This window comes from Lonchura striata, chromosome 6 (genome assembly GCF_046129695.1).
Source record: "Lonchura striata isolate bLonStr1 chromosome 6, bLonStr1.mat, whole genome shotgun sequence".
NCBI lineage: Eukaryota > Metazoa > Chordata > Aves > Passeriformes > Estrildidae > Lonchura > Lonchura striata.
The window spans coordinates 61715705-61859883 of NC_134608.1; the positions used below are offsets into that span (position 1 = coordinate 61715705).

General features: G+C 38.6%; 1 protein-coding gene across 2 annotated transcripts; it reads left to right on the forward strand.

Moving 5' to 3' along the window:
- The first annotated feature begins 21212 nt into the window (after window positions 1–21212).
- On the forward strand, window positions 21213–98280 carry METTL15 (methyltransferase 15, mitochondrial 12S rRNA N4-cytidine). Of its 2 annotated transcripts, none has more exons than XM_031505084.2 (6): window positions 21213–21309; window positions 22676–22946; window positions 53877–54013; window positions 88556–88747; window positions 91003–91181; window positions 97728–98280. In XM_031505084.2, exons 2-6 carry the CDS (start codon window positions 22692–22694, stop codon window positions 98171–98173), a joined length of 1209 nt encoding a protein of 402 aa, XP_031360944.2. In that variant the 5' UTR covers window positions 21213–21309; window positions 22676–22691; the 3' UTR covers window positions 98174–98280. The 2 variants fall into 2 exon arrangements, with proteins under 2 accessions (XP_031360944.2, XP_077640522.1); XM_077784396.1 differs by lacking the exon at window positions 21213–21309 and adding an exon at window positions 21585–22575.
- Window positions 98281–144179: the final 45899 nt, after the last annotated feature.

Genomic DNA, 144179 nt, shown 5'->3' on the forward strand with positions numbered 1-144179 from the left:
AGTGGGAAGAAGTTCTAGTTGAAATGTTTTTCAACATGAATTGAGACCTCATGAAATATTAGAAGTAGGGAAATGAAGGAATCTGCAGTTCTGAGAATATTATCAGGGAAAAAAAAAAGATTCTGTGCAAGAGCCATCTCCCGCTGAATAGGTACAAGAAATGTGTTGTGCTCTCTAGCACATTGAAAATCTGCCCCAAGTGACAGAGGGGAGTTGTCTTCTATCTTCCTTGTGCTGAACCTTCTGCTCGCTGTAGGTTTTCAGAATTGCTAACCTAATAGAAGTGTATCTCTGGATTTCTGCATAGCCCTGACAACCAAAAAAAGGTGCACATCTAGGAGAGAAGCATGGGAAAAACTGTTTAAGCAACGAGGATCCTGGTGGATCTGGAGTAAGAAAACAAGCATGATGGAAAGAGATTGTGCCAAGGGTGGGGAATGCTTTCAGAAGCATTCTGAAAGTACAGTTGTAGGGCTGCAGCAGTGTTAGGGACTATTTCCCCACACAGGAAAGAGGAAGATAATCACAGTGCAGCCTCAGCAAGCTGAACCCTGGCATGAGTCAGTAACTGCTTTCAGCTACTGAAACAAACCAACCCAGAAATGGGGAACAAGCTGAGAATTAAGAGTGAATGCTTTATAATGATCATAATCTTAAAATAAGGTTCTGGGAAAAAAAATACCCAAAAAAACCCACAAAAAAACCAAAACCAAAAACAAAGCAAAACAAAAAAAAAGAAACCAAAACAAAACAAAAAAACGAGTTTTGAACTTATAATATTCCAGACTGGGTTTAAAATGGTAGCTGGGAGCAGTATCTGTGATAGTGAGTTAAGCTTCCCTTAGCATGATGTATTGCACATTTCTGTCAGCATCACTATGGAAATATGACTTTCAGAAGCAACCAAAAATACTTGCTCTTTTAGTGAGTAACAGTTTAAAGCATAACTCTATATGGGACAAAAGGCTCCTCAGAAAAAGTACAACTCATCCTACCTGTCCTTGGGAGCTAGTACATGCCAGAAAGGAGATCAGGGATAGCTTTCAATTCAATTAAATTCAATTAAAGCCATGTGTTTGGCAGCTACCAGAATGTTTTGTTTCCAAAGGTGGAGGTCGCTAGTGTCAGGTACAATAGTGTGCATAAAGGATGGATGCTGAAGCAGAATGGAGATCAGTGACTTGAGGAGCCAGTGGAACAGATGAATGTTATTGTGGGTTTTGTGTAGGTCTCAGGGTCCAGCTTTTTAGCACCAGTTGGCTGAGTCCTTCAGGTTTCTATAGAAACCTTTTGTATGAGACTTTAAATAGAGGCTCTGCATGCACCAAAAAAGTAAGAATTCAAGAATTCTCTGGTGTCTTTGGTTACAGGCTCCTTCTTTCACCCAAAAGTCAAGTCTTACAACATTGACATGATCAGAGATACTCTGCAAGGAACAGTGCTGCAGTGATAACAAATGTATGTATGATTTCCATAATTTTGTGATCTTTCTTTGTTTTATGTACATAAACTATCTAAAACATACACTATTCCCAAAAGTTAGTATGCCTCATTTAATACCAAGTGAATATTAATTAATTTATAATTTCTTTAGGAAAGATAGCTATTTCTCCACAATTCTGAATGTTCATTAATTAATGTCTTCTATTAAAGTTCAACATTATTGGTAGAATAATGCTTAAAGACCATGAGACAAATTCTGTGCCTGTGGGCATTGTCCAAACACTTCTTGAACTCAGGCAGTCCAAGTCATCTGTGTCTTTAAAAAATAATTATCTCTGTATTCCAAGATGTATTTTGTACAGCAATTTGCCTAGAAGGATGTAACTGTGCTAAACGCAACCTTGCCAAAGCTCATTCTGATAAAATATAAGTAAATAAAAATACTGAGCCATGGTTCTCTGATGCCAGGCAGTTTTCCTTTTGTAAGTCTTTCTATCCAGGACCAGTCACCTCCAGCTTAACAAAATATTTTCTCTCAAAAATGGATAAATGTAGTATTCAGTATTCTCTACAATATTCTTCATTAGTGAGACTTTTACCTTGGGATCTTTTTTGCTTGGATGCTCCAGGTTTCATGCCAAATGAGCTGAGGACACTTTTTTCCCTTGGCATGCTAATTTTGCTAAAAAGTAAGTTCAATTAACCTTTTTCTTTCCCCAAACAGGTACTTCGATTAACTTAAAAAAAAAAAAAAAAAAACAAAAGCAAAAAAACCCTAGAAATTGAGACTTCTATTTTCTGATTTATACTTCACATTTCCACTGCTTTCCAGGAAAAAGAAGTCATCCAGGCTTCTTTTGAGAAACAGAGTAGCCAGAGCCAGTGAAAAGTGATTCTCTTTGGTTCATTAACTCACTACTCCAGCTTTTGATGACAGAATTGCTGCCTTGTAGAAATTGGTTTTGAAAGGACTAGTTCTTTACCAAGCAACAAACCCTTCCTCTTCCTGCTATTTCCTGTGCAATATTGGGAATTTATTGCTAAATTATTAATTTTGGGGTTTGTTTATTAGTTTTTCTGGGGTGAATTGTTTGTCAATTTGAGTGACGGGTAAAATGCACAATGACAGGACTTGGATTTCATAGGGATGTTATGCTGTTAGATGTCCTGTGAACTCAACAGGCTCTTCATTCACTTTGCTATTGTTCTTCCAGAAAATCCAAAGGCGGTTTATGTGTTGCTGCACAGGAAACCCTCAGTGGTGCAAAGGAATACAGAGATGCTGTTCTTGGAGCTGGTAAATTGATGTCCTGCTGGTAGGCAAGACCCCACATATGGAAAACTTTTTAATACCTACTCTCAATGAAACCAGCCAAGACAGCTTTCAGATATTTTTTTAGACAGTTTTTAGATATACTTTACAAGTCAACTTTTAGATATGGTGTTGCTACTGGACACGAAATGAGTACACAGAAACTTGGTAAGTTCAAAATAGAAAAAGAGACAGTTTTATTTAAACACCTGGTATTTATAGAATTCCAAAGGTGACCATGGATTTGGAGGATGGAATTACCACCTCTCCAACCATACTGGTCCAAAGCTCAATCAATCATTTCTCTCCACCCACAGAGAAATATGTAAACTATTCTATTTGTACCTGAAATTGTGTGGGAACTCTGATTCTCAATATGTAAACATTATCAGAAGGCTGAAGAAGTTTTATGAGAACTTTAAAACTTTCAAAAGAACTATAAAAGAAAACTTAACACATTTAAAAATCAGGGCAATAATATGGGCCTGTCAGTTGTTTCCTACAACTCCATAAGTTTTTTCAAGAACAGTATGGGAGAGAATAGAATTCAGTAGTTCCAGTCAGAAGGGACCATCAGCAATCCAATTGTAGTCCAACTGCAAGTAATGGTAAGTGAATTTCTAGGGGATTTTTGGATGAAAAAGTCAACTCTATGCTTCCCTAAGAGTTATAGCAGCAATAGGGGGAAAAAAAGAATCATTAAAGTCTGCCTAGTGGAATCAAAAGGAAACCAGCTGCTGTCAGACAGCTTGGTAGCTATCTCAGCTGAGCTCTCTGGAGCAAACTTAGAACTCCTTGTAAATTAGAACTACTTGTAAACTCTGAGCAGTACAAAATAAGCATGTTACATAACTCATGATGATTTACAGGTGCAAAATCACAATGACTGTACAGGTGAGGGACCTCCTGCTGGATTTATCGTTCATGATTCCATGGAGAAAGTCTGTTTAAAATCAAAACAATACATAATGTTAAGACTGTCTATTTAATAACCATGTGTGGCCTCCTTTGGATGTTCTCTAATAACCTCATGCCTTTTTTATATTGTGCCACCCTAAACTGCCTAGGACTTGAGGTGAGGCCACCCCAGCTCAGGGCAGAGCAGGACAATCCCTCCCTTGCCCGGCTGGAGATTAATGAACTGGTGGTTTGGTTTTTTTTTAATCCTGTGAATTACAATATTTTGTAGTTGTATATTGAAACAGTTGATAAAATACTTCTAAACCACTAAATTTTCAAATACTAATTACTTGGTCAGCACTGTGCATGACTTTGCATGCTACTCAGTTAAGGATCCATGAGGATGAATCTCTCAAACCTTGTCTGCTCAGCTCACCCTCATTTAAAGACAAGATTATGTCTTGTTGAAATGCAGAGGAACTGCAGATGAAAGGTCCATCACAATGTCAAAGAATGGAGCAAGTTAATTTGGATGAATATACAACAACCTGTTCTGAGCCAGGACAGAGAAGTAATATCACTCTGTTGAATTGCACTTGTTAATTTGTGTCATCTTTTGTTCAAAATTATTTTCAGCTCTATGATTTAGATATTTCTGTTGCTGTATGACTGTGCTTCTTTTTTCAGATGCATCTCAGTAAGATATTTGCCTTAATGTGGCATTAGCTAAATTTCTTGTGCACCATTTGATAGATGTTTGTTTGTTCTTTGTGCAAGTTAAGCAGTGCTCAGGTAGAAGAATGTGTGTGTTTACTAGAAAATGTAAAATGCCTCAGCTCCAGAAAGAGGCATTCACTGGCTCCTCCATGTGGTGTTCTTTCTTGGCAGCTGAGTACCTAGATTGGGGATGGATGGCCCACGTTTTAAAACTGGACTTCATCACATTTCACAACAAAATCCCAGGTAAACCATTCTGCTCACAGCTCTGATGACTTCTTAGCTAGTGTAATAGTCACTTCTCATAAAAGTGATTTCCCTTTGGTTAAGTCCCATGTGGCATATTTCACAGGAATCCACTGAGCTAAGCTCAATGTTCAGAATAAAACCTTACCAGCAATAGTTATTTTCTATTATAGCTCCTTTGGTCTTGGTTAATATGGGATTTTTTAACTTTATGTTTTCCTTTTCAACACTAGTGGAACGTTTGTGTCTCTAAATTTTCCAAATTTGTCTAAAAGATACCTACAGTGAGTGAAAAATTATTTTCCTATTTTACCTTCAGGATACAACTTTGCAGTGACTGGGAAGAATGTCAAGCTTTGAAAGAGCGTTTGCTGTGTCTAAAGCAGGTGCTCTTGTCTATGAGAGAGAATTACATGCAATTGAGATAAAAAAGGGTCTGGAGCCCACCCTGGTGCTGAGAATTTGTCTGTCATTCACATGTCCTAATTAGTAAGCACTATATTCCCAATGAAGTGTGAGTTAGGAAGCATTTCCTGCAGAACTGGAGCACAATATGAGAGAGCCAGGTAATTAATTACTGGCTTCCCAGACATGTCAGACACAGGCCTGTCAGCAAGGCCTCCACAAATAACTAATCTCAGCTGTTTTCTGCATCTTTTATGACACACATGAACTTTCTGCAGTCACCAGAGAGAGCAGATCGGCTATGACCCAAATCATTACATATTCCTTCTAAAAATGGTGGTAAAGGTTGATAGAAGAATAATACAAGCTGAAACTTTTAACTGAGTTGGCTTTGCAGGGCTAATGGTTTTTGGGTTTTTTCAGCTGTAACGGCTTATTTGCTACCTACTGACGTGGCATCTATTGAGATGATTCAGAATAATATTTTATTTATTGCTGATTGCCTTGTGGTTTGTAATACTGAGTAATTCATAGAAAGAATGATCTTAGCACTGTGACCTTAATAACTTTGTCCACCAGGGAAAGAAGTGCATTCAGGAAAGCAGTTATGGAACTAATAGTTCAGATTAGTTTTTTACCTGCATCCTATTTGAATTTACTTTTTGAAAAAGAGAAATGAAGTTTGTTTCAAATTATTGTTTCAATTCTCTTACAAGCTTCTTTATTAGCAGTATTTTTGGGTTAGGTAACTACTTTTTAACTGGATGCAGAGATGGGCTGTAGTGGTTTTTGTTTGTTAATTTGAGATTTTATTAATTTTGAGATGTTTTGGTTAATGTATTAATGAGTATGGTGGGTTTGGTGTTGGTTAATTACCAGTGTATTTATTTTTTGTTGTGAGGTAGAATTAGGAGAAAGGTAAAGTAGGTTTAAAATTTTAAAAGGGTATAAGGAAAATTTTACTAATAGTAACTAAAAGAAAGAAAAAGTAGTAAGAATTAAAGTAATTTTTTTAGAATTTTTTACCATTTGTATTGATAATGTAAAGAAATAAAATGTAGAAATTTTAGTTAGGTTTATTATTTTTTAATTATTTTTTTAGTTTATTTAGGGAGAGAAGATTTTTCTTTAATGTTATGAAAAACTCTCTATGCTGAGTTTTTCAAAGTAGAATAGAGTTTTTTAAAACTGTAACATGGACCCAGCGCCAAAGCTATGTAATATATGCATGTATTGAATGATCCATAATTCCAAACCCTGCCAAAGAGCTGAAAAATGAATTCAATTCCTTGTAGGCACTAGAAGGATTATTTTGCAAAGGTGCAGGTGTAACATGCATGACCAGTGGCACATGCGACGATGCAAACTATATAATAATGTAACAGTTTAAATCGAAAAATAATGAAAATAGTAAAAGTTCAGTTAATGAGATCTCAGACTATGTGATACTTTAAAATTGCATAACCAGGCAGCCTGTAACAAGCCATGCTTTTAATCAAATTAACGAGTCTACAGTTGAGCACTGCTGGTGACTCAGAAGAGTTTTTCCCTACAGCACAACCTCCAAACAACCCTTCGTGTATCATTCATTAAAGTCTCTGTAACACTACGGAAAGCACAGGGAGATACAGGACTAGAGATTTTGAAAATGGAACCATACATGATTTTGGAAAAAAACCAGCTTTATATCAAATCCTACAAGAACAGTTACTTAGAATGCTTGTTACCAAAAAGTCAATTCTGTACCTTCTCCCCTTCTGTGAGCATTGCATGTATCCTCAAGTTTCTTTCTATGAAATACTCATATTCTTAATATTCTTAATACTTGTTTCAAACATGCGAATTTTGAAAATATTATTTTATTTTTATTTTTCTTTGTTTAGCTAAATTCAATCTTGATACAAATTAGCAAATCCATCAGAAATCTGAGATAGCATCTACCCCTATAATGAGGCCTGAACTGAAAGAAGCAACAATGGCAGCACCATCAATATGAAGAAAGATTCCGTGAAGGATGATATTTGAAGAAAGAAATAAATTATTTATGTTGAATTGAGATTTATTTAATTTTTTTTTATTGCTACTCTTGTGCTTCTGATAAGCGTTTAATGACTGAAGTTACCACAAGCCCTACCACATGGTTAGATTTCCAAGCACAGGGTAAAATTACAATAGTGCAGGCTCCTCAAAGGTGGAAGAGCTGAGTACATGTCTTTAAACTTAAAGAGGTTGCAGAATTATCATCCAAGTGCTGAAATAAAGCTGTGTCTTGCTGGTGCTTCTCCAGTAAACAGGTCAGTGTTTGATTTTGAACTACCAATATTTAATACAAAATTATCTTGGATGGAAAAGAGCAAATAAGCCTTGGATCCAGATCCATTTTTAAATCATTGAGTGGGGCACTATCAGTTTCACCCACGTGGTTTTTGCAGCCCTTGCTTTATTTGCCAATCTAAAGAGCTGTTTCTCTTCAAAGCTGGCAAGACAACAAGAGCAATGTCTTTGAAAACATCACCATTCCACAGATGTCTCAGCAAGGTGACAACATCACTGTTCCACTGATGCCCCAGGTTTTAGCTTTTACATTGCTCACACTCTGTGCTGCTTTAGTGTGCACTTCTGAGCTTCCCATGAGGGGATGCTGAGCTCTCTGCACAGAGCAGGGACACAAAACAATTCCTTCTCCAGCTGGGCACCAAGGACAAATGATCCAAATCTCAGCCCAGGAGCACAAACACCATGGGCTGGAGAGAGAAAAACAAGCAGGATGGGGCTGCCTGGGCTGGAGCTGGAATGGGACAATGAACTCCAAGGTGCCAATGGAGCAGAACTGATCCCAGGGAGAGCCCCCGGGAGCGCTCGTGCATTTTGGGACCATTTTGGGTCATTTGGGTGCAGCCCTGGCTGGGCTCTGGTGCTGCCCAAGGTGGATCCATGGAGGAGATCCTTTTACTCAATCCCTGCTTTATTCTTTAGCTCTGTCCAGCCTCTGTTCCAGGCCAAGGCATCCCCCAGGTGCCTCAGCCAGGTGAGGGTGCACCTGACACTTGCTGTGCTCCATGGGAATGTACCCAACACTGACACCCCCACAACATCCTTCCCCAAAGTGCTGCCTGACTCCTGAGCATTTAATGGAATTTGCAGCTCTGGGGAAAAATACAGAATGGAGACAATTGTTGTGAAGGACTTTGTTAATAGTACCAGTGTACAGCCAAAGACAATTCTCTTTCTATAGGATATTACAGAAATATACCATTTTCTAAATAGGATGACTGAAAATTGTGTATGTTTCATTTACATGCCATGGTTGCCAGAAATAGGCAGGTATGAAAAAAAAAAAAAATTATATTATGTAGTTCCCATGGCACAATTTATAAGTAGATTTTTAAGGTGGTGTAAATTATGTGTTCCCCTTCATCATCCCCTGCAAGCATGAAATGTGCTCTGATTTTTAATAACATTGCAATGGTGCTAAAATTATACTTTTAATGTTTTGTTGTGTTTGGGTTCTTTTAAACTAGTGAAAATTTATGGTATTTTAATTTGAATTTAACACTAGTTTAATTTTGAAGAAAACAAGTATTTCTTAAATGTTAATGGAATGATCTTCCCATGGACAAAACTGCAGTTGGTATTTCTTAGTGATTTTGTGTTGCTTAACTAGTCATCTTTTTGCTCTGACAAAATACTCTTACTTTATATGTGTTCTAAGCTTCAGATTAGAAGTATAGGAGTCTAGTTCCTGAATTTCATTTCCAGCATTTATACCACATAAAGGAAGTTTTATATATTCATTTTTTTTAATTAAACCAAAAATAAGTATTTTCTCTATTTCTGCAGTACTCATCTGTTCAGGTTCTTATTTTCAGCCCAAGTCGACAGAATTCATTAACTATACAACATTAGACTCTGAATTCTGAATTAAGTAACTTTTATTTTGTAGTTAAGCAATTCTTATTTTCCTAGCAAGTTAAGAGATACCTTCCTCAATATGGGAATGCTGTTGAGCATTTGTGTCATTCTCACATAAGCAAATATAATCAGGACAGCTCGTCTTATGTTTGATAGGCTGGGAGAGGTAAACATGCCAGGCTGCAATGAATATGAATATAAATGAATATAAATAAATTACAGCTTTTCAGCTCCTCATTCAGTGCATTCCTTTTGTTATCAATGTGCTGAAACTTGTGGCTAAAATGGTAGAAAAAGGAATGTATTATACTTTCACAAGTCATGTTTCTATACTTAAACAGTGCTACTTTCTTCATGGAAAAAGTACAGGACGTTCCCTTTCTTACAGGTAGATATATTCTTCTTTATTTTAGTTCTGCATCTCTTCATTCTTGGCTGGAAACATTTTCTGTGTGCTAGAAGCAGTGTTGGAGAGAACCCCTCTCTTTTATCCCAGACACATTTTTTTTGTGTCTCTGTTGATGTCACTTTCAGGAAGTAACAAGAACAATTACTTTCTTATCCCAAATTCTAATTGCAAAATGCAATAAATGTAGGTGGAATAATGATAGCTGAACAGGGAATAGCATACAGACACACAACATTTTAAAATGCTGCAATGAAATAAGTCAGTCATTCTGTATTTAGTGAAGAAATTTCTAAGAATTACATCTCCCCTTTTCTATGGCAAGGAAGGAAAATACTTTGAAATCTTCAATATATTTTTTTTTCTGTTTTTGAATGAAGAAGTGTTTGTGGTTGTAAGCTTCTGTGTCTCACACCATTGTGTTGTGGTGTTGTGGGTTCATTTCTTTCCTTTTAAAATTTTTTAAATAATATAACATACATTATGTTCTTCTAGTTCTTATTACGAATAATCTTTTCTGAATGGAGCTTTGTCATAATTCAAGTGCCACTAAAATAAAGGTTAGATTCTCTGTATATAACTTTGGTGGAAACGCTTTTATAAATTACTTTATTGTTTCACAGGCCTTGGAGAGTGCTGTTGTGGATGGCAATGAGTGTGACTCATCTGGCTATAGAGCTGGAAGTGTAATATTAAAGAAAATAAATAACAAGACTGAAAAGAGCATTAAATGAGGAAATGAGGCACGGATGCGTGAGACAGAGGGTAGTCTACTGCATGTAAGTAGATACCACCTAATTACTTGGGAAAAAGAACTTAGAGAGGAAAGAGCAACACCATGAATGATCTGGAAGCCCTGTAGGATATGCTTGGCTTCTCAAAACAGTATATATGGAGGAATAGTTTGGAAATTCCAGTCCTGAAAGGGAATGCATTAGAATTGTTGAAAAAGAGATTTATATTATCTTTTTTTGTTGTTGTTGATTTTACTGCTTTTTAATTTATGTGCTATTATAAGAAGGGTTTTGCATTGTGCAGAAACATCTCAGCATATTCAGTGTCAAAAAACCATGGGATTTATAGTTCTAAAATAAAAAAAAGAAAAAATGCTCAAAATGTTCTCTCAGTTTAAGATGTTACTCTGGGAACCTTTAACAAACTACAGCTGGGAGCTGTAATATAAGTTTTGTTGCATGAAAATCTGATCTGAGAGCCACCAATGCAAAGAGGGTAGTGCCCACTGTCACTCACCTCAGCAGGAAAGGCATCACCATTCTCATTTTTACCCCAGAACTGTGCAAGACTTTTGGGGGGATCCTTGCTCTTACCATGCTCTTTTTTTTTTTTCTTTTTTCCCCCTGGAACTTTTATTCTTTTATAGAAGAGAAAAATAACTCTTCCTGCTCTACAAAGGAACATTCCATGCACAAACTTGCCTTTTTTGTTTTTATCTTGCTTGTTTTTTTTGGTTTTAGTTGACCATTGACTGTGGACAAAAATACTTTTCCTATATCACTCAAATGTGTTTATGTTATTAAAGACCACCAACACCACCACCCAATTTAATGCAGAAATTGCTTGGAAAGTCTGAGTGTGTTAAATTCTACCTCCAATAAGTTTATTTTGGTTAAAAAAAACCCAGGGCATTCTGTTGGTGTGGAGTTGTACCAATACTGATGAAAGCACTGATGTGGCCAAACCCGTAAGAGGTGTTATTTAAAGAAAATGTAAATTAAAGTGGCATTCAGGTCTTTCCAAATTCAGTGCTCATATACCCTAGGAACTAAGGACACAGAATGAAGCTGCTGAATAATTTTCATGTTGTGAAAGTTTGTGAGCAAGTTGTGTCCACAAGAGACACAGAGATTGATAGGGGTGTGCCCATCAACATTTTGCTGTTGAAGTTTTTACTCCAACAACCAAATGAAATCTTTTGCAGCTCATTCCTTGAGATTTTGAAACACCCATCAGCTAAGCCTGCTGGGAAAACCAAGAATATAATATATGTGATAATTTCACTGATTGAACATATTAATGATTAATTATTTATTAATACAGTGGATCAAGTTATTTCTTATCAAAATAAATTATAGGGAGAGCTTTTTATTCCACAAATTGCATTGTGGATTTTGAAATAAGCAAGAATAATATGTCTAGGTCTTATGAGAATCTTTGTTATCTAATAAATATATTTATTAGATATATTATATTTATCAGCACTATAATAATATTATATCTCTGATATATATATTTTTTTTTTACAAGATTTATTTATTTTACAAGATGAGCTGTTTGGCAAATAATGCATTTTCCAAATATCTTTCATACAAGCTACTGGAATATAACTAAATCTGGGGCCTTGACAGATAAAAAGATAAGTGTCTTATAGTGTTAGTTATTAGTCTTATAAATGATGAATAACTTTCCTTATAATGATAGATAATTGCAATCATATAATACATACATATGTATACATACATATATATTAAATATTATATTTGTGCATATCATATGTATATAGATACATACATACGTGTATATATGCACATATATTTATATGTGCAAATATAAATAAAAATAATGGTTTGATTCTATAATTTGTAAAGGAAATATACAATTTCTAAAGAACTAAATAAAAGTTTCAACAATGTGTGTCAAGAACTGTAAGTTAGAAAGTAAATTTAGAGTCACCAAGAGAAAATACATTTTATATTAAAGTATTGATAGTGGTTTGTGAAAAAATTTTGTTGGTAAATAAGTGACATAAATAAGTAAATTAAATAAGTAAATAAGTGTTTCTAGTAAAGATTTGGATATTCCCTTGAAAAAAAAAAAAAAATCAAAAAAAATGAGATCATCTGGGGCTTGGGCAGAGCAAGAGTGTTGTGGCTGTCATTTCAGATACGTGCAGTGGTCAGGCTCAGGTAGCATGTGTATGGACAATGTACAGGAGTTTTTACAGCTCCAGATGCTGAGGATGATCCCAAGTTTTGGGCTTCCTACTGCAGTTGTGATATGGCTGGTGGTAGTTCTACCAGTTCAGGAAAAATCACTGTATCTGCTGGAGTCATTTGCTATATTGGAATATGGGATGATCATGTGAAAGGATGGTTTAAGCCTAGGAGGAGGGTTCTCCCCTATTCTGGCATATTCACTTCTTTCCCTCTCCCACAAGCATTTTCCATTATCTTGCACTTCCATGTGGGAATTTCCTTTATGGTGGGAAGGAAGGAACTTCCTGTAGTGCAGGATATGTGCTATGAATCATTTCATAGATCATGTAAATGTGTACATTTTTTCTATTCTCCTTTTTGAAGAATATTCTTCTTCTATTCTTCTCCTGCTGAGGTACTGACATCAAGCTTCAGAGGCCTGTAGATAATCTACTGTTCACCTCCAGCAAAAGACTGACATCCTAAATCCAGATTTAGGAGTCCTGGTTTGACCAGCTACAAAAGTTACAGAAAGAACTCCCAGGAGTATTATAAAAAGTAAAAATTCCAAAAAATAGATAAAAAATAATAGGTATGGATGTGACATGTCTTTACACTTAAGGAAATGAAGAATTGATAGAATTGATAAAAAACCAGAACTCCCAGTTTTGAAAGGCATTATGAAATTTCACAGAGCTACTCGTTAAAAACTGCTTTGCTCATAAAGCAGCAGTCCTTGCTAAGTCACCATCACACACAATGGGTAAAACCAGAGGTGAGAAATTTTCTGTGTTTTTATGTTCTTCACCTGCTATTTTTCTCTTTGCTATTTTACTCTTTCCCCCCTGAGCTACCCAACAGAAATCCAAGACCTTCTGACCAGCCTTGACTTGATTTCTTCTCTCAGAAAAGTGTGATTCAGCAGCAGTAAATGTTACAGGTAGATACTTTTATTTCCCTTTCTTAAAAACATCAGCTGCAGCAAACTTGAATGTGTTGTCTTTATTGTAAAAAACACATAAACTATTCTTATGGATTTGACCTGAATGTTTTCATTTACAGGAGGATATCTGCCTGGTATAATGGTAGGTCTTGAGTTTTGTTTGTGATGGTGTTTGTTCTTGAATTCTTCTCAGCAAAAATTCACCAAATGCAGTAAATTCTCTTTCTTGTGTTTAGCAATAGAAAAGGTCAGTCCTATTAGTGATAAACAGAACTGACTGAAATTTGTGTGCACATCAAAACTGATCCAAATATTCTCACATGAGTATTGCAGTTAGTCTCTTCTAACAAAAGATGGCACTGCTCAATTTTCTTCAAAACTAATCACCATTCATTGAAACGGAATGCTCCTTAAAAAGTTCCCTTGTCTTTGTCTAGGATCTGCACACTTAGATCAGTATTTGTTATTGCCAATGTAGTAATAAATTGGCCTCAGATATTTCTAAAAATATCTGTTTCCACAAGAAGTCCCACATAGAATAAAACTAAGTGCCAATAATTCACAGATTACTCTTCCAACTCGTTGAAATTCAATTTGGAGTCAATAATTATTTTATGGATGCAGTTTTTCTACAATTAGGAAATGAAAGGAAAATAGCTTCCAAGGTTGTCCCAGATGTATTTTTTTTTTGTATGCAACATACATTAACCATTTAGATATTAATTTAACTGCCTATTGGTAAAAGTATATCTTTTCCTCAAAACTTTCTGCTTATGTTATGGCCAAAAGCAGAGATTTTACATAAATTCGAACTTCCCCAATGCCTTTATAAAATTAGACAGTTCTGTACTTCAGAACTTCAAATTTGCTAAATTTAGATACAAATCCAATGATGATCATAAATTAAAAATTAGGAAGGCAATAAGAAACACATGGAATTTATTTAGTGTAAATGACTATAGTCCCCACAGACAAATTTAAAACAAACCTGCAACAGGTCTGTCATACCTGTTAGCATGACTAAAATGCAAAAAGCAAAGAAAAGCCAAAACCAAAATGTTAAGGATCATTGTAATAATAATATACAAATGTCAGAGAGTAATTTAATTAATTCAGGGAATAAAACTTGAAACACCTCAGCATAATGTGAAAATACACAAAATCGTGAATATTTTTGTCATTGTCTTATTTTAATACAATCTGAAGTGTCAAATATACAAAGACACCAGAAATTTCCCAAGGTACCCAGTGCTCTGTGTTAAGTGGCACCAAAGAGGTTCTGAATGGTTTGGATAAAGAGTAAAATTTACTTCCTGTTTTTTTGTTAGTTTGTTTGTTTTGTTTTTAATCAGTTGTGGTGAAATGTCTATATTTAAGAAATTACATTTCACATATTTTTTTCAGTTTTCTGGGTTTATTTTCTAAAAATTCTGAGACGCTGTGCTTTGAGAAACACTCTTCATGCTCTTTTTCACTCCTTTCCATGCTTCCCCCAAGGTGGGACAAAAATACAAGGATTCCCTCAAAACCAGGAAATTTTAAAAATTATTTTATTATTACCTTTTAGAAATAAAATTGCTAAGTGAGAGATTCTGTATTTCCTAAGAAGTTTCTTCAGAATGACAAAATGTTTTTTTTTTTAAAGAAAGAGTCAGATCAACCACAAGAAATTATTGAGAGAACAGTAAACCCTACTAAAAATAAATGCCTCCCAGTTCTGGTGGGAATCCCTTTGAAAGGGACCAGCAACAATAGCTGGGAAACCTGAATAAAAAAAAAAAAAAAAAAAAAAAAAAAAAAAAAAGAGAGAATGTAATCTGTAATTCAAACAAGCTTGTGGAAATTTATGATAATGGCTTTACAGCAATTCAAACAATGAAACAATTCAATTTCAGAAGGGCAATAATGAATTTTTTATTGGCAGAGGAGTCCCTAGTTCTTATATGTAGCTCACTAGGTCAGTCTTTGCAGCAAATAGGACAATGATGCATTGCTAAAAACTCATCATTATCCTCATTGGGTAGAAAGAAAATGGTGTTTTTACAGGTCTAGGCCCATTTTCACAGCAAGAAATCACCGTACCTCATTAAAAATACATTAGCACTTTGTTTATCTGCTCAGGAAGAAGGGCTTTAATGAGATTCATGTTAAATTACTGTTTTGAGAGAAACAGCATATTAGATAGTACACACATATTTCAGTACATATGCAGTAAAAAAAAAAAAAGCTTCAACCAAAGGAAAAAAAACCCACGTAATACACTAAAAATTAAGATGCAGAAATCACTACTTTGTGGCTTTTATTCCCCATTGTGCCTGTAGAACTTCTTCTAATATGGCACTCTTGGAGATGGAATTACTCCATGTGTATGGACTTAAATTTGCCTTTCTTTGGCCCGTATCTTCTGGCTGCACAGCGGATGACACAATAACTTTCTGCCAGCCCTGTCTCCAAGCCCTTTGCCCTTCCTGTGCTCTGCCTGCATCACTGCAGGGCTTCTCTCTTCAAGCACTCACGTCATGGCTGCGTTTACCAGAGCTGGAAATGAAAAGTTTAACTTCTCCCAAGGGATGCTGCAGGAAAAAGTCTTCCCAAGGAATTGGACTTTTTGCTCCCTCCTCGCTCGTGGAGAACTCTGCTGACTCCTGTCACAACCCCAGCTGCCAAGAAGTGACCAAACAGGGGCTCAACTCAGGAAATTCCTACAACTTTATCATATCTAAGGTACTGAAAACATTCAACCTACTGCTAGAGGTCTTTTAGAAGACAAACCAAAGCAATATAGAATAACAAAAGAGAGCATGAGGAAGAGCTTGAATGTGATGATCAAAATTAATGCAAAACTTTAACAGGTCAATCCTGTGTTGAGTGTGAATAGTGGTAAACTGAATTGCAAACTTTCTCACAATTACTTAAACATGCATGTGGTTCTTTCTAGAAGGGATGTGACTTCCCTGGCATGCTGCTCCTCCATGGTTCTGCATCAGCAAGTGAAATGAACAGTACAGCGATTTTATGATGTGTGTGGTTGGCAGATGTTTTCTCAGGACTTACATTCCTTCCCAAGGGGCATCACAGCAATATGCAGTTAAAGAAGTCAACATTTCATGTAAATAATCTTTTTTTTTTTAATATGCTAATTTATATATACTGAAAATGAAAAGCAACTGTTAGATTTTTTTTCAGAAAGTGAACATTTTCAACACAACACGGAGATCGTGAAAGTATTTCAGGTAAAGGCTGTTTTCATTTTCTGCATTCCAGAAAAATAACATGCATTAAATTTTGTGAAAATCTTTGAGACCACCTTAATTTCAAAATATCCAATCATCAATGAAGCTACCTCACCATACACCTCAAATCAGAATTCTGTGTTCCTTAGGATGTCAGCAAAATCCATATGGTGAAAGGTGAAGCACAATAAAATGTAACAGAAAGCAGATTGGAGAGGATAGTGTGGCTGTTTGCAGCCAAACTCCTGCAATAAACCTATGCTCTCTTACCTTCAGGTTCAGTCATGTGCTGTGGTGCTGGTTGCAGACACTAATGCAGCTAATTAAGGATGTTGAATAAGTGATAGAAACTCTCGTTTGGGCAGTTCCAAGACTGCTGCTGTCACGAGATAGACAACTCTGTTCACCAAAAATTAGATTTTGAACACAAGCTATACCTTCCTTTATGCCAAAATAGCATCAAGAACGTGGTCAGAATAGGAAAAAGATGATTATTACAAAACACTAAGCACTGTGTTCTTCCAATAAACCCTTCTGCTCTAAGAAAGATTATAGTAAGTTTTGTTAAATTATCAGAGGAAAAGTCAGTTCTTATCCCATCCACTGCTGCTCCTTAAATTCAGCAGTGCCTCTTTACACTTGGCTTGCAAAAAGCACATCCTCTTCCTTGCTCCATATGTTTTGGCTTGAATACAGTAGTTTTTTGTTTTATCAGGAAAGCCCTTGGCACAGTCTACCCTGCCCCTGATGATTCCTGACCCTGCCACTGGAATCAATTTCTGTTTGTTTTCCTGTGCCCTGTCTCCCAGCCCCAGGGAACTCAAACTTTACACATATCATCCAGGTATTTAAGGCAAATTTGGTGAAGGGCCTAGCTGTCTAGGATATAGATGAGAATTTAGATGCCCATGTCTAAACTCATTGCTTGTGCTTTTTTCAGTTTTCTTTCTGGGTTTATTTTCTAAAACTGCTGTGATGCTGTTCTTTGGGAAACACTCTTCATCCTCTTTTTCAATCCTTTCCATGCTTACCTCAAAAACAAGGATTCTATTTTTAATATTATTATTACTTTTTAGAAATAAAATTGCTAAGAGATTCTATATTTCCGAAGAAGGTTCTTCAACATTACAAAATGATTTTATTTTTAGAAAGAGTCATAAAGATCCTCATAAGGATCAAAGATGACAAGATGCCTGTTGCATCCCAGCAAATCTGGAAGGAAATAAATGTGGGCTGTACTGTGCATTGCTGTTTGTGCATGCATTTTGCATACGTGTAGAGTCCTTGCAGAAAATATGAAAGCAAGGATAAAAAAATCCAAGACTCCCACTGTCAGGAGCATGTCCCAACTGCTGCATTGCAGTATTCTTGAGTAAAATCCACTCCCACTCTCTGACACGTGCAAACTGCAGGCGCTTGACAGCACCTGAATCTATAGGGTTTGGATCATGTCTGTGAAAAAGTCAATAATAATAATAATGAGAGACCATAAGTAGAGAGGTTTTCCAACTTCAATAGAAAAAAAGTAATTTGATTTGCCCAATAGGAGATGTACTGTGTTCTACAAGAATATTTGACTTGTGGAATAGGAAGGATGTAGTAAGAATTCTCTATTTCTACCAGAAACAGTATAAAGAAATATTAGAAAACTTCATTTCCTCGTCCTTTCAATTTATAGAATGAAAAAAAAAATTATCTGGGTGGCTAAAAATTAAAGTCAACATTGTTTAGTTGCAAACTATTCATATAATATAAAAGCTTTTTATCTTTAGGAGCTTCCTGAGTACTTAAAACTGTTCACTTAGAGAGAATGGAATGTTCTTTCAAGTTTAGGTTAACTTAACGGAACTAGTAGATTCTTTGATAAAACAAATTAGCAAATAAAACAAATAAAGCAAATTTTATTTGCTTCAGTATTTATTTAAAACATTATTGTGACCATTATTGTGATGTGACCATTCTTAGACACAAACCAGAAATATCAACAGTAAAATACTACTAAAATAGTATGAAAAAATAGTCTTCCATACTTTCTATTTTTATTAGAAAAATAAATACTATAAATAAATTAAAATATAAAAATATATAACAAATACTACATTATAATAAATAAATATTACTAAAAAAGTCTTCCATACCTTCTAATATTTTTATTAGAAAAATGAATTAAAATACATAATAATAAATTATATCTAAAGTAACACAAGTACAGTAGTATTTAGATTGAAATGTGCAAAAATAATTTATTGTGCTCACTTGCAACAGGCAATTAGGAGTCAGTCTATATTTTCATCAAATGTAATTTCCATGTGGTAAATTCCTAACTTCTTCTTGTAAAATAAGGCAACTTTCAGAGTTGGGAAACCTCAACAAATGATGCGATTCTGATTTCTATGTGGTCAAAGAGAACTACAACTTTAATTTTTACATTTTCTAACTATTTACGTAATTATCATGAAAAAGGTATAGTATTTTATCACCTTATAGTTTTCAAGTACTTTGATATCTGTCTGCATTTATTTAGTTCTGTGTTATGGCTTCTCTTATATTTCTGAATTTAGAGTGTTGGCTTCTATAATCTGAATAGAAAAAATGATTTTTTTCCTCTGAAAAAAAGGAGATGGATGGGTGAGATACATATATAAAGGAGATAGATAAGAAAGGCTTTGAAAGCATGTAGAAGACACCAAGTTCACATTTCATGTGGTTCCTGTCCGTTTGAAGACATGTGAAGCCAGGCTGTGACAATCAGGCTGCAGAAATGTAAAGAATTCATAGTAAAGCAAAGAAATATCAAATGGTCCATTTGTTATTTCTGCTTTGACAGTACTGTTTCCCCTACCACTATGGCTATAAAATCTGCTGTTGCCTAGTATAAAAAAAATGCTTTATTTTTCCAGCACAGCCTTAAAATAAACTACATGTCATGTAGATTGTCTCCTACATGACTTGCCTTTTTGGAGATGTTTAGGAGAAAGGAATTGGATGGTCCTTTCAGGTGTCAATGTGCAAGGTGTAATCATGTTAAAGGCGCGCCTGTGGGTCACTCTCCTCCTCCTTTGGGTCAAAGACCAGCACGTGCTGGTCAATGACACGCACCACCCTGCTGAATCTGCCCTGCTTTTCTTTCTGGCTCTCTGGCTGGACACGGACCACCACTTTGACATGGCTGCAGACATCTTCCCTGGCTGGAGTCATCCCTCCTGCTCCCCAGCCTCACGGCCAGCACTCGGTCAGATCCAGCAGCTGAATCCTTTCTGCAATTGACACAGAGAACATTTATTTCAATATGAGCCTTCACTCTTTCCAGCCATTCACACATTCGGTCAGGGCCCTGTGCTGGGCCCATCCCTTGTCATGGGACTGCCCCAGGGCAGCGAGGCTTTGGGAAGCTCTGTAAGCGCCCCAAAGGATGACTGAACTCAGCACAGCTCTCAGAAAGCCAACCAGCACTGCCCCAGGGAACTCTGAAGTTCATTTCACAATTCAAATGCTCAGTGCCCTACAGGCTTCCCTCTATAGCAGACCCAGCTTTCAGACCGGACACCACGTTTCTGTGGGCTAAAGCCAGCAGCCTTTCCCGTGTTGCCCTCCCTGGACAGACACAGCCACGTCGCAGGGAGCGTTGAAGAGCTGAAGCGGGATTTAGGTGAAGGTGCCCGGCACGGGCCGCAGTGACCGACACGAGCGGGATTTCCTCGCATATCCCATTTCTGCGGTTCCCAGCGGCTGCGCTCACCCCAGCGGCGGACACGGCGCAGCTCCCGCTGCCGGCCCAGGGCCGGCTCCTCTCCCGGCCGAGCCGCTGCCGGCCCGCCCGGCTCCGCGGCAGCGCCTGGCCCCGCGGGCCGCTCCTCCCCGGGGCACGGCGCCGGGCCGGGCCCTGCGGCCGGAGCGCTCCAGGGCCGGCCGCAGAGCCGCTGCCGGGCTCCGCCTGCGGCCGGGGCTCCGCTCCCCGTGCCCGGGGCTCGGCCGGCCGTGCCCGGGCCGTGCCCGCTCCCTCGCCGGGCCGTGCCCGCTCCCTCGATCTGCTCTCCCCGAGCCGTGCCCGCTCCCTCGATCTGCTCTCCCCGAGCCGTGCCCGCTCCCTCGATCTGCTCTCCCCGAGCCGTGCCCGCTCCCTCGATCTGCTCTCCCCGAGCCGTGCCCGCTCTCTCGCTCTCTCGCTCCGTCTCTCACCGGGCCGTGCCCGCTCTCTCGCTCCGTCTCTCACCGGGCCGTGCCCGCTCTCTCGCTCCGTCTCTCACCGGGCCGTGCCCGCTCTCTCTCTCTGCTCTCCCCGGGCCGTGCCCGCTCTCTCTCTCGCTCTCTCGCTCTGCTCTCCCCGGGCCGTGCCCGCTCTCTCGCTCCGTCTCTCACCGAGCCGTGCCCGCTCTCTCGCTCTCTCGCTCCGTCTCTCACCGGGCCGTGCCCGCTCTCTCGCTCTGCTCTCCCCGGGCCGTGCCCGCTCTCTCTCTCTGCTCTCCCCGGGCCGTGCCCGCTCTCTCTCTCGCTCTCTCGCTCTGCTCTCCCCGGGCCGTGCCCGCTCTCTCGCTCTCTCTCTCTGCTCTCCCCGGGCCGTGCCCGCTCTCTCGCTCTGCTCTCCCCGGGCCGTGCTCGCTCTCTCGCTCTCTCGCTCTGCTCTCCCCGGGCCGTGCCCGCTCTCTCTCTCGCTGTCTCGCTCTGCTCTCCCCGGGCCGTGCCCGCTCTCTCTCTCTCTTTCGCTCCGCTCTCCCCGGGCCGTTCCGGGCTCGCTCCGCTCTCCCCGCGGCCGCACCAGCACCAACCGCCATCCGCCGGCCGCGGGATTCAAACCCGGCCAGGCCGCGCTCCTCGCCTTCCCATTGGCTGTGGCCTGTGACGTCACCGGAGCGCCGGCGGTAAGTGCGTGAGGCCGGGCGCGCGGGGGGCGGCGGCGGGGCGCGCGGGGAGGGAAGAGAGGGCGCGGAGGGAAGGGCGGCCGGCGTGAGGGAAGGGCGGCCCGAGTGAGGGAAGGGCGGCCCGCGTGAGGGAAGGGCGGCGCTCCCGGGGCGGCCTCTGCTCCGCGTATCGGTCCGGCCCGGCCCGGCTTGGTCGGGGACAGCCCCCGGCCGCTCCCCCCGCTCGGGCCCGGCGCGGGCCGCGGCCGCTGCCGCTGCTCCGGTCGGCTCTGACCGAAAGTGCTTCGGGCGGGGATTTTGTCCTCGCTGCTTTAGCGCAGGGCCGATCCCGGGGCGGCAGCCTGCAGTGGGGCCCGGTTCCCTTCTGGCGAGCACTGTTAGAGAAATGAAATGAAATCCGGCCGGCGTGCTCGCCGCTGAGGAGATCTCCCGTGGGCAGGAGGCCGTGGCTGTGAGCGGAGTCCCTCGCGTCACCCCCGGGCCGGGCAGGGGATGGTGGCCCTGGTCCCGTTCAGCCGCTCCTCGCCCTCACAGAGGGGCCGGGACAGAAGGGGAAGGGTGGGAAGGCAGAAACAGCGGCTGAGTGGAGAGAGTTTCACGGGGGAGTCAAAGGCTGTGCAGGCAAGCAGAGCAAAACAAGGAATGCCTTCCCCTGGTCCAGCCATCTCCAGGAGAGCGGGGCCCATCGCAGATAACAGTGGTCACTTGGGAACACCAATGCCACCACCCCAGTCGTCCTCTTCCCGCGTTTCTGTCCGGATTACCGTGTCCTTTGGTCTGGAATATCCCTTGGGTGCATCTGGGTCTCCTGCCCAGCTGTGTCTCCTCTCTGCTGTGCCAGCAGAAATCCAAACCAGCCCCAGCTCAGCTGCTGGGGAGAAAATTAACTCCAGCCCGGGCAAAACCAGCAGAGCACACCATGGTCATAGATGTGTTTTCTGTAGGCACACTATGGCTTGTGGTGAAACACACACCTGCGTGTCTGCCCAAAGCTAGAGTGAGGTGCACTTGCAAATTTAAGCTGAGGGAATTATGGCCCAGTTGAAGCCTAAATGATCAGGAGAGTAACTTTGTTAGCATATATCTTTCTGCAGGCAAAATTTTGGTAGTCTCTGGCAAGGTAAATTCAACAAAAGCAGATATTAGAAGCTGATAGTGAAATGAGTCTGCTAACTGCTTGAACATGATTGATTTGTAGGTAATCTTTAAAGTTCTGAAAACATTTTACTGACATGACAGATCTGTAAAGCTGCCCAACTCAGAATGGTATAGCTTTGCCTATAGCATTTCCCCTATGTTATTTAAATAAATCCACTATTTCAAGTACTTGTTTGAAAGTAATTCCCAACATCTACTGCTCTTCTAGGTTGATCAACTCCAAAATGTTACCTCAAAATCTATACCAAGTTTGCAGATGTTTGTTTCTGCGTAACTTGAAACTGAATTCAGTAAATGTGACTGGTTTGGCCAGGAGGATCCATTCATCAGAAAAGCTTTCTGAGTCAGAGGAACAAACTGTCCAAAAATGTGAAGCTGAAGAGCTGCCTCAAAATGCAGAAAACAGTAAATGTGGAAGATTGCACGTACCAGTGATGCTGGAGGAGGTTGTTAATTGTTTATCTCCTCAGCCAGGCCAGGTGAGTTAAATGATTAATTACAATTGTCATCCATTAGCAGTCCAGCAGAAAAATTTCTGGAGAGTAGGGATGACTTTAGTTTAGAGGAATAAATGGATTCTCTTAAGCAATCAGTTTTACCTTTCAAAGGTCCTCGATTGTTTTGAAATTTAATTTAAAACTCTGTATTCAAACTCATAAAATTCTGGTGTGTGTGTGCCTGAATCCTCAGGTATGTGGTATTTATTAAAACTGTCATATTTGGCTACTGTGTTGTTTTTGTGCTTGTCTTTCTGAGTTGCACTTGTGTATTCTTAAGGTTATGTTAATGACTGAGAGGGCAGTTCTCATGTGTGGTTATCTCATCAGTTTGTGAAGAGCCCTTTTTCTCTTGTGTAAGAGTAGTAAGTATGTAGGTTTTAAACATTGCTTAGTCCCATTAGCATGGAGAACTGGTTCAAGCCTTCTTGTTTGGGTATAGTACTGTAAGTGGTTTGCTTTTGGTGTCTGGGGTAGTAAATGGTTACAGGTGTCCTCGAGAAAAATGATACACGGGGAAATAGTTTTTGTCTGTGTGGTCTCAGTATTCATTTGAAAGGTATTCATTCATTATTTTTTGAATAATGACCGTTATTTAAGAACTTACATATTTCAGATACTTTCATCTGTGATTTTTAGTGCTCATGTTAGCTTCATAGAATCTTAGGATTTTAGGCTTATCAGTGTGTTGTTTTACTACAATGGATGAAACAGCAGGTAAAGAAGCAGAAAGGTCAAAGTCTGTATGTTTTTACTTTTATTTGAAAACAGTATGACCCAACAGTGGCAAAGTGATATAGCAAGTTTGATGTGTATTCAGTGGTCAGAAATTTACAGTCAAATCTTGTTGTGTTGCTTTGTATACCATTTTAAGTCGTTGAAGAAGCAGTGAAAATGGAAATAGTGTTGATGCACATTAGCATGCAAATTGCTCTGGCATGTGTTCTACTGTTGAAGATATCTAAATTGGAGAAATACATAAGGAACTTTGAGTTCAGATTTTATTCTGATGTCAAAACTATGATGACATTTTCACACATTAAGTGAGCGTATAAACTGTGATACACTATGTGAAATATTTTTTCCAATTGTATAAGTTTTTACTTGGATAAGAAGAGCCTTATGAAGTCAGTGTCCATTAGACTGTGTTTGTTGATGTAGAAAGTCTTCCTTGGCAACAGGACTTGTAAAAGAAACTATTATGTTAAAGTTATGAACTGTGGAGAGTAAGTATTACTGCCCCTGAAACTTTTTCTAATTTAAATATTTTTTCTTATTTAAATATTTGTAAAATAGCTTGTTATTGGGATGGGATTTTTTCAGATTCCTAAGCTCATAGTGAACCACTGGTCACTGCTATAAGAGAGCCCAAATGTGTTTACCTCAAATTGAAGCATTAATAATGCTGCCAACCTGTTCAGCATGACTGAAACTGGAAACTGTTCAGCACTTCTGTTTTTCTGTATGTATTCACAGCACTTTCTGAAGTCCTGAAAAAATAACTAGTGTGTAAAAGGATGCAATGTGTCAGCTGAGTTTTCCTGGTGTGAGTGGAAGCCTCAACACAGGTTGAGACAGTTTGTCACTAACTCACACAAGTGGTGGTAATAAGTTTGTACTGACATGGATGTCAACTGGCAGTGTTACATAAATTTACATTTTTAAGATTATAGTCTTGGCAGGAAGTCTGTGAACACTTTGTTTTGTGGGCAGGAAAGGCAAGGGTCTGATCTTGAATTTAGTTTTTCTGTTCTATTCTCTCCTTGCACATAAAGATTTCCATTGCTCAGCTTTAATGGAGTTATATTCTTTGTTATAAAATAGCTGATTTGGGCATCTATTTCTTCTTGTGTCTTAAGACAAGGAGCTACCAATATAAAAAAATCTAATTAGGAAGATGATGTTCTCCCTATAGTTATGGTCACTGAATGGGATTTTCATTTTACTTAGAGAGGTTCTTATGAAAGGAAATGTTACTTAAGAGTGAGTCACCACGGAGATGAAGATGTTAGTGCCCTCCCACTGAATATTCTTGTTGACTGTCTCCTTTGGGGAATCTGTTTGTCAGGAGTTGGAGCAATAATACTTCCATTTATCTTTGAATTTTCTTTTATTGCCTTGTTTCGCAAAGTCCCTGTAGTAGTCCTGTCTTTGAAGTAAAGACTACAAATTAGATTTCACCAATCTACCTCCCTGCTCAATGAAAAGTCTGTTGCAGTAAGTCCACACATAAGTAATTTCCTCTTTAAGTTTACTGTATTGATTACATTTTAATCTTCTCAGTCCATGAGTGTTGTTTGCAAATACCTCACCAATGTTTTTGCAGTTGTCTTAACAATTCTCTGTTCTCTTAAAGAACCAAACCTGTTTGGAATCAATGTTTGGACATCCAGAAGCATGTTTTCCCAGTTTCCAGCCTACTTTTTCCTATTTTTTTTTTTTCCTTTGCAATGCTCACATTTCTTTTTAAGTAGAGATGTGGATCTCTTCCACATACTGTGGCTATAACATTATAAGAATTTCAATAGCAGTGAGTTCTGTGAATGCCAGAAGATAAAACTCTGAAATTTTAACTGTTCTTATGAAAATCTTCAAGGTTTTTGGGTTGTGAAGCTCTAGGAAATGGTAGTGCTCCAGCACCAACAAATACTTCTATATATAATATTTAAACTCCAATAAGAAGAGAATCAAATATTATGCCCTACTCAGATGATATGGGAAAGCCTGTAATCTGATGACATCCATGGTTCTATGTGATTGATTTTATCTATGGTTGAGTATGATCTAGAAGAGACTATAAGGGAGATAATAGAGATACTATAAGGTCTGCTAGTATTATTTGGTTTATCATAGTTCTAGAAAGTGGGGTTTTTTTTAGTATCTGTAAATTAAATGGTAGGTGGTCAAACTTGAGGTGAGAAATAATGAATGAGACCTTCCCATTTTCTCCAGTGTTTAAGGGGTTTATCAGAAGCCGTTAATAGTAGATGATTTTTTACCTCATTATGTTAATTTGTATATAAAAAGAAAAGAAGACAGTTAATCTTCCCCAAAGAGTTCTCATCTGACATCATCTTGAGAGTTAGCCAGGACTCACTGTGGATATTTCCCTTTTGATTCTCCATGATGTTATTCAGATTGTTTTTGCTACTTAGCATTCATTGAAGGAGGTATTGTCTTTGTCTTGAAAATCATGTGTTATATTTCATGTGTTATTTCTTTCCCTTGGAAATCATGTGGTGCTTTCTAGAAAGAGACAAGTATTTCCTGAGAGCATGCAGCTTTGCCATGAGCTCTCCTTTCACTCTTTCAGGTACATACTGCTTTGTTTTCAGGATAATTACTATTTTCACACATCCAAACATCACACAATTCTTTTTCAGAAGTGTGAGCACGGACTTCTAAAATAACAGGAAGGAAGTGTAAGACATTGCTGACAGCCAGACATTGTTTTATTGTGAGTGAAGTGCTGCTTGAGCTCTGGGGTTCAGTTTTGAAGACAGCTTCTCACCTCCTGGAGGTTCTACTGCTACTCTTAAATGTTGATGTGCAGCATGGTTGTTTCCTTCCTTTTCTACAGAGCTAGTTAGTCAGGTAGTAGAACACACTTGGAGGAAGCTGAGGGAGACTGCTGCTGTGAGAAAGCAGTGTCAGTTCTGGAATTGTTATCTTAGTTTCTGTGTGTTCTTGTCCATACATCAGTATTCCCTTTCTGCCTTGTACCGAGTAGAAACGCTTGGAGGCAGAAATAACCTTTCTCTGAACAGCACCCTGCAGAGGGGACTTCTGTTCTGTGGCAGAGCTTTCCAAGTGTTGTGGTGTATAAATAGTTACGTGGTGGTGCTGGTGACCAGGGTTCTCATCACAGCACCTCCAAAGCCATCTGCAAATCAATTCTAACTGGAATGACCTGTTTGTGCTAAAGGTTCTCAAAACTGAACTTTTCTGCAGGGTGCCCAAAGTAAAGAGGGATTGAAAAGGGATCTGGAAAAATTAATTCTGGGTTCTCAAGTTGTGTAAGTTTTTTGGTAAAATGCAGCCAAAATACCAAGTTTGGAAGGGAATATTAGTTGCATCATGAGGTAAATGATAAAATACTTATTTTGGAAAAGCACTATACACACATGAACATAGTAAAAGCTTTTATTGTTTTAGCCTGTTTTTCACTGGACTTGTAAAATGAGTAAGGTGACAAAGCAATCAAATTGCATAATGTTCTTTATTGTAGATACAACTATTTTTTTTTATAAAAGCATGATGAAAATGTCTTTCTATATGCAATTTTTATGGCTAATTTTTCTCTGTCAGCCGCACAGTGAGCTTTGTAGTGATTGTTGTAAAAAAGGAAGGAAGGAACAGAAACTTGCGAGAGTCAATAAATTAACACATAGTAATTCTGAAAATACTCTGAGAATTCCAGAACACACTTTTTTCCCATGTTACTAGGGAATTTTTCCTGTGTTACTGGGGCATATTGAGAGTTGTTTCAGTTGATCATGTAGTTCCTGTGTATTTTTTCTGTCACTCTTACCTTGCCTGATGTCCTGGCTGCTCATATTGTAAATTTACAGAAAAGGCTAGCCAGGCTTCATATCACAGCTGTGTGTGGAAGTGTGTAATAAAATGTTCATGCAATAGAATGTGTATATATTCAAAGTATTTTTGGATGTATCTACTAGGAAACTAGTTAAATGGATTCTCATCAGATAGCACTGTTCAAAATAATTGGCTAAAATCATACTTTAAGGGGGATGTTTTTAGTGAAGTTAGGTTTTGAAGTTAGTCCATGAAAACGGAAAACATTCTCAAAATACTTTTGACTAAGACATGCATAAGATAGTCCTTCAAGTACTTAAAATACTAACATTGTCTGGTTCTACAATGGTAGTGTATACATGCAGATTTGGAAAAGCGGACCACATTTGTTTACATTCTGTGACTTAAAACCAATTGCTCTCTGCTGTGGCATGCAGGTGAAATAAAATGTAGTAAGGTAGAAGGAGTGTTATTTAACAGTGCAGTGCCAGCAAATGTTATCTGTATTTTACAGCAGCTGCATCTGTGTGAGTACCATCCCAAGATGAGAGAGGACAGAAGGGGACTGGGAAGAGAACAGGACAGGAGGTGATATTCATGAACAGCTTGCCAGTTGAGGAGGCAGAGAAGGTCACACTCTTCAATGGTCTGCTTGTTTACTGACTTCTGTAGTGGGCCCTCCAAAAGTACAGGGATCTTAAATTCCATATTGACAGGTGACTGAAAGCATGTGCCATTTATTTGAGAGCATTGCATAACTGTTTTCTGTTTTGAAGCTGGTACTCCTGAGTGATTAGCCTGTGGTACCAGGAAGTGTAAAATATCCGTGGGTTTGGATCTGAATGATGGCAGGATACGAATGAGGCGTGGTGAAGGAGTCTCTTCAGATTTTACTTTTTTTGTCCTTCAAGAATTAGGTCTTTAGAGAGAAAAGAACTAGAATATTTGGATGAGAGGAAGAATAAGCTGATGGCTACAGCTGCACAGGAAAGAATGTTCAGGTTGTAGTTGCTGCCCATCTGCCTGACCTCCTCATCTTCCAAGCTGCATCATGGCTCTCTGGAGGCATATTGAAATGTTACCAGCAGGCACAAGTAGAAGACCTCTCACCAGCTTGGTTCTGCATCTTTCTCGGTGGCAGTAGAGGAAGGAAAGCCTGCAGCTGCTGCATCCAGAGAGATCAGCAAGGGAGCAGGGGCTGCCAGCAGCCCTGCAGATGTGCAGGTTTGGTTTTATGGTGACGCTGGGTTCGTTTGCTGTTACTGCTCTAGCACATAACGAACGGCAGCGCTTCAGGAGGCTGCCTAAGATGCTGTGTTATAATAAAGCAAGATTCAGTGCTTTGGGGTGACTCAGCTTGGAATGACGCTGTGTATGTTCTCCTTGGCTGTTGTGATAGCATTAGTCTTTGCACCTCTTGGGGAAAACTAATAAAATTCACCAGAAAGTAATCTAAGCCCTTTAAATTTTAACTTGAGTGAGCCTATGTTCTCAGAAAGGGTGATAATTAATATATGTAGCTACTCATTTCCTCCTCATCTAGTACTGTGTGTCTTTAGTCAGCCTTTTGGCTAAGCTTATTAAATATTTGAATTTGAGTTTGCAAACAGAAATGCAGACTTTTTTTTATCACACAAAATATTACTAACAATTGAAGATCACAGGTGGAGTATGGGAGATATCTGCAGGTTTTGTTTTCTTATTTTGTGTTTCATACAGTTGGCAGTAGTTTTGCACAGAATTAATCTAGGTAAAGAGATGATTAAGAGGTTAAGCTACTGAATTTGTTGCTTAAGCAGATATCTGAAGGTTAAACAGGTGTCATGCACACATATGGTCTGATTTTTATTTTTTTTATTTTTTTTTTTTTTTAGTATTTTTTATTTTCCCCAGGCTTTCTGAGCATGTTATCTTCATTCCAGTGATGTTTGCTGATGCTCAGCATCTTGGGAAAATACTTTCCTAATAACTGTGTTTTAATAAATGACAAATTCTTCTGTTTTAATAATGTCCCTGAAATAAATGAATATTGTTTTGGGCTGACTGCATCAAAATGGTATTATTTAATGTCAACATTGCTGTAGGAACCTGGCAGCTGAGGCTTATCAAAAACACATCCATAGATTTTTGGGATTGGCTAACCATTAGTAATAAAGAATTAGATTTTTACTTGAGCCTTTGTAAAATTTTCATTGCATCTTAAATAGCTCCTTGGTTATAATTGAGGAAAGAAGTTTCTTGTGAGGTAACAGAGGAAGTCAGTTTTTTCTTGTTAAATCTGATGATTAGCTGAAGTCATTCAGACACTGAAATTTTAATTTCCTATGGAAATGTTAATCATGGTGTGATTGAGTCACAACGTCATTAAATATAATTCCAGACAACATTACTCTTAGGAAAATGAGTGAAGTAAATAATGCACAGTGAGGCAAGGTCTGCCAGTGCTTCTAAAAGCAGGTGGCATAGGCGGGCAGTGGTTTTTGCTTGCATCTCTTACCTCTTGTGCAAGGGGGAAGGGGCTCTAGAAAATAAGTAAGGAGTGAAAAACAAAGCAGAGCAGAGGTAAAATGCCTTTTTATATGTTTTCATACAAAAACCTCTTCATTTTTGTTTGTATGTTGTTTCCTATTTAGCTGTAATCAGAAAATTGAACCTTTGTGAAGAAAATACATTGGAAATTATTTTGAGGTGCTAAGTGGCTATGGCTGATGGGTGCTGCAAAATGTGTTCACAGCAATCTTTTTCTCCTCTATGCAGAATGATGAAGAGATGATTGATTGTGCAAGTTCCTGAAATTCTTGGATAGGCAAACTTAGTGATGTTACAGATATTTCAGCTGTACTCTGGTATAATCCAGCAGCATCCTCTGTTAGTGTACCAGTGGGATAAATGGGAAAAATGGGAAATAATGGTTTCATTACGTTGAATTGTTGAATAGGCCAATACTGGAAAATCATTTTGTATTGTACTTAATGTGTGATCTGAGAAGGTTGTTTTCCTACAAAATGCCAACTGTTCATTTCTATTCTCTTGGTGATGTAGACTGTTAGACTTTGTGTGTAAACAACTTTTTTATCATTTCATAGTATGTCAAAAAGTACTTGTGGAGAAAAATTAGTTCAGTTATGTTTTACATATCAGTCCTTACTTTTTGAAATTACAAGTGATAACTTTTTACATAGGTGAAAGTCATGTACTGTATAGAACTGATAGGAGATATCTTTTGCTTGCAACCAAAATTCTTCTTTGCTATATACTTAATTTGATCGTTTCCTTTTCCTAGGTGCCAGAAAAAAACAGGTTTTATGGTGTAATATATTGCCATTAGCAAAAATACAGAACTGTAAATTTGACTTTTTTGGTAAATCTTATTTTCTGGCAGGCCGTGTTATTGTACATAATACCTTTTAATCCCTTTATAATATTTTCACTGACAAGTTCAGCTCTTGTATACTTGAACAAGCTTTGGATGGGAATTACGCCTGTATAGGTAAAACACAATTTTCATAGTGGTGTCATCAGTAGCATCTTATTGGTACTGGGTCTACAGATTTGTATAAAGCTTGTTTACCTTGCACAGGTTTAAAGTATTTTCCAGTTTACTGCAGGGAAATCTGCAATGAGGCTTTGCTCCACAGGGTAACCTTAACCACTTCTTGCCGCAGATGTTTTGTTTTTCCAGAAGTTTCTTTTTTATTCCTTTGTATTGATAAGGAATTTTAGGTAGCAACATGGCAGTGTTTTGTTACTGATTGATGTTGAGATGACATCAGAACATTGAGTTGTATAGTAAGTCACTTTTCATTTTTAGAGTCCTGACAGAAGCAACAGAATGCAAATGAAAAAATTGCAACTTTTCAGGATGCAAGTAAAACATAGCAAGGTGTCTGTGGACTGTGTGTGATTCACTGTATTTGTACTATTATTTTCCCATCTGATTTTGAGCAGGTGATTAAAATCAAAGTGTTCTAGTTTAAAAACAGCTATGTCTGATTTACTTGACAGAACTTACTTGCAAAATATTTTGAATTCTCATAAGGGAAAGCAAAGGTTATTAGCATGCTGAAGCCTAAATATTGCTTCTTACTAAATATGAATAAAATAGTATAAAAATGCAAGAACAACTTAGTCTCTTTGACCTCTTATTTTCTTAGTTCTAGGATAGTTTCTATTTGCGTGTGAATAGCAGCAAGGTATATTTAAATAATGTTTTCTTCTGAGACTTTGAGTGTGTGTAGTTTCTTAGAAAAACAGTAGAGCTCTTCCAGCATTTCTCTAAAACTACATTTCTCTACGAACAAGTCTTTGTTGCTATCTCACAACTTATATATCGCGTCTCATGATGCCAGTGGTTTTTCACAATCTGGTTTATTTCATGTAATTTTAAAAATCCCTCCTGTTGTCAGGCATATAAAACAAGTAAGCTGTTTTAATTCTTGTCTTTTGAATGGGAATTGAGGACAAATTCTTGGGTTGTTATGCAAAAATTAAAATATAAACCTTTCTCTACATGGTTGCTTGCATTAGGTGGGATGTAGTGGTGCAGTAAATAATTTTGAGATAAATTGGGAGGACAGAGGATACTTAGCCATTTTAAGTCACATCTTGAGTCAACCAAAGAAACAATGCTTACAATGGAGAAATGCAATGGAAATTTGTAGATGCGTGATTTGGACTTGATAAGGGGTAGGCAGACCTTGACTTTCAAAATTTAGTCTGAAGACCTTGTTAAATGGCTTTGAGAACCTGCAGGTATTTCTGCTTATATGGGTCATGGTCATTCAACAAAGAGGACTTTGAGCAGAAGGGGAGAGTGTTTCAAGGAAACTCCTTTTTCTCCCACTGGAGGCTGAAATGCTAAGAGGGAGAAAAGGAGATCTCCAATTGCTAAATCTTCTAATCAGTATTTTTGCCTTAGCAAAAGTAGTTCTAGATTTAGAATAGTTCTAGAAACATGATTAAATAGTTTAAGGTTTGATAGATGCCATTATTTAAAACCAGCAATATTGCTGTTTTGAGTTCAGGAGTGAGCATACATAGTGTATATTTTGTTTGAAGAGAAAGGACTTCTCTTTTTTGATGAAGAATTTTTTACATGGGTAATTGTTCAGCAGGATTGGATGCTGACCTCTGCTGGCATTGACTTTATAAGCAAACTGTTATCTAGGGATGATACTAAAAAAAGAAGGCCTTGGAAATGATCTGGAGTAAAAGCTGCTGGCCTTTGTGCAGGGGCCCAGACAAAATGTTGATTCTGTCCTTTGAGAATCTCCTTCCACTGGCCTGTTCAGGTAGATAGAGCCACATAGTGCTGGGGAAATAAACCTGATGTTTTGTTCATGGACATGTCTCATATGCTGTTTACTGTTCAAACTCTGCTTTAAATTTAGACTTTTGTCTCTTGAATTATAATCCCTACAACCTTTGAATCATAGACAGATTATCTTTATAGACTCATTAATTCAAATTCATTACACAGGATTTATGTTTACAGCTCTGTTATAAAGTAGCACAGTAGTATTGCTTCTACATGGCAGAATTAGAAGCAGCAATGCTGAAATTCTCCTGTGGATGCCTGAGTAGAAGTGCCTCTTGTCCAGGTTTTTCCAAGGGGTTAGCATTTTGGTGTAGAGCTTTGCAGCACACTGGAGAGGCATCCACATGCAGCTGTGGAGGTCACAGGGTGTCTGGGAAGCAGATCCAGAGTCTGAGTGTTACAGACAGAAAAAGGAGGAACAGGGTGACCTGCCTGCTTGGTGTGGTGACCTCTTGAGAGTCACAGGGGCTGTGTGGCCAAAGTTCCAGTGTCCCTCTGCCAGCTGAGTGCACTCCTCAATTACTGGCTTGGATACTGCCATTTGCAGTGTTATTTCACTTTGGGAAAGAAAACTGGGATGGAGGTGATGGATTTGTTCCTGAGGGTTTGCTGGAGGAGCCAAGCTGAGCACGAAGGCAGTGGAGTGTTGTGATGCCACTGACGGGGACAGGTCCAGCGTCCCTGCTCCTGCCATGTCACCACCTCCCTAAGCTCCTGTCCCTGACTTCTGCACCTCAGCTAAACACACTAACACCTCAGAAAAAAAATGCAGCTTTTCCTTCTGTTTCACTTTTCTGGGCCATGTTGCTACGTTTAATTGGCTTGTGGAAGTACACAGTAAACACCTGTGCTGAGAGAAATTAACTACAAGAGGGAAAACACATGAGAAAATAATGCCCAATTACTCCTTACACCTACCACTTAACATCTTGTGCAGCTTGGTAGTCTAATGGATTGGCTTTTTCAGCTGCTAAAAACTCATGTTAAATACTGAGATTTGTAGATTCTGGTACGGTTCTGGAGAAAACGTGCTTTAATTTAAAAATAAATTAACTGCAACATTCATGCTCATTTTAACCCTCAAGAACCTTACCTGTTCCTCTCATTTCCTCCAGGCCTACAATAAAACTCTTAAGTTCTGTCAGAGCAGAAGGTGAGAACATGAGAACAATTAACACAGCTTTCCTTTTCCAGGATCCTGCACTTGCAACTTTGGCATCATAGCCTGAGCATTCAAGAAGAACTGGCACAGAAGTCTTACTTGGAAATCTTAACATGTTTTTGGAGAATGGCACTAGAAGAATCTTTCACCCAGGATTATCTTCCTGTTGTTTTCACTGCCAAACTTGAAAATCCCATTGCTTAGTGCAATGGTAGATTTGTTTTAATTCAAAAATCTACCAAAGGTATTTTTTTCCCGAAACAAAGATATGGCTGAAGACATTTTGTCACTTTTCCCCACTCCTTTCCATCAGCTGGTGACATTACTTCTGACACAGAAAAAATTTCAGCCTTCAGTTGTTCAAATCAGCCAGGACTCTTCAGTGATAGGAAACAGGAGGGGTTTTTTTTGTTGGTAGATATTTTTATTAATATAAATAATGCTATTTGAGCAGCTTGTAAAAAAAAAATTAAAATGTACTTCTTGAGCTTCAAACTGTACAAAGCATTATTTGTACTTTTGATTTTTTGAGGTGTTTATCTGCAATGGAGTTTAAACAGTGCTCCTCAAAGTCTCCCCTTCAAAAAGCCTTCTTGAGCAGTTGTGTCAGTATCCACTTTTGGTCATCTAAATTTGAAACAAGACTTTTGCTAAGAAGGTCAATGTAACTGCTTTCCTTTTGATCTTGCATCCTTGTGGGTGCCTGGGTAGGAAAAGTTTTCCTGAATGAGTCAGTGCACTGAGTCATAGCATGAAGCCTGTAGTGCTGTAGACTAACTAATTGGTAACAGTCTCAAATGTAATTAAAGTGCAGTTGTCAGCTCTGTGTTACTGACTGACATCCCGCTGAAGTATTTTGTTTCTAGCAACATAGATTAATTGTTTTTTTTCTGTTGAAATTTGTGTGGTTTAAGATGTCGTTTCTGTTGAATACACCTGCGGTTGCCATTATCTTTTACTAGCCTCTCTGATTTTTATAGTACTCAGTTTGAATTTTTTCACTCTGTTGGATCACATACTCAGTAATTATGCTTTTTACCATGCCTGTGCATTTACAGATGTTTAGAGTCCTTTGAGGACTTTTTAAAGTTTTCGTTATTAAGAGCTGTCCTATTAGTGCTGATTCATGTTTTTTCACTATTCCTAAACTCTTTAAAGCATCATTCAAAACCTTTTCAAAATCAAACTTAAAAATAAATTTATGTTTTTGTGTTGTCTTGCAGATTATGTTCTCAGTTTTGGTAGTTTTAGTGCCTGATGTTCATCTTGTTTTGTGCCCTGGTTTATAATAAATTATATAATAATAAATGGCTTTTTTTGGTCCACGTGTGTGCCCACCATCCCCAGGTAATTAGTGTTTTCCAATAGCATTGCAGCCTTTATTTCTCCTGTTCTTCAGTTCCTTTTGAGTTTTTTTTACCATCGTGCAGCTTGAGGCAAAGGGCTGTATGGAGGACATGGGGCAACAGGACATGTCTTGAAGCTGTCTCTTTCATTACGGAAAATAACACAACCTATAAACACTGGGAGAAAAGCAAGGTTTGATTTTTTAGGGGTTTTTTTATAATTTGCATTAATAGAGAAAACAAAGCTTTGTGCAGGACTCCTGCTTGTTCCCACTGAGAACAGAGGAGTGAGAACATGAATGGATGGTTGCAGCTCAGTTTCTTATTTCTGAAAACTACTGAGACATTAATTTTGAACTATAAGAAAGGTCTGTACTACTTCCATATGTGATGAATACTGAATCTGGGATGGTGAACAAATGCCTTTTTAGACACTGGAGGAGGTAGAAGATTGTTTGATGGTATATTCTTTTTCTCTTTTAACTGTTTTTCTTCCCACTGAAGCTCTTTAGCTCGGAGGACACTCCTGAGTCACAAGAGCATCAGTGCCACAGCACTAGTTCACATCAGGAGTGTACCTGACCAGGTGTCCAGTCCCTGGCACTTGAAAATTCCATTGCTGCAGGTGCTAATGGAAGCCTGAAAGAAAGGGAAAGGAGAGAATAGAGAATTATTTTCTACCTTGTAGTACCTTCACCTGACAACAGTAAGTGAGGACGTTCTTGCGGGGGGAATGTTTGGGGTTGTGTTTGTACAATTCCATTTGTAGGCACACGGAGCCTCACCCCCAGTGGGTGCAGCTGTGCAGGACAGGTGACTAAAATTGCAGGTAAGGAGCCAGGGAGTGCCCAGGTGTGCTGGGCAACCACACAGGGCCCAGAGGCACACAGGGGCAGTGCATCAACAGGAGGGGATGAAAGGCTGGGCTGAAGGACAAGGGGAGCAGAGCCTGCAGCTTTCTCAAGTGCCATGGTGTTATTCTGTATGGGCAGATGCCTGAAGCCTTCTGAAAAGGTATGGTGTTATTTTTATGGGTTGAACCTTTCTAAGTCATCTGGTGTTACTCTGTCTGGTTGAAGCTTTCTGCCATTGTATGATGATACTCCGTGCATCATGGCCCTCTCGACTGTGACATGTGCTGTGACAGTCACTGGCACAGTGTTTCATCAAGTTCTATCTCCCTAAAAAGTGTGTTAAATACTAGACTTCTCCCTGTGTTATTCATGGTTTCAATATTTGCATGAAAGGCACTTTTTTATTTGTTCTAACTTGATGCTTAATAATATCATAAAGTTCCCTGAGCTCTTTTATTTTGAGATAAGTGAATCATACCATCTGCTGCAGCTGTATAAAAACAATTTTAATAGTCCTCCACAGAAAACTGCTGGAGCCTTTGGATGTTTTATTGGACCAGAGAGATGTGTCCTAAGGGAATTCTATTCCACATTTCCTATTTTCTTGTCCTCATCTAAGCCTGGTTTCATATAAAGCAGCAGTGATGGAAGGTGTTCTGTTCTCTCCTGAAATGATCAGCTGGCTCTGAAATTTGTTCTTTGAATATGATTTTATTGTTTTTCTGGACTGTAGATTTCCCTCATACCAACTTTCTCTTAGGAGTGTGAGGCTTACTGGTGCAGTTCTTTTCCAGCCTCCTTCCTTTCTAAAGGACTTCCTCCTTCATGCATTTTTCCTTTGTTGTCTTTAGCTTGGTTTTATCTGGTTTTGCTCTTTTTCTAACAGCTTTTTATGTTTCCCCAATTTGCTTTTATTCTCTATTAAAAGTGTTTCTTTTTGGTTTTGCATGTTATCTAAATTTTAAAAACTAGCTCTGTCATGTAGGTATTTGTTCTAGTTCATCAGTTGTGAAGATGCCTAAATGTTTTGAATATGGCCATTAAAATAATTTGTCCTAGAGACTAGCAATAGACTTAGTTCTTGAAGCATAAAATGCAGCATATTTCAAAGCATCTTTTTCATTTTGAAAGAAAGCAGTAAAGGTTTAAAGCAAAGTATTCACTTGCCTTACAGTCACTGAGGAGAATAAAGCTCTACTTGGAAGTATTCTGTTTCTAGGTAAAATCAGAAAAGTTTAGCTGAAATAGAAGGCTTTTTTTCCTTGCTCTGTGCTTGAGATTTAAGAAAAGATGTCTGTGATGGAAAGTTGTAGCTTGGATTTTAAACTTAGTAATTTGGGAACTGTTGTGTTGTGGTTTGTTCAGCAGTTCAAGCTACAGCAGTAGTTTTGGTGATAAAGTTGATTACTGTGTAAAATATTACTCATGTAATCCTGGCTATAGAGTTAAAAATGGTGATAGTTCTCTATTTGTTCTCATCCCATTTCTCACACACCATTAACATAGATTTTTTGGGTTTTAGCACTTCAAAATCCTTTGGATTAGGTTATGTCTTGGCAGAATCAGTCTAAGTTGGAGTACTGAAGATAAACAAGATTGCTTATCTGTTAATGAGATTTTTGTATCTCGGTACAAAAGTCTGGAAAATCTCACCAGTAGTGGATTGTCATTTGCTTTAGGTAGAGGAACTTTTCAGGACTGTTTACATACAGTAATTAATAAATCATGCTTTTTGAATTGTGTGGGACAAGGCTTTCTTCATAACACAAGCAAATGAATGGGGTTGTCGTCTGTGTACATGGACATATTGCATGTCACAACCCATGGATTTGCCTTGCTTTGATAGATGGATTGCTTTTACAAATGTTGCACAAAATTTCTAGTGGATTAGTTTGCTTTTCTAGGCAGGAAAGGAAAAAATTAAAATCACTAAATGGCATCAGTAGCACCAGTCTTGGAAGTCTTTTATCTGCTGGTAGAGAGAATAATTAGAGACTCAATACTTCATTTCAGCAAAGTTTACAAAAAATTGTCTTGTTGACCTGTCTGTGAGTGGGCACAAATAAATGCTCAGAACCTGATGGAGCTGGCTTTTGGAAAATCCGGAAGATAAATTTTAACACCTACATGAAACAATTAAGGTACAAACTTTAGAATAGTTTTAAAGACTGTAATAGTTAAAATAATTTAGCAAATGGTACAGTAAATACACTTGGAAGCATATTCTTAGTCTTGTGGTTTTTGTAGTTCTGTAAAGTATCTTCCTATACAGTTTAGGAATGTTGTTATTTTTGCTCAGCAAGTCAGGTTGCTGGTTTTCTATTTTAGTAGTATATTAAAATACATACATGCTGAAAGCAAAAGAGTGGAATGTAAGGGCCAAGTTACCACAAACAAAGACAACATTATTTTTAAGCAGATATTAAATGTTGTATAATGATCTGATTATTACCTATAAGTAGTGTGTACCCATGCTGTCTTTTTAGCAGCAAGAGCTAACAGTTACCTGTAGAGCTAGTTACCATATATCAAGCTAAATTTAAAATATTGCCCTGGTTGTGGCCAGAGCAGGGTGAATTTCTGCAGTAGCCTGGAAGAAGCATGAAACATGGAGGTTATTCTATAGCACCTCAAGTCACTGTTGGGAGGAGGCAGAAGGGACTCGCTCTCTCCTCGGAAGAAGGTTTGGGTTGAGAAAGTGTGTTGGATGGAGCTGTCTGCTATTCTTTGTTATCAGGGATGTTTGTCCATGTAAATAATTTTTTTCTTATGGCTTTTGTTATTAATAAAAGGTATAAATTAATATTGTTGTTAATATTGTTGCCGTTAATGTTTGTTTTCTTATATCGTTGCTGTTTCCAGTCCTGTGGTCTTTCCCTCTTGGGCCTTCAGTTCTCAGTTCCTCTTTCCCTCGTGTGTCCTCAGTTCTCAGTCCCATCCTGATGCAGAGGAGAGGGGAAGAGGGAGCGAGCTGTGATTTGGGGAATCTCGGTGTGGGTGCTGAACATGGGAGTACCATTCCTAAACCACAACAGCCTTACTTGGTGTGGGGCATGAAGGGTTGAGGTGACAACAGATCTGCCCAGAGCAGGCTGGAAACAAGCTCACTGTGTTGCTTGGTGTGTTCGTGTGGCCATGGCCCCTGACCCTGTGTATCTTTCCATTCTTGCACTCTGTGCCCACCACAGTGCTCCTTGTCCAAGCAGGGAGAGGAGTCAGGATTGCTGTGCTGTGGAATATCAGTTCATGACCTGGTGACAGCAAGGGCAATGCAGGTGTTTAGGATGTGTGTGCAGTGCTGCTCCCCTGCCCTTCCCTCAGGCACTGCCTCTTGACCACGTTAATTGGAGAATGTGTTTGTGCTTATCTGTTGGTGGTTAAGGCACTTACTGGTCTGTTCCACACATGATATTTAATTTTGCAATGCTGTGTGAGTGCTGTCTCCTTGTCAAAGTGAGGCATCTTTTCTGTGTACCTGTAGCGTGGACTTCTGCAGTCTTTGCTCTTATACAAGTTTCAAAATTAGTTCATTTCCCTGGTTTCTTCACCAGAAGCTCTATGAAATCACTTGGATTTTGTAGAGGATCTTTGTAGGTTCATAATCTGTCATGTTACTTCTTTTTGCAGAAGTACAGTGTTTGTTGGATAGAGTAGGGTGAAATTTTCTCTCTTCTGTTTTTATGCTGATCCTTGAGAATAAAATTTGTGATCACTGATGCTGTCAAAAATAATTTCCAGAGTCTGGGGTGATAAGGGATAGAGAATTTTTGGTAGTGGGATGTGACCTCTTTGGAAGAATTGCCAGTAACAATTCTTCGTGGTGTAGATGTGCATGTGACACTGATAAGATTCCCTCCCATCCTGGAAAGAATGCTGGCAGTGCCACTTGATCCAATTTTCATACCTGATATCCTCTGGTTTGTTTCATTTTACATGTGGACAACTGGAATGTAGCACCAGGAAACCAGTCCTCTGGTCTTTATGCCAATTTTTGAATAAAATGTTATGTAATGGTTTCTGGAGAAAATGTCTGTAGTGCAGGTATCATATTTAAATTAACCTTCAAACTATTTTCTGTTGTTAAATTTGTACTTCAGCTTTTTTTAGGGAGCAGAATGGGATTGGGAAAAAACCTTCTGTTCTTGAAGTAGGTTTTTTTAAATGGAAATCAAGAGTCTTACACAGTAATTTTCTTTTTCCGAAATGCTTGTAAGAGAAAATGCTGAATAACAGGGTCAGCTTAAGTCTCAGTAATGTAAGAGTTTGTCCAAGTAGACTCAGTGAAGCAAACACTTCAGATTCTTGTGGACAGAATTCCATTCCTCTGTGATATGTATGTGGATAAAAATATGTATATAAAATACTCTACCGCCAGGAAGTGTGGATAAGGTATATTTTTACGGAAAATAAGTTTCATGTATGAATTGTGGGTCATGACGGAAAACATGATTGTATTGTATGTTGCTTTTAGGAAAGCTTAAACTGATCTGTTAGGATTTGGTTGGTTTTTGTTCAATGAACTTTTATTTACAGTTTTAATTTGCCTTCAGATTTGTCCAGCTGCATTTGGATGATTTTTGTGACCTGCCTGCCCCTCCTCTATTTTATCTGTAGTACTTGACTTTGCCTTTTTTTTTTTTTGTGAATTTTGGTACATTTTCTGAGCTATTGGTGGGTTGTGCTGTTGTCCTCCTCTGTAACTCTAGTGTGTTGTAATTTTATTATTTGCTGCTGAATAACATCTGCAAGATAGTGAATGATCCACCATGGGCAGAAAAGAAATAATGGTGCTAGGGTTTGCATTAAGGCATTTAACTTTTCCATACAAGTGATTTTTAGGATGATTACATACTTGTGGTATTGAGAGTAGACATGACTATTCTTGAGTGATTCCCCTCATGGGAAGAAGGTTGTAGACAATTCAGATGGCTCAGCAGCACCTCTTGTGTGTTGTTTGTTTGGGCAGAGTGCATCCTCCTGGATGAGGATGCTGTATGGATTCAAAGCAGAAGAATGCTCCCCTCTTAAAATAAGCTTAATAGCCCAAGAAATTATGAAAAGCTCAATAGGAAAAAATGTCTATCACTAAGATAAACTTTCAATCCTGTGTCCTGTTTGAGCTGTTAAATGTCTTACATGGATTAGAGCACACATGGTGGCTCAGGTTCTGCTTGTCAAAGAGATTATTTAAAATTGTAACTGCTTTTTAATTTTTCTTTTCTTGTGCAACTGGCTTTTGGATGAAAACACAGGGTAAAGCTAACAGTTACGAAACTCACAGACCCATCTAGCTGTGCATGTTGATTCCAAGATAGCTGAATAAACATGTTTAATTGCTTTGTGCTGAGGGAGATGCTGCTTATCTGTAATTACATGGAATTGGTACTGTTATCTGTATGGTCTTCCCTACTCTGTCACATTCATTTGTTTAATCTTGATTTAGATAACAGGTTTGTTTGAAGGGAACTGTATTCTATGTGTGTGCAGATCATAAAGCAAGTTAGTTTTGCTAATGGTAATTCCTTTGGCTTCTAATAAGGGATTATGGCATACAAGCATCACCATAAAAACTGAGCAAAACAACTTGTTTGCAGACAATAAATAACAGACAAAGGGCAGTGTCACACTGTGACACAAAATAGCTCACAGAAGCAGGCTAGCTGTAAAAGGAAAGAAAAAACCTCAAAAAAGCCAACTTTATTTTCTGACTCCGGCATATATACAATAACAAAAGTGGCAGTGGATTGGAGGGCGAGACTGCCACCTCTCCAACCACACTGGTCAAACCAACAGTCCATCAATTCTCTCCACTCACAAAGAAGAATGCAAAATAATCATTATTTACATGAACATGCGTGAGAAAACTCAATTAAAATATGTAAATATCAGAAGGCATAAAAACTTTTAAAGGAACTTTAAAACTGTCAAAAGAACAGGACAACAGGTGAGCAAGCAAGTTTACAGTATGTATACTCTTCTTGTGGTGAAAGCTGTTTTCTGTGTGCTTGTAGGGATTTTTAAAGCAGCTTTTTACAGTCGAATGTTAAGTGTCAATGGGCCCGTTTGTTGTGTTTTCAAGCACTGCTGTGGTAGAACCAGCTGATTAAAAATTGTCTATATCTAATCTGTGTAATTAGATGTAATTCTTCTTTCAGCCACTGAGAGCTCTCACAGATGAGCCAAAGCAGCTCCTCCTTGTGCAGCATGCTGCCACAGGCAGTGCTTTGTTGGCAAACAGTGTTAGCAAAAAGTGAAGTTTGGTATGCTGCCTCTGCCCAGCTTCTGCCTTCTGATAGCATCTCTCCTGTCACACTGAAATGCAACCAATTAGTTCAACAGCTTCAGTCTAAAGTGTGATTTATTATGTTTTTAATCTGCTTGTTTGTTCTTTTTGTAACTCACAGCTGAACATCTTGGTTTATAAAAAAATAAAACCCCGCTCCAGACTTGTGTGGGATTTAGTCATGCCATTGCCTTCTGGGATTGCCACCGTGGCATTCTAGATTTACGTACACAGCTGGTGGAACTGAGAATGTTTTTGTCTTAAAATGAAAGTAAAGGGACCCAGGTTCAGGTGGCAGGTTGTGCATGCCACTTTTCCACTGGCTTAGATCAACACTTTAAAGATATTTTATTACTATAATTGCCTGCTGCTAAGACTTCTTATGCTGCTATTGAACAACCTGGGCAGTTTCCACAAGAGGCTGGGTATTTCTGGTCTTTGATTTCATGCTCTGAAGGGCCAAGTAATCAATAGATTACTTCTCTAATCAATAGATTATATGAAAGCTGCATAGTTCTACAAGGTTTCTATGCTCAGTATTTTTGTCAGGGGTGATTGACAGTTTTTGTTTTGATTGCTGTATTAATGTAATAAAGGGTACAAAAGTACATTACAAGTCATGCTGTTCTCATTAGGAGCTTGAACTCATGTTTGTGGCAGGAAATTAATCTGGTTTTAATTGCCTGTGAGTCTGAAGTATGTTCCTTTTTGTAAAACTGATCTCACATAAATATAAACCACTAACTGCCTGTTCTTTAATTATGTATTAGTGCATAGTATCTGCATGCTGGATGAGAATATTAGTATCTCCAGTTACACTGGAGAGGAGGTCATGAAATCTTTCCTGTTGGATGAAGTTTAGTAGCACTACATTTCAAAATACTGAAAACTGAGATGTGCTGCTGCTTGTTTTAGAGTATGATTGTGTTCAGCTACAGTTAGTTACTTTATCAGTAAGGTTACAGGGTTTTTTTTTTACAATATGGTAAGCAATTGCTGTAAAATATAAAATTGCAAAAATGGTTTTTTTAAAGTTGTAAATTATTTTGAGATATTTAAATGTAAAATAAAAAAGTAAAGCCTTTGAAAATATTTTTTGGTATTTCACAAATAGATGGCTGAATTCTACCATGGTCCGAAGATATTCTATTAATTTTTTGAACAGAGGACTAATGTAACCTGCATTCTTGGTAGCAGTGTCTCTTCTTCCCTTTCCATTTTATATTTGATCTTGCCAAGGAAAAACATTGTTGCCTTTTCTGAGTTCATCCTATGAGAAAGATGTCAATTCCATGATGACTTTGTTATGAGAAGGGGCTTCTGTTGCTTACCTCAAAGAAAACATGACATGTTTCACGCTGTTTGGGGGCTAATGTTTCCAAAAATTTGACAAGTCCCATTTCTGCAGGTATAATGAAAACTTTCAGCTTTGGATTCAGCTTTGGAAATTCAGAAGCCTTTTTTTAACATTTTCTTACATGAGTTACAAAGAAGGAAAATAAGTAGAGAAAGAAGAGAATTCGCTGAGTTGGTTTCTGGAAAAACAGTTAGCAAACTTATTGCATGAATGATGTTGAAACCAAATTGGAAATTATTCCCAAATGACTGCCTTTTTACTTTCTCTTGGAGAAGAGTAATGTGTTTGAAATATATTTGAAAATCTGTTGAGGTTTTTTGTTTTGTGGGGGTTTTTTGTTTGTTTTTTGTTGTTGGTTTTTTTTTTTAATAGCCATTACTTAATCAGTAGGGAATGTTAAGTGAACTAATATTACTAAGAGAAAAGTGTTTAAAATGTTTGGATGAGTAGATTTTTTGATGTTGAGGGCTAATTACTCTTAAGAGCAACTTCGATTCATAGTACAGTTGCATTGGTAACTTTGTGCAACTTATGATCTTGGATTTACACTTCAGCCCAAGATGAACAGTAAAAATACATAATATGTCAAGGAGATTGTATTCTTCTGGGCATGCCCATGGCTGTTGCTTGGGGTTTTTTTGTGTGTTTGCTTGTGATTTTTTTTTTATTGGTTGGGGTTTTATTTTATTACTCTGTTACACTCAGAATAAATTGAGCATTGTTAGAAGAAATAATAATAATGATTAAAATAATAATAATTAGTTTTTATAATAATTGTTTAGAATAAAGATACTTTTTAGTTATTGGCAGGAGAATATTTGTGAGGTTTCCTCACACTGCAGGGTTTTAAGCCTGCTGGTCTGATCATAGTTGTAAGCTGAGTCCAGCCATGAACTTGAGTTGACAGAAAAAAGACTCCATGTGTCTTTCAGAGGAAAAGTGATCCCACCTGCCTTAGTCTCTTTCAAATGGATTGTTTGTTACCATAATAAGATGTTCCAAAGCCCACACTGACCTGTTGGATTTCTCTGTGTAACTGAGCTGGTCTAAGTGACTTCACCTCTGTGTGACTTTGCACTGGCACTGCAGGTCATATGTTTGGGGTTTTTTTGGGTTTGTAAATGTTCATTTTCCTAAGTTTTTAAAGAAGTGCTTTTTGTTTTTTATTTTTATTCGTACCTGAATACGTTCACAATCACCTAAGGGGAGTGGTTCAAAGTTCCTTTTGTGCTTTGTTCTTTTATTTGCTGCATCCATAGGTTGTTCAGAAATAATTGTTAGCAACTTAAAATGCAAAATGATGCCTGAAATAGATTCTATTTAAGGAGATCTGGAATGATTTCCTCTTTATCTCTGACAAAACTATACCTTAAAAATGCCCTTAAAATTATTACACAATTAAAATTTACCTTCCCGTTAGTTCTTATAATTTTCTAGACTTGTTGTTCAGGAGATGTGTTAAGATAGTCCTAATTATTTTTTTTTTTCTTGTCTATTTGGTCATTATCTGTCCAAACGGCTCCAAGACATGTGGCATCAAAAGTGATGAGCTGCAGAAGATTTTTCTGCATATATCTCACATAATAATTTTTGACTCGCATGTTTTGCAATACTTTGCAAAAACTGATAGTAAGATTTCTTAGAAACAGCTCACAGTCTGGGTAGGAAAGAAGATGAAATGATGAAATGGTGACTGTGTGATTTAATGGGAAATCATGGACAGAATTATATGCAGTGCTGTAAGAAATGCAAATGTTGAATACATGGTGTTTAGGATAATTATTTTTTCTTTAATGTAAAAAACTTGCCTCTTCAATTACTGTTTTTAGCGTATCTAAACAATACTTTTAATGTGTTTGTGACATCAGGGAGCTCCAGGGCATTATCAGTGCTGACATGAGTTGATTCAGAATCAAATTATCAGTTAATCAGTTTGTGGAAATCTTGATTGTAGGCTTGAGTTATATATGCCTTGGAGGTGACCTGGAGAAAGAGGGTGGGACAAATGTAGTGTTTATTTTGTTGGTGAACAATTTCAGCAGCAAACGAAGTTTAGATTGGATACTCAGGTTAAAAGATATAAACCTGACACTTTTTCTTTCTTTTAAAATACTTTTGAAATAGATTTTTTTTTTCCTTCCATTAATTTTTTATGTGAAAGCATCTGCATTAAAGCATAACATCCACTGAGAATATATTTTCTGTTAATTAAAAAGCATCTTCTGTAGCAGGTATCTGTTTTTGGTAGTGTGAGAATGCTTTCAAGCACGCTGGTCCCAGAAACAGCTTAACTGGCTTATGTGTGTGTGGAAAATCACCTTGTAAAAGGGCAATGCCCACAGAAGAGGCCTGCAAGAACTGAATTTATTTGACTAAAGCAAGAGTCCACTAGACTATCACCCTGAGGGGTGTCTCTTAAGTTTTTGGGGGATGCAGCCTCTTTTTATCCTGAGCATGCTGCCATCCCCTTTCCCTGCTGGCTGAGGGATTGGGAAGGTGCAGCCTTCCCCAACCCACCTGCCAGCTACTCCCCCTTGAGCACCTTGCATCCTCCTACCCACATCCTGCACTGCATGGCCATTTAAATGAGCCTTCAGCCCACCCTGAGCAGAGGAGTTAATATTCATCATACTGAATTCAATATTCATTGTATTCATCTTATTGGACCTGCATGCCTTTGTCCCAGGGCTCAGAAATTCAGCGTGCTGGCCCCTGCAACAAACCTGCTTGGCTTGGTGGCCATAAGGACCCCACAGCTGCTCCTCTGGGGCCCCCCTGGTCCTTTCAGATCAAGGCATTTTTGGGGATATGAACACCCATTTCTGCTATCCTGTGGAACCATCACCTTCGTTATCACATCAAGGCATTGGCTGAAATGAGTTCCAGAGCTCCGTGGTACTTGGTGGTCCAGCTTCTTCAGCCTGAGTTAATTTTCATTGTACACCATGTGATTGTATCATTACATGGTACTTAGAGTTGTGAACAGGATGATTTTGGTGTTTTTTGGTAGGCATGTACTGAACAGAACTCTCTATATGTATAATCTCCTTGTGCATTACAAATAGTGTTTAAAAATAAAATAATAATATTTTTCAGTTCCTAGAATTGTCTCAAAGAATGCCAGGGTAGCTGTTCAAAAGGCCTGAACGAAATGTTAGTAACACAATTTGGGTAAATATTATGGACTTCAAAGCAACAGAACTTTTGTTCCTGTCTTCTGCCATATAGACCAGATGCACTTTAGGATGAAAAATCTTTGCTCATCCACTGAAGCTGAAATTGGTCTTGAAATTGAAAGAAAATATGTTGAAGTTTGGATGTATTTTCCCTTTACTCTTAGAAGGAAAAGACTGTAGATTTCATTTGTCCTTCAGATTAATTTTCTCTCTGTGCTTATTGAAACTATAGGTTCAGTGAGGTTGGTTTTGACAAAGGCCAACACTAAACATTAATTCTCACTTTTGAGCCTTGCAGAAGGAAAATAAAATCCTGAGTGACTGAGAAGAGATTGCCTTTTCTCACAGTGGACTTTAAATATGTGCCCAGACAATAGTCTGTGTACTTTATTCAAGAAACACAACAGTAGCTATTTTTAAAATGTCTCTATTCATACCTTTGCAGTGATTAGTTGTGAAAGAGGTGGTAATAAAAGGATAAAGCAGATCAACTATTTCTTGGGAAAAAAAATCACTGCTAGAAAAAGTTCCTACAGAATTTGTTGTCACTGCTCCCTACTTGAATTCAGCTTGTTCTGCTTAGTGTATATTAAATAGTTGAGTGCCTTAAAATAGTAAGCTGTAGAAAACCCAAGGTGTTTGAACAAGAGGTCAGATGTCTTTTATTGCACTCAGAGTTGATATTTGAAAAATGAAGCAGAGTGGAAAACAAGTTGTGTTGTGACAATGAACAATTTCTGTTGTGAATAACAAGGAAATTCAGGCAGCAAGTTTAGAGAACATGACTCATCGTAGGAACACCAGAAGAATGAAGTAGCAGAAAGCATCTTGCAATGTGTTGATTATTTTGTTTATATTGCGTTTCTGTTCTCAGGATTTTTTTTCCACAAAGAGGTGGAATAGATACAAATAAAATAAGAATAAATACTTTGATACAGACCAGCAATGCAGTAATAAATATTTATCGTTAGCCTTAACAAACATCCTAGTATTTTGACCTTCTTTGCATTTTGAAGCAAACACTAGCTCTCATTTCAAGTGTGAAACATTTATTACTGTGAAAGATGTTGGCTTGTCATCCCACTGAGAAAGATTTGTAAAAACAGAGAGAAGCACTGTGATCTAGCTTTGATTGGCTCAGAATACAAGTGGATTTAATATTGCAGAAATACTACAGAACCTATTTCTCTCATCATGCAACCATTCCTTTTTGTGTACTTACTTTTGTTAGAGTATTCAGTATTATAATAACACTCCAAGAAAAAATATTGTTTCTTTGACATTTGCATGAATGTCAATTGCATGAAAGAGTCTCCATTTTATTTTCCTTTCTTCAGGCAGCGATTTCCAGGTGTTTCCTGTTCTTCTAGTGAGCTAAAATGTTAGGCAGCATAGCTTGGATGCTGGCTACCTATTCTTCAGCTTTTTCTTTCTAGTATATCTTAAATAAATCAGTATTCTGGTTGGGGTTTTTTTTTCAATCCTGTAAAAAGTGGAAAAAAGTTCCATTTTCAAAATTGAAAAATATGTTCTGCAAGTTTCTTGAAAATATACTAAGTTCATCATTGATAAAATTGAAAATATACTAATTTCGTAATTGTTGCTCTTTGTAACTCTTCTGGAAGGTGAAACATGAATGGTGAGGTGCTGGAGCTGTGTTCTCAGCTGTTGCAGGAGGGTTTAGGGCCATATTTCCTTTCTCCCACAGGAAAGTTCTGTGATTCTAGGTTATTACTTGTGAAGCCCAGTTTTGGATGGAAGTCCTCAACTAGGCATGCATCACTGTAAAATTGTTATATATATATTAAAAAACTGTTATAAAAAACTGGCTAAGGGTGTGAGTCTTGCAAACTAATTTTTCTTCTGCTCATATTTTAAATTTTACATTTATATTATTTGATGATTTTATGAGCATTTAATTTTGGGGGAGTACTGCAAAATGTTCCACTCGCTGTACTTGAATGGCTGCCATTCAATGAAATGTTTCTTTCAGACAAGAAGGGGACAAATGCCAACAGCAGGACACAGGAGTTTCAGAGGGGAGTAATTGTGGGGTTGTCTCTTCTGTGGTTGTGTATTAAATCATTGGAGGAAGAGCAAAACAGAGCTGCAGGAAGGAGCAGCATTTTCTGGGAAGGTTGTTTTGAGGCTTGATTTTTATTTATTTTATTTTTAATCAGAGAGCTTGGAGGTAAGATGTTTTAGGTGTTTTTATACTTGCTGAAGGCACCCAAGATGGTCATTGTCAACATAGATTTTTAATTTTTATTTAATAGAAAAAGTGGATAAACAGGAGACTGGGGATTGAATTCAATTATAGAATTAAATAAATTCTATTAATTAATATAATTAAGTAATATAATTAAATAATTATGCATTGCAAGGTCACTTTTTGGGGAATAACAGCCTTTTGCCTTTCTGTTTTTATAAGAAGTTAATTTTATGTATTGGAAAGAGCCATGGCAAATGACTTGTGTGTGCTTGCTTATCACAATGGATTAATGATCTTTTGGTGCTGTGTGAGTGTGAACAAGGTGAGAGAGTTTGTATGCCCAAAAAGGTGGATGGCAGGAGTTTGTGGCATGGAATGGAGAAGGGAGAGGCTGCTCTTGGAGCACTGATACCCAAGACAGGAGGTTGTTTGGCATGTCCTGTATCCTAACTCGGCATGTCTCAGGGATTTTGTACAATTTGCCAAAGTCTTTTGGAGGTGTTGTCCACTATGCTGAAGTCTTCTTTCAGACAATGTCAGGGTTGTGAGAGGAAGAAAAAAACACTTTTTGAAAGATCATCTGATGGAGTGCTTGAAGTGATTAGGGTTAGTGGGAGAAAATTAAGTTGCACATCTAAAGGATCAAATTACTTAAAAAAAAGAGTATAAAGTTCTTGCCTTTAAAAAAGAAAGAAAGAGGGGAGTGGAAAATACTGGAATTGTGAGCTTTTAAAAACAAGCATTATGATGTCTCAATTTATGTGTCACATTTGAGTTTCAGTTTTGTGCAAATTCTGCAGTCTCATTTTGTTACACATCAAAGGAAAAATAATCACAAAGGCTATGAAGTGTTGTGGAGTAAACCTTATTACATGTGGAACATCATCATTAGGAATTACAGATCAGACATAGTAAAATGAAATGCTTAAAAGGTATTTATTGTGAGAGCTTTTCAATAAGAAGTCTTGTATACTAAAATGGTGAACTCCAACTCTTTGTGTCTTTCTAACTATACTCGAGCTAGCTGTGAAAGGAAAGCTGTGAAATTTTTGTTGCTATTTGTGTGTCATGAAAGAGCCAAATGCTTTCTAAAACCTGCAGTCACAAACTGATTATGAAATTCCCAGAGGGACTGTGATGGGACTATCATAAATTAACAATGGAAGGGTGACTCACTGCAGGAGAAATTCATGTAATAAACTTTTCAGTATTTATAGGACCAGGAGGATAAAATGTCATTTAATTTCATTTGATTAAAAACTAGTAGGCAAGAGAGAAAGAGGAAGAAAAAAATGATGCATCTTTTATTTCAGGAGTGAAAAATTGAAGGAATGTGTGAGAAGCATATTATGAAGCAGGACACTACAGTGGTTAATTTCTAATCTGATCAATGCTCCAAAATGGTCACATCAATATCTTAACTATTCTATTTGAAAACTTAAGGTGATAGTTATTTTTTTTTCAGGTTCTGGATGCAGGGTGTAGCTGTTGAGTGGAACAGCTGGATTATGAGGAGTTGGATTGCATTGAATCTGATGCTCTCAGGTTAAGAACCATGTCTGGTGTTGCTTAAAGGTTTGGTTTTTGTGTGTTGGTTCTTTCAGGAAGTGGAATTCAGTGAGCTTGTGTTCATTCCCAGCAGGTACTTGCATGGGTTCTTCACTAAATCTTTCCAGCACTGTGACAACACGGGGAGTTTGTCACTGGGTCATGGTACATTCACCCCCATTCTCTCTCCTCTCTACCTTGCATTGCCAATGTTTATTTTTGGTTTATTTTCAACATATTCTCTGTGGCTCATTAATAAGCAGCATGTATGCCAAGCTTAATGTTGATCAAATCTAAAAGGAATGAAAGCAGCAGCAGATATCTGTGAGGAAAGGCAAGACTGTTAAACAAAATATAAGTATTCTTGAATGAGTTAAAACATCTTCAAAAACTCACCTGGAAATAAAAATCTCAGTGTTACATGTCGCTTAAGAAAGAAAAACTGTCTGGAGGTTTGGCCAAAAAGGCCAATTTATTTTTTTAGTATTTCTCTTTTAAATTTATTTGTTCATGTTCTGCTGTTCCAATGTGATGGAACAAAGAATTTTGTGGAAGTGGTGGTGAAAGAAGGATCAAATCTGTTCAGTACTTTGTAGAGATGACTGAGAAGAGTCAGATGTTTAGAAGACAGACATGCAGGAAATAAATGAGTAGTTAAACATGTTAGTGGGAAAAGACTATTTTCTGGAAATTCATGTTACTAGTGAGTTTAAGTGGAATAAAATTATTATTTCAAAGTATTTTATGTTAAAGATAGAAGCAGCTCTTCTGACATTTCCTATCCCTTCTGTGACTCCTCCTGCCAACACTGTAGGTCTGTTTTAGGAGAGACAATAGTGATGTTTTTGAAAGTTTTTGTCCTGGTTTTCTAGCTATAATAAAGAATAAGAGCATTATTTGTTTTTTTAAGCAAAACAAAACCATGAAGACGTGACTCATGCTGATTGATTTTTTTTTTTTCCAAGAGGAATTATGATGTAATTTAGGTTGGTTTTGATTGTTATGTGTTGCTGCAGAATAAGTGCAATCCTAAATGACACCTGGGACTGCTGTGATTAAGTTTTTTGAGTGCGTTTCTGAGTGGGTTAATCTTATGCAAAAAAAAAAAAAAAAAGGTGGTTTTAATTTTCTGTTGCTCCTCCACATATTTCTAAAGAGATTTTCTAAATGGATTTCCCTACAGAACTAGAATATAAAAGCTAGAGGTCTGTTCATTGCTTCTGTACATTAGTTCTGGTAAGGATTAAATGGAAAGAACTTGAGTGGAAATCAAAGCATAACAGATATACCCTGGAAATTTTAAAAGCAATTTAGGAGGATTTGTATGTTTTGTACAATTCATGTTCATTTTTGCAATTTTCTAAGCTAAATGCAGAATGAAAAATAAGTTTTTATATTAATAATTTTCATTGAACGGAGATAATAAAAAAAATAGCTAATTGGTTAAATATCCCGCTCAACAGCCAGTGTTGGATTTTTATGGGTGTAATAGAAGTAACAGTACAATGCAAAGAAAACCTGAAGTGATTGGAATCTTTAATAAGAAAACTTCTCTAAATCTTACAGGTATGTGAAAACTTACAGAGAATATGCTTGGAATTTTTAGCATATGCAAGTATATTTAAAATCTAGGTAAATTCTTATGTTCAGTTGTGTTTAAGAAACAACCACATTTTTTAACTGTTTCAGTTTTGTGTTTTTAAATTGGTTTCAAGGAGTATACTTCTGGTTTTGTTATGGCAGAAGATAAATCAGGATGCTTAAATAGATTGTGGCAGCATTTGTATAGACTGGATGGTATGTCCTCTGTAACATAGTTTTGTCTTATAGATACTGCTTACAAAAAAATTCTGAGTCAGTGCTTCATTTTTTCAAGTGAGTGATGCAATTTAATATTGGGTGATCACCCAGCTAAATTTTGTTTCCTTCATTAGCTTTGTAAAATATTGTGGGAAGCTTTTGCTTCTAGAGCATAAGCTTAGGAAACTGTGTTAAATAATGCAGCCTAAGGATCTTAAAAGATCATAAGTAGTTCTTACTTTCAGCCACAGTAGAGTTATGTTATTAGTCTCATAAGTATATTATTTATTTTTTGAGGGGCAAAGTAATATAAAAGCCTTTGTTTTCTAAAAAATGTTTCCAGAAAAATGTTTTGGTCTTCCTTGCCTTTGAATTTCTGTTCTAATCCAAAGGAATTTGTGGGTGAATCTTAGTTCTTTCAAGAATTAAATTGGAAAACTTCACTTAAAATGTGCTTTTACCCTTTGTAAGTTTAGTTCATGTTAATTTCTATTTAATATGATTGTAGCTGATAAGTAGTCTTCAAAATAAAATGAACCACCTGTTTCACTTAAAAAAATAATCTGAGAAGTGGGGAGAAAAACCCCATGTGGAGATTAATATTGAAGTATATGGAGAATTTGTTTTTCAAGTCTAGTTTGGGTTTTCCTTCAGTCAACAGAGGTCAGTTAAATCAAGTGAGAGAAAAAACTTATGGCAACACGAAGGTGCTCTAGAGAGTCAGTCACATTTGTACTTTGGTTTAGATTCAGTGGCATAAAAACAATAAAAATCCTTTTCTTTCCATGCTCCAGTGTGCATTCCCTAGACTATAGAATTACAGACAGTCACTTGGTAATTTGGAAAGAAAATATTTCCAAAGTGGAGTTGCAGTCATACAAGTGCTGCGTTGCTGAGTGAAGAGCCAGTTATTTCTGTCAGCAGAAATAGTTCCTGCCTTTTCATCAGTCAGGTACCAGGAGGAGGGGCATGGGGCAGCTTCTGGAAACACTGCTGCTCTTTTATAGGGGAAAGAAGGCTTAAGACAGCATTAAGTTCTACTGATTCCTTTTTTTTTTATTTTTTTTTTTGTGGTGTTGGGTTTGGTGTTTTTATTTGTTTGTGGGTGTTTGGTTTTCTTTTTTTAGTTTTGTTTTGGTGAACTATTATTCTGACATAATTGCAGTTCTGCACAAAATACAAAAAAAACCCCAAACATTTCCAAAAAGGCAATGATATATTTTCCACTAGTGCATGAGGGAGATTTTCCAGCTAAGCTCTAAATCAGCCATCAGTTTGTCACTGCTGTGAGGTGAAAGTTGTCTGTGTTTTCACTCCACAGCGTTTCCTGGATATGACATTTGGAGCTGGAGGTCACACAGCAGCTCTCTTAGAGAGAGCCAGTGACATCAGTGTGTATGCCCTGGACAGGGATCCCACAGCTCACAGAATAGCTCAGCAGCTTGCACAAGCCTACCCGTAAGTTGTCTCCTCCTCTGTTATAAATATGGTTGGGATAAGGTTGGTACTTTGGCATTTTATCCATAATTTAATCTATTTTTTTAGTTTTAATATCTTATTGTGGAATAGCGTTCTGTGCTTTGTGCACCCTGCTGAACGGGAGATCCAGTTCAATTTGTTTATGAGTGTTTGCATGTAGCTTCTGCTTAGGTTCTTGGAGTAAATGTGTATTTTGTAGTTTTAATTTTAAGCAGGTATCAAGTAGCTAATTTTATATTTAAAAAGATATTTTAAAAAGATTCATGTGTTCTGCTTGCCTTGAGATGATTCTGAGTGCAAAGTAGTACAAAAACATACCTTTTTGGTACATATTTCACAAAAATGATGGAATAATATGTTGCAAAATAATTGGGTCATTTAAATATGGATTATGAATATTTTCATTTTAAAAACCCTAAATAATTGTAATTAGGTATTGGGTTTGCTAAGCATTTTGCCACTGGCTGCAGAAGCTACTGAACAATTTAATAAGCTACAATTTCTGTGTATAGCTTATGCTTCAATTTTCTTTTTAAATAAGAGTGCTGAATTTGCTAAATGAACAATTGCTAAATGCAAATTTTCACTTTTTTTTTAGTCATGCAAAGTTATTGCTCCTTTAATTCAGGAAAGGACCCAGTCAGAGCATCAGTGCCTTGGTGCAAAAGTGTGCAATATATGGAGTTGAATGTGAACTTTTCAGAAAGTCACATTTTCAATCTGAGCAAGAAGTAAAAATACATAGATACAAAGTTAAATAATATGAAGTAGCCAAGACTTAAGAAATTTAGGTGAGGTGGTAAAGAGAGAATACTCACTGTCAGGTTGAAAATATTATTTCAAAAAGAGCTTTAACAAGAAGAGAAGCAAATATTTCCAGTAAGAAGAAATCAAGAAGAGGTGGATAAAAAAACACTTTGGTGGTTCTTCAGTTGTGTTGTCCCACATAAAAAGAAGTTCTAAGGCAGCAGTAATTTTTAAGCATTGCAGAAGGTTTTCCTCAGCTTTTTGAGATGAAGGACTAAACTGTGCATTCCTTCCTTCAAGTGTGTTTGACAGAGACCCGGTGGGAGAAATGCAAGCATGTGCCAGGACAGCATAGCTTATTTTCTAGCCCTCCTACTCTCTAAGACCACTTGGATATATTTCTCTAAATTTTCAGTTCTCTTTGGGCTGCAGTGACATTCAGTGTATACCTACAAATTAGTGGAATGCCTCTCTCCACTGTTATGCTCTTTTTGACAATGCTGTGGAGAATATTGTCAAGGAAAGTCCATTTTATTTTAAACTAAGCCTGCAAACATGTTCTACCAAATGTCATGGGAGTTGTAAAGTCTTCTGTTCCTTCTGTCATGGGAAAAAACCCAGTCTTTTAGAAACACTCACACAGTGTAAAACAATAGTTAACAGTCCTCTGACTCAGTATATCTGAAAGTATCCTCTTCAAACCTGCGCATGGAAAGTTCATTTTCCAGATAGATGAAGAATTTTACAAGTGTTGGGCGCTCTTCTGCCAATAATTGGCATCAGTAATTTTCTGCTTTGCTTAGAAAACATGAACTTTGTATAGTAGTTGATACAACTTATTATGGCTTAATAGAAAAAGGAGGTCTCCTAGTTCTTATTTTTGATGCTGGTGTCTACCTTTATGGATTCAAGTTATCCTTAGAATGAAGTGGATCCTTAAATTACATGGTGTTGTTGGTGAAAAATCTTAATCATTGAAAGATGACTGTGCGTCACCTGGATATGTATTGTAGGATACAGAGACATACTCTTATTTGCTCTGGTCTTTTTCCCTCATTTTCTGTCCTTCCTATTATAAAGAACAGGTGAGTCCTTTTTCATGAGGTAAATATTATCTTTTCTTATAATAGTTGTTGTTAAAATTTATGTCAAAAGAATGTTCTATATGTGCTAACTATAAATCTGTTTTCCCTGTGAAGTCAGTTGCATAAACCATTGTCAAATTAAAAGGAGAAAGGAGGTATAAGGATGTAATTTATAAACAGGTAAAACCAGTGTTTGCTTACAAATTAGTTGAGTATAAGGGATCTGTTTCTGAGATATGGACCTTTGATAAATGGATTTTTTTTCAGTACTCATTAAAAGATAGTTGGTCTAGCATGATGGGATTTTATTGTCCATTTTCTGCGCCGTGTCAGAAATAAATCTTGCATTAGTTCAATTCAAATCCGTGTGGGCATCAAAAGCTTGGGGAATTCATCCAGCTGACATCTGTATCTGGTCAGGTCTGTTCTCAGATGAAATAGCTCACCAGGGAGCCACAGAAATAGTCGTGCTGCTGTAGAAATGGCAGCGTGCAGCTGCAGCTGAAGAGAAATGTGGGGCTGTCCCTCTGTGAGAGGCACAGCCCTAGATGCACCTCACTGAATAACTGCAACACAGGACTATGAACATCCTCCACTTTTGCCTGCTCTAGGCTTTTCTCCACCTCCTCTGCCTGGCATTCCTGTTTAGGGAGAGGTTCTTTGACTTGCTGAAGTTGTTCATGTGCTTTGGGGGTGACAGCACCAAGCTGGGGAAGAGGCTGTTGTGTAACCATCACCAGTAAAATCTGATTCCCACTGGCTGAAACTGTGGATGCAATAGGCAAACTCAAAGTCATGCTTCAACTGAGTTTTCTGTTGCCATTTTTTCCCTGCTGAAACCAGAATGCTGCATGTGGTACTGCTTGTTCTGGTTAGATGACAATAATCTTAGTGAAATCATGTAGTCCCAATTGTTGTTCACTATGTGGCTTTGTTTGTTGATGGCCGTAAACTAAAACGCAGAGTGCCACCTCAACATGAGGAAGAACTTCTTTACATGAAGGGTACACACCTGCTCCAGGTGATCCTGTCTTGGCAGGGCAGTTGGACTGGGTGATCTCCAGAGGTCCCTCCAACCTCAGCATTTCTGTGGTTCTGTGAAATATGCTCAATTGTGGCAAGAAGAGATAAAGGTGGCTAAATTAAGGGGTTGTCTATATTCAGAACTCATCAGTGAAATCCTTCATATATTTAACTGAAAGACAGCTGGAGTAATAAGTCACTGGAGGAGAAAACAGAAAAAATGCATTTGATGTTTGCACTTTAAATGTGTCGCTATTTTTTGATAGTGATTTTGTCAGAGCTGAAATCTGAAGAGGGTAGAGGAGTTCCAGCTACAGCTCTCACATTCGTTTAGTGTTGCTGCTTATTTTTATTTTTTTAAAATATGTAGTGCTGCTTTAATAAGGCAAAAATGGGTCAGGGTCTGTTAGATATTCAGTGTGTGGGTGGGAATCCTTTGACGTGCTTTGTGGGGAAGCCACCAACTTGGGAATTGCTGCTGAGGATGCAGGAGAGCCAGATAAAATTCAGGCAGTAGCAACAGATAGTACAATTAAACCCTTTCACACCCACTGAAAGGAAGAGACTGGAGAGGTGGCTGAAATCTGGCAGTTAACCAATATCCTGGAAATTTTTTAAGGATGTGCTTTGTAATTCTCTGGGCAGAATAAGAAATTATGCCCCAAAAGTATGGCTAAATAGTACAGAATTCTTCATACAATTTTAAATACCATTTTAGGATAGTTTTAAAGTGATTTTGAGGTGTGAGTATGCTTATGGATTTTGCTTTCAGAGTTACACAAAGTTTGCAAAAGGAAAGTGATAGATGAGCTGAGCATTGTATGCTCTGGGGAAAATAGATTTTTTTTTTTCCCCCCCAGTTCTATAAAAAACAGCTCTTTTTTTCCCAATTTTGATAAGCTTTTTTTATATGCTTATGAGTTGTACCTGTGTACTATATATTGTTGCTTTTCTTGCTATATATTATTTTTATTTAGCTTTTAACTGTAGTTGTGTAAGAAATACAATTAATGTGCAATCAAGGTATACTCGTTACAATTTTGCCTTGACTGCATATAAGTATACTTTATTAGTTACTTATAGGGTTATTTATTTCTAAAGAATTCTCCATGTATGTCAACATCTGGCTGTCTCTCAAATGCAGGCAACAAATATAAGGCACCTTCTATATGAGGTGGAAAAATAAAATTGAGAGTAGTAAAAAGACCCTGAAATGCCATTAATAATACAATATTACTTTAATGGCATTTATTTTGTTTCCCAAAATATTTGAGTAGGAAAGCCAAACACATTTCTGTATCGAAACATAATGTCATTATGATGTGAATGCTCTTGAATAAGCTGCTCAATCACATCATTTTAGTGGGAAAATCTTGGAAGAGAGAGGTTGTACATTAAGTGAGGTTTAGTTTTGTGGATAACTGACATTTATCAGCTTGGAGTTTAGTTTTGGTTTAGTTTCTCTTACAATATACCCTGCTTCCAGCCAGGTTAACTTTTGCAGTAGCCAGTAGGGGCATGGCCAGGACCTGGATGTCATTGCTCAGCACCCTACATCCTGGGCAGGGGGTGGGGAGGGAGGGGAAGGGGTCTCCCCCACTTGTGGATGGGAGGTCAGGAGACTCTGGAGTTCCACGTTTTTGTGTGTGAATAGTTCACCTCTCTTGTGCACCCTGTTACTGGCATTGCTGCCAGTGTTGCTCGTTTTCTCATTTCATATGCTGCTTCCAGTAAATTGTTCTCACCCAGCCTGTGATCTTTGTCTGGTGTGCCTCCAGTTCTCCTCTGCAGGGAGAGGGGGTGCCACTGATGCCTGGTGAAGGCTGGCCTAGAGCAGAGGCTGGACAGAGCTAAAGAATAAAGCAGGGATTGATTAAAAGGATCTCCTCCATGGATCCACCTTGGGCAGCACCAGAGCCCAGCCAGGGCTGCACCCAAATGACCCAAAATGGTCCCAAAATGCACGAGCGCTCCCGGGGCTCTCCCTGGGATCAGTTCTGCTCCATTGGCACCTTGGAGTTCATTGTCCCATTCCAGCTTCAGCCCAGGCAGCCCCATCCTGCTTGTTTTTCTCTCTCCAGCCCACGGTGTTTGTGCTCCTGGGCTGAGATTTGGATCATTTGTCCTTGGTGCCCAGCTGGAGCAGGAATTGTTTTGTGTCCCTGCTCTGTGCAGAGAGCTCAGCATCCCCTCATGGGAAGCCCAGACCCACCCACTAAAGCAGCACAGAATGTGAGAAATAGAAAAGTTAAACCTGGGGCATCAGCAGAAGGGGAAGTAAGGAAGCAGTGCATGGGTTGGGCTCCAAACCAGGGAGTGCCCTTCCCAAACTGTGACACAATATCAAAAACATTCCCACAGGAACAGAGCTCAGGATGTCGTCTGGTCCAGCCTCAAGCTTCAGACCCATCAGTATGATCCATCTGCTGATGGATCTGAATTACCTTGGACAGCTTTAGACATCCTTAGACAATGGAGGTACAGGTTAGGCAGCTCCATTCCTTTCTGGCTGGAGAACCTGCATCTTTTAGAGCGCAGATATAGCTCAAGAAACAAAGAAACACTCACTAGTCTGAGCTGGTTTTCTTCCATCACAGTCTGTCATCAGTGTTTCTAGGAATAATCTGAAATGCCAACTCCTTGCATGTGGGTTTTTTTTGTTTGTTTTTTTGTTCTTTTTAAATTTCTATTGGTGTAAGGATTGAAGGTATTCAAGATGATAGTTTGTATTTTGATTTAGGTGTTTATTGTTTTTTATTAGTGTTATAGTTTTACAGTAGATTTTCTGTAGTTTTTTATTAATAAGGTATAAAATGGTTAATTATTTTTTGTTACAAGATTTTTTAAGGTTCAATTATTAAATTAAGAAATTATATTTAAATTATTTTTTAACTTAATTATTTGAAGTCCACAATGCAGACTTTTTTTTTTTAATTATAAAATATTAGTTAAACTTATGAAGAAGAAAGAAGGATAATTTGTTTTCATTTTAAAACCTCTATTTTATTTCATATTTATTACTATAGTCTAAAACCCTAACCTTTAAGTTTTTTACTTTGTGATATTGCATACTTCTAACCAACTACACACTTGTAATCCTGGTGCCACTAATCAACTTTGGAAACCTTCTTTATAGCTTTAGGTGAGATGTCGTGGTCTCCTCTGGGTTTGTGCCTCTCAGTACAGAAAGCTCAAAATTCTCACACTTGAGGGTTCTGACAGGTGCAGAATGAGAGGACTGTGGTGTAAGTTGACAGAGAAGGGTAAGAAACTTCTGAAATCATTTCAAACAAATGCAAACCCCTGTGAGTGTGGGTGATCTGAGCTCCTTTTTAACACAAATGTCCAGATCCTTAATTTATTTTTAAGGACCTGTTAGCTCAACTTCATGGAATGCAGTATCAAGTGTTAAATTTAATCAGTAGTACTTTCAGACATGCTCATTATATTCTTTCATTCATCTGTATCAGTGTGGTATAAAAGTGCTCAGAATATCTTTAAAGTTCACTGTTACAGCTTTTAAACAGAGTATTTCTAAGACTAGTTCTTTGAGGCTTAATTTGGGTTGTAGACATTTTTTAAAAGGAAAAAATGTTTTCAATACCCATCAAGTAAATAGTTATCATGCTGAAATTATCTTTGAACTTTTTTGATCTGTAAAGGAGACATCAGGTTTTTTTCCCAGCCAATTTTCCTCCTTCTTGGTTTTGATGATAAAGTTTTTTATAGGTGTTTGGATGACTTAAGGACTTTTATATTGCTTTTGTAGCCATCTCATTACTAAAATTTATGTAAATGATTGTAGAACTTAAATTCTAATTATTAATATTTTATAATGCATATTTCAAAAATATTTAGAAATATCTTATAAAGTTTAAGCATTTTTTTTCCAGATGAACAGTTGAGTCTGGGTATATTTTCATTACAGTAACAAGGGTTTACAGTTCGATTTTTAAATAAAAATAGTCCTTGTTTCATAAAGGACACTGATAAGTACTGTTTTCATATTTTCTAGAATTTAGTTTTTCATAATAGCAAAACTCTTTGTGATGAGAAGGCAGAGAGGAAGGTAATAATTTCCAATCAGAAGGTTTTTTGCCTAGTGGCTGGTTGTTGACAGATCTTTTTGTCTTGATAAGAAGATACTATTTTCATATTCCTTAGCAAGTTTGTACCAGGCTGCATATTTAGCTTATTTTGGTTCACACTGACAGCAGGAGACATTAAGGCACTCTGCACAAATCAAGAGGGCATAAACTGTTTTAAAGTACTCCTTCTTGTATCAAACAACACAGACAAAAGTTTATTTCATCAGTAGATAGATGATAATTGTTGAGGCTAGAAGACAGCAGCAGTTTGCTGTGAAGGTGGAAATTATATGAATGTGTAGACAAAAAGATGCTTGTTACTTACTGAGAGAAGGCCAAGACATGCTGGTATTTAAGATAAATACATGATTTACTAAGTGGCTAAATAAACAAACAAAAAAAAAAGCTAAGTATCTGATTCATAATCTTATTTCTTCTACTTTGATAAAAAGGAAAACAAGTAGCTAAATGAAAATATTTGTAAACAGATTTTTGTACCAGAACTGAGCCTTACACTTAACTATGAAATATAAAAGTGTACGGAGAATTTCAGATTATTTTTCTGATTGAGTCATTGGGCTTCAGATACTATTATTCTTAGATGCATTAGGATTATGCATATAGGTGGCATAGACCATACAAATTAATTACTTTGACTACATAATTCTGTTTTTTTCTTGTCATGATAATAGACATAATTTGCATTTTAATTTGATTTTAGTCTTTGTGACTCAGCTGTGCCAAGCATTGTACAGAATATTGAAAGGACTGAAAGTAAAATCAGGCAGTTAATTGCTGCTTTGTATTTGGATGCCTGAGAAATAAATCAACTTAGCTTGATCAAGAAGCAAAGATTTGGGTAGAGAGATTTCAGAGAATTTCTGTGTAAAACCTCAGTAATTTGGAATGGAAGCTGCCTGTGACCTTGCCACCACTGACTGGTACAATTGTTTGAGACCAGTACTGACTGCTAAGTGCTCTTGGCACACAAGATTTATAAGAAATAACACAAGTGTCATATCTTAGCAGCACAAACAATCTGTGTTATTGATACTGTTTATACTGTCAGGCTCACTGTGCTCACGAGAAGTTAGAGGCTGCTGCAATTTAAATATTTAAATATACATAGGAAAACCAGAACCAAATTCTTTCTGCCAATGGCATCCAGATTTGGCCATTCACCTGCAAGAAGATCTGTGCTACCTGCCTGGCTGGGAGAGGGAAGAGGAAGATGAGGAACACTCCTTACCCCCAAGCCTTCTCTGAGAAAGCACTTTTTTCCTGTTTTTTGTTTGTTTGTTTGTTTTTCTTTAATTCCTGAATACCAGCATCTTTGCCTCTCAAGAAAAAACCTAGGAAGTACTTCTGCAAAGCTTGGAGACCAGCTGCTAAACCCCCCCCAGGTTTTCTGTGTTGAATCCCCTGCTGCATTGTGGCTGCCCACCCTTTCAGATGCGCTGCATTATTTTATCTCCTCTCAGGGTAAGGTGGTGCTTTATCCCCAGCTCCTTCATCACTGCTGGCTCTTCCCTAAGGAGCAGGGTAATTAGCAGCAAAAGACAAGGCAAAAAATCTCATTTATCTGAGAGTTAGAATGAGTTTTGGTTCCTTGCACTACAGTCTGGAGTGATGTGTGACTTTCAGCATGTGAGTGTATTCAATCCATTCTGCAGTCTGCCTTTGGCTGGATGTTGGCACCCAGTGAGTACAATATTAAAATTAAATACCTTCTGGCATTTAGTGGAGTTTAAGCCAAAAGCTGGTGATGCATGAGATTATGCTAGTACATTTTCGTGTTCTAAAAATAAATAAGTAAAAATAATTTTCTATAGTTAAGTAAAAATTATGTGTCATGGCAGAATTGAATGTGTAGTTTTGTTACTTTTCCAAACAGCAGGACCAGAAATGTGTGAATATTGTGTGAACACTTTGACTAATCAGTACTGCCACTTAAACTTCATGCTGCAACAAAGCTTATTTCTCTTAGAGTGAGCTGACCATCTTGGACACTGCTCTGAAAGTATAAAGGGCAACTTCTTGCTTCAAGCTAACAAAATTTAGGTATGTAGGGTGAAATTTTCTTAAGCAGAAATTTGTGCCCTTCAGGTTAATCTGGTCTATTGTGTCAATACCAGCAGCTAAGGAAAGGCTGAATACAAAGGTTAATTCTAGTGTGGTAATGAGGGAGAATTAATTATCATGGTAATGAGGGGGAACATCACAAATAGGTTTAATTTTACAGTATTCTTAAGGTAGGATTTTTGTGATTGTGCTTTTGTGGTTGTGGTATGTGACTTGTGTGGCTCAAATGATCTTATTTCGGCCTGTTTAGAAAGCATATGAAAAATATTTATATTTCCCAAAATAAAATGTATAATTAAAATAGGTTTCTCTTTTGCCTTCCAAAAAACCCATTATAAACTTCAAATAGATTAACAGTAATATTAGCTAAAATGGTTAGTAATAATGAGAAGATACATGACATGTCATAAAACCAGTCTTTGAGCTGGTTGTAATATTTACTGTATAGAACAAAGTAGATGAGAACTCTCAAGTTATTCTTGTGACAGAAAATTCCACAGAATCACAGAATAGGTCCGGTTGGAAGGCACCACAGCAGGTTTTGTCCAACCTCCCTGCTCACTCAGGGTCATTCCAGAGCACAATGCACAGAATTGTGTTCAGACGGCTCTCAAATATCTCTGGTGAGGAGACTCCACCTCTCGCTGGACAATCTGTTCCAGGACATGGCCACCTGTACAGGAAAGAAGTTCTTACTGATATTGTGGTGTAACTTGCTGTGCATCAGTTTCTGCTCATGGCTTTGTGTCCTGCTGCTCCACATCACTGAGCAGAGCCTGGTCCACCCTGACCCCTCCCTGCAGACCCTGCCAGACCTGCCAGGGTCCTCTCCTCTGTCATCTATTCTGGGAGTGAGCAGGCCCAGCTGCCTTATAAGAGATTCTCCAGTCCCTTAATCAACTTCATAGCCCACCACTGGAATCACTCCAGGAGCTCCTTGTCTTTCTTGAAATGAGGAGCCCAGAGCAGGACACAGTGCTCCAGATGTGCCTCACCAGGCACTCCAGATGTGCCTCACTAGAGCTGAGCAGAGGGGTAGGATCTCCAACCTCAACCTGCCATTGGCCTCACTGACCACAAGGCATGCTGCTAGCCCACGGACAATTTGTCATCCACCAGGACCCCCAGCTCCTCTTCCACAGAGCTGTTTTCCAGCAGGTCAGTCCTCAGCCCGTGCTGGTGCATGGGGTTATTCCTCCCCAGGTGCTGGACCCTGCATTTCCCACTGTTGAATTTTACACAGTTCTTCTCTGTCCATCTCTCCAGCCTGTTGAGGTCCTTCAGAAGGGATGCACAGCACTCTGGGACCATTTCTCCCATCTTTGTATCATCAGCAAAGGGGGCATCTGCCCCTTTGTCCAAGTCACTGATGAGTAAGTTAAACAATACTGGGACCAGTATAGAACCTTGGGGACAGCACCAGGGCCAAGCCTGCAGCCAGACCCTGTGCCACAGCCCTTGGGATCTGCTGTGCAGCCACTTCTCAGTCCCTGAAATGTCTGCTCCTCCAGCCCACACTGCCTGAGCTTGCTCATGAGGATGTTGTGACAGGGTGCTGAAAGCTCTGCTCCAGTCCAGCCAGACAATATCCACTGCTTATTTCCATTTTGCTACTCCCAGGTATTTGGACTATTATGGTTTTATATAGGGGATTTAGCAGAATAGAGCAGCAGGCATGGTGGTCTTGGTCTGGTTTTCTTGGTCTCATCTGTTTCTTTGTTTTGCATTGTTATATACTTGATTGGCAGGGCACCAAAACTATGTCTAAAGGAAACCTGAAGTTCTGTTTCCTTGGATATTTTGGAGATAAAAAAATGGACCACAAAAGAAATCTCTGTAGGCTTTTGATGTTAACTTGATGTCTTTCTTCATAGCTCTTCAGTTGAGATACTAGTTTATTATAAATTCAGATCTATCATAGCAAGGAATGTGAATAAAAAATGTTACTGAATTTTAAAAACTTAAAATACGATAATCCTTTTGTGCAATGACTTTGTGGCTTAAAACAAGAACTGAATCTCGTATAATCAGGAGAATTTCTTGCTTTCAAAGGAATATGTTTGCATTTTCAATTATCATAATTAATAAGATATTAAACATTGAAAAATAGAAGTGTGCAGAACTAAAAATATCTTGTTCTCCCCTATCTCTAACCATTGCTGCAGGAAGAAATGTCAGTATTTGGGTGCCAATCTGGAAGCTTCTCAATGCACATTTAATAGAAATAGATAAAATATAATCAAATTATAGTGCCTAAAAATGTTTGTGCATTAATTCTACATTCAGAGATGTAATGTAAACCCTTTAATTACTGAATCTTGCTTTTGCGTATTCAACTGAAGGTTGGATTACCCTGGCAGGTTGGGCAGGCTTTTGTCTCTAAAGGACGTTCTCTCCTCCTGCTAGACTTTCAGGTGTAAGTCACACCTTGATCCATGGCACCAACAGCCCTTGAATCCAGCTTTTCACCCATATGTTGTTTGTGGCTCTAATGTTGCCTGCCAAGGTAATAGAGGAGGAAAACCAAAAGCTGTATTATAATGGAATTAAATATACTGTTAACCTGTTATCTACAGAGGCGGGTACTTGGTCTTAGATTTATTTAAGGTAAAACACTCCTGGATCAGCCTCATTTATTTCTATGTTGTCTGTTCCCATCTTGCTCTTTGAGTTCTGGGTAATAGTTTTAGTGCAGACTTCATGTGCAATGATGAAGGAATGTTTGCCAGCCTGTGGTTCTTTGGAAAATCCTTCTTGAGGTTTTTTGAAGTTATCATGGTGCTGACTTTGTGACAGTTATCAGGGATTTGCCTTAAAGCTGGCAGGGCTTTGACATCAGCCAGCTCTCCTGACACGTTCTGGTCTCACGTCCGTGCCCAGCTGCTCCCTGTGACTCCTCACTTGTCCTCCTGTGCTGTGGTGTTAGCAGTTTCCCTCCTGGTCTAGGACCATGGGCACCTGGGGCAGGTTTTGCCAGTAAATGCTTAGGCAAAGGCTTTAATTGCCTCAGCTGTTTTAGTGAAATGAATTCCTGGGTCGCCTGTGCCATTCTCCAGCCTTCCATATCTTCCTGGCATTTCCCTTTCCAGTTTCTGCTTCAGACAGATTAAGGTGTTCTTAAATCCAGCTCAGGATTTCTCTGCTTCTTCCTCTTGGCCCTCTTCTCTTTGACATGGTCAGTATTTCCCTGTTCAACCACGCTGGCATCTTGCTGTGGCTGCTGTGGCTTTTTGGGTGTGGATTCACATGGATTCCCTTGTGCTGGGCAGAAATTGTCCATGGGGTTTGACCTGTTGTCCTGAGTTCCCTCTCGTGCCAGGAGGGCCTCCTGCTTACCTGTTCCCTCAAAAGGCTGAGGTCACCTGAGTCCTGTGATTTCTGCTTTGCTGTCTCCTTTGCTACCATCACTAATTTTGCAGTTTTGCCTGAAGACTTGGATTTCAGGGTAACACTGTATAGCTTAGATCTAGGATCAATGGTCAAAAGTACTATTGGACACTTGTGTTACTTCCATGAAAAATAATCTGTTTGTGCACCCATCGCTGTTGTTCCTCCAAAATCTGTGGCTGTGTCAGGAGCTGTGACACCTGAGGTGTGAAATATTTGTGGAATACTTGTTTCTTATACAAGAGGGTTTTTACCAATTCCTTACTTTTGGTATTATGTAGTTTACTACAAGTATTCCCTCTTTTCTGTGTTGAACTGGCTTAGCAATTTCTTACTGATTAATTTCATGAAGTGCTCAATTCCATTTTTAAGTTCCAAATTGAATATAGTTTCTGATACTCTTAGGACTGTAAAGTTTCAACTGCTTTTGAGAAATAAAAGTTGTAATTTATTTGTTTGTCTTTGAAAGATGCTGTAGAGGAGAAACATTACTTGCATAACACATCAAGTACAAAAATGATCTCTTAATATTAACTTAAGTCAGTTGTGTCACTGACGACTTTGTTTAAACTCATCAGAGAGCATTATACATGTTAGAGATGATGTACTTAGCTTCTATTTCTTTTAAAAATATTATTTGTGTTGTGAACATAAATGCTGTCAGACCCTTTAATAATGATGACTGACCAGAAGTTGTTTGAATATGCCTTTTAAAGAAAAAGAAAAACAACAAACCAAAGGAAAGCAAAACCTGTACTATAAATAATAAGCAACTTCATGATAAATTGAAAGTAATTTTTTCCAATAAGATTATAAGATTTAAATAAGATTTTTTCCTTTGAATCATTGGGGGATTTTTGGAAGGTCCCTGTGTAAAAATAAAGCAGGGAGTGAATGGCACCTTAGAACTTTGTTTCTTTGCTGCCTGTGATAAGGTTTGGAAAAAAAGAGTTGTGGTTCAAGGTTCAGGGTTTTTAGTAAGCATTACTCTATTGGTTAGTGGAGCCCCTCTCTAAAAGTGTCTTGGCCTGTGCTCTTACCTGAGCTAAGAGGGGATTTGATACTTACATTTGACTTTATTCTAGAGTTAAATGATTTCAGGAGAAAAGGGAATTATAATTCACTGGTTTAGCTCATACCATAAGTCAACACAGTTCATCTGCAATGCTCAACCCAGTCACAACTTATTGTAAGTTTAACAGGTATCTAAAGTATTTTCATCTTGGAATATTTTAATATTGAATGACAATTTCAATAAGGGTTTGTATGAAAAAGAATGTGCATCCTTTAACTAGAACGAGAATGTTCCTATTGTTTTGGCTTTCTGATGTCTTTTTGCCCCATAATCTACTTCAGGAGGTACTGCAGGTGGTTTGGAGTTTGAGTGGGTTAATAATTAATAAGGATTTATGTGGCCTTTGTGTCACTGCTTATTTCCAAATCGTTTGCTAACAAGTCACCTGAGGGCTTAAAATTGACCAGGACAATAAGCAGCAGGAGCCTGTGGTGCAGTTGATGCTGATGAACAAAGAAAATAAATTATAGAAGTGAAAATAAGTATTATTGGTTGCACTTAATACTATAAATAGTTGTTTTCTTGTAAGGAATACAACGAACCAATTCAAATAAAGATTTTTTTTTTGGTTGTAGTTTTATGTAGAACCTAAACCTTCCTCTTAATATTTAGTGCAATGATTATTCAATTTATCAAATGTTACTGCATTGCTTTTGCTCAAGAACATTCACTCAAGTGGATGTCAGTATTATGTAATTTATTTTTCTTTTTTTCTCTAATTTCTAAGTCACTCTGGAGATCGCCATTATAGCAGGAAGCCACTTAATATTTCAAATATTTCAGGACTAGAAGAGCACATCCATTTCCATGACCTACTGAAGGTTTCTGAATAAATGGTAGAGTTTCTGCTGGTGTCTCTCTTAAACCTTGTGATCCTTTCAAGTAAAAGTAAATATTTAGCGAACATTTAAGCCTTCAAAAGAGACCAAGTTTTGTTCTATGTGAAACAAGGGGATTTTTTTGTTGTTGTTTTTGCCACACCCCCCTCCAGGTTACTTGACTGCATTCACTTATATGTAGGCAAATCTTGGGTTTTTTTTGAACAAACTTGTGGCAAAATTTCCTTTCTCACTCCCAAATTTCCATCATGGATTTCCTATGCTAATACTTGGATGATTTGATTACAAATACTTAGATAATTTGATTACAAATGCAGATTGTTGCAGTTGGTGCTACACTTTACTCCCATTCTTCTGCAGGCTCTTTGACTACTTAGATCTTTCCTGCTCCAAGTTTAGACAGTGTACATAACTTGTAAGTCTGTCAGCAGCCTTTGGCAAGGGTGGGATTTCATGCGTGTGATCTCTGATCTGCAGTGTGGAAGCTCTTTGAATTCCTCTGCCTTGGAAGCTGTTTGGAATGGAATAAGTGTTTTAATGTTCTTGAACAGAACGTTGGGGAGCCTACAGGTCAAAAATGACAATTATCCCTATTCCTACACTGCTCTGAAGTTAATGTTGTTTCTTCAAACTTCTTTCTAATCTTCTGTGTTACCTTCCCTGTGAGTGCAGCCATATTTGCACATCTAAAACTTGGGTTTTTTTGTGCAGAGGAAGGATTACTGAGGTTGAAAAAGACCTCTAAGTGCCACTGTTAACCCAGCACTGTCAGGTCCACATCCCTAAATTCAAGTGTTAAGCGTTGTGGGTTCAAGCAAGTTCCTAAACTGAAATATTCAGCTACATCCATGCCACCGTGGTTTTGTCCATCAAAAATGGGTGCTGAATCCCTGAACCATTAAACTGTTAGTTGTACAGGCACAGTCCAAGGTTTCATCTTCTACACAATTGGAGGGTATTTTGTTTAATAGCTGCACCACAGAAGGAATGGAAAGACAAAGTTCCTTGCTACTTAATGTGTTTATTCAAGCAGGACTCAGAGATGCATTGTGTTGCAGATTTTTACAACTTGGGTTTTACTATACTATCTTCAGGGTAAAGATATTATAGATATTTTTTAAATGTCACTTCCACTCAAAATTGCTTACTCTGATTTTGGCTATATGTTTTGAAAAATAAAAGAAAAATTATATCTGTCTCATTTTGCCCTCTCAAATCTAATAAGAGGATATTATGAGGTAGAAAATACTATTTTTATACCCTCTGTCACCTTTGTTAACATTTTATTAGGCATAAATCATGTAGTTTCAGGCTGCATGGTGGCAATATGGTTCAGTGTGTGTTCTATTTTTATAACTTTATTTAAAACTGACATGTAACTTGCTGTACCTGAAACCCCAAGTGAGCCAGTTATTGGAGTGTAACAAAGTTTTGACGTCAGAACTGCTATTTATTCCACTGGCAACCATTAGCGATGCATTACCCTTTGGCACTCGTGTTTTCAGAAACACGGTTAAATTTTTATGACTGGCTCTAGCCAATTAGGATTCTTTCTCAAGATAGAAATAAGGGAAGGGATCTTTTTTATAACTTACTAAATGTAGCTTTCCAGAAACAGCATAATAAAAATGTGAATTATTACACTCACGGAACATTCAGGGAGCCGCACCTCGGCTGGCCTGCTGGCCGCACACGTGTCCTGGGGAGGCAGGGGTCCAGCTGGGCTGCCTTGCCCACTGCACGAGCCTTTATTGGGATTTAATGGAATTAGAGCTGAGTCACCCTCTCAGGTCGGGCTGGGAGCTTCAGCAGGATGTTAGAGGGGCTGGGAGAGCTGGGGAGGCACAGGAGGTGTGGAGGGGCTGGGCTGGTCACAAACACACGGAGAGCAGTTTCACTGGAGCTGTCTGATGTGCCTGTTCCCTCAAAAAGCTAAACTGAAGCAGCACTCATGAGTGCATGTTTGCAGACCCTACATACCAAGAGGGATGGAGCAGCTGCATGAGAAGCTGCTATGGGATGTGATTCCTCCTTGTTGGTTCACTGTGTTCTGGCCATAGGAATGCCAAAGTCTGCAAGCAGGACCTACTCAGATGTGTTTTCCTTCTGGGTGATGTTCAGTGATCTCCTGAGGGCTGGGTGGTCTGCACTGTGTGTTCAGGCAGGAATTCAGAGCTGCCTGTTGACTGAAGTTACAAAATGCTTGTTCGTACATGTTTCTTTGCTAGCGTGCTGCAGATTTGTTTTGAAGGGAATGCTCTTTGGTAAGGTTATTTCATTCCTGCACTTTATTAATGATACTTTGTTCTTTAAATCAGTAGTGAAAATATCACCAGCTTTTGTCATAGGTTGTTTTCTGCAAACAATGTTTCTCTTTAAGGCTCTGATCTTTATTGTACCAGGGCAATTTTAAGGTGTTGCATAAACGGTTGTGGCTGCAATCTAAATTTGGCAGCTACATCCTGATTTTCCAAGTAAATAGAAGCTGCTTGATCTTAAAGTATCAGCTATCTGCATCTTTATGGGTGATTTAGTCATAATATGATTTCCAGGCAAGCAATCGGGGTTTTTTTTCAGCAGCCATGAGAGGGAAACTTTTTGGGTATTCTGTTTTTGGTTCTTTTATTTCACATGTGTGCTTTGACATCCCTCACTGCTGTCTCCTGTAGTTTGGATATTCTGGGTGCAGCACATCAGAGACTTTTACCTGTCTTTTTTTCTTTACCTGACTTCTATTGCCTTTTACCAACCTGTTTTAGTGTCCTTACCAAGTTGATGGAGACAAACATTTTCTTTTGCAGAGTAGTGGCTGAGAAAATTTTTGAAGGTAGAAAAAAGTAGTGAGGCCTGAGAAAGAAGGGGTTGTTTGAGTGGAGAGACTGCCCAGGAGGTGGCAGAATTTGGAGACCATTGAAACAAAAAGGAGTAAAGATTCCAGAAGAGAAGGAAGTGTTTCCAGTTTCTTTAGAGAAAACAGGAAGGCAATTAGGGAGAAAGGATTTAATTGTCTAGTAATTTTATGAAGGAGACATTAAGTCTTCCAGAAAGCCTTCCTGGTTCCTCCTGTGTGCACATTTGTTCTGCATCTGTCTGAATCTCCTCTCAGAGCTGCACACTCATTGCCCTGGCAGGAGAAATTTTGTCACATCAAAAATCTCAGTTGTCTTTCTGAATGATCCTTTCAATATTTTCTTCAAATAAATTTTCTGGTGGAGAGACCACTTGTTTATGCTTTTGGGTTTCATGGAGGGGATCATGAACAGCCTTTTCTTCTTGGGACAGGCACCTTTTGAAGCTCTCTGTTGGCTTGTGGTGCCTAACTGGGAATGTGAATACAAAGCTGACTAATTCTGAAAGATGAAAAGCTACTTTAAATCTCAGATTTAAGAATTACATGCTAATGTTAATCCACCTTTAAAATTCCAAATAAATATTTTAACTGCATTTTCCTGGGTGCTTGCAGATATTCAGGCAATATTTGGAACAGTAATTTCTGGATATCTGAATAGTGATAGTAGACTTTCTCCTGCTACTACACATGCAATAATTGACAAAAATATCTGTTTGGAGAATGTTCTGTAAAAAAGGAAATTAGGGTCATGATTGGTAAAGTTCTGAAGTAACTGTTCAAAATGAATTTGTGTTTAGGCTGTCACAACCTGCAAAACATCTAGATAGCTGCAATGTGGATATCCTAATTGGCAATTTTTTTTATATCATCATCTAAGGTTTTCATATGTCATAATACAGGCTAGAGTTGCACAGTTTCACTGTAGTTTTGATTCCTGGATTTTTCCAGCATTCCTTCATTCCTTACCCCTTTCCCCCACACTCCCAAAGAGGTACTTGTATCACAAATGCTAGCTGTTTAGATTAATCTGCTTGACAATATTAATCTCCTTCAATCCACAGCATTACCCTTTCTCAGAGAATATCTGTAATTCGGCCACCCTCTATTCTCATTGTCACAGAAATGAACAAAGTATGTAACAGAAGAGCAATACATGACTGATAATACACAAATTAATTTCAGATGGATTGTATTTTCTCAACATTTACCATTCCATGAAAAATTAGATTGAACATGCAAGTGATTATTTAAAGTCCAGTTTGTAAGATATTGTAGTGGAAGGCTTTTTGGGAAGAACTGAATCATACCAACAAGTCAGTGTTTCGGCCCTCCAACTCCATTGGTTGGGTGGTAAAGCTTGGTTTAAGTGTACTGAGTTAAGGAGGTTGATTTTTCATTTGTGCAGAACTGTAAAATTTCAATGATTTCATATCATTTAATTGGGATTTATTTGTAATGAATATATTCAATTTGATCACTGTATCATACTGGAGAAGGAGCTTGTCTCATAATTATTTGTGTTACACATTGGTAAATTAGATAAAAGAGCAAGAAATAATCATCCTAAGTAAAGACAAAATCTCTTATTCCTAGGAAGCAGGAGATGCTTTCCATGTGATGCTTTCTGTGGTTAACACCTATTCATTGTTCACAGACCATGGAAATTATTATGTTGCAAGAATACCTATGGGATTGCCCTGATAGATGTAGAAAAGCAGTGTGGAAGAATATGGAAGAGAGCAGGGAATGAATGAACATGTGGAGAATTTGGAAAATTGAGCAACAGAAGGATAAGAAACAAGTCTAGAAGACAAGAGCTATGTCTAAGTTCTGATGAGAAAAAATCCAGCATCAGAAAAATTCCAAAATGACAAGTGGTTTGAATGATTCATGATTGAAGGGAATATTATGAGACAGAGATACAATGAATGGAAGAGATGCAAATATACAATGTGGCAGGCAAAATACAAAGAACAGAAATTAAATATCAGTTGGCCACATGACAGCAGCAGTTAAAATTTATGGGTGAGTCAGGGATAGCCAAAAAAAGCTTTATGTGAGCTGCAGGGTACATCTTCAGGATATGCAGTTCAAGGAGATGTATTGAGTGAAAGACAGGTTTTGGTCTTCTGTTTAGAGAGGAAAAAAAACGAAAATTGTGCATGGTTGTGCATTTTAGCCTAGCTGATTCTTCTACTCCACAAAAAACATACATGGCATGTCTTACAGTTGCCATGGAAAGTACTGTGGCTTTGCACCTCTTTGTCCACTTCAGCATGAAATCAATCAGTGAAAATGCTTCTAAGTGTACTCTGGTCCCTTCAGACTTGACTGGAAATTACCCACTTTGTTTTGTTTGTTTGTTTTGTAACATCTGTGTTCATGTGCTCAACTTTGACCTAAAATTTTCAATTTTAGAAAAAAAATATGTTTTGTATGTTATACCTGTTTAAAATATCCCAAATAATAACTCAAAAATTAGCTTTGGTTGGAAGGGAACCTTAAAGATTGTCTGGTTCCAACCCCTGCTCCATGGGCAAGGATGCCAACTGTCCATGTCCTTCTTGTAATACAAAGAAAGTAAATACTGGTAAGTAAAGAAACCCGGATGCAGTTACAGGAGAATCAGGAAATAAGACAGAGGAAAGAACAGAGTGACATAGGCAAAAATTTCATCAGTTACTTTTCCAAAGAATGAAATCAGATGTTGGCAACTTGAAATTTAACTTGCCAACTTGAAATTTAACTGCAGATATCAAACTTAGCAATGAAAGAACTTAAACCCTCAATGATTTCCAAAACAAAATTTAAATAAAATAAATCATGGACACTGGAAACAAGGGGTTTAAGCACTGTCAATAAATTGTAAAAGTAAACCAAGATCTAATGTACTTTTGAAACTCCTAAACACCGTTTGCCTTTCCTCTTCCTAGAAACATTCCATAATAATAGGAATCGCATAAGTAATATGTATTGGTGATTTTTGTGGGTTATATATACATAAAGAAATGTTTCCAATGTCCAGCTCAGAGCTCCTTTTCTGCCACTTCAGTCAGCCATTCCTTGACTTGCTGTGGCTTGGCACACAGAATGGCTGAATGCTGATATGCTGAATGCTTTTTATTTATTTGGTACAGAGATAACCATCAGATCCCCTCCAGCCTTCTTACCAAGAAAAACAAAACAAAGCCCAGCTTCCAGTGTTTCCTCATGACTCCTGTTTTCTACCTGCTTCCTTATTGGTCTCTGGATATCTTCCAGCTTATTGACTCCTTGTTTTAAAGCAGCTGCTGTAAATTTGGCCCAGTGCTTCAGGTGATACCTGATTAGTTTTGTGACACCTTGGCTAGTTGACTCTTAATTTTGATTATCAGACTCTTGCTAATTATGCTGTGAAAGTGTTTGCATGTTTTCCTAGCAGATGCATTTATAAAGAAGCCATGCCACACCCTTATTATGCAGACATGTGATTCTACTCTTTTCCTCATTTCAGATGAACCTTAATATTTGTCAGTGATCTTCATGTTTTGAGAAGACCCCAATGTGGTTCTGCCACGATTTAAGCCTTTGCCTGAATTGTTTGGCTCAGCTCCTCCTTTGTAAGATGGTTGATGTCAGACAGCTATAACAAAGTGAACGTGCCTTTTATCCCCCCATCTAATGGTACCAGAGCTCTTTGACAGTCTTTTTGGCAGACAGTGTTTTCCACAAGGTGTTAATAATCTGTGCATCAGACAATTGACTCATTTTGTGGTCACGAGGACTGCGATGTCAGGACTGCTGTAGGTGCAGGAGTCAGACTCACAGTGGATGGTTTCTGGCCCATGGTTTCTGGGTTCTCATCTGAGACAGAGCAATAGCTCTGGGATCACTTGAGGATTACTTTTATAAATCAAATGGAGCTATACCTTTTGTAAAAAATCCAATAACCATACTGTGAATATAGCACAGTAGTCATTGGTGATGCAGGAGGTGTGTGGGGATGAAATTTGCTGCACCAGGCTCGTGGCAGTGCTTTGCAGAAGGGAGCCAGAGGTTTGCTTGTCCTGACATTAACCACTTCCTGTGGGTGGTTCTATTGAGTTCTGCTTGATTTTGTTTGATATTTTGTTACTGGAAACGTGGTGGCTAAATTTTAAAGTTCTTTCAAAGGACTTTCTCAAATTGAGTTATACTTACTCTCACGCTATGCCACCTTAAGGAAGAGATACTCCAGGTAAGGCATTATAATAACGCCAAAATGAAATAGTTTGTGTTTCTTTAGTGTCTCCCATGGGTGATTTGAAATGTTACCTGAGCATGTTGTGGGAACACCAGTGGAGCCATCTACAGAATTCTGAAGAATTTAATGGATTACCCATGGTTTTGCATTGGCAAAGAGGCCTTTATTCCGCATGAATGGTTATTTTTTTTCCACTTGAAGTGCTGCTATTGGTATTGATAATGATTTCAGTAGTTCAGCTTGTGAATGGGAACAGAAATGTATTTGTGTAGTAACAAAAATGAGACTTTACTCCAGTGAGAGTTATTCTGCTCAATAACGAATTTTTTTTTTTTTACTAAAAAGTATTGTAGCAAATGGAGAGCAATGAAATTCAATTTACTGGCACTTCCAAAGAAAACCTTAATAGAACTGAAAAATCAGCTGTTTTGAGAACATGCAAGAATTCTGAGATGTAAGCCAGCTTGTGTTTAGAGCTTGATTCTTAAATTTTTCATGTCATCAGGTAAGCAATTACATTATGTCCTGCCAAGAATCCAACATCAAAAACTCTTAAGTCATAAATTAGTAGCCTGATATGGAAAATCTGTCTGCGTGTAGTAAATAAGTAAATGATTCAGGAGTAATTGTTTAGCTTTCTATGTGACAAAACACAACTAAGATTGAATCTTCCAGGGAAATGCCAAACTGCTCTTGTTTTATGTTTTTTTATTAATTTTATTTAATTAATTTGATTTGATCAATTTTTGATTGCTTTTTGAGTAATCTAATTTGATTAATTGATTTTGATAATTTTGATTAAATACACAGAAATTACATCCTAATTTCAAGTTTGTCTTGGTAATTCTAGGAAAAAAACCTTAAAAACAGGATCAGTGATCTGTAGTATATTTTGAAGACTTAAATAACTGAAACCCCTTTGCCAACTTTGTGAACAATTTGCACTGAAGCTTTTCACCTGCCTGAAGGGCTGCCACAAAGCTGGAGTGTGTTGGAGTTGCTGAGACATGAGCTAAAAGGCAGGAAATTCCAATGAGATGTGGCAAGGAATAAGATGGCCCTAAGGGCTGTAGTACTGGAAGAGGTTTCCTGGAGAGCTTGGGGAGTATCTTTGGAGGTGTTCAACTGGACCTGGCCTTGGGGAGTCCATCTAGTTAGGGCTCAGCTTTGGACTAGAAGCTCATTTTTTGTAAGTTGTTGCCTAGTTCTGTGATTCCTATGTAAGAAGATGGCACTTTAAAAAAAAAAAAAATCTCTATAATAGTCTGAGCATTTGTGGATCCAATGGATTCTTGCCTAATTCCAGTTTTGGAAAACTTGGTTTTAAATAAATGCTGAAGTAGACTGTAGTTGTTTTCTGAAGGCTGTCAAGATCATGGTGTGTGTTTTCTAGCACCTGGAAGGGCATTCATCTTGATGTGAAAATTGCCTGTAATTATTTTACTTATAAGATCTTAACGTTTAGTAACGTGATAGAAAATAGTTGTCTAACTGAGGAATCAGCTACTCTACAAAACAGATAGAAACCTGCTAATAAACATGGGGAAATACAGGCTGCAAAGTCCCAAGCCATGGAGCATAAGGTTAAAATGTTCTTAGAGGTGCCCATTCTTCTTTATTCTAGTTGGATAGAATTATACTTAAAAATAGCACTCAAGTAAGCTGGGATTTTGTTTGGGAGTTTCTTTTTTATCTGCTTTTATATCTCATTAAGTTAATGCCTTTGGACTATTTTGTTGCACCCTAGAAAAGCAGACACCTCAGCTTTTGCACTATTGACCTTTTCCTTCAATAACAATCAAAAGTTGTTGATCTTGGGGTCCAAATTATCCTTTTGTGGCTGAAAATGGAAGTTCCTTTCTCATCTTCTGAATTAAAAAATCAAAAAAAAAAAACCCAAAAAGCTAAAAAACTGCATCTGAGAGCAGTGTATTTTTGAGTTTTCTATCAGAAAATAGCAGTTTCCAGACGATATCAATGTTATGCTTGGTTAAAAGTTGCCCAATAACTGCTTTGGGAAAAATTAGGAGAAAGAAAACATTTCAATGTCAATGTTGTATTTATACGTTCAGCTAAGGGGTTTCTAAAAATAAAAGGAATCCTTTATACCTAAGGGGTAAGTTATTCTTAGGTTGGAGTATGTTTATATACACATAAAATGTGTAGTGTGTATATGTCCTGATAAGTTTGCATAAACATTTTCAGGGTGAACTTTTCAACGGAGAATTACAATAGCTGTTCAAATATAAACATGCTGTAAGAGACAGCCACATCACTGAATCCAATTGCTTGGTATTATAAGCCACTGCATAATTTAATCTCCTTCACTGTTCTCTATCTTAAAAGTAATTAGGAATTCTACATGCAGTGCTCCAGCTATTCCAGAGTCTAATTTTTCATTCTATGAAACTTTTTTTAGATCTCCAGTTAAAGCAGTTACCTAATTTAATTTTAATTGAAGAAAATTAACTAATAGTTTATTAATATCTCTTAGCACTTTTCTCTCCTTGGCATTTAAAATACTCACTGTAGAATATTGACATCTATTCTTGCCCTTCTTTTTTTGTATGCAAAACAAGTCTGGGATTTTTTTTTATCCTCTCATAATCTATCACTTTTGCTCATCCTGTTCTACTTGGAATTGTTCTGTTTTAAACAAGGCTTCTGTAATGGCATACTAAACTCTGGATGAAGTTTTACTATTCTCTTTTAAATACTTTTAAAAACTTGTCCCAGTTAAGACTTCTGACTTGCATGTTGTAGGGTTTTGTTTCCCTTTTCACAGCTGTTTACTGTTCAAACGGCCAAATGAAGCTTGCTGCTGCTTCTCTTCATGGTTCTGTCCAGGTGATGAGCTTCCAGCTCATTATGCAAAGGTTGTTTCCAACACATATTTAGTACATATTTTCACACATGGTGCTTTGAGCTCATCTCATTTCTCTTTGGTAATATTTTAGGAAGTTTGCCATCTTTTACTGGGGTACATGCAACGAATTTACTACACTGACACTTGCCCTTCTTGGTCAGAAACTTGCTGCAAAGAGTTTTTTTTTTGTTTATGGAGTTGTAAGGATCATGTCTCATGATGGGCGCAGTCACGCAACAGCTTCTGTTCTCAAAGTCTGCCACATTTTTATGCTTCCATATTCCTTTATCTATATGGTATCTCTTTAACTGTTGATTACCCATTTCCTTAACTTACATATTTGGTAGAGCTGACTCACAGCTTTTGGTTTTTTTAACCTCAGGATGTTGCCTTATTTCACAAATGGGGTCCTCTTTTGTTCTTTTTTTCAGTGTATCTCAACTGAATATATTTTCCCCAGTAGAGAGAAACAGAGCAGTAATTTAGAATTGTATGTGTATTTTCAGGAGCAAACATTATTCAATTGAAAGTTCTCTTCTCCAAATACTTACAGCTTCAGACTTTATGCTGTAATCTGCAGTGGCAAGTAGTTAGACTGCATGTGGTCTCTGCATAAAAAATAACCTTGTTGAGACCAGGGTATTTCAATAATTTTTTTTTTCTGATATTGACTCAAAAGATAACTTGCACAATTTCTAGATGTTCATTATATAGGAGGCAAGTTGATTTGAATGCAGCATTTCATGACTTGTATGAAGTAAAAATGTCAATACAGGAAACACTGAATATCAGGATAGATTGTCACTGGTGACATGCATTTAAATTCCCCAGCTCTTATTACAAGGCAGTTAATAAATGAAATAACAGAATGAGACTTTAATCAAGAATTTTTAACCAAGAAGTATAATTCCACGTGGATGCTAGCTGGCGGTGTCTAAAGAGCAGTAAGATGCTCATGGCTCCTGAAAAAAAACTACTTTTGTTTTTATGATTGCTTTCTGAAATTAACATTTTTTAAACTAGAAAAAAGGGGTCAGGGTCACTGGGGAAGTGAATGGCTGCCAACTTGTGTTTTAAGACAGCATTTTCAATCAAAAGCATTCTTGGGGTTGGTAATGTTGTGTTCTTTTGTGGAACTTGGGTAGTTTTCCAAAATTTAATGCTTACTGATGTAACTAAGATTATCTTAAGGGATATACCTGACTTTGCATGTGCAGTATTTGGAAGTCATGATTTGGTTTGATTTGATGAACAAGTAAAATACTACCTTTGAACTATGCAGATACATGTTGTAATCTTCAGTAGGATTAAGCACATTACTTTCTTCCCAAGACCGGACTGCAATGTTCTGAGAAACAAATAGAGATTTAATTTTGATTTTAAGTGTTTCATAACTTGGCACAATTTCCAGAGTTGGTAAATACAGAGTAACAGGTGCAGTGTAGCAAGGTAAAGTTGTGTAGAGAGTGAGTAGTAGAAGCAAAGCAATCTTCTGGTGTGGATTTTCTGCCTGGTTATAGGGCTCACTCTGATCTCGTTTCAAGTGATCTCACCAATGCAGTGCCACAAGGAAATGTGGGTGGAGCATGCAACTTAGTTATTCACAAATTACCAAAATAAGCCAGTAAATTGGTGGCATGATTGCTGTTGATTTTTGGTTGTTAATTTTAGGCTACATTAGCTAATACAGCAAAAATGAAGCTTTTTTCTGGAGAACTGCAGAACCTCCCAAGGCAGCAGGTGAGATGACGTGGAGTAAAGTGGTGTGGCAAAGCATGTTAATCCAGACTTACTCCTGTAGGCTGGGAGCTGACAGTGACAGCTGAAATACTGGGCATGTTCTGGAAGTCTCAATACATGCTGGTGTTCACGGCTGGGTAGAAAAGCATGCTACAAGCTCCTGGGAAATAAATAGAGAACAAAATACTCATTGGCTTATCTTTTAAACCCATGATGTGATTGGATTTTGAATTTTACGAAAGGTTCATGCTGCCTTGTCTGGAAAAGGGTAAGCCCTGGTATGAGCAAAAGCACAAAAGAGCAAACTGTGACTTGTGGCTGAGTGATGCCCCCATTTCCCTTCTGTCCTTATTTGCTTTCCGCTTGTGTTCTGCTGCTGCTCTTTTTCCTTCCCACAGTTAGGAGCACAGTGACAGGCAGAGAGCTTAATGCTTGAGCTGAGAGTCAATCCAAATTGGAGACATGTTCTTCTGTGGCATAGCTTAGAAAAGAACAGGAAGGAAGAAAAAGTGACTTGTTTCATCTGTAATAAATTCTTGATGCTAGATGTAATAAATTCTTGATGCTAAATATTATCCTCGGTGTTCTGAGGCTTAAGTACTATTTCAAACAAGGAAATGGTTTGTCAAAGAAAGAATAGTTAATTACTGATTTAAGTAAGACAGAAACATATTCAGAAACTGAAATGTTGCAGTGGGGGAAAGAAGCAACTAGAGAAATACGCTTTTTTTTGTTCATTTAACAAATGAGACAAAACTGAGGCAAGATCTTGTCTTTTTAAACTGTGTGTATTTTAATATGTGTGTATTTTGGTCATTGTACATACCTTATCACAATTAATCAGTAATTGATCAGTAAAGCTGATTGAGTGATAAATCTGGTTTTGTGCCTTGTCTCCAGTCTGCACTGGAGACACTCAATACAATTTCAGATTCCTCTGAGACTGTGTGTTAACACTGGAATAAAGAGATCTGCCCCTTTCCTGCATGTTGAAAAAAATTCTGTCTACAATGCTTGTTGTTACAGATTTTAGTGTTCTTTTATTCAGGAACTGAAATGTGTTCACATACAGCTTTTATCTTCCTGATGTAAATTTGTACCTTTCAACCTGCTGGTGTATATCCAGAATTTCTTTCTGTATTCTACTGGCTTTTGGCAACTGATTTAAACAGAACTTTTCTTCCTTCTATGGCCAGTAGCAACATTTCTTTTGAGCTCAATTGGGTTCCTAGTGTCTTTAATGAAAGTGTGAATTTATATGTGGGTTGTTGTAGACTGGAGAGGCAGTCCTTATCAAGCCATCTTTTAAGATACTAGGAGAAGAAGAATACAATTATTAAGATTTATCAACTCTTGCTGTTTTCTTACAGTGAAAAAATGATCTTAGAACTTGAGTGATGAGTTGGATATTCCTTTAAAAAGGGGCAGACTGTCAGCAGAAACGTCCAGCAAAACTTCTTGCAGTAATTGTGAAAGTGGTAAGAGTGTTTATGAGGAGAGGTGAAGCAACAAGCAGATTCTTCTGCTTCGTGCTCCATGCCCACTGTTTGTGCCAGGGCAGCAAAAATTGGTAATAAAGCTGAGGGGGTCAGTGTGGGGGTTTGGGAAGCCTGAGGTGCTGATAATGATGCTCACTCAGCTGTTCCTGCTGCTGGCCACTGCCAAGCTGAGATCTGCCTCCCCAAACTGAGGTCTGCCTCCCAATAAAATCCCCAATGCAAAGTCAGAGAAACCATCACTTTTCTGAGCACTTATGTCTTATGAGTGACAAGGAAATCATTCTGACAGCTTGGATTTCCTTGCACAGTATATGCTACATACATTATGTAATAAAGGTGTCGCTCATAATGATGTTATGTATTTTATAGCAAAGGCTTTAATGGATAGATGCAATTGCATAATACTTGTTCTTATTATGCAGCAAAACTTCGTGTTACATAGAAAACTAAAAAAAATACATTTTTTCAAATTTTGGTGATACATGTAATTTTGAAATTTGCCTTGATTGTCTTTTTCTCTTAGTCTTTTGTTTTGCCAGAAAAAGGAAAATAATTGCTTCCTTAATCTGTAATTTAGCAGGAAACACTGTTCATTATGAACTTAAATTTTCATACTTATTTCAATGAGATTGAGTATACCTGCTGTGGAAGATGTCTAATAGGGCAAGATTTTGGATTTACACTCAATAGAAACCATCTTTGATGTTTGTCCTTTTGGTTTACAAATTATGTCTTTTCCTTTAGTTAGAGCAGTGTCTTCTCCAGTAGTTTTTGCCGAAATTGTGTTAGTGGACAGAATAGTGGAGCACATAGTTCATATAGAAATAAAAATGGGCATTTAAATAGTGGGCAGTCTGTATTGAGCAGGTGTTCTTGAGAGATGGCTAAAAACTTCTAACATTAAACCTCTAAATTAAGTTTTGGGGACATAGTGTCAAATGCCAGAAGAGGAGGGAAGGATTGCATCTCTTTACAGAATGTGGCAGAGTAAGGAGCAGGAGAAATTCTCCTGTGAGCTAGAGGAGAATCACTGAAGCATGAAATAACCAGTTTGATGAGGGTTTCTGCTCTCTTGGGATAGCATTTCTGACACTGTAAGATGCTCAGTGTTCTACAAGTCAGTGCAAAAAGGGGAGTTTGTTGTTGGGTTTTTTTTTTTGGTGTGATGTCTTCAGAAAAGAAGTAAGGGACTTTTCAATTGTATGCATGCCTTTTAACTATTCCCTGCTCTTAAGTGGGAATACACAGTAAGTAAAAGTTTGCCAATTTAAAAGTACTTAAAATGACATATCAGTGATCCTCAGACAGAGTACAGTTGTTATTGCAGCCCTCAAAATTGAAAGTCTTAAATTGGTTCTATGGAAATTGCTTTTTTACCTACGCTTCTTCCAGTTCTCGTGCCTTTGTTAATCTGTGGCTGAGATTTCAGTTTGTAATTTTGTTGCACAACACTCAGCCTAGACCGAGTTGTTAGTTACCAAGTAGATCCTGGGCTTTCCATGGATCTGTAATTTATTTTTGTATAAAACTAGAAATGTAATGACAGTTTGTTTATAAGATGATAGATGTCACCATTTGTAGTTTTACCTTTTTTCTTGGTGCTGTGGGTTGACCCTGACCAGATGCCAGACACCCACAAAAGGCACTTCCTCACTGACTGCTCTCTGCAGCTGGACAGAGGAGAGAAAATTTAACAAAGGGTTCATGGATTGACATAAGAACCAGGAGAAACTACCCGGGCTGGGCACCTCTGCCATGGGCTGTGGGTGGATCTCTGCATCCCCCCTTGATCCCCACAGGCTGCAGGGACACAGCTGCTTCACCTTGGTCATCACCAGGGTCTGCAGCGGAGCTCTGGCACCTGGAGCAGCTCCTGCCCCTCCTTCCCCACTGCACTTGGTGTCTCCATGTTCTTCCCCTCACATGTTCTCACCTCCTCCTCCTCCTCCTCTCTGGCTGGAATTCAAACTGCCCCCCACCTTTGTTTGGATTTCTTCTTTAATCTCTCATCCCAGAGGTGTTCCCACCATCCCTACTTGTCCCAGCCTTGGCCAGCAGCAGGTCCATCCTCTGAGCCACCAGGGATGTGGTGGAGGCTTCCTGCAGCTTCTCACAGGAGCCATCTCTGTGCCCCTCACTACCAAAATCCAGGGCATGCAAAACCAGCACACTTGGCAAGCGTGAAAACCATGCCACATTTCCATTTGATGAAGGTAACTTGGTAAAGGTAACTTTTACAGAGTTTTCAGATGCATTTTTGAGAGGGGTGCTACACAGAGGCGCAGTAATACACGACAATTCCCAGGTAGGATACTGAAAGTTCCTGGGATTTATGGCTGGAATACTTCATCGTTTGCTTCTAGGTGTGCCTGGAGCAATGCAGCCATGAGTGAAAATTGCAGCAGTCTGCCAGCTGTGGATGAGTCAGTGTCAAACCAGGGCTGTACCAGTGTCCTCATTACAGCTGGAGCTGCTTGGCATCCCTGGTGGCAGTGCCCCTGGAGTTACTGCATCAAAGCACCACATTGGACTCCTTGTTTGATGTGCAGTGCCAAGAGTTAGCTGAAAAACTTTTGTTTTCCTGAGGAAACCATTTGTTCTGGTTGAGTGAAATGTAGTTTTCACTGCTGGCAGGGGATCGCTGTGTGTTTGTACACAGAATTTTTAAGTGGAGCGATAGTGAAACATCGAGAGCAAGTATTACTGTTTATACATAAGAAAATGCTGAAGCACCATCAAAGCATCATTGTACATCTCTGTGAAATTACTTCAATGATTGATGGCATGTCAATGTCTGTGACAGTCAAGAGAAATTAGATGAGAGAAAAGATTCCATTTATTTCATTGAAGTGGTGTTAATGCTTTACTTTTTTCTCTTGTGTGGATCCCTCTCAACTGAGTAAATGAAAAATAAATATTTTTTAAAGCTTTGCAGAATACTAGAAATAAACTGAAATACTTTAGGAGGAGATATTAAACCCTTTCTCATTCTGCTCTTTCCTGTGGTTGAGAAGTGTGGATCAAGTCCTCTCTAGCAGAATTACTATACTATGTGTCATAATATAATAAAATACTGTGTTATGACCTGAACAAAGGACCTGAACCCAAAGTTCTGTATTATTTTCCAGCTGTGATATTTCCCAAGAATTCTGCAAGCTTCTGAAACTGTCGCACAGGAAAATCTATTAAGGCCCCACAACCTTAGTAATTGTAAATGACCTTTTATTCTTTTTAAAGTAGGCTAGATTGTCCATATTCCCATTTTTTTTTTGAAATCTTATATACATTTTTTTTGTAGAATGTCATGATTACTAAGGAAGGAGTGAACATGTTGAATAGTTTGGGAAGTTAGTGATTGCTTGTCTGTAGCAGTTGGGAATTTGCTGAAAAATTGCCATGCTATTACCTCATGCACACCCCCTCAAATGAGAGCTCATATGGCAGTATTTTCTTCTTTTTTACATCCTCAGACCATAGTTTCTGAAATTCTTAGCTTTTTACATGATATCTGCAAGTTGTTAAATATTAAACCCTACAAGTCTTGTTTCTCCATTTATAAGAGAGGAGCTAAAAGCTCTTCGTAGTTTTTTTGTTTCTAAAATATTCTGAATATATAAAATGCTGCTCAAGTACTAAGTTTAAATATTTTCTCTTAAGTAAGGCAACTTGGTTTAGTCAGATTTTAAGCTTCTAAGACTGCCTGAAATGATTGGAGTGACCCTTTGTGTTCCCAGCAGCTTTCCAAGGTGTCCCCAGGAGGTGATGCAAATGACCCTTCAGTCTTGCTCAGTGATGTTTTGATGTGCTCTCTCATCTCAGGCTTCTTAGAGCTGTAAGCTTGGCTGTTTTTCTTGGTATTTACAGGTGTTCCCTGGTTTACCTTGCCTGCTTTTTCCACTAAGCACTGTTTTTGCAATATATTAAGACAGGGTAATAGATTTTCACACTAGGTAAGTATGTCATAGAACATAAATCCTCTATTGACCAAAGAAAACATTGGAAGACTGAAAAAAAGAAAGTGCAAATAATTCTGCATACCTAAATAGAGCAGAAGGCATGTGACTGTAGGAAATAGTTTTTTTTAACATAGTTCATTATTTAACTGTTCATTAGTTATTATTTATTTGAGATTTTTCTGGAAGGTGGATTTACAGATTACGTAAATAAAAACCCGAAGTCAAAAGGAAGTTGAGGGGAAATTAAGAATATTTTGAGAAATCCTGTGTGTAACAGGCAGTTTTTATTTGCATATAGGCATAAAGAATGGTAGATGAGGGGAGAGTCTCTTTATCGTCTAACAAATGTTCTGAATCCTTGGTAAAATATTTTATTTCAAATAAATGTGTCATGCTTATAATCCAATAGATTAGTCCTTTTCATCACTATCATTGTTACTGCCTGATCAAAAAAAGTTGATATTTGTGTTTCCTTTCATAAGGTAATAAATCTTTCATCACTATGTACTTGGTGTGATTAATTGAAGTGTAAGAGGTGGCCAAGATACTTAAAATTTTGTCTTCTGTTCCACAGACAATTAGGAATCCAGAGAGCTGGCCTGAACATTGTAATATAGTCCTTATAACCTCATGAAAAGCATCTGGTTTCAGTGAGAATTTATAATCAACAAGATGCCTGTGTCCACCACTGGCACACACAAGGCAGTGCATAACAAACACAGAAGGTATAATTTCACACAGCTGAAAGACTGACATGAAATGTCAGCCCAATCATTTTTCAATCTTTATTGTTTATTTGCAAGTGCCAAAATTTTTTTCCAGCTGAAGCATCTCTACCAAAAAGGAAATTTCTACTTACTCAAAATTTAATTTTTTTAAATTAATCTTTTTTTATCACAAAAGTTTGGTGGATCATGAATCAAAACCTGTCACGAACATATTAGCTATCCATGTATATGACTTGTTTAAAGAAATGTAAGGAAATTTCTAGCAATAAATAAATGGTGTTCAGAGGAATTTTTCAGGTAGGTTGGTAGAGCACTACCTCAGAGCCACTGACGTGGATTACTGTGCTGGGGAACTGGACTACAGCAATTTATAGTTTTATCCAGGTCACATTTATTTTCATCTCCCACACATGGAATTTTAAAGTTCATTCATTTGCATGAGTCACGAAGGTAGAAACACTGCCCAGCTGGAAAAAGTGGTACGCATTTTCAGTAAAATTCCCCTCATTATATTGAGGAGGAAATCCAATCTCAAAACTATATAACTATCTGGCTTAAATTGGTTTAAGTATCTGAAGTGGCTCATTGTGCTTTTCAGGAGCTGTCAGTTCCTATTATGCTGAATAGCTGTGTTCACTTATGGGCTGGACAGAAATCAATTCCAAATTGTGTGTGCCATCATAATATCCCTCATGGAAATTGTCCATTCACACCGTTTCCCAGGTTTTGTGCTGTGTTTAGTAGGTGGATTTGTTCTGCTCTAATGAGGAGGGCACTGTGTAGCTGAGTGTTCTTCCATGTGCTTGGATTCATAAGTGTCTTCCTTTTAATGGAGCTTTTTCTCTCCCCATGGAGGCAGTGGCTCCCTGGTATGGGCAGAAATGTGTTCTGCTTTGCAGGTAGTGCTTAAAAATGCAGCAATATGTTGATTAATCTTTCTAAGTCTGTGAAATCCATCTAGATTTTGAGAGACAGATAAAATAAATGGTGTAATTTTAAGTCGGCTTACATAGAGGCAAAACCAAGAAGTTTGGGATTAGATACCCAAGAGAGCCCTGGAAACCTCAGAGGTCACAGAATCATAGTTTGGGCAGGCACATTCTTCTCTCTCTCAGGATTTTTTCATGGAGGAGCACAGAGGAAAGAAAGAGAAAAAAAATTCTATTTCTGCTCCTTGTTATTCCCATGTGGAATGTGTTTGGAGAATTGTTTACCTGGAGTGAGTGCTGGGTTGGATTCTGGTGAGGATTGTTTGAGTCTGGTGGCCAATCCAACCCACCTAGGGCTGGGCTCTGGCGAGAGGGGCATGAGTTGTGAGTTAGATATGGCAGTTAAAAAAGTAGATATGTAGTTTTAGTATCTCCTTTAACTAGTATATTAATGTATTATAGCATAGTTATAATAAAGAAACCATTCAGCCTTCTGAACTGGAGTCAGACATCAGCATTTCTTCCCACCGGGTTCACCTGCATTTACAATATAGGGTAGCCTGAGCTGGAGCAGAGCCAACAGGATCACTGAGTGCAGCTCCTGGCAGGGCAACCCAAGAATTCCATCCTGTGCCTGGGAGCATTCTCCAAACACTTCCCGGGCTCTGTGTGGTTGAACACATTTGTGTGTCCAAGATGTGTTTCTCTTCTCCCTTGCTATTCCTCTTTTCCTTATCAGCATGAGAATATTGAGAAACAACCACTTTAAATCTAGGAAAGGGCAGTAAGCACAAGAGTGCATGTTAAACTGCTCTCTGCAGTGATCAAGTGCCTAAATCCAAAATGCACTAAGTGTTTTACCTGCTTGTGATTCAGGGCACCTCATTCTCCCATTATTTTTAAAATGACAAATGCCACTAAAAACATGTTTGGTCCCATGGCAGGAGCTTGGAATTGTTTTCCTGCTGGGTAAATATTAACTACAAGGTTGTGCACTCTTGTTCCATTTTGTCTGCTTCTCTACGTCCAAGATCTATTATTTCTTTTCTGTACCATGGTCTTGCTTGACTAAGGGCCCTGCCAAGCAGAGCAGGTACTTCAGTAGTCAGGACATTCCTGCTGAAGGTGTCCTCTCGAGTTCCTGCACACTGAAAAAAAAAAAATTTTAGTCAGTTTTCCATTTCTTTAAGATGAAGCAGGAAGAGAGTAAAGAGTTCAAGAAGTAGCCACTGAGGGGTGGTCTTGACCAGTTGACATATGAAAAGACATAAACTATTACTTTGGGAATTGTTCTATTGCTTCCGAGACAAGTTGAGTGCTGTTATCTAATTCCTGCTGCGCAAGAGGGAGAGATGGCATTGTTATAATTAACCTTGGGGCTATTCATTTGTTCCTTTCTTACAGGAAGCAGCTTCAGCCTCTTTTAGGACGGTTCAGCCAGTCAGAGGCTTTGTTAATCTCGTCTGGGGTTGAGCCAGGGAGTCTGGACGGCATTCTCCTGGATGCTGGCTGTTCTTCCATGCAGTTAGACACACCTGAAAGAGGCTTTTCCCTGCAGAAGGATGGGCCATTGGACATGAGGATGGATCATGACAGGTACATCATCACAAAGCATTTCTTCTTGAACTTCAAAAACTGTCTGCTCTGCACCCCCTGTGCATTTCCTTTCCTCTTAAATGTAGAATTCTTCCTCAAACCACATCTAGTACTGAATGAGTATCATGTCTTTTGCCAAAAAGCTTTTTTCTGGCTCAGTGCTTAGCCCTCGTTACTGTCTTCACCCTCTTGGAAATAAGAGGAAGGTTTCAGTGGTAAGTGATTGAACCAGTAATGTTTTGTTGGCTGCACCTTTAAATTGTAACATTTTTGGAGTGTGTGGTATGCAGTCACAGGAACATCTCTCTTTCAGAGACCTGTTATTTCCACAGTTTGCCTGTACTTGATCTGCAGGCTCACAGCGTCTTGCTGCAGTCCCTTTTCTTTTTTGCTATTTGTGAAAACTTCACTTGAGCACGTGCAGTTGCTCCCTCAGGAAAGGAGCAGCATCCCTCTTGTGTGCAATGACCATCTGATCCAGTTGCTTCTCTGCGAAAGGAACATGATAAAAATAAATAAATAAAATCCCATTCATTATATCTGCTAACTTAAATCAGATAGCCACATTGCTCTTAATGTGCTGGTGTGACTTTGCCTTCCATGCCCATGTATTTGTTGTGAGTTCTGCTTGGCAAAATTATAAGCTTCCTTTCTCTTTGTGTAGGAGGCACATCAGTCTCACTTAATTGTCAAATTAATGGTTACTGAGTAAATCACCTGTGTTTAAATTTGGATTGGTATTTAGTACTTTCAAGAGCATGAAAATCAGTCGTGGAGTGATAATTTCCACTCTGCAGTGTTTTTCATCTTCAGACAACCTGATGTATTTCTGCAGCTCTTTGCTTTTTGCATGAGCAACCAAAGATCTGTCGTGTATGGGTGATGGTTGTGATTGCATGACACGTTACGTGACAGAGGATGGCAGTTTTTTCTTGGTGTTTTGATGAGTGTGTCTTAAGAAATGCCATTTGTTCTTTCATTGCTCACAAGAGCCAATGGGAAGCCTCAATTTCTAAGGAGTCAGCTTACCATGTTAATGTTAAGTCTTAACACAGCAAATTTCATGATACTTGCTATTTCTGCTCTTGTGCAAAATGCTCCCATGATTCTCCTGGGATTCAGTCCTCAGATTTCAAGAATCTGAACTCTAGGCTTACATATAAGTCAGATGCATCGTGAGAAAACAAACACAGAACAGGAGCATAAGAACAAAGGATACCTGAGGCATAACAAAAGCCTTACACTATGGTTGTTGCTATGATACTACTTGTCTCTAAGTTTTTTATCTTTTGTAAGATACTGCAGGGGAGTGAAAAAAGCCTGAAAGCAAAGAAGAGAATTTATTAGGTAGATTTTATGTTTTCTCTGATTAGTAAACGCATAGATGATGTTCATAAAATACCCCGTTTTTAGTAGTGAAGTGGCAGAGATACAGTTACATAGATTGAAGGCTTGCACTGTTTAAATTGTAGTAAGTCCTGTAGTTTATATGACTAGGTCATTTCTCTTATCTCTGGAGAGTATTTCTGTATAGATTCATATGCCTTCTTAATGAAAAGTAACGTTAAATTTTCATCATTAGCAACTGTTTTCATAGCAGGAGATGTGAAAGAAAAGATCTTTGAAATCTCTTCTGGCTAGAAAGCAGCATATGATGCAAGATGGCTAAAATAAACCCGTAAGAGGCAAGTTTATATTCTAAAGCTGGCTAAAGAGAAAGGTCACACATAATTTCCATCCTAGCATGATACTGGAGTGTATTTATTCTTAATTTAACATTACTTTGCACTAAAAGGCATAAGACTCTGCATATAAATACGCTCTTGAGATAATAGAAATGACCTAGTCATATAAACTGCAGGACTTACTACAATTTAAACAGTGTAAGCCTTCAATCTATGTATCTGTATCTCTGTCACTTGGCTACTGAAATAGTTCAAGGTATTTTATGAACATCATCTATGGGTTTACTAATCAGAGAAAACATAAAAACTACCGAACAAATTCTTTATCCTAAACTATTAAGCATGGTTTATGAGAACACTTGGAAGCTAAAACTGCTCTAATTGAAATTAGGGAGCAAACTCCACCTAGACCAGTGAGAGAAGGTGATTTAAAAGGTGCAAGCTGTTTTCCCAGCGCTGCCACCTCAGATTTGCCAAGCTCAGAGGCAGTGTGCGTGTGGCTGTGTGGCAGCTCACCTCTGGTGGATGGCAGCTGATGTCAGAGGATAATTGGCCGCTCTCTGTGCGTAGGTGCCCTGCCATGGCCACGGCCGCTGATGTGGTGAACGCGCTGGACCAGCGGGCGCTTGCGTCGGTGCTCAGCGCGTACGGCGAGGAGAGACACGCCAGGAGGATTGCTGCTGCCATCGTGCAGGCACGCAGCATTTACCCCATCACCAGGACCGGGCAGCTGGCAAGCATTGTTGCAGGTACCCTCATTAATTCTGCGCAGGAGGAAAGGAAATATTAATCCTCGCAGAGTCCCAGAGGGATCTATTTGTACTCGGAGTGGTGCAGGATCTAATCCTGCCCCTTCTGCTCTGATGTCAGCTCCCTTTTTGTTTTTTTTTTTTTTTTTTCTTTCCTTGCATTGTAGTTTGACAATTAGTTCAATAATAGATTTAACATTAAGTGATTTATCATTTCGTCAACCAAGGTGAACCACAGAATGACAGCAGCCTTGGGTATTCTTTATCCTGGCTATTGATCCTTTCAAATATCAGATATGTCATATCTGTCTTAGTTTTAAATTTCTGTATTTTAATATTTTAACGGGGGGTACCATGGCAGTTTCCAGTTACGAGTAAAACCAGATCATTTCTGTCTTTTTAAAGAATCAGAAACCCCAAAGCAACACATGGCTTGCTTCACCTTGTGCATGCCAACTAGATAAGCCTGAAGAGACTGTTGAAACACTTATCTTCCTTGCTCCTCACTGTAAACAGCTTAAAGAAAATGCAGTTAGGCAGGAGCAGTGCTTGCATCAAGAACATTTACATTTGTGTCCTCAAGTGAAAATTTTAAAGGAAAGATACAAGACACGAATCCTGAGCATTAACATAATATGTAGCATCAGGATGTTTTTATTTTTTTCACCAAGCGATGGAAATCACTATATCTTGTCACGAATAAGTCTAAGCTGCTGACTTTGAATATAGACCTTTAAAATTCTCATCCAGATTTAACATTTGCTAAAGAACAATGTGAAATATTTTACCGGTATCCTGAAGAGTATGAAAAATTTCATGGTATTCTTAAAAATTTGTGTTACTTAAACTGGAAATCTAAGGCACTTAAATTTAATGATGGAGAAATTAAAAGGTCTTGATTTCAGAAGTCAGGATACTTTAGCAAAATGTCCAGTCAACCAAGGCTCAAAGTTTAGCTGATAAGATGAAAGAACCTGCTTGCTGTTCTAAGCCCCTGCTGAAAATATAGTGAATATAACCAATCTTAAAAATTAAAAATCAAAGAGATAATGCACTACGAGGCTTTTATAAACCTTACAATTTTAATGTCCTCATTAGCAATATCCTGAAATAACGATTTTGAGCTTTGTCCTATATATTCCATGCTTTCTGAAAAAGTGTTTATTAGTACAGTGTACTACTACTGAGTTGGAAGCCACTGTCTCATGTGTTAAAGATATAGCATGTTACAAACAAGCAACTCAGTAATTCTGAAACAATTTTGTGCCATAGCTGAAATTCAGGGAATGAAATTACAGGTGTATGACAGACAGCAACTGGAGATCCCTTCGTGTTTAATATGCTGCATGTGAGTCAGCAGTTGATCCTCACTTTCTGTGACCATGGGAAGGGTTTTTCTGTCCTCACTGTAAATTCCCTGCTGTATTTGAAGAGCTTCTTGATCCACAAGTCAGGTATGCATCAGGTAGTGTGTGTGCCAAAAACAGTGAGTCCAGCACACATCTGCCAAGACAATAAATATGTATGTTTTGTGTGCTTTTTGGGAGTACACAAGTGACTGTAATGATTTTAGAGCTGTTGCATTGATCCCTGCTTGCATAAAACTTCCTCCAGTTTGAATTGGTTCATCTAGTAAGGAAGCACTACGGTGGATCCTATCAGTTTTTTAACTGATTAGGAAAATATTAAGGAAATTTTTCATAACTGTGATATATGTTGATTCATTTATCATCTGTAATTAATATATATTCTTACATGAAATTATGTTGGTGAAGGTATTGGAATAAGCCAGAGCTGAAGACCACAGCTACAGGAATCTCTTGATGGCACAGGCCAGAAAAACACTGACTAATTCAGGAGTTGACTAGAGTAAGACCTATGACCTATTAGTTAAATGCTATATCCTTTAAAAAATAAAATATTCATTAGAATAATAAAATCTTGCATTTCAGATTTTGCAGATTCTTCGTGAGCCTGATTATCTTCCAGAACAGGGTTGTTATTTTGGCTGGTATAGGAACCAGGACACAAGCAAAACAATCCAGCCAATGAAGCTGGGTATCAGCATCTGAGAATTTGTGTAGTGTCTGTATTTCTTTCTCTTCTTATTGATGACTGTGGCTTCAGATGTTCTACAGCTCCCAGGTTTCATCTGAAGATCCAGCTGATAATCAGAATCACAGTGAATCTAGATTTGGACTAACCTGAGCTTGGAAATTTTAATTTATTTTTATAGAATGCTAGATTTCTGGTCTCTCCTACCACCCCCTAAAAGGTTAGAACATGTGTTGCAGTTCCTAATTAATTGGGACATAAAAGTCAAGGGCATAGTTTTAAAAAAGCCTCAAGGAAACAAAGCAGCATTAAAAATTTTGTCTTCCTTCTGGTGTTTATAAATATTATCTAAAAGGCTTCTGATCTGTTTAAATAAGATCTCTAGGAGCTGTGGAATCTGCAGTAGGAGGAGTTTTGGGAACAGCATTTTTTCCTGCAGCACAGTCAAACACTTTGCACTGTTTATAATGTTCACAGAGCTGTTTGCAGTGTTGAGTGCTCTGTAAATTCTGAAAATCAGTAGTTCTCAACTGAAGGGTTGTGAATAGATGTGTGAAAGTTGATTAAGAAGCACTTCCTGATGTCTTTTGTTGTACCTCATTGAGTTGTTTGGAAACACTACGTCTTGACTGCATGTGCAGGAAGACTCATTAAAAAGGCTAACATTTTTAGAATGCAATTTTCATATGCTTTTCCTGTACAACTAATGGTCTGGTTTGATTTCTTTTCAGGGTGCAATATAACTTTTTATCTATAATTTTTTTGTTCAAAATTTATTTTTTCTGAGCATTATTTAGATGCATAATCTATTAACAGACAATTTTGAGATCATGTAATCATTTGGCCTTAATTTGAAAGGAGTTTATGATGGCCTGTTAAAGAAATTTTAAAAGTTTAAAAAAGACTTTAATTGGTAAAGTCAATTTCATTCAGACTGGCTCACTTTTACAGACTTTAATTATCAGTTTGGAATTTGTAATACTGCCTGTATTTCAGATGGGTGAGAATTAGCACTGTACTGAGGGAGCCTAGACAAAAGGACATTGGTTGCGTCACAGAAGCTTATTAAATGCAGTGCTAATTCAACAGGCAAATTCCTGCAAACAGGTGCATACTCTGAATTAATTTTTACACTCTGGAGACTTCTGGAGTTCATATTGACAGGCTCAGCAGACTGCTAATTTCATTCACAGGCTTTTAAAATTTCAATACGTTTCAACATAAGAACCTATTAGATTTTTTTAAAGTGTAAGTATCATCAGGGCATCCTAAAAGTAAAAATGGCTATTTCTCTCACTGGGATTTCAAACCAGTTATCTAGCCAGAAGATGTTTTTATGAATTAAATTCATTTTAAAATCTCCCCATACAGATTTTTTTTTAATGTTTTTGTGCATTGAACAGCCAGTTACTAAGAAGGATTTTCTTTAAGTATCTTGGTAACAGTAGAGTCCTGGGTGAGAAGTGATGTGCCTGAGCAGAAAGCACAAATAGATTTTTATTTAGCTGAACTAGAGGAGTAAGAGTGATAGGGGAGTTTTTCACCCATGGAACATAGATCAGAATCTATTGCCTTAGCTAAAAAGCTGAAGGCCAGTGTGATAGAAATTATATTTAATAATAACCAGATTAGAATAACCAGAGATTACATTTATTAGTTAATCCCAGTCTTTGACAGTAGACCAGTAAGTCTTTGAACATATAAACAGTTTGATTTTGTTTTTAGTCTGGGAGGGTTTGGTTGCATAAAACTGCAAGGTGGCTGCATTTTTTTTACCAATTTCCCAAATATTAGTATTCTGTACTTTATTATAGGACCTGCAGTGCTCTTTGTGCATGTTCAACTGAGGCATATAAGGTTGTACTATACTTACAGAATATATTTGGGTTTTAATTAATTTTTCTTCAGTGTGTGATAAATTACTTGTAGTAATAAATTAATATCAGAGTTAATTGTCATAGAAGCTTATTGTAGGAGGAAACTTTCCAAAGACCTGTTAGTGTCCCAGTCATGCTAATAGCCTCAGTGTCATTGTTCTTTATCTATTCAGTATTGTAGTTGCAAAGTATCAGTGTTGATGAGCAGACCAATGAAAACCTGCCCAGATATCAGCATGCTGTGTCCATGTACATTTTTTCAAAGCCTTTTGAATTTGAGTTTAGATTCATAGGATGGTTTGGGCTGGAAGGAGCCTTAAAGCCCATCCAGTTCCAACTGCCCTGCCATGAACAGGGACACCTTCCTCTAGACCGAGTTGCTCAAAGCCTTGTCCAGCCTGGCCTTGGACATTTGCAGGAACGGGGAATCTACAGAGCAACCTGTTCCTGTCTCCCTACCCACAAAGGGAAGAATTTCTTCTAACCTCTGATGTGATTCATTCCATAGTTCTGAGCATCCTACCAGTGCTGCTGGCTGTTACTTGACCTTCAAACGAGGTTCTGTTTGTTCTGCCCAGCACAATGTTGCTTTGTTGTGCACTAAGAGGCAGTTCTCACCACACACAGCTGGCACTCAGTGGCTGTTACAAGGGTTCCATTTTCAAAGAATTCATTTATAGGTGTGCAAAGAGGCATGGAAACACACACCGTGCCAGTAAGTACGAGCTTGATGCCTGTTTCTTGGGATTGCTCAGGCTCTGTGGTTTTTAGCTCTCCTTTTAATTGAGGTTTCTCATCATAAAGAGTGTTTTGACTTCTACAATGGGAGTACACATCCCTTTTATGATTCATGGTCAATATAGAAGATTATATTCTCAAGGATAGAAATTACATTGACTAGCTAGCTTTTCCTAGAGTTTGTAAGTGATGGAGAAGCCTCGCTCCTGCAGGCTCCATCTATTTATTCTGTTTTGTGAGACAGCTTCAGGCCACAAATTCACATGCACTTGTTTGTTGGGAGAAGTCAATCCTGCTGCCACTTTCTGTCTCAAGGCATTCGGACTTTAAGGACTGGAAGCAGCCACAGCTACAATGGGGTCTCTTCAGTGAATTTAGGAGCTGTTAACTTTGGAGATCAGAGGAGGAAGGTAGGTAGGAACATCAGCTATGCAGAAACATCTTTAGGGACATAGCATACGTGATAACAGCTTTGTTAATAAGGATTGCCTTTTAAAATCTCATCATTTTCATCTCTTTGCTGAACACTGAGGTTGCTTTTGTGTTTGTGATATGCTTTGTGAACACTTAGGCTTTCTGACATAAGTAAAGTCTTACCTTTAAAACTCTCAAGAATTACACTAATAAATTCTTCTGTGCAAGCCTGTTACGGGTAATGATATCTCTGTTATTTGTTTTCAATTACCCGTGCAAATTTGAATTTAGACAGCTGGTTTCAGAGGTACAGCAATTCCCTCTTTCACTTCACTGTCTAGAATATCAGTCACTTGATTGTGAGCCATGTTTACTTCAAACTCTTTGCTTCATTATGTTGTAGCTTAGCACTGACATGAAATTAGGGCATTCTAATACATACCAATTGTACTGCCTCTTGTTCAGAAAACTAACTGTCCAGTTTGTGCTAGCATTATTTATTCAATTTATCTCTACCAGACTCCTGTGGTCATGTACGTAATAGATTATAAATTTACTTAGGTTTCACAGATCTTTCAGGATTCTTGCACTTTAGTCCCTCTGATCTATCAAATCAGCCTTCTCTAGCTTTTTGTTCTGTACCCACGTAATGAAAGTTCAAGGTTAAAATTTAATATTGGTATATTAAAATTTCTATCAAAATTTCAGTCTCTGCAAAAACTTGTTTAGCTCATAAGAATTCCAGGGAAAGGAAGAGGGAGTTTTGTGCATCTAATAAAAAAAATATTTAATCTGGTGATTTTAGGTCTGACAAACCTTGATAGATTCTGCTGTGTAGGCATGTGAAAACACAGCAGTAACAGCTGCATTTTCTAAATTTCTCAAGATATTTTTGCGAACATTTGAAGAATCACAGGTGTAGTGTTCAACAATTGCTATTCCCAAACAAGGGATAAGTCTTTTAAACTTCAGGTAATTAATTGAAAGGTAGTTATTACCAGGTAGGTGTTGTCTTCAGTTATCTCTGCCTGTTAAGAAATGCAGTTATCTGGGAGGCAACAGGTAAGATTGCATCCATTGTACATTAATTTTTTTCCTTAAAAGCGTAACACAACCACAAATACCAAACTGACATTGATTACGCTGAGCTGTAAGGTGAGACTTGTCTGTCCTTTTTTTTTTCTTTATCTTGATTTCAGCCATTATTTTTTAGTTTAAATTGGTGATGCTTTTGGAGAAGGAACTTCTCTAAAAGATTCTAGGGAACCACAAAGCATCTTAGTTTAATAGGCTTTACGTTCAGAGTCGTGAATTCAAAACATAAGATATATTTCAAAGAAGGAAGCTCACTACTCAAGGTTCAGTTTTTACTATGCTTTCCTTTAAAGTCATCTTGCATGAGTGGATGTCAAGATGTAGAAATATTAAGGTATTAATACACCTATTTTAAAATGTGTGACAGGTGCTTTTCCAGCATCAGCACTCTACGCACGGAAGGACTTGCTTCAGAGACCTGTGCATGTTGCTACTAAAACTTTCCAAGGCCTGAGAATATTTGTGAATGACGAGCTCCATGAACTCCTGATAGGGCTGAAGACAGCTGAGAAGTTTCTGAGGCCTGGAGGTCGCCTTGTAGCCCTGTCCTTTCATTCCCTGGAAGATCGTATTATCAAACGTTTTCTTCATGGCATTGACATGACAGAAAAGTACAACCTTGGTTCAAAGCAGAAGATAAGACAGGCTCTGAAAAATGCCTCCAAAGGAGAAGACGCACAAGGATCTCCCTGTGGAAAATCCAACTCGAAGTGGATTTCTATACAGAAAAAAGTTCTCACACCCCAGGCCAAGGATATTCAAATAAACCCAAGAGGAAGGTCGGCCAAGCTAAGAGCTGCTATTAAACTCTAAACCAAAACATATGGTTACATGATTGTATCATTTCCTTCAATTCTATTTGCCAGAATGCTAACTGGACAGATATTGTCAAACTGAAAAAATAAAATGAGTGCTGTAAAGTTCTTTCTTACTTTTGTGCTTTTTTTTTGTTAGGAATGGTACAGAGCATAAAAATGCAAATTAAATGCATGTAAGTGGGTGTCACTAATTATTCAATACTCTAATTTTATATTTTAAAAGAGCATCAGACACCAAGTTTATAAAAATTGCAGGTTTGATGTATTTGTAGTATTCCCTTTAGATTAATTTCAAAATCCTGGCATTTACAGTCTAAATTCAGTAGCTAATTGAGACATATTTTTCTGGGGGTGATGGTGGATATCACACACCTAATTCAGATGTCTGGTTTAGTCTAGAGTAAGTTTAAACTAACCTAAGAAATCTTGCTATTCTCTCTATCCCAGCTAGATTGTTACAGGAATACCTATGAGACAAGAGCTAGTTCTTAAATAAAGTGATATCAGCATGCCATGTTCAGTCCAGGAATTTGTAAATGGACTCCTAGCTTTTTTAAAATAAGTATTTATATCTGAGTGATCACCTGGTTGTTTAATGATTAATAATTGTATAGAATACCTGTGTCTTGGGGGGAAAAAAGAGTTCTTATAAAACCACTGTTGGCACTTGGACGCTACAGTAAAGCAGTCAGATTTGTACTTGACCATCTGAATTTCTTCCTGCAACCACAACTTCTGTGCACAGATCCACTGCAACTTTTAGGTTTCGATGGTATTATAATTAACCCTTCAAAAAAACTCTTGTGGGTTTTGTGAAGTATTCTCCTTTGCTGGTGATTGTTTATTAAGAGCTAAGTATTAAATTATTTTGGGGAAGGCCCACTCTTAACTAGCTTTTTGCTTGGCTGCTATACTTGGTTGTAGAACATTTAACATAATTTCTTGTATAGTTACTATGAATTAAATTTAGGTTTGGGTTGATATTTTATCTTAAAAGATCACTGGTTTTCTAGTTTTATTTGCTACAAATGAATGGAAAATAGTACAAGTTTCAACTTCTTTGACCTCTGACTAATCTCTTCAGGAAAAAAAGTCTTAATTTAGATGATCAAATTGGTACCAGGATTTCATTTGTGATGTCTGAAACTTGGTTGGTAGAATAAAAAAAAAAAAGTAATTTCTGACTCAGTTAAATGACTACTACACTGGCTTCTGAGCAACTGACTGGATCATCCTGAACTTGACTTTTCAAGCATCTTGTTTGTGTTGATGTAAATGATTACTTCCTGGTAGCTTTTGGGATCATATTGACACAAGTTGATATTTAGGTTCACTGTCTAATAGACAGTATAGTGAAATAGCTGGATATTGTTTAATTCCTTGGTAAAGGTAAGTCATACAATGTATTCTTAGATATAGATGATAACATCTATCACTAATCTGAAATAAGATAAATTATGATGGGCATTTCATTCTTTTCTGAAATTTCAATATTTTTCCACTAGCTTAATTGTACATGCTGCTTAAATAAAACATTCCACTTCAAATGATATTGCTTACTCTTGTCATGTCTCAACTGTTGTTGAGACAACAGACTGTACACTAAATAGACTTTTTTTGTGTGTGCGTACAAACATTAAATATAAATAGCTAAGGTTATTTTTAGCTGAGATTTCATACTGAACTGTATTTCAATTGTAGATTTGAAAAATTGTGCCTCCAGCATAGGCTCAGTGTAGTGCCATGCTGTGTCTTCTTCAGGACACACTTCAGGGAAAGACCATCCAGTTATTATAGCAGAATTGATGCCTCAGAAATTACATGAAAGCATTAAAATTCCTTATGCTTAAAACAGTGATTAAAATCCACACTTCTCACACCTAAATTCAAAGGCACAGTTTCTTAGGAAAATTGAAGTACTGCATACAGGATTGTGTAAATATGCTCCCTCATTCAGGAAAAGAGGCTTTTATTTACATTTATGTTGGAGTTGCACAACCAGGACAGTATGTAATTTGCTGATTTTTTTTTTTTTTCCCTTTAGAGGGTCTGTTTCTGCCCACTCAGCATCTCCTCACTTTCAGCTTTAAACCTGACATATAGAGAGTTAACCTCTGCTTACCTGAAAAAAACACCTTCTGGTTTCCCAGAAACATCTCTGGATATATTTGCTTAAAGCCTTCTTGTACCTGTAAGCATTTCACTTCATTTCATAAAAAAATGGGGACTTTTTACGTAGATATGCAGCAACAGGGAAAAGGAAAATGGTTTTAGTTAAAAGATGGAACTAAAGAGGATTTAACTAAAAGAGGAGAGATTTAACTTTACCCAAAAGGTGGTGAGGGTCTGGAACACTGCCCAAAGGAGCGGTGGCTGTGCTATCCCTGCAGGTGTCCCAGGCCAGGCTGGGTGGGGCTCTGAGCAGCCTGGACAGTGGAAGGTGTCCCTGCCACGGCAGTGACAGGGAATGGACGATCCTTAAGGTCCCCTCCAACCCAAACCACTCTGACATTGTGTCTGCAGAGCACACCTGAAATCTTTCTAATGTGGTGTGTGTGGCGTGTTACTGAGATTAACTGCTGTTTTCCACAGCTGAAAATTATATTTGAGGAGGAGATGGCGTCCGGTGGCAAACATCTCCCTGCAAAGCAAGGCTTGCTGTCAAGGTACCAGTGATCACTCCAGAAACTTCCATTCAATGCACATTTTAATCCAGCCAAATGCAAGCTCATCTATCTATCTATCAGGAAAGAAAAAAAGACTGTGGGCTGTGTTCTCAGGGAATATGAAGAGGATGTGGTCCTGTACACAACAGGAAGGGTAGAAACATCCAACAGATGCAATAATTGTGGAGAACATCATGTGGTAGTTCTGGTGCCATGCAATATGTGCAGGCAGAGCACGTTGCTGAAGAGTGTATTTTTTCATGTTAGCGCTTTACAAGAGTGGGAAAAAATTAAAAACGATAAAACTCACCCGTAATTATTTGTATGTGATGCAAACATGCTTTCTATTGAATTTAATAGATGACAGGATTTAATTAGTTAATCCAAATTTTTGTACAAGTTGGTATGCTGTCAGAAGTACCTTCCTGGTAAAGAATTTTGCATAGAATAATTATTTGAAAAGCAGACACACTTACCCTGTGACTACAATATTTATAATAAAAAATCTGTACGTTTAAAACATAATTTAACAATATAAATACAATTGTCTGCATTTACAGCCAATGAGGGCCTACTGACAATTCTTTTCCTGAAGAAAAAGAATTAGTTTCATTGTTTCATAATGGAAGTAATATTAATATATGGAATTAATATCTCTCCAGTTTTGGTTGTTCAGGGATTTTTAGCTTTCACAGTGAGTATTTTATCAGTAGTCTTTTACAGTCATATCTGCCAAGATTGCCTTACCTTGAACAAAATCCCAGTCTGAAACGTGAGTTTCTGTGCTTCACAGAAGCGTAGGTATTTGTGTGTGTAGGTATTTGAGAGATGGCAGCTGGAAGGAAAGGGGTACAAATGGGAAAATGCTGACTTCAGTGGACACTCTTGGCAAGTGCCTCTTCCAGCAGCAAGTGTTGCATCAGCTGTTTTGCATTCTGCTTTCCAGAGTAGCGTTTCTATGATTATTAATGACTCATATAATTGCTCTAAGATTACTTTTTGTACTGGGGAAGGCGTGGTGTTAATTGGAGAGCTGATGCTCCTGAGCAGTGTAACAGCAGGGAGGAGAGCTTTGCCCTCAGGAAAGGTGATGGGCAGGGGAGGGAGCATGGCAATAAGAAGTCTTAGACACAGATTGTTGGCATTTGATTAATTTAAATTTTAAAATAACTTAGTTGCTTTAAGTAATCAGTCATGACTCACTGGTTTTAGTATCTCTGTGCAAAAGTACTGGTGAAAAATGAGACAAATTTGAATAAACAGAGAAGTAATGAACTCATAAGTCGGTTTTTTGCTGTCCATCTTACTTAACATCTTTAGCAACGGTAAGAAAGGGGCTCAGGCCTGCTTTCCTTGTGCCCTTCTCCAGAAGGAGCCCTTCAGCAGGTGTAGTATCATTTACAGCAGGATTTTGAAGAGCATTCAGTGGAGGACAGGAGTCAGTCTTTATATCCGTACATTTACTTTTTCATAAAGCACCTGCTTAAAACTTATCCATGAGTTAAAATAATATGAAATTAAGTTTTTAAGTCTTTCAGAAATATAATCAAATGCAGAGGCCATTTTACACTGGAGTTATACTGCAATTAAAGCAGGATTTTGTGGATTAATTAAGACTTCATTGCTACAAGTGAATCTTGCAAATAATTTAAATGAATGTAGAACAGCTTTTTCCCTTCCCCTTCACCCAGGCCCTGTAGAAGACAAATTAGAAAAATATGCTGCATTTTAAAGATACAGGCAGTAAAGTTGAAAAGTCTTTAAAAAGTTTCTTTATGAGGTTGATATCCAGTTTTAACAAAATTTCACAAATGCAGTATTGTATTACTTGTTCTGTTCATTGCTGGGTTTGACCTGTTTGGGGACAAACAGCTCAGTGTCTGCACGTGGATGCTGAGCATGGTGTCTCATGCACAGAGATGATAGTGGGGAGGTAAATATGTTTCTAAATATGATCTCTGTAGTTTTCCCTCTGTCTCCTCTGCAGTTAGGATTGTGTTTACCTTTCTGGATCCTCTTTAAGCTTAAGGTGAATGAAAGGGAAGGGCTTTTCTTGTTTTGTTGAAATGTAAAACCTGCCTTAGAAGTAGATTAAAACTAATACTATATAATACTTTTCTTCTTGACATATTTCATTGATGGCATGCCATGTGTTTCAGTATTGCTATTACATCACTAAATCAGGAAAAGGGGCAAATATTTGTTCATGGGAAATGAAAGCTAAAAATTCAGAGCAAGTTGTCAGCTGTCTAAATTTCTTACTGACATAGATATATTTATAAAAACTAAGAATTTCTTCATTGTACCTTGATCTTCTTGATCTTATTCTTCCTGTTGCTTTAACAAGTTTAATTTGATTGGCTGTTATGGTGAAAAACAAGCCGGAGGGATTTTTTTATTTGTTTTTATGGTTGCAAGTTTAAACTTGACAGCTTGTGTATAGATGTCTTTCTAAAGGAGAAAACTGGAGATACAGCTCCCTCTGTCTGTCCTGGGAGTACCTCTGGTGTCTTTGGAGAGCACCTGCAAATGATCAGAGGAAGAGCATCTTTATTGCCAACATGAAAGTGCAAGAAGAAAACGTGGGGATAACTTATTTTACAGGTCAGCAGTTGATTAAAGTTAACTGGAACTTTAAAAGAACAAAGGTCATGTTCTTAGCTGAAAATACCTCAGTGGAGATGCCTAATTCAAAATACAGAAAAACAAACGTGTGCAGTTTCTCAAAATTTAAAATTAGATTATTATTAGAATGAGATATGTATGTATAAAAGTTTTGTCTATTCTTTAGTGCCCATACCAATTTTTGCAGACATAACAGTGGCAAATACACTTTCTGTTTTTGACCATTCATTTAAAAAAGATTCCTAAACTGTGAAACATTAGTGAATATGACAGAAACTGGAATGAAAATAAGTGACACTATATAAATCACATCTTAACATTCATACATGCCGGAATACCTAAATAAAAACTTAGGTTTTATATACTCTATTGTCATCTCTTCAGTTCCAGTCTGTGGATGTGATTCTGGGAAAGACAATATAGAAAATACAGTCTGTCTGGGTTTGTATTTGTGCTGAAGGTACACTAGAGCTCGAAATAGGTTTCTGCTAGACTTACAGTGTTATTAGAACTTTATATTAGCTGTAATTATACTAATGATATTAACATAGCATTAACAAGGTCATAACACAAGTTAGTAACTGTAAAACAAAACCTGAAGCATCGTGATAACTTGTACACTAAAGTGTGTGGAAGCTTAGTAATCACTTAGTCATCAACATTTCAGGCTAGGAAAGCTTCATTTTTAATTTGAACATTATTTTAAGCTCATCCCTCCACATGTTTCTTGTAAATTTTATATATATATATATATATATATATATATATATATATATATATATATATATATATATATATTTTTTTTTTTTTAATCAAGTAGTTTCACATGGAGGAACATCTCTTGCAGAGGTTGCTAAGAACTGAAATAAGAAGTACTGACAGTCTTGGCTGGTAAGTGTGTGAACATGGAGATATCATGAAGCTGTGTTGTAATGCAGCACAGAAGTTACATTCTCAGGAGAAATGACACATGCATGCCTGTTAATGCCTGCACAGCCTGCAAGCCTGGTCCTGCAGCCTGCAGCTGTGCCTCCAGCCTTGCTCTGCAAGCATGGAACTGTGGAGGTTGGAAAAGACCTTTCAGTCATCCCAGCACTGCCCAGCCCATCCCTAAACCCATCCCCAGTGCCACAGCAGGCATGATATGGCTCCAAATCCCTCCAGGGATGGTGACCCAGGTGCTGCTTTGGGCAGCCTGCTCCAGTGCTGACAATATGCATGATGCCTTCTCTCTCAAGTGGCCCAAATGGAAACTGAAACCTTGGTAAGCAGTGGGAGCTGGCAGAGCAGGGGTTAAGGTCAGTAGGCTGATTGTGGGCTTCTTTGGAAGAGAAAGGACTTGAAACTCTGCAAAATGAGGTCCACTGAGTATGGGGCAGTGCAGGCTGACGGCCAGCACTTGTATGATAGTGACTAAATGTGATGATGGTGAATTAAACCAGACCTTGGTGTGGAGGCAGGTTCACTGGTGTAGAGTGTACTGCATTCCAGAATGGCTTAGTGGGTTTTAGACAGCTAAAGTTAGGAAAATTGTAACAAAAATCCTTGGAATTGAAGCTTGTGTATTTCTTTTAACTGCCTCTCTTTGGGAGGGCAGGAGGATGACGGAAAAATTACTTGAGACAAAAGGGTATTTTGTCTCTAGTGTTGCTGCACCTTTTACAGATAAAAGAAGCTTCCACTGTTGTAAAAAGTATTACCTCTATACATAAACAGCATACATCCTGTAGTTCTCACTGCTACTCAGGTGTAGTACTCGCTTTACAAACTGGTAATGTGAAATTATAAAATAGTAGATTAATTAAATGGGCTTGGCAGATGACCTGCCATGTATTTGTACTGCACTTGACAGTATTCTAAAGCAAAGGTGATGAAGGGATGGTTGGGCATTTGTCACACCAGCCTGTCCACCAGGGCCCTGCCTGTTTCCCATGTCTGTGTCTGAAGTAAACACAGCAGCACTGGGCTGCAGCCTGCACACCTGGGCAGGAGCACTGCTGGAGCCAACACTGTGATGACTGACTGGCAGGGAGATTAAAATCTCAGCCTCCCCTTAAAGTGTGCAGGTATCTTACTTCTTAGAGCACTGACTTAAGGCTTTATGAATAAATCTCTAGTTATTTGTAGAAGAACATATCACAGGCTCAGGACAGGGTATTTTCTGGTTGTTGTTTGGACTTGGTAAGTTTTGCTCCTCCAGGCAAGCTGGCTATTGTTCTTTTAAATTTAAGTGAAACAGCAGCAGCAGTCAGCATTTGTCTCTGAGACAAAAATAATTATTGAATCTAATTGCAGTGGCCATTAGATCCAGTTGTATACCAAAGGGAGTACAGCCCTCCATAAATACCACATTTCTCAATAGTTCAGTACTGCAGCAGCATATTTAAAATACTCTTTCACAGTTTATACACACCCATAGTTAGAGTTGGCAAATATTTTACTTGATATAGTCAAGTTCTAGCTGCTTTCAGGATTCTGTTTCACTTTAGCACTCTTTGTACAGAAAAAAAATGTTATAAAGTGGTTGGGTTTCCAGAGAAAAGGCAATGCATTCTTTTTTTCAAATATAATCTTGAGCGAAGAGAACTTTGCATGGCTTTGTTTAGTTTTGGGGGTTTTTTGTTTGGTTTGTTTGTTTGGGGGTTTTGGATTTTTTTTAACTTTGATGAGGAAATAAAGATCTAAGAATTTCTGCCATTGTTTCTCCTTTGAAATAATTCATTATTTGTATTACGGATACAGAATTAATGTTGTCTGCTAAATAGAACTAGTGACTATCATTCATGTTGCCCCTTACACAGGGTGCCACCTGACCTGGCATTACTCCCGGGCACTCCCTATACCAAACAGAATATCAAGCATTCCTCAGCAGGCATTCCCAGTCTGTTCCTCTTCATTTAGTAGTGAGGCTGTGCAGTAACTGTGCTGAACTTGGGTTTTCTTTTCTCTAAGCTAAACCCTCACTTGTAATTCTGCTTATTCTTGCATGAAAAGTTATGAGATGATGCTGTGTTCAAGTCACTGTGTCAGATTCAGTGCTGACAACACTCATTACCTCTGCTGTAAATGGTGCTCCAAGTTTTCCCATGGGCATGAGAATATCAATTTTCCTGAAACACTAATGCTGAATTCCAGCCTTCATGGCAGCAGAGAAAACCATGCAAATTAAAGTCCTTTATTCTTCCCAGAACTGTATATGATAGTAAATTATAATCCTTCTGTATTTCTCTTTTCAATTTTCTCTCTTTCCCTCCTTTTAACTTTTACTTTACTCCTTTCCACCCTCCATCGCCTCTCATTTCCCTCAAGATAGCCGTACCATTTTTGGCCCCTTGCTTCTGATTTTTAGGAACTGCAGTTCTTTCCATCCTCCCCTGCCCTCTGCCATTCCAGAAGGTGTATGCAAAGGTTTGAACTGGAGGAAAAAAGGCTCCTTGCTATGTCCAGCTTATGTGTGATTTATCAGCTAATCAGGTCAACATCAACACACCAGTTTTTGCTCTCTGAATAATAAAGGCCTCTCTTAAAAATGAACCTTTATAGATGCATCCTTGAAAGTACACTTTATGTCCTGTGAGGAATTTTGAAAGGATTTGAGGCAGGACCTCTGAGTTGTTTTTGATTATGGGATTTATTTTTCTTATTTTCTACACAGGCAGGAAGGGTGAGTTGGGCTCACATCTTCACTGTGTGGCTCAGAAGGTCACAAGACCCTAAGTTACAAGACCTTTTAAGGATTTATTGACCAACAAAATGCTGCCAACAAGGATATTTATGGTTTTGACCCCATCCTTAAATATTTTGTCTTATGGACCCCTGCTACAGTGCAAGCTTTCTTGACACACAAACCTACAGTGCTGCATTCTAAATTCCTTGTTACCTTTGTAACTACTTTTATTTTTTCTGTATCTGGAACTCTAAAACACCAAACTTTCCTTTTCTTAGCTTAATGTGTCTCTGCTTTAAACTATAAATCCACATTCTCACTTCTAGCACCTCAGTTTGGGAGCCTTTTCCAAGGTCCCAGATCAAATCCTGGGTTTAATTCTAAGCTTTGGCTCACAGGCCCAAAGTCTTGAGAGTTCCCTGCATTTCAGATTCCACCAATATCCCAGTAAGGTTCTTGCTGAACTTAAATGATTTCATGAAAATATTTATAAATCCAGCTTTGTAATCACAGTTTTTGCCAACGAGCGATTTCCTTAGTCTTGAACGCCAGGTCAGTCCATTTCCAGAGGAGGCTGCTGAGTGGCAGGAGGCACTTGGCCAGAACCAGACTGACTTTGGGGACAGCTCTGGGGGGCTGGAGATTTGGGTGCAGAGTTTGCCTGCTCCTCACGCTGTCCCTCAAGCAACCCTGCGAGACAAAGCACGAAGATGTCTGGGTGTGGCTGGCTCTGGCTCTCAGCTGCAGCCTGCAAGGACTGTTCAATGCCATTGAGGGCTGGAGGATACCTCTGGCAGTACGTGGTGTAATTGGTGATAGTGCAATTTAAAGTTGCCTTGGGTAGCCATAAAGATTGAGGGTTGTTGTTGGATAATGAGGATCATTTCATCATTCTCAGAAAGAGTAATGCACATGGCTTTTTTTGGGCAGGGTAAATTGGAGGGCTATATCTTCTGCAGTGGAGAGAAGTGTTTCATTTGAAAGATGGTTCCTTGGGAATATCTCTTCCAGTGATTAAAGTTGAGATATAATTCAAATTGCCTGAGTCATGCTTCTGTATTTTCCCCAAATTATGCCACGCTGGTGGGCAGTTAGCAATTATATGGGATCTGTCCCTGGTGTTAAATTCAGCAGCTTGAAATGCTCTAAGGCTTTAAAGTGTTGTTGGGAGAAAAGTTGAGAAATGTTAGCATGTGTGTGACTGGTATCCAGTTGGCTTTAATAATAATTATTATTAGCTCTACTTGCATTCATTGCAGCCACTACTTCTTTTCCAAAGTCCAGGGAGAAGGGAGTTGCAGCCTACTGCATGCCCTGACAGCTTTTCATGACAGAATGGGGCAATAGCACAAAAATAATATTTTCCTTATTGCAGCAAAATGCAGAGGTAAAGTTTAGGCAGGCCTGAAGGGTTTTGAGATGCCTGAATGTGACACAAAAAGCTGTGACTTCACTTAAAATAATGATCTTAAATCCACACAACCTGTAATTACTTGATGTGAATTTGTTTAATAACTCATTTAGTAAAAACTGTGCAGATGAATGTTACTCCTGGAAATGAAAGCAATTTAGTTAAAGCAGAGCTATTAGTCCTTGTTCAAAAAAAATTTATTAGCTTGGCAGAGCCTATGTTGCAGCTGGGGCAAAGAAACCACTTCTCTCTCACAACCTTTTTTCTTCAACAGGCTAACCTGTCTGGAGCAGCCTGGGTTTCCATCAGACTTAATAGCTCATCAGCTGACTTTCAAGTGTGTCAGACTGTCATTAAATACCAATTCATGTTTTATCTTCACCTGCTTTCTTTGCAATGCCTGCAATTGTCTCTTTATAGCAATCATAGCAGCTATCCTTCTATTTAGAATGATTTAAAGTAGTATGTGATGAGCAGCAGAGGAGCACACCACCTTAAAATAAATCAGAAGAAGCTGACAGGCACAGTTTTGGCAAAAGCAATAGTTTGGGCTTTGGTCCAATAGTGAGTTGGCTTGGTCCAAGAGAATAAAGATTGTAGTCTTTCATGTGAAAATGCCATGGAGCCCCTCTCCAGCAGCATCTCAAGAACTATTTCTCATCTCCCCTGAGTTTTTATCTGCTGGAGGGTCGGTGATCTGTGACAGATATCTGTAAATAGAAAACCCTATTGATCTAGGGTTCGTTTTATGCAGATATTAGCTGGCAAAGATGTTAATTCTCCTCCACACTGAATGTAAAACATTGCTTTTTCTATCTAGAGAGAGGGAAAAGATGAAAGTGAGGGGGGTTTTGGAGCATTTTTGAATAGCAGAGGTTAATAGGCTGGGAGTATGTGCTTTCCTTATTACCCTTGCTTCTTTCCTCTCATCCGCACTCATCAATAAATAAATAAGTTAATTAAAAAGCTGTTTCTAAGGGACAAAGTACAGCTCCTTAAGATGTATCAAAGTCTTAGTAAAAAAATTAACCACTGGCCTGGAGAAATCCACCCAGAGTTAGGGACGGATGAAAGCCCTCAGCTGTGCTGGTTTTTATTGTCACAATGAGCTGCACAAGTTGCAACAATAAATAAAGGGTATATCTCTGCACCAGGAGCCCATGGCAAGGCCCCTCATGCAGAAAACATGAGATGAAAATCCTATTTGCAAAAATATCCAGATATATATACATATTCATATATATACATGCACTTAATAATCCCAAGATTTGGAAATTTTCCAGATCACCAGGATGTGTAGGGAAAAATACTCAAAATCTAATTCAGTGCCCATGGGAGATTCTATCTGATGCTCAAACAGCAGTTTATGAAATGTGTGTCTGCATGCAGAAATGAGCACATTATTTACTATTTTAACACATTATTTAATGTGTTTTGCCAGGTTTTTATTGTTATGGCATCTCTTTTCTGCACTGCAAGCTGCCTGTGGCTGTTTTGCTCACCCAGGCATCCTCTCCTTCTCCTTGTCCATCAGGACCTTTGCTGACCCAACTTTGTGTCCCTTGAGAACAAAGCCACATTCTACTAGAAGTAAACAGTTCTGCTTGCAAAATGCAAGTTGGACTCTGGTGAGTGTTTTGCCTGTGGTTATTCCTTATATGGCTTATCTGCAGGGAATCAATTAAAAAACTTCAGTAGGACGAGCACGGGTCCTTGTGAAAGGGACTTGTGAAAAAGTCCTCATCTCTATCTCTGCACAGATTAATCAATTAGGTTGAATACTGATAGTCCCAAGAGTATTATAATTATATGCAGTGGTGTTAACAGCCAGGGAAAGTAGGTGCTGCTATTCAAGTACAGCCCAACACTGCAGGTGGCTTTAATGTAGCAGTAATTCACTCAACCCACAGCAATGCATTTTGTGAAGAGTAAATTGGAAAATTAAAAAGGTTTATTAGCAAGCTTACCTGAGAATTAAAGATGCACAGAATCCGAAACTGTTAAAACTTATTTTCAGAATGAGTGTTTTCCTTGGCCATGTAGATGGTCATTCAGGACTTTTGAGCCTACACAATAAATTAAAAATAACTGTGGTGAACACTTGTGGAGAAGTCCTCACTAGTGTTTCACAGGAGTCAACACATACTCATTAGTAGAAAAATTTAATTTTGCCTGCTTAGATTTAAAAAAAAAAAATAAATAAGCAGTTGCAGTCACAGGCAGCAAAGAGTAGGTGATTGGTTCCTCTTATTTTTCTTTTTAATATGAATGTGAGACCTACAGCTTTGTGATTCAGCTTCATAATTTCCTCCCATTTAACCTAAGTGGCTGTTTTGGGAAAGATTCCTTTCCTTGAAATATAGTTCATGTGTGGGTTTAATATGTTCTTGCAGAAATTTATGATTACTTTCTTTTATAATCTTGGCAGAGTTTCAGTAATTATATCTTTCTTTATTTAAACTCTTCCAGGTCTTAAAACTAACAGTGTTATCACCTGCTTCAGCAGTCTACTTTCTTTAAACTTTCAGGTATTCTTTTCTAAATGAATTAAATTTGTATTTAAAAAAAAAAACTGTGGCACCTCTTGCCTGTATAAACAAATTCTGGTTTTCCTATTAATAACAATCCATCTGCTGTAGATATTTCCAGTGCTCTGTAATGGGGCTCATCCTCTTCTCACAGGGGAAGTAAAGTTGTCAGATTGAGGAAAAAATCTGTAGAGAGGCACTGCTAAAAGTGGTGCTGATTATTCCACGGGGCTGGAGTTATCTGAAACAGCAAATAGAGCATTTTTAAATTCCCTCACCTTCCAGTGTTTGTTAGGGGGATGAGGAAACTTCTGGTGCTCTTTATCTCATTAACCTTTTAGTCATTTCTGATGAAGAAAAAGGATAAATAGCATAAATATATAGTGATCATAAATGTGGGTAGACTTGTACATCTCTGTAGCTAGTTACAAATGGCATGCATATAGAGAACTAACTGACAACAGAGCTGTTATCAATAGTTACACCACAGTTTCTGCTGCAAAACTGTTGTGGCACAGCCTCAAAATGGTATTATAGCTCCAACTCCATCTTTATTGGCTTGTTACTTTGGCTATAGAATAAAACATCCACCACATTTCTAATAAAATTCTGGTTTGCGTGTATATGGAAGACCTTCTGTTGAGTAAAGCATCACTTAGGCAGTGAAATGCAAACTCAAGTAACTTGTTTGAAATTATGGTAATTACCACTCTTAAGGTCTTTATTGATGCTAAAGTCTTAATTGTAAACTGAGGGGATAAACACTTTGTCTTACACAGAGCAGCTTTCATGTGGTTGTACCATTTAGTTGCTGCTTTCCGAGAGCCAGTTTTTTGTCAAATTCTCCCTTTTTCCTGCATAAATCCTATTTCTCTCCTCTCTTCATGTTACTGAAATAAGGCAGAGCATGTTGGAAACTCTTAGCTTGTTGCTACTGAGAATATTGCACCTCTTCCAAATGATGACCATTGGAAAATGCAAATTACTTTCAGTCAGAATGCTGAAGGAAATAGAGTTGCCTATGTATCCGAAAAGAAGCATAGGTTTTTTTCAGTTTTCAAGTAGAAGCAAAGAAAATTCTACTCTTTTTTTCTGGACCCCAAAATGAAGATACAGGAAAAATAAGTGGAAGAGGTTTTGGCCATTCCTCCATCTCTGTTTCACTTTTCTTTACATTTCAGAGAAGCTCTGCAGGTGTTTTATATCAAATTTCCATTTTACAGAGATAATTGTGACAACATAAAGAGTGTTGCAGTGGCAAATACCTTCTGAAGTGTGTGAATTTGTTTACATCAGAGATCTCACAGGAGAGGAGGATTCTGGATGAATTCTACACTTCTTGTTTACCTGAGGACAAAATTCATGTATCTGTGCTGTTTTAACCAAACGAATTATATGTTTATGCAGGTGTGGTATGCAAACAGACATATCTGCATACATATACACACCATAAAGAAATATTTTGTCATTAATTACCATGGCCATCCTTAGGGTATTTGAGAAGATAAAGCCTCTTATTTCAAGAGGAAGAAGCCAGGCTAATGAAGGCAAGTTCCTATGTTAGTGGCTTGTAAGCCCTTAAATGTGAACAACAGTAATGGACTGCACTTTTTCATCCATTTATTGCAATATTGTCTTGCACCTGTGTCCATGTGACAGCTGAGGGACTGGCTCACAAAGAGAACAATTCCAAAGAATTGGGATATTGGCATATTACAGTGTGGAAAGAGAGATGGAAGAAATTCTGAGGTGGTTTGAAGGCAAAAAAAGAGATAGAATAAATAGATGCAAGGGTGAATTTTATGGAAAACTTTATGTCACTGCCCAGGTTTTTCCAAAGGTGATGCATAGGTGGCTTTCCCAATCAGGCTTGATGAAGAAATGGCAACTATCGTGTAAAGATTTATTCTGTACTACCGGGGAATGAAATAAAAGAACACCATTTCTCATTTTAGGTCACTGGATTGCATTGACCTCTGGTATTTATGTTTGATACCTCAGGAGCTAGAAATGGAAAATGCTAGTAGAGTCACCTACTTTTTCCCAGCTGTGTTCTGTTGGGGTTTTCTTTTGACAATAGTGGGAACCAGCACACCCATTTTCTTCCCCGAAAGCCAAGGAGTTTATGGTATGTTTCCTGTCCATGTTCAGCTAATGTTTAGTTAAAAACAAGATGAGTCAATGTTTGTGCTGCATTGTGACGTGGCCATCGTTTGAAAGAGCTGTGTGTGAACAGGGGTGCAGAGAAAATAATGGAACTAATGCAACTAAAATGTCACAACAGGAGTGGCAAATGTCATTACTAAACTCCAGATTCTTCATCTGTGGTGTTTAAAATGTGTTTCTTTCACCTTTGTGAGGTGATTTTTGTCTATGTAGCGCTAATTTTGTAGTCTGTGTCGCACAGCAGAAGTCACAAGGAGGCCCTATGTTTTCTTAAGCCCTCTCCTGTAGTACATAACTTCCACTGACATGTGAGTGGTGCTGCAGAGATGTTCTGGGCTGTAGCAAATTGCCAGATCTCCTCTGGAAAGACCCCACTTCTTTTGGAGCTGTTTGTCTGCAATGCTGCTGCTGCTGAGGAGCACGCTGAGTCACCGAGTGCAGATGTGGGCTCTGTCCTCCCATGGCTGTATCAATTATTCTTTCCTCCTCTATTGCTTAATGATACACCAACTCTGTGCATGACTCAGGCCTTGCCTTTGCCCCTGAACTATTCTTCTCTTTCTGAATCACAGCTTGGATTCAGGAAAGATGTGGAAAAGGGTAGAACATGGTAGGGTCGATGCTTGAGGAGACCGCTTTGTGCCGTCCTTGTAATATTGGGTGCCATTCTTAAAATGGCACTTTTCTTTAAACACATTTGTTATTAACACATGGAAAATGTAGTCTGGAAATGTTCAGCTTTATAGGAGCCACAGAAGCTCAGAATTTCTGTTGAACCTCCTGTAACCCGAAATGAGTTTTAGACTTAGATGAGATGTTTTCCTCATTAGCTGATTTGAGTGAGTTCAGAAACACTATACATAAAACCTTCCCTGCATGATTTTTCAGCATTAAATAACCTGAAGTGAAATAAAGGAAGAGCTGGAATTCTAGAAATTTTATTGGCAAAAGTCTCTTAAAAACTAAGAATTAAATACCCTGATAATCCACACTTGCTCGTATCTTCATTTTTAGGTGTTTGAATGGCAGGCTGTTTTCTGGGGATTTTGTAGCTTTTCTTCTATCAACAAATAAATTTAGAAAGTAATCTAATGTGAATCACTAAGACTTTTAAATAAGATACATGGAATTTGTATCAGCCTACATAACCTGCATTGCTCATATGTTACAAACTTTTCCTGCAGTTTCTTCCCAACTTGTCCTACAAATTTGCAATGGCTTTAACATAAGGAGAGGGAAAAAAATGGAGGAAATAAAACCAGCAATGTTGGGGGTTACTGTCACTTTAAATGCCAAACTTTTTAATGAAGTGTTTTTCAAAGAATACTGATCAGGTTTTTTATTTTATCCAGTGGTAAGAGATTCAGAGGTTCAGAGTCTAAAACCAACATTAATGTTGCAACTTTAGTAATAATATACACACAACCTCATTCTTCTGTGTCTTTTTTTCTTTTTCTTTTTTTTTTTTTTTTTTTTTGGGTTTTTAAAAAAAATTCCTAAATGATAACACACACTTGGGAAAGTATTTGTTATGATCATTCAAATTATAAGTTTCTTGCACACCTTTGGAACTGATAACACTAGCATATAGTGTTTAAAGTGACGTCACTATTGGACACGAAATGAGTACAGAGAAGCTTGGTAAGTTCAAATGAGAAAAAGAGCCAATTTTAGTTCTGACCTTACAATATATAGAATTCCAAAAGTGGCAGTGGATTGGAGGATGGAATTGCCACCTCTTCAACCACACTGGTCAAATCAACAGTCCATCAATTCTCTCCTCCCACAAAGAAGAATGCAAAATAATCATTATTAACATGAACAGTGCATGAGAACTCCAGTATAAATATGTAAACATCAGAAGGCATAGAAAACTTTTAAAATAACTTTAAAACTTTCAAAATAACTATAAAAGAAAACTGAACACTTTTAAAAATCAGGGTAACAAGGTAGACGTTAAAAACCAAATATTCCAGGTTTTGCAACCTGGATCCTGGTCAAGATTGTCTCTGCAGCAATGCAGCTTTGATGTTTCCGGGTCAAACACCTGAACAAATTCTATTTTGACAGCAGAAGCATGTCCATGATGAGGCTGTGCAAGGTCAGGCTGCTGCTTTGGAACCTCCCTGGATGTGTCTCCACAGAAAATGGCCCAAATCCTTCCTAAACACTAATGGCAGGTTCAGGTTGGAGTTGTGTGTGACAGTAGTGTGACCACAGACACTTAAATCCTGCTGGGTGTCCTCCAAACCACTTCCAGAACTGTCAGCTCTAGCCTGGTGTTGACAGATGTGTGTGAAGAGGATCCTGTGGGCAGTGATGATGTGTGTGTCCTGAGCAGTGTTGGGGAGAACTGCACACAGGCCTTGGAGGGATACTGGGTAAGTTTGCAGATGATACAAGATGGGAATGAGCTGCTGACTCCCCTCAAAAGCAGGGAAAGCCTGCAGAGAGACCTCAACACATTAAAGAGATGTACAGTCAACAAGCCACGTGGAGTTCAGCAAGGGCAGTGCCAATTCCTGCACCTGGGATGGGGCAGCCCAGGTTGGATGTGCAGCCAGGAACAGCCTCGTGGAAAGGGACCTGGGGTCCTGCTCCATGGCAAGCTGAATGTGGGTCAGCAGTGCCCTGGCAGCCAGGAGGGCCAGCCCTGTCCTGGGGTAAATCAGGCACAGCATCTCCAGCCAGGCAAGAGAGGGATTGTCCCGCTCTGCTCTGGGCTGGGCTGGCCTCACCTCGAGTGCTGGGGCAGTTTTGGGTGCTACAATATAAAAAAGGCTTGAGGCCATTAGAGAACTTCCAAAGGAGGCCAAGGGGAAGATCAAGGACCTTGAGGGGAAGGTGTGTGAGGAGAGGCTGATCTGCTCAGCCTGGAGGAGACTGAGGCCAGGCCTCCGGGCAGTTACCAATTCCTCCTGAGGGGAGCAGGAGGGGCAGGCACTGATCTCTGCTCTGTGTGACAGGACAGCACCCGAGGGAACAGCCTGGAGCTGAGTCAGGGGAGGTTCAGGCTGGAGAGCAGGAGAAGCTTCTTCCCCCAGAGCGGGGCTGGGCACTGCACAGGCTGCCCAGGGAAGGGTCACAACGCCAGCTTTCAGGACAGTTTGGACAATGCAAAATGTTTGGGCACATATTGTGACTCTTGGGGTGTCCTGCCTACGGCCAGGAGTTGGAGTCCCTTTGAGTCCCTTCCAGCTCAGACTATTCTGTGGTTCTGTGATTCTGTGAATTGTGCTGTAGCTATGTTTTCTATGGCTGAGTTTCAGAGGGATTCCTTATGTGTCTGGTGAAATAATTTCACAGGTGAACTCAACTGCAGATGGCATCAACCTGTACAATAATCTAATCGCCTGTTAGCTGAGTTGCTGGGCATCTCAGACTCATCTGCTGGAGGCAGGCATTGGGCTGAGAGCTGCAGAGGTGGAGAAACTGGATGCACCTAACTGCACTGCGTGTTGAAAATGTAAGCCTGAAGTAGCCAAGTGACAAAAATCCTCTTGATATCTGAGAAAACACAGTCTGCTTGTGACATAGATCTTGGGGAAAAAAAATCAATCAAAAAGGAGAAGACTGTAGAAAGGCTTGCAATAATCTTTGCTGTGTGTACTTTTGTGTGAACAATTACTTCATGCCCTTCTTCGTCTGATGTTCTGTGGAATAACCCATCCTTGCTGGGGGTACAAAAATACCAAGACAGAAGTAGCTTTACATCTGTATGTATCCAGCAGGCTGAGAACACTTGATTGTTTCACGTTGGTCTTATTCAGTAGAATTAATTCATACTCTGCAATTGTATTTTGAAATCTTGGATGCTGTCAAACTCTGGGGACTGTGAGGTGCCTTAAGGAACTAGGACATAGGCATTTCTAAGACTCCAGAGACTAATCAGATACGGAGAAAAAATTAGTTCAGAAACACATTGAACCCTCATTTAATTTTCATCTATGCTTCTATGGAATTACTTGTTTTTTTCAGGGGTATAAGGCTTCTGTGATTAAAAAAGAGCTGGACAAAGATTTGCTTGGCAAAATTTGAAACTCTCCAGCCCTGAGAGGTAAAATTATCGTGCCTGTGTTTCTTTATGTCAGCTATCTTTCTAGTGGTTTTATTAACTTTCCTACTACTTAAATAATTTTCTGCTACATGTAAGTTAAGGAAAAGCGGCCAAAAACCTCACTATGGTTTCTGACAGATTCTGTCAATCATAATAATATGCTCAGAGTAGAGCAGCTCTTTCACAGGAGGGCTTATTCACACATAGAGGGATGACTAAGTGTACAGCAAGATGCATGGTTACATGCTACATTATATTAAAAGAGAATATTCCACTTTTAATTCACCCCTTCTATCAGATCTAGAGATGTGCAGTCACTCAAGGGGCTGCTGTAGTGCCTAAGAAAATCTAACCAGCTACTCAGGAGCTCTTCTGCCCTAGGCAAGACTGGATCCAAGCAATGTCTGCATGAGCATGTGCCTCATATGCCCAAAGAGGCAGGGAAAATGAGAGCTGTTTTTTAAAAACTGGAGTTACCTGTTGGTGGGTAGACTGGAGCAGTTGTCAGCGTGGAGTGACGGCTGCTCAGCTCTGTGGTCTTCCTGGGTGTGCTGGAGCCTTGTAAAGGCTCTGGAGCTAAGAAGGGAATTCAGGCTTCTCTGAAGCTGTTAAGGCAGGCATTGACTGCTGTGTTAGACTGAGGGCTCAGCACCACCTGTGAGTGTGATCCTGCACCACAGGGTGCCAAATTCTCTTCTGTCCCCTACCTCCACCTAGGACAAGCTCCTGTGGCAGAGTGGAAATGATCAGGAAATTCTGACCAGAAATCAGAATGTGTTTTCTCATGGCATCACTTCCCATGGCATCACTTCAATGCTTTGTGTTTCCTTGCACAGAGCCATGGAACGGCCTGGCTTGCAAGAGACCTTCAAGGTCACCTCCTTCCCACCCCCTGCCATGGGCAGGGACTCCTTCCACAGGACCAGGCTGCTCAGAGCCCCATCCAGCCTGGCCTTTAACCCTTCCAGGGATCCAGGGGCACCCTGTGGCAGTGCCCCTCTGGTTCTGTAGACAACAGGAACCTGCTGTCCTTGGAGCAGTTTTGTCTTTAGTCTTCTGCTCCACCCCTGAGCCCCTGACTTTGTCTGGGCTCTCCAACAGATGGTGAAGGACAAACACTGCAGCCCAAACCTTCCTCTGAACTCTTCACAGTTCTCCTTTTCAAACTTTTTGGGGACGTAAACTGATCAGGTCCTTTTATGCTTTTTAAAAAATTATTAAATTTTAATATATATTTTTAAAAATTTAATAACATTTAAAATTTACTTTAAAAAATTATTTTCTTAAAGTGCTGATGGTTTCTTTCCTCTTATGTCACATTAATTACATTTCGCATAAACAGAGTAATATTAAACTAATTAATGTAATGAAGCCGTTAACCTCTTTACAGGATTTGGAGCTCCTCAAGGAAAAGGTGTTGTGTAAAGGCAAGAAAGCCTTCAAGCTGATATTTTCATATTGCAAAATGTACTACTGTGTTTCAAAGATAACCTTCACCATGTCTACCTTAGGTCAAATGTTTTTTTCTCACCAATTCAGGAATTTTTTTACTAATTTTTAATTCCCTTTTCCAATAATAATCAGTTTCTTGTTCTCATGCAACATTCTGTTGGGTGCATCCAGAGTTTTACATCTGATATGGTGAAATATTGTTCCTAGCATTTCGTAACTGTCTATACATTTTTAGAAATTTTTTATGAAATTCACCCCACCTATTGGTAGTGAGTTTATAGATTATATTTTCATAACATATATATTTACATATATTTTTTATTTTTATATTTTTTTCCATCTAGACAAAAATAAATATTTGATGTTTTATGGCATCAACAAGTCCCACACTCTCCCTTCAGGAACACTGTCTTCAAGGAATTTTTTGAAAACCAGCAAATCAATTTCTACTACCTGTGAAAATTACTGAAAGTGATATTAATGCTTAAATTCTCATGTGATTATTGTACCTGAATATTTGTTTTTGTATTTTCTCAAAAACTTCAGGAACCAGATTCCCATGTGGTGGAGGCACTGGGGCATTGCTCAGGAGAACTGAACTCCTTCTCAAGAAAGATTTGCCAGCGCAGCGTTTTTCTCTCTGTCTCATTTTGCAGCCTGTGGAGCTGAGCCTGGGACAGTCTTGTCTCTTTTAGTAAAATCAGTGATGGTTTGTTGAATGCGGAAAAATTTATCAACTCAGTCTCAGAAGACCTAGAAATTACTCAGTAAATATTAGACAGCAGGCTGGAAGAAAAGCAAAGGCACTGCTCTTATGTGTGCTGATGAACATTCTAAGGTGAGCAGGAGCCATCCATTCCTCACAACCACGGTGCCTTTGGCACACAGGCAAATTGTCATCATCTGCAACGCGAGATGCAGGTGCCACTGGGGAGTCTAAGTGCCAGGAAACATGGAATTTCTTGTTGTGTCAGCTTTTTTTCCCATTAATTTGGTGTTAGCCCAAAATAGAGATAGTCTCTCAGAAGAGGATGAAATATGTGTTCTGCTGTTGGTCTGGGGTGTTATCTCCATGGCTGGCTACTGAATTAAGCACTTTATGCAAGCCTGAGGAAAAAAGTGTAAAATTCTCACAAAAAGAGGTGTAAGGAGTATGAAAACATTATCCTAAGCGTAAACTGTGTCCTGAAAGTGAAGATATTTGCAGGAATCTGTTCCAGATGTGCAAAAGGACCACCTCACAGCCAGTCTGCAAAAATGCACACAACTTCACCACATGGCTTCTTTCCCTGTTTACTTTTGGTTATTAATCTTAGAACAAACCATGCTTAGGTGTTTGGTCTCCTTGCAAAAATGTACCTTATCCAAAGTGGTATTTCATTTCTGTGGGCATTGGCAAGAAAACACCTACTGCTCTGCAAGAACTCATTAAACAGGGACATGTTAGTTTACAGGTTTAATCCATATGATATTTATTGGCTGTCCTACAGGCAGTGACAGGCAGCCAACACACTATTCAGTGGACTTTTCCACCCATCTGTTTATCCATCTGTTACTTGAAAAATAGATTTCTTCCTTCCCCCACCTTCCCCCCCAAAATAGCATTGTTCTAGCAGGCCAACCAGATAAAGATGCTCACAACGGGGCCATCTGAAACAGCCACCAGTAGTATCTTGGTATTAAATAACACTGGTAACTGTGCCTCTGCTCCCCACACCGGTGTACTTATTAGTGTATTATTAAAATAAACTCAGAATGGACAGGCTGAATTTATTTTGGGTGGAAAAGAAGGAAGAAGGTGGCTTTTAGACCATCTTCTCCAGGAATATATTCACCGTTGTTAAGATCAGAATGCTTTGAAAAAGGTTATTCTGATTTTTAATCAAATGTCAATATTCATTTGTGCACATAGTAAGAACACCTCCAAAAGTGAATCAAGTTATGAAATTTTCATCAGGTTCTTAAACACTCCATTTACATTATCTGTGTTGGTTTTGTAATACAGATTTCTGAAGTCTGAAATTTTAAGTATTGCTATCTGATTTCTTTAAAAATTATTCCTATGTAACAAAAAATTAGGAATATACTTCTGAGGGAAAAACTTGATAATTTCACATAGCTATTGTCTCTGCGGATGCAAACCAGTGATATTTCAGGCATCGTTAATATGTTGCTCTCTTATGCTGATGGAGACAACTTGTGTTGTCACAGAGTGATTATGTCCATCTTTGCTGGTCAACTCTAGGGAATCTTTGTTCGAGTTTATTCTTTACAGCCCCTGGACTGGCAGATTCACAGCATTCCTAGTGAACGTGCCTTAATAGCAGATTTAATATGACTTATTTTGGCACCACGGTTTTCCACAAAACAAGGAATCCATGGCAATGTCTAGCAAAAATTTATATGGCAAGACCTGTTTTCAATTTGTTAGCATTTCTATTCTGAGAAATGTATAAATTGAAAAATTTATTGGTGAATAATTTCCAAAGTGTTAAGTACCAGGGCTAGTTGCTTAAAAATACAAAGTAACTTCCATGAGCTGGTTCAAAGGAAGTTACAAGTGACACAAGTGTGTGATGATGACACATGTGAGATGGTCCTTTCCTCATCACAGTTACTGTGTCCCTCTGGAGAGGGAGGGAAAGGAACATGCTCTTCCTTCAATTTAAGGAGCTTTATCCAGTTTAGGCAGCAATGGAGAACAACAGGGCAAAGCAGAGATGAATCAAAGCACTACAGGGCAGGCTAATCCTTTTTCTTTTGGATTTCTATTCATTCAGAATGGAGTGGCTGCAGCAACTGAAAAATGGAGATGACAGCAAAGTCAGGATGTTGTTATAACTTGCCTATCAGGCAAGAAATGTATGAGAGTTTTCTTTAATTAAATGTAGATGAAAGCATTATTAGTAATTTACCAAAGTAGATCAATTTTTAATATTTCCTAAGGTAGTTTATATACAGATGTCACCATTACAAATAATCCAATCTAGACAAAGGTACCGTAGAATTGCCCCACACATCCTCTCTCTCGGGATACTTGTAAGATTATATGTGGCACATTGCACAGTGAAACATTCATTGGTGATACAATTGAAAAAGAGTTTTTAATCTGGAAAATGCATCTTGTTTTCTACAGCACTGTAGAAATGCCATGAAAGTAAAGTAGAGTGCAAGGTGAGAAAGAAATAGATATCTTTTGTGTTCTAGTATTTTTCTGGGATATGTGTGCTGCTGAAAAAAAACCCCACAGAACATTATTTACTAAAGGGCTATGATGAGGATAGTGTTCATTTTTCTAGAAAGTAATCAGTAAATATAAACCACTCATCTTTGCAATCATGATCCATGGACAATGAAAGTGGACTCCTGGTATGTATATAGTAAGTACACAAAGCTGGAAAATTTTTGGCAAATTGTAAGGAAAGACTTTCCTGGCATGAGTTTAAAGTTGTAAGCAGGTTTAAGTAATGTAAGGGAATAATATGTGTAATGCAGAGAAAGAAAACTGAAAGGAATAACAATATGTAGAAATCAAGGAGCCTGAGATAAAGGCAAATGGCAGCTCATGAGAATTTTCTAAGCTAAATTCCTGTGCTGATGTGCTTGAGGTCAAACACACACAAAGTAACTTAACCCTCTCCACACAGGCTTTTTCTGACTCATTGGGGCAATAAGAACTGAACATTTTAAAAATATTTTTAATCTGAGCCGAGGGAGTCTAAAGAGTCATTCCTATGGTCATACTCTGTAAATGGTTATTCCTATTTCTTCCACAACAAGAAATCATCAGAATATCTACCCTTCTGAGGATTTCTTGAGCCTCAGAAGTTACAAAAAAGATTGTAACTGGGGAGGTGCATCTAAGCACTAGATGGCCCTTAAATTCTTTCACATTTCACAGAATACTTGTTTCAATTGCTGGTGAGCAAAGTGAACCCCTGGTGTCTTTGCTCCTTCAGAAATGCTGAAAGAAATCTCTGTTACCCTTCTTTGCCTGCAGTGGCAACTTGATCTTAATATGTATGTACATATGTGTGTATTCATGTAAGAACAACCCTTCTAGAGGGGCTGTGCCAAGGCTTAGTAAGGTGCAATAAGTATTCTTTAGTGGGTTTCCTCCAGGCCAGATTACTTCAGGCCCTTAGGGTATGTGACTGTACTTCCTTGGATGTTCTCTGCAGTAATTTCTGGGGTAACTCAAAAAATTGGAGTCAAACTTTAATGTTAGTTCTTCTGTGAATGTAACGGTTTGATAATTGTTGGCTTGGAGAGAGAACAGTGTTTGGTAGTAAGAAGAAAAGAAACTATAAGCAGAAAGGAAAAATTAGAAGAAGTGGAAAGAGGAAGAAACTAAAGATGAAAGCCAAAATAGCTATAAAGGGGAAAGACACGTAAGGGCTTTGGAATATTTTGTGTGCAAGTTGGGTTATTTTACCTCCTCTGTAAGAGGCAGCTGCAATGTTTTATATGGTGTCATATTCCACCAGAGGCTCCCCAAGTGTCCACTGATCCAAAGTATTAAATGATCCAGTGAAGAACTTGCCTTTCCAGGGGAAGTGGCTGGGTGTTCCCAGGTGAACCTGGAGTGTAAACCCAGGGTACTCTGTGTTTTCAGGCTTCCTTGAGCCCAGGTAGATCACTGTGACCATCCCTTCCACCCTCACATTGAGAAGACTGGAAGCTCCAGTGGGATGCTGTCAGGACCCACTGACTACCTCTCTGTCACCTTCTTTCTCTTCCCCCTCTCTTTTTTATCTATCTCTCCCTCCCCCTTCCCCCCCCACCTCTACCCCCACCCCGCCATTTACTGTTAGATATAAATCTTTAGTATCGACTTCAGCATATCAGTTTTGTTTGCATCTCAATTTGGGCAGAGACAATTGTATCAACTGGATCTTAACACCTCTCCCTGACCTCTTGGTGCTCTGGACTGGAAAAAATGGCCGGGCAGAGAATGGGTTCCTTTTGACTAGAGGTCTCTTCTGCTGCCCAGAAATCACAGAATCATCAAAACGTTTGTGTAAGAAGCATCCTGTCGTGGTTTGACACAGGAAAAATCATTTTCTCAGAAGGAAGAGGTCAGTATCCAGTCAGGGGTCAGGTTTGGATGCTGACACTTGGGGTGACCAGCTGAAGGTGGACACGTCTCTGAGAGCACAGAGGGGTTAAAAGCAGAATTCCCAGGAGAACTCGCTCTCTTTGGCTCCGGTCAGGGTGCAGTGCAGCCTCTCCCCTGCCCGCCCGTGGCTGGGTGGGGAGGGGAAGGCCTGACTGAGGTAGGCCCAAGGGTGGAGGGGGCTGGAACTCCCTGCAGATGGAAGGGTGGAGAAAATCTGGGATGTCTCCGTTCCCCCCAGAGTCGAGAGAGAGAGAGACAGCAGCGGCTTGTCAGCAGTACGCCGCAGGGAAGGAGAGGAGCGGGGGGTGCCGGGGGCCGCAAGGTGCCCAGCCGCCCGTGGGAGCCGGAGGATCCGGCAGAGCCAGCCAGGGAGTCCAGGCTTTAACCCTTCCTGAGAAATGAAAGCTTTGTGAAATCTCACTCCTCCTCAGTCTGACAGAGAGGAAGAGAGACAGCCTGGGACCTGGGATGTTAGAAGGAGAAACTCTAGGTGGGAGGAGATGATGGGGTGGATTTTGGCTGGACTTTTTCTTGTTGGCCACAGACTGAACCGATTTTCTCCTCCAAGAGAGACTGTATTTTAGGAGGATGCTGGTGAGCCAAAGAGACCTGCTTCAGCTGGGAAAAGACAGAAGAGGAGCGAACAGAGAAAAAGTTAGAGAGGTTGGTGGTGGTGTCCCCCGTCTTCAGAGAAGAAGAAGAGAAAGATCTCTGTTCTGGGACCCTCGGCCTCAGGGGAATATGGGGGGTACTGCGGTCCCAAAAATGAAAAAACTGAACTGTTGTTTTTTCCCTCTTGGCAGGGCATCCTTGGAAGAGAAATCCTAAGAGCAGTCTGTCCGTCCATGCATTGGTGGTGAGAGCACTGTGCATGGAAAGGAGAGTGTTACACTGGCAGATTTTCTCCGGGCAGTGCCATGTGTGACATGGAAGCACAGGATGTGGCAGCTGTGTTTCCTGGGGGTCTGTGGCATGGGAGGGACTCCTCTCTCCCTCGATGGACTGAGTATTGATTGTCTGGAGGGTGGGAACTTGATTGGGGTCCAGGTTGTGTCTCACTGTGGTTTGTTGGAGTTGGATGGTGGGAAGAGGAATGTTTTGAAAGGTTTTCATTCTGGATTTTGTAAGTGTTTTTCCCTTTCCTTTTATAGTAGTAGTTTAATGAAGCTTTTTTTCCCTTTTGTTATTGAGCTTGGCCTGATTTGCTCTGTTCTCAATCGCGTTTCACAGCATTCAATTGAGAGGTTGCATTTTCATGGGGGCACTGTCAAACCATGTGCCAGTGTCAAACCATGACACAGCCTTAAGATCACCCAGTTCCACCCTCCTGACAGCATCTTGCTGTTTCAGAGGTGTGTCACCCACAACTCTGGGCAACCTGGACCAGAGCCCCACTACCCCACAGTGAAGAATTTTTCCTAACATCGAATGTAAATCTCTCCTCCTCTAGTTTCATTAGGAAGGATTATGGAAAATGTATCCAAGCCCTCTGTTTGGGGGGGTTCACTGTTCCTGGTGTCCGTCAGGATCTGTTTCTTTGCCTGGCTTGTCAGGTAGATTAGAGGTATTATAGTTGTGACATCTGTCTCCTGGTTGGTGATTTTCATCTGTAGCCATTGGTTTAATTGCAATAATTAAAAAAACAAAAAACAAAAACCAACATTTTTAAAACAGAGTGGGCTGGAAGATGTCTGTAATTGCTCATTGTGCACTGACCCTGAGATGAGCTCAGCTGGTCAGAGCATGGTGCTAACAACACCCAGCTGGGGGTTCAGTCTCCAGGTGGGTCACTCCCTAAGAGCTGGACTTGATGGTCCTTGTAGGTCCCTTCCAGCTCAGGCTGCTGTGTCAGAACCCTGTGTGACTGTGTAAGAGAGGATGCAGGGCAGTGCAGGATACTGCTGGGGATTTGTTTCCATCCTGCTGCCCAAAACTGATACTGGCATCCTTTTACAGGACCCCAGCCCAGCAGAATCATGAAGGTTGAAATTTGGGTAAGTTGAGAGATATGTCTCACTGTTGGTAAGGTACATAAGTTAACCCAGGGATCACACTGTTAACTTCCATTGAAAAAGAACAAAATAAAACATAATAAGATCCAAAAGCAAATGTCAGAGAAGTTCATGCATGAAGGCTTTTAAAAGTGCAGGAAACAATCTTTCAGCTTACCTTCTATTTACTTTTCATCAGCCAACGCCTGGATCTCCCTTAGCCTTAAACCTCTGATATTAATAGTTGGCCTTTGCTCTGCAGTTGTTCACTTATTCCACCTTCTTTATAAAAAAAAATGCATACAATCCTTCATCTTATGTACTTGTCTTAAGGGAATTCTTTAAGGATGTTGGCAAAATTCAAAGAATCTACAAAGAGTTGTGTAAGACAACCAATTAGATTGTCTTTTTTTTTTTTTTTTAATTTCCATTTGAATTACTGTTTAGGATTTCAACATGACTGTTTCTGCTTTCTTTGATGATAGTGTTTTGAGGTTAAAATAAGCTATGGACAACAGATACAAAACTAACCCGTTCCTGCACAGGTCTGCTTGACCTTTGGAGATAGATTTGCAAAGCTATTTGTCTGTTGGTAGTGAGACACTAGGAGATATCTCTGCATGTGGAATACATGTGTAGTTGCAATGTACAAAAACTTGTGAGAGAGATCTAATTAATGTGAGATGGATGCTAATTAATCATACATAATAAGCTCAGCTGCTGCATGTCTCAGAGTTCTCACACATTCCAGGAGGGTTAAACATCAGCAAAAGTAGGTCTACAGCCTACTTCGGGTAGGTGCTTTTTCTTTTCTTTCAAAAAAGAAATTACCATGGCTTCTGTTGTGAGATTTTATATTCTCATGACTAATTTTCTTAATTTAAAAGAAATTTTTAAGTCCTCTTTAGTTTCTGGAATTATCCTTCAAATTAGTATGTTACTTGGAGTTGTTTCTTTATTTGTCCCTGGTCATGGTACTGACACCTGAAGTAAGAGAGGAGAAGAAAAATCAACTGTATTGATTTTTGTCGGTGGCTTGTTGGGTGGCTGTTATGTGCAGAGAATAAAGAATGGTGCTCTGGAACAGAGATTTCAACTTTATTGTGGCAGAACTGCATCATCTTAAAGTCATGATGATTCATTGTTTGTAAAAGATCTATTTTTAGCTGGCCTGAATTATATGGAGATTAAAGAGAATCATTAGCATAAAAATCCCCTTGAAGCTCCTGCAGTTGGTATAATACAAAAGACTTTGCTAAGATCTCCTCAGCCTGGATAACTTTGGAGAATCCCTGAGTGGGTGCAGGAGGCAGAGTGGTGACTTTTGTGGGTCAGGGATCTATTCTCTGGGCACAATGCACCTTTTCATGCAGGCTGCACTCCAAAACAATGCTTTTTAGCAATAGCACTGTCAGAGGAAAGAAACGGAGAGATAAAGAGGGGAAAGGTGTACATTTATAGGTATGGAGAGCATCCTGGTGTTGGGTTTGGCTGTTTGCTCTGTTCTCAAAAAAGTTCAGTAGATTGAACTCTTCTCACTTCCTTGCTTCTGTCCAGTCCAGGTAGATGCTGCAGGTGCAGTGCAGAGAGGATGATCAGCTAAGCAGGTTGTGTTAGCATCTCTCCTCCTTTATCAGCATGCCTTTATCACAACAAAACTGGAGATACCTGTTCAAGCACCTCAGCTGCAGCAAGTGCAAAATATGATGAGTGTGGCTGAATGTGATAATTGTTACAAAGTGCCTTTAACAAGTCCAACTTGCACATCATCCTTTAGTGCATTTGTGCATGGAACAAGGTTTAACATCTTAATCTTAAAAAAAGATTAAATTGCCATCTTAATTTAAAAAGTGTCTTTAGTGAAATCCAAAAGGTGCTCATGTGTTTTGTTTTGAAGAAGAAAATCTTAACAGCAAACTTTAGAAATCGTGTGTAAAAACATGTTTAAATTACCTCCATACTTGAACATACTGAACAATAAATCTGAATTATATAAATTCTCTTAATACAGTGAAATCAAGTATCTCAGTGTATGTCATGATATCTGAACTTGTCCTGCTGGCATACCAGTTAATTCTTACATGAAGGTTTAATCGTGGTAACAACAGTTTCTTCAATAAAATCTTCTCTGAAATGCACTTATTCCTTTGTCCTGACAAGACACTTGCTTCCTTCTCAGGTTCTTAAATAAAATACATCTGCTATTAGAGGGATGTAATAAAAATAAGAATGAAATCATACAACAATCAGGAGGAATACGAGGGCATATGTCTTGAGTTTTCATTACAATGCGGGGAGTTTCTTTGGAAATTTCTGTATGTGGAAAAATACTTTGGTAAAGAATAAGTCCATTGCAGTAATTCCCAGTTACTGGAGAGACTGTAAATATGTCTTTTGACATTATGCAAAAGCAGTAAACAAGAATAAGGGTCGCAGCTTTAAGAAGAGTTTTTTGTAGCATCTGTTAGACTGAACAAAATGTCACAATATGTAGTCTCCGGAAGGAGCAAACAGACCCTTAAATCTTGGATGAAAAAGGCAGGTTTTCAAACTGCTGCAGGTTTTTTGTCTTTTTGGAATAATTACAGGAGGGCTTGAGGTCGTGGCTGTGATTATGTGAAGGCAATTGGACACTAAGTTTTAGTGGGACTAAAATTTGTCTTGTGGTTCCAGAAGGAAGGGCTGATTTGAAAACTGTTTCATGTAAAGAAGGAGACCCACCAGCTGCAAAACAGGTGGTAACCCACCAGGGGCAGGCAGGTATGAAATCATGGCTCTTTATTTGGATTATGGTGAGAGGAATAAGGAAAGGATAAAAGGTGGAACAGCAGACTCAGAGGAGAAACCTCCTGGCTTTTTATTAGGGGTTTTATAAACAAAATTGGCATTAGGTTATATGCTGGTGTAATGGAGATTCCAAATGTTGAACGTGTAGTGTGGGCCTCTCAACCAGGTGCATGCCTGCTCAATGTGTTAAAAAAGTTCTCACTGGTGCCAAGATATTGCTTTGCATGATGTGTATATATCTTTTATATATCTGTGTGTATGTATGTCTTTTATGGATTTAGTCAAAGAAAATCACACTGCTACTATATTGAAGGATCTGGTTGCCATTCAGTCCCCTGCAGTTCCATCTAAATTTTTGGGTCCTTTTGAAGAGCTATAATTGAAGAATGAGCTGGAACAAGCTGCTCTGCTATACAATGGAGATCAATGTAAGGCTGCAAATAGCACATCTGAAGCTATTTCAGAAATCTCATGAGCTCTAGATCAAGAGAAAAGTCCAGTTAAAAGAAGGTAATAATATTTTTTTTTTCCTGTATGTTAGTTTATTGCAGTGTTAATGAAAGAAGAGGAATTTCATGTGTTAGTTTTACCAAAGCTCTTACCTGGGCCTCAAAAATTTAGTGGAAAGTGACTGTGCACAAAATAGGGGTTTATGGTTTACAAGCAGTGCCAAGATGTAAATCCTGTCCAACAGTAACAGGGAACATTTCCCAAAACTGGAATTTCAATTGTCTCAATTGCCTAAGAAATTTCCTGCTGAAGTATTCCTGGCCTCTTTTATTTGGCTTGGTCAGACAGTGTTTTCCCTGGTTCCTGGGACAGAAAGTAGCTGGCTTAGCTAAGGGATCGCTCCCAATTGTTTCAGAAAAAGAAAATTTAATAGCACAAAAGCAGGAAGACTTTTTCAGTGGCCATGGGGAGGAGAGAACAAGCCTAGATAATATTTAGTTTAGGTATGGAAATCTTTTATAAAAGTCCTCCTTTTAAGTGGTATGCTCTTAGCTCTTCCTGGAATTTGACAGTTTTGTCAGATAGGAAATGCAAGTGTTCCAGAATTGACACTGGTCACAAAGTGCAGGGCTGCAAAGTTTTACTGATCATATAATGGAAAAGACACTAAGATTAAATTAATATATTGCTGTACACACTGAAATATCATTATAACAAGTAGGGAGGAAACATAAATGCTAGGAAGGAAGAAATTAAAAACTGGACTTTCCTAGCTTATAGAGACAAAACAAAGCTTTTCAAGATGTGAGGTATCAACATTCAACAATGCATCAGCTCAAGAATTTTGGGAACCTCTGAAGAGGGAGAGGGAAAAACATTGAAAATTCTTTGGTCCTTTGTAGTATGGATAACCAAATCATAGCCACAGCCCTTTAGGGGTAGGCTTTTTAAGGTCAAAAGACAGGAAATTGGGAAAGGTGAGGATTTTTTTGAGGTTGTGCCCTCATGTTGCAAGAAACCCAGCACCATTCTTACCTGGTGGAGTGGCGTGTGGATGCTTTCAGCAGGACACCGCCGCCATGAGCTGCCTAGGACAGGAGATGGGAATTCCTTACATAGGTGCTTGTTTAAATGAGATGCTCTATGTGGTTATCTTCCCAGAATCCCCTAGGGTGGTTCCAGAGAGCTGTAAATATGCAGCGTTCTCCCAAATGAACGTTGAGCCCTCACTGTTGAGCAATAACGTATTTTCACTGTGCTATGATTTAGTAAAACTGCTGATAGAACTTTTCTTGCAAGGAAGAATCAGTGCTGCTTCTGAAGTTGTTGTTTGGATAGGTGCTTTAGAATGTAATGAATAACATTGCTAATGTAAGAATTATCATTTGGGATTTTCAACACTATCCTTTACTCGCTACTGACTCTAAAAGAGCCATCCTTGTGTGTGTGTGTTTTCTTTATTTTACTTAAAACAACAAAAAATAAATGAACAAACTTTGATTCTGGAACAAATAATGACTGGTTCCTTTTGTGGCTGGTCACTTCAAACATTCATCAAACAAGCACGGGGTATTGGATGTTCTGCATACTTAGTGAGTTAGCCCGGGTTTTCTTGTCCTGTAAGTTATTTTTCTCCAGCTCCTGCAGTTGCCTTTCCACCAGGGAGCAGGGAATGCCTGTCTGCATCTTGACTGTAGTGTATTATTTGAATGCTTGCAGCCCTTTCTTTGTCGTGCAAATTCTCGATGTGTAAGCCAGTAAAGAAATGGTCACTGTGTATAGACCAAGCTGTGCTGTGGTGGTCACAATTTCTGTTTCAGTTACCCAGCTCACAGCCTGTTAGGGACAGAAAAGGTACCATTGAGCAGCTGATATATTCATTTCAAAGGCTGTAACCAATTGCACTTTAGTTCTCATTGATTACGGGGCAGTGCTGTGTGTCTGGAAGCCATAAACTCTTTGTACAAGAAGGTGAGCAAGTGTGCTTCTGGATGTCTAACGTGGACAGACCTGTTGAGGTTTTTCTGCCTACTCAGATCCAGACTTCATCATTTTCTGGTTTTCAGCTTATATATAATAAACTTTTGGAGACACAAATGCTACATTTTGAACTGGCCCAAAACTGCATACACAGATTTTTAAAAACTTTTTTTCTTCTGCTGCTCAGGGATTAAAAAAAAAGAAAAAGCTGTTTCTACCACAGGTCTATGTACACCTGTTACTACTTGTCCTTTTGCAGCCCAACAATTGCAGCCAAGAATACAGATCAAGACAAAATCCCATCTACTGTATTTTAAATGAGATTATAGTAAAATCACAATATCCTCAGAAGAATTGTTTGAGAAGGCAGTGAAGATAGACCACTGAAGCATGGTGATATTGAAAAATAAATACACACTCATGAACAGCACAACCCACAAAAAACCACTCAAATATTTCAGCAAGGGAGGAATAATTTCTCTGTAATTCCAGGAGAAATAGACTGGGTCAGGATTTTTATTCTTAAATAATTATGTTTATTCTATTAATATGTATTTTTATTTTATTTGTTATTTCATCCCTCATGTTTACAGGGCAAGGGGATGGAGATTACAGGGGAAGAGAAGAGAGGGAAGTGAAATGGATGTTTCCTCTGAGGAAGGATGAAAAATCAACCAACAGCCTCTGCAATTAGCCAGCTTCCTGATCACCACGAGCTGACCTCCAGGTGGGACTGAATGGCAAAGGGGTACTTGAAAGAGGCCAAGGAGGTGTTTTATTTTATTTTATTTTATTTTATTTTATTTTATTTTATTTTATTTTATTTTATTTTATTAATTTTCCTGCAGGGAAAGAGGTTGTTCTTACTGCAGAGTGATGAAGAAAGAACACAGGCACCTGAGGGAAAGCAGATAAGTAGTTAATAGAAAGTGGCATCACTGGAGAAAATAAAAAGTGTTTGCCTGGAGAACACCAGCAAAGAGCTGATTCTCTGAGAGAAGGGCTGGTGGCAAAGCTGTTAATTCTTGTGGCTTGGAAAAATAACCTTATGGGGCTCGATTGTGAAAGATTGCTCTGCCTCCCCTGGTCTGGCTGAAAGGACAAACACAGGCAATGTGTGAACTGCCCAATTAATGTGTATTCTTTTCACATCCAAGGATAATTCTTAGAAGGCAGTGTGAATATGGGAATTTCAGTGCTCAGAGGTGTAATTTGTTCAGTAGTACAGCTAATGGCCATAAATGTATGCATGCAGTCAGAGATATTGAGAGAGGACATGGTTCTCTTCCTTGAGACGTAAAATTCTCTAAAATTATTTGGTTTTGGCTGCTAACCACAGTCCTCATTCTTTTCTACACTCCTACTCTGTCAGCTGCAAGGTTTAAAAAACACAACAGCTTGCCCTTTGTCTGCCCTGCTGGCTGGGTTGCACTGAGTACTGAAATAGCCCATCTATGTGCACATACTCTCTTGTTTATTTTCATTTACTAAGGCAAGTAAGCGAGGGATACTTATTTATAGAAGTGGAGTACTGGCAGTAAAGGCTACATTCCTCAAGATAGATGTTTTCACTGCATCAGAGCAGTCTTTAGAAACAGAAACCAGTCAGAAAGTGGAAGAGCCAAGCATGCACTTACTTAGGAACAAGTATGGCTGCAATTTTCATTTGTTGTGCTGGCTGCCACTGTTTCTGCTGCGTTCAATGGCTGTGGGCAGTCTCTGCCCCTAGTTCTGCATGAAAGACTTGGCTGTTCCTGGAGGTGAGACTCTGGGAGCTGTGATGTGTGTGGCAGAAGGGAATGCTGGACAATGAGGCCTTTTTTTAAGCTGATGGGTTGTTTGTTTTTTTTTTTCTGATCTGGTGTTTAGCCTTTTTTTCCCCCAAGTGACAAAGGAAGAGTTACAGGTAAGTTGTAGCAGCAGCCAAACTTGAGAGACTGAAGCATTCTCAGTGTAGAAGGAGCTCTGGAATTTCTTAGAAATGCTTTGTGCATTCAAGTGAGCATGTGCAGGAGGTGAAATTGGAATTACTTTTGCTTTCCATTTGTCTGAAGAAGTATGTGCTGAAAAATTCAGAGGCTGAAGTTAAATAGTTTTGGAAGAGTTATTTTAGTGAAAAAAACTAGTACCAGCTGTGCTGTTTAACAGTTTAAACAACAGCAAGTTGCAGTCAGTCTTTATAATACTGGCAGGCATAATTGTGAAAACAATTCTGATTTCACATCTGTATCTCTAATATTGAAGTTACAAAAGCTACAGAAAATGTGTTTCCCCAGTTCCCAGGTTTAGTGTCCATTCAAGATGTAGTCCATTTTTTCCTTCACGGAAAAAATTGCTGGATAGATTGTTACCCTGATGGCCCTTAAATATCTAGGATGCTCCAAAGTGGAAGTACTCAGATAAAAACCCTTAAAAAGTGGTTTTTATCTGTACTGACATTAGTTTTTCCCCGTGTAAATAGCTCCATGTAGTCACAGCATCATTAAACACTCTGACAGGGGCTGTGTGTGAGATGGCCAGATTAATTTCTTATCAAACAGAATTGATTCAGTGTTAGGAATGGAACCCATCTGATGCATTTTTCAGATCAAAGCTAATTCTCCCTCGACACACATGCACTGGAGTAGCTGTGCCTGTGTGACAGCTAAATTACAGGAGTGCTCTACACACACATTATCTTGTCACAACACAAGAACATCCTACTGTGCTAAAACACTGCTCTCAGAAGAAACATATCATTTTCCCATATTGTGGGGGAGGATGCTAAACAGCTTCTTTCTTTTACATAGCTTTTATTTTCACCTTATACAGGCATGAGAGGAGCAAAATTCTAAAACAAAAAAATTTTGAAAACTCTTAATTTGAATTTCTCTGCATTTTTATCCTCTTCATCTTCTGTGTGATGAAAAGTGTTGATAGCTGTGCCTAGGATTACACAGAAAATGCAGGAGGAAAACAGTAGTTTCCTTTCAGATTTTGGTTGCTTATTTAAAGAGAATGATTATAAGTTTGTAAAGAGAATGATTGTAAGTTATTTTCCACCTCATGCATTAGGGAAGATGAATGCTTTTGAAGTAAAATAAGTATGTTTGGGGAAATTTAATGAGTATTTTGCAACAGCTTTGTGGCACAACTTTACAATCCCTAGTGGTTGATAGTGTCCAATGTGAGATTTGAGTTAGGTCAATCCAGGCTTTTGGAAATTTCATCTTTACTAAACCAAGGTGCTGGGGAATTAAGTTGAAATTCTCTCAGTAGCTTGTAAGGCAGTTCAATATCTAGGGCCTGGGCTGGTAAAAGGCACTGCTACCATCTGAGCTGGAGCTGGAGCTGTTTGTCGGGACTTGTTTGGTATCCACTCCGTTACAAAGAACAAGGACACATGCATTCAGTTAAAAATTTAGCCCTTGAAAAATGAAAATGGTTAAAATAATCTTTATTTTCAACAACTACATGGTCCTACAGATAAATATGCTCTTCACTAATCATGTTGGTTTTGCATGCCCTGGATTTTGGTAGTGAGGGGCACAGAGATGGCTCCTGTGAGAAGCTGCAGGAAGCCTCCACCACATCCCTGGTGGCTCAGAGGATGGACCTGCTGCTGGCCAAGGCTGGGACAAGTAGGGATGGTGGGAACACCTCTGGGATGAGAGATTAAAGGAGAAATCCAAACAAAGGTGGGGGGCAGTTTGAATTCCAGCCAGAGAGGAGGAGGAGGAGGAGGTGAGAACATGTGAGGGGAAGAACATGGAGACACCAAGTGCAGTGGGGAAGGAGGGGCAGGAGCTGCTCCAGGTGCCAGAGTTCCTCTGCAGACCCTGGTGATGACCAAGGTGAAGCAGCTGTGTCCCTGCAGCCTGTGGGGATCCAGGTGAGATCCAGGGGATGCAGAGATCCAGGGGGGATGCAGAGATCCACTCACAGCCCATGGGGATCCATGGGTGATGCAGAGATCCACCCACAGCCTCATCCAACTTGATCTTGAACATTTTCAGTTATGAGGCATCCACAGCCCTCCTGGGCAGCCTGTGCCCAGGGTGCCTGACCAGCCTCACAGTAAAGGATTTATTCCTGATGTCTGATACAAACCTACCCTCTGGCAGTTTAAAGCATCACCCCTTGTCCTGCCATCGCATGCCCTTTTCAGAAGTCTCCAGTTTTCCTACAGACCCCCTTTGGTACTGTAAGGTGCTAAAGGTCTCCTGCAGCCTTCTCTTTTCCAGGTGAGTTTCTTTAAATATTTAGCAGTTTAGCACTCACCTTTCTATTTATTGACTATATATCAATATTTTATACATCTGTCTCTTCAGAGTACTGAGGTAGCAGCTTCCCACAGGTTTATTTCAGTTTGTAGCTGAAATATACTAATATTTATTTCAGTTTGTAGGTACTGCTCTTTTGGAGGAGTTCCCTTGTGCTTCAGGTGGGGTTGGCAGTGCCTGGGATTTGCACTTGTCTTCTCCTGTTGGCATAGCTAGGCAGGCCCTGGATAAATAAAGCTGAGCAAAGAAGAGTGGGCTTTGGAAACATCTGGAAAAGCCCAATGTTCCCTGTTAGCAGCTTGGCCCAGGAGGTGTTGGTGGGTGTGCACAGAGATGCAGCTGCACCTGGAACACTTATGTGACTTCCACTGGTGTAACGTGGCTTTGTGGGAGAACTTATTTTTGATGCTGGCTAAAATGACAGTACACAAAAGTGTATGAGATGTCAAGTTTCTTTATGTTGTTTATGTAAACTGGGGAATGTTTTCTGGTTTTGTGTATCGTGTCTTAACTTACTGTTGTATAAACAATGTGAGAAAAGGAACTTCTATTTCTCTGTTTAACAAAGCCACTGTTTTATAGAATTTAATGGCGATGCTTGATTAGGAGCTAGTCAGATTTAGACCATCCTCTCTGTCTCAACACCATTAAAATTTTCTGTGAATATCCACTTGTATTAAGGTCACGTGTCCCTCATCTCTCACGTGAAAGTTCATTGGCATTGAAAGAATCAGATCCCATTAATGAATATATATTTTTTTGTAAGAAAAGCTTGAATATAGGTCTAATACTATTCCAATAATGTGTAAAAAATCATATGAAGAAATGAAAACAGGTAATATAAAAATAAATGTATATTTCTTACTTGATATTCGAGGTATTTGTGTTGTAATATTGCACCTTGTCTTGTGCATACTCTGAAATATTGATTATCTGGCCTGAAACAGTAAAACATAGTTTACTGCAGTTTAAAAAACTGTTTACTGCAGTTTAGCTAAGAATTTAGAATTACTAATTCATTAAATAGGGCTAGGGTAGCACATTTGCAACAAATGGAGCCTTTTCTTTAATTTACTGTGTTCTTGCATAGAAGCAATTCAAAAGCACATACTTTTTACCAACTGCTCATCTTTTGGTGTTGATGTGAGCTAATCACTGGCATTCCACCATCCTATAAAGGAATGTGTTTCCTTTCTCATAAGGCTGGACAAAAGGATGCTATTAAAAGAAACTGTTATGTAATAGGATAGTGCAGAGATGTGCTTCCTTATGAATGCAAGAAAAGTGAAACCATTTGGAATATTTTTTAGGGCCTGGCATTTTCACCATTTTCTCTTGAGAAAAGCAGCCTGTCAGTGTTCTGCTGAGTGCACTTAATGGTGCTGTGCTCCCAATCCCCCTTTGTGCCCCATGGTTGGGATGAACAAATCCATGTTTAGCATTTACCACGTGCCCGGTGGTTGTGTGCCTGGGGTTCTGCTATGAAAGGACAGTTCATGAGCAGCCACAATAAAGAGGCAAGCTTGACTAGTAAGAAAAGCTGTCCTGGCTGTTTGCAGACTAAGAAAGAGAGCACCTTTTATTTTGTTTTGGTTTGGTTTTTTGTGGAGGTGGGGCTTGGGGGCTTATTTTTTGTTTTTGTTTGTTTGTTTCTTTCTTCCTTTTGTTTTTGCCTTGCTCTCCTTCTCAACACCTTTTGCTCTGTGGATCTGCTCTTCTTGCATTTCTGTTTACAGCCACAGCATTGCTTTGGATTTCACACTGGACCAAATGGAGATTTTTGGGGCCTCACTCCTGACATCTAATGAAAGTTCTGCCTTTGTGTCTGGAAATATAAGGATCTGGGAGAGGTGAATATTGAAACTAAGAGAGAAAGAATGTGCTGATGATAGAGTACTGTGAGTGGCTTAGTTCCAGTACTGGTGTAAAACCCTAAATGAATACAAAATATACCCGTGGTGCTAGTATCTGGGCCATGAGTTGACTATTGGATCAAGATTAAAGAATGTTCACAGGTTGCTGAGCTGTTAAGTTTGCTACTGTTATTTAAGTAACTCTTCAATTTACTCCCACACAAAGTTACAGTCTAAGGTCTCTGCAAAGCATTTGATGGTGGAATGAGGAAATCATGAATATTCTCATCTGTAAAAGAACTACCCATAAACAAACATATATTGCAACTGTCAAGTCCTTAATTTTAAGCATTTTGAGTTGGACTCTTGTGGCTCTGAAAGGATCCTGATGAACTAGTGGCATTCCTGCACTCTGTCTGCAGGAAAAATCCTGTCCTGGGTAATACTGGCCATGAGCTTTGAGAAGTAACAAGCATACATCAATAGTTAAGTCATAATATTAAATCATGCTCAATTAAAGACACCATGCAAGCTGAAGCTTCAGTTATCTACATTTCTATCTTGGCACCCCATGAGTCAAGAGAAGCAGTGACAACAGTATGGTTATTTTTAGAAATGTCTCAAGTAGAATGCACAAATGTTAAAATATAGATGGACTTCCTTTATTGCTGCAAACCTATTTTTGTCGTTTCAGTATTTTCATTATTAGTCACTCCTATCCTGTGATGTAAGCTTCTCCTTGCTAGACTTTTGTGTTGGGGGGCAAGCCCAGAGTTTTCAGTTTGGTGAGCTTGGCGAGGGCTGTTCTCCATGTGATCATGATCAGTACTGCCTGCAGCACAGCAGTGAGTGCTGCCCAATTTCTGCCCAGGTTTGCCAGGGACACATCGAGTGACCTCATAAGGGAGATGATATTTCCTTCCTTCAGCTTGGTTTTCCTCCCATGACATGAGAACAATATTTCTGCCCTGAGGAAAGCTCGTTGAAGCCCCATCTGCATTCGGGATTGAGGCCTGGATCCCCTCTGGGGCTGTGCAGTGCAGCATGCCTGCTGAGTGCTGCTGACATGCCTGCTCTAAGAGTGAGCTCAGGATGAACTCACTGAGGACAGGACTTGGCACAGAAGGGTTCCCTCCTTGAAGTGAGCAGGCGTGTGCCACGTGCTGAGACAGGGATGTGCTGTTTTGTTTTACCCAGCAGTTACTCAAGCTCTGCATCTAGGATTACACAGCACAGTAAGACAGGACCAAGGGCACAACTAAACATCCAGTGCTTATCAAAAAAATCTTATCTGGCTTCTTAAACATTCTTCCTATATCTAGCTTCTGTTTGTACTCCTTTGGGTGCAACACTGCATGTCTAATGATGAGAACTACTTGAATTAAAAGAAGAAAGAATTGAACTCTTGGCACAAAATCCCCACGGGACAGTGCATCATAGTTTTTCAGAATGGGTATGCTTTACTGGTTAAGAAATATCTCTCCTGACAGGTATCTGAAAGAGCAAATCTTAAAATCATGAGGGAGCTGGACCAGTGTCTGTAATTTCTGCTGCAGGGTATTACACAAAATGATATGGTAAGTGCATTAATTGGCTGGAGACAATGCTTCCTGTGCTGAGTTTCTGACAGACTGTGAAGAAACAGCAACCAAATGCAAACTTTGGATGCATCTACATAACAGACTATTGAAGTGCAGACACCTTTTGAACCTGGAAAAAGGCCTGCTGAAACACACTACACTTCAGAAATAATTATGATTATATCAAAAATATTTCTAAAACTTTAAAGTGACCAAAAGAAATAGGTTGCTTTGAGAAAGAGCTGAAAACAGCATTAGGCCTTTCTCCTTGGTATTTAGATGGGTGATGTAAAAGTCTCTTCTGCAAATGGATATATTCTTTTTTTTTTCTTTTTTTGGATTTCCTGTTGGACAACATTTGCATTTGAAAGTTTTTTCCTGGGCCTGGCTCTGGAGATTACTATGAGGAGGTCTGTATGGGGGGGAGGTTTTGTTAGTTATGAATTTGTGCTAGTTTGAGAGCTGTCTGTATGGTCTACACTCTTTCCTGGAATTAACACTTTTCTGTGCTAGAGAAACACAGCATTTTAGTTGACCTAAACAGTGAAAATTTGAAAGAACTGCATTCTTTTTCCCTTGAAGTCATAACCTTTTGAAAGTAAGGTTGTGACAAGCTGTAAACTGAGTGTGGGTAGGGAGTAGTTACTGGAGTGACCCCAGTTAAGAGGCAGGGATTAAACTACAGGTGATGGCAACAACACCCACGTCACAATCTTAATCCAAATTCTTAACACTGATTTTTGACCCTGGCACCTTGATTACAGCATGTTTTCCTGCCTGTAAAAATTCCAAGCAGCTGTAAGCCTTTGAACACATTCAAAAAGATTAAGACCAAATCCAGTTGAAGTGTAGTAGGAACAGCTTCATTGCCCATCTTGGAAGAAATTGAAATAAGGAGAAGGAACTACTGACAGAACAGGATCCTTCTGTTTTAATGATGTGGGATTACTTTTAATGTAGGCTAACAAAAAATTAGATGCCCATATCATGAGCTTGAAAACAAGATGTGGAATGAATGAGAGGCAGAAAATCAATATGAGTGCTATTTTTATGAAATGAGGTATTTTACCCAGTTTAAGAAGCAAGTTATCACTATCAGAAGGGATGAATGAAACTTTACAAATAATCCTTCATGTTATCATAAGAAGAGGATTCAATTCACTGAGCAGACATCTTCGCAATCCCAATTTTGAGTGCTCTGGTGTACAGAGGGAAATGGGAAAAAAAAAAAAAAAAAAGAAAAATTAAGAGGTTTTTGTCAGCCTTTCAGTGGTCTGTAGTAGGTGCAAATAAAACACCTGATGATCAGGAAAAATTAATATAGTGTATATAGGTATGAGCCTGAGAAAGACTCAGCAATGACAAACCAGACAGTTGATGCTAGCTGTGTGTAATGCTTTAGCAGGTACTTTAAAGGACAGACAAAATCAGGCAAAATCTGAAATTCCAAGTTCAGCTGGGGTTTGCTAAACTGGAAAAAAAGAGAGATCTGATGAAATTTTTAAAAAGTAAGCATAGTGATTACTTACAAAGTAGACTTTAAGATAAAGATATCTAAATTGCTTTGAAGTTTGTCAATTGAATATGTGTTAGGGAAAGGCTGTCTTTTATTTATTTCAGGGCGAGGCTGATTTGCTTCCTGGTTTGCTTGGAAGTATTTATGATCAAGTTAACTGATTTCCCTACTAGCCTGAGCCATGAAGTGCTGCTGTTCTTCTCATTAGTATAATGCAGCATCAGACAATTCAGCTGACATGGCAGATAGTTAAAAGGGAAATTGCAGAGGACTGCAGTGTGAGAGGATGCAAAGGCAGAGCTTGTCCCATACTGAGAGCAAAAAGCTGCAGAGCACATTTGCTGGCTGTGCTGAGGAGCCAGAGCTGCTGTTTCTGCTGTGCCAGCCTAGCAAGCTTCTTATACATGGTCTGTTCACATGCCAGAAGTCGCTGCAAATTTATGTTTTCATTTATTGGTCATATTATTGCTAATTATTTAGTTGGATTAGGAATGAACTGTTGTGTATAACAAGGTATCTATATTATAAGTGCAAATTTCCAGTAAAACAGCCAACAGCATCTTAAAATGTACATACCTGAAGTCCAATTCACCAGGGTTAATATTTGTCAAGTACTCCACTGAGACTTATCTGCTTTTCTGCCTAACATAGCAACCTGCCCTTTTAAAAGCTATCACAGATGTTGGCACTGGGCTCCTTTTCTGTGGCTTTCGAAATTTCTTGCTGACCAGCTTCCAGGTGCAGTCAGTGCAGCAGGTTTTGTGGAAACTAGATGAGAATACTGTAATATAAGAGAACAATGATTCAAAAGTAAGGACGGGAGTGAGTCTGGAAAATGTTGGTAGGTCAAATGTAATTCTTTCTTTGTCCTTCTGTGCCAGATATTTGAGTCTGGAGTGTCTTATAAGAGCTAAGAGTTAGCTGAAGAAGATGACAATAATTGACATGAAATTAAAATTTTTTTCTCTTTGACCCAACTGCTTTTGTGAAATTTTATACTGGTTATTATTTGACAGCAGCTTTTTCTTTAGAGAGGATAAGCTCCCCGAGCCAGACAAAGCAAAGAGCCTCAAACTTCCCCCAAGTTCAAGCTAAAATCACTGAGCCAGAAATAAGCTCACTTGGAGTTTTTGTGCCCGAGCCCTGGAAGAGAAGAAGGGTGTACAGAGACTTGTGCCACTGAGAGGATGAGAGCTGACATTCAAACAGTTTGGTGTTCCAGCCCTTCTGAAGCTCACAGAAAATGCAGGCTGATTCGTATTTCCCAGACAGATAATTAGTTTTATTATTAGAACAGGATCGTTCTAGTAAAGAAATATAATCTGGAAAATAGCTGTATTTGCTTAACTGAAGAAATAACTGTGGCTGTTCTCTTTCCTTTCTTTAGGTGCGGGGCCAGCTCTTCATGTCTGACCTCTTGAAGTGGTGCATTAAATGTGTTGTCACTGCTTTGATTCCATCCCTTGTTTACATTCAAGTGTATGATTTCCCAGTGGAACTGACTAGAATATACTCTTGCTTTTCATTGAAAAGAGCTACCCTTAATTTATTTGTAATTCAGTGCTTTGGCATTAATTGTTTTTATGTCATTTAAGAATGTGTATCAAGAACTATTTCACCATCAAGAGCATGTATGAATGCTATTCTGCTTTTGTAAATAAAAGGCTAGGAATTATCACTGAAAGAAGTCTGTCAAGGTTTCAGGCTTCCAGACTGGTCTCAAGAGAGAGTTGTGTCGGTTTGATTTCGTGTTTGTATGTTTAATGTAGTTGCACATTATGTATTTCAACCACTTTGCTGAAAATTTAGAAAACTAATTTTTACCAATCAGCTTTAAGCTTGCTGCTATTATTTAAACCCTGGCAATGATAGTGGTGTCTAGCCACTAAACAGGACCAGCAATTGTAAATTATTCAGTTTAGTGAATGGAAAAAACAAGCGCATGTTTCAGAAAGTGGTGATTTCTCACACTTTGTTCATTATGCCACAAGTGAAAGTCACAAATTCTTTTTTGTTCTGTTTGGTTTTGCCCATCTCTGCAGGTGGCAGAGGAGACCCAGGAGTATGAGTCCAATTTTATTGCTTTGCTGAAGAGATGTGTGAGAGGAGGCTTAACTATACACGTGGTACAGAATGACATGTCTCTGGAATGCAGGAGGTAAAAGCTTCTGTGTTGGGATGTTGCAACTGATTTACTCTTTCTGTCTTAAATATAATTGACAGCTGTTGGCATTTTTGGCCTTAGGAAACACAAGGTAGCATATTGCCATGCAATACATTCAAGAGCCCATGCTGTGCAGTGCTGATCTACCTGTAGGTTTGTATTATTGCTATTTGCATTATATCTTTGGGTATTGTGCTAGATTTGGGGAACATTTTAGAGTAAATATGGTGTTTGTAGAGATAACAATGGTTAAGTTCACGAGGTAAAATACTAATACCTCAAAAATTTTCACTTTTGCTTTGTGGGGGTTTAGGATCACGTATAGAAAATTTGCATCTTTGCAAATGACATGAATTCCTAGTTCTGAGTCAGCAGTTACCAAAACCCAGAAAGCATTTTTTCTTGCACAAGATCCCAGCATCGCATTTGATTGTAGGTGTGCTGATGACTGGGAAGCCAGCACACTGCTCAGATTTAAACTGAGAATTGAGAGGACACAAAATGATGTGCTGGTCAAAGCTGTGTCTAAGAGGAAATGAGGAATATCACAACATCATGTCAGCCTCAGAGCATGAGTTGAGATGTTCCTTAGATGCTACAGGAAAAGGTCTGGAGAGCTAACACAAAAGCATTCTGAATATCATATTTTCACACACACACAGATTGTAGAGTCCAGGCTCTAGTACATATTACTGTAGTGTTTTTCCCTTCCTTAGGGGGAAAGGAAAGGCTGCTGTTTTTGCCAGCTCATGCTGTGGTTTGCTGGTGTCATTAAGGGCTCATTAACAGTGGAACCAAGCCTTGCCAGTGTTTGCCAGATTTAGACTGGGCTCCAGGCCTCTGGACAGTGCAAAACTGGAGATGGCACTTCCTCTCCAACGTGGAAAAGTTTGTGTCAGACATGGTGAAGTGGCTTAACTGCCTTAAATATGGAGAAGAAACTTCTGTTCTGAAGTGATCTGTTCCTAGCAAAACATTCCCCATCAAAACTCATTGTTAGCTGTTTCTTTGCTTTCCCATGGTAAAGTGGCTTTCTCATTGGAAATAATGGTGCAGATTGGCACAAGTCAAATAGTCTCCGTGTTTTAGGTTGTTCTTACTGGGCACAAACTGGACTCAGGTGTGAGCTGTGGGAAGGTGCCCAGTGTTTTTGTCAGCTTGGTGGGCAATTTTTGTTGTAATATAAATGCTGGTGTCATTATTTTATTGATATTACCAATATTACCAGCATTTATGCTACAACATTTAAAATTAATACATGTCAATTAGTTTGAACTGCTCATAATCTACATACATGTTTTGGGTATTACAAAGTCTTCCAGCAGCTGGCAATTTTGGGTACTGCAAAAAGGTCAGACATACATTTATTACATGAATACATATATAGCATAACACTTAATAAAATTCTGCTGTTTTCTTTTTTCTCAGCCACTCTTTTAACTTGAAGTAGTGAGAGATTAGAAAATTTTACGCTGCTTTTCTCTGTTCTGTTATTTTTTTTCTCAAATGTGTGTATGACTTTTATTAAGCCAAAAATACAATTTTGCATTGTGTTTAAGGAAAATCTGATTTTATGCAGTTTACTGAGGGCATAGGAACAGAATTGAAATGTAAATTATCACACAACCCTGAGAAATATGATGAGGAGTTTAATGGCATTTTTATTACAATAAAACCGAATACTATAAATAGATTTGCAAATTTGCAAAACATTCCACACGTACCTA

What these genes read in the sequence shown, in the direction of transcription:
- METTL15 (XM_031505084.2), top strand. Translation starts at nt 22,692, where the DNA reads ATGTTACCTCAAAATCTATACCAAGTTTGCAGATGTTTGTTTCTGCGT. An exon ending in TATCTCCTCAGCCAGGCCAG is followed by an intron (nt 22,947 to 53,876) that starts GTGAGTTAAATG and finishes TTCACTCCACAG; the next exon opens with CGTTTCCTGGATATGACATT. An exon ending in ATGAGGATGGATCATGACAG is followed by an intron (nt 88,748 to 91,002) that starts GTACATCATCAC and finishes CTCTGTGCGTAG; the next exon opens with GTGCCCTGCCATGGCCACGG.